The sequence below is a fragment of the Phalacrocorax aristotelis genome, chromosome 7 (assembly GCF_949628215.1).
Source record: "Phalacrocorax aristotelis chromosome 7, bGulAri2.1, whole genome shotgun sequence".
NCBI lineage: Eukaryota > Metazoa > Chordata > Aves > Suliformes > Phalacrocoracidae > Phalacrocorax > Phalacrocorax aristotelis.
In genome coordinates, this window is record NC_134282.1 from 22,649,453 (window position 1) to 22,793,631 (window position 144,179).

The window sequence follows — 144,179 nt, forward strand, 5'->3', positions numbered from 1 at the left end:
CAAGAGAGACTGTGGAGTCTCCACCCTTGGAGATACTCAGAAGCTGTCTGGACAGCAGAGACACTGCAGTGCTATAAAGGTATTAATTCTTGTTGGAGTTCTGGAGAAATTCCATTAACAGCAAAGCATACATAAGTTTAAAATAATAAACCATAAGATTACACCGCAATGATCTGCATTTCCCATAGAAACAGCAAAAGATACTTACCTGTTAATTTTCATGTAACCTTGTTTCTTCTTTAAAGGAAAGACAAAAGCATGCAGGAAGACCAACAACTGGAAACAGTCAAAATAGTGTAGGAGCCTTTTCACTATACTGCACAAACACGGCACTGATCATGCGAACTGTTACAGACTGCATGCCAGCAGAAAAACTGACAAAGACACGACATCAACAACTATTAAGTGCATTGTTTCCATTATGACATTCCATTATGACCACACACCTCTCTTCTTAGACATTTCTTTATGCAAAAGGGTTACATTCAGCCTGTGCTCCTCCATTTACAAAGAACAAACGAATATACAGTATATAAGTCACTCAGCACCACACTGACTTTCTTAAAAACATTAAGGATCTTTCCTTTATTCAGAGACTGTGCAGTAAGGAGAGACAGCTGTGGGAGTGCTTGGCATGAACAATGCTGGGAAAAGCATGAAGTATTCCTACACCCACTTTTGCACCCTCCTTAAACACAACAGAATTTTACAGGTAACAGTGAAGCAAAGGCTCAGGAAGGGAGAATGGAAAACAAGGAATGAAATACTAGTTCCCATACTGCTCTAAGCACAAAGAGAACTATGGCTAAAGAATAGCAACGCTTCCCATTCACTGTTACCAACATTATTAGGGACAACCTTCAACATAGCAGCATTGATTGAGATTAGTCATCCAGAAAGGGCAAACATTTGACATCCGGCGCAATCTGAGGAATTGCAGCTACTAATAGAACCTGATCTTTCTGCATCTGTCTCACTTTCTTCTTGACAAATGACTATACAGATGACAGATGAACACATTTCCTGGCACCCAAGGTAACTCATTTACCTAGGGGGATTAACCCCAAGGTCTGCTTGAGACTGAGTAGAATGCTTATTAACTGAGCAGCCACCAAAGGTCCATAAAAGCAGTGCATTTTTGCTGCTCTAGAAAAAAAGTTAAGCTAGAAGTTTGGAAAACAGCTGCAATAGCCATTAATATCTGGGACCTCAATGTTTCTTTGAGCCCCAAAAATGAGAAATCCATCGAAATTCACATCTCTAATCCATGGCTGCATCTCAAAACCCCTAGAGCAAAGGGGATCTTTCTGGACAAGGATATCAAAAACCAAAACACTTCTATGGTCTTGTCATTAGAACATGCAAAGTTAGATGCTATTCCTAGCACAGGCTTTTGAAGACACCAAGATTAGCATTTGCAGAAGCTGTTAAGGGTTCAAAGTTTCTAAATAACACACCTGAAACGCCACTGATATACGCCTATGGTAATGTTTTCTGCACTTTAGCATCATCCCTGTAAATGGTCACCAAACAGCATCAAAGCTCCAACAGATAACACTCTGAAGAGCTATAGCTGCCTTTTGCAGATAGCTCAACAGCTCTTTGGAGTGTCTGGTACTTATGTCGGACAAATGGTCCAGTTCACATACTTTATATAAAACAAGCTCAACTTTCAGATCCTCTCTGTTTGCCCTCCAGCACACAAGCATGTATGACAGAGCTAGTCTCTTAGACAGAAAGAAAACCTTTCCAGAAGTTACACATTCTAAAGTGGTACAAAAGCCCCAAATTTTCTATCATTATTTCTATTCATGAAATGTTTACCTGCCCCTTCTCAGACTGGGAACCAGAACATATGAAGTGCAGAAGCTACTAATGCAACAAGCAGATTAACAATACACACTTATTCTGTTACTGCAAGCAGCTAAGGAAGACAGAATAAACGTAACACACAAGTGTACAAAGAGTCCCTCAAATTTTATTTAAAGAAACATGTTCAAATGCAGCACTGAAAACAGGGAGAGTGGAATGCCAATAGCCAGAGAATTTATGCTGAGTTATGTCTTCTTTGATAAACTAGCACCATTAAATCACAAGTCACAGACTAAATTATTTCTAGAGATGTAAAAAAACTCCACCATTATAAAATTTCTGTGAGGTCTATTAACAATTGCTTCTCAATTTACTACTCCTAAAGAAATGAAAGCAGTTTAAGTACAAGTTTTCATATCTATTCATTGTTCAGATTACCCATAAAAGACAGTTTATTCTTAAGTCTTAACAACCGGATCAAGGGGGAAAAATGTCTAAAAGTCAGCTTCACAGGTCTTTACAAACTACACAAGTAGGAAAGATCTACTGTGTTATAAATATACACAGTACAATAAGTACAAGTCTGATCTTACAAAATAAGAGCTTCCTAGTCCATAAAAATACTAACTCAACTACAAAATTTTCTTAGCGTTTAGTCAAGCTGCCTCAAGCAGTCACTATATCAAATTCCTAAAACACCAATTTGTTCCATAGCACAGCAGCTTGAACATGTTCACAAGGGGAAAGATCCCAACACTTCACCATAAAACTAACTTCTAATCCTAACTTCCCACTCAGGTTCAGTGGTAATGTTACTGTTTCCTATCTATTTTAATGTCACAAGACCTTTACATATTTCTAGACTGTGTTTGAACTATTCAAAGTGCTGAAAGTGCGATCAAAGAATAGAGTTTTGTATCCATTTTCCAGTACACCCTTCTCTGGTACTGGCAGCAATAGCCAAGTATTTATAGGTCTATGAGGTCAAAAAGGCACACTCTCATGTGTACGTGCTCAGGTCAGCATGCACAGATACACACATGCACTTTGCTTTAAAGACCTGCTCCTAAATATTAAATTGCTTCTTTCTGAGTAGGGAACTTCAAGAATTCCTTACAACTGGTTTAATGCAGATGCCTGGAATTTATAAACACCTTGATACAAACTGCTTGAAATGACTGAGATGGTGGTAAAAAAAATGGTTTTGGTTTTAAACTTATGGTATCCAAGTATTGCTCTGGAATACAGAGAAACAAAGTCTATGCTCTCTCACTCTTTGTCAAGCAACGTCCAGGTTACAGTAGCCCCTGTGATTTATCATTTCATTACAGTTAACACAGCACATGTGAACATACTCATATATAAATAACACTCCCTCAGTATTTGTTCTTCTGTTGGACACCATCTGCAGTCTGAATGAAAATAAAACTATTGGAAGAATGTTTCAAGCAATATCCTTTTGTACTTACATGTACAAGAAATAACAAAACTGAACTGTGTCTCAACCAGAATACAGACTTTCACTGATACACAAGTTAACATTACTTCCTTCTCACGTTACTTCCCTACAGTGGTCTTCTACGACATGCATCATAATAACTAGTGCTGTTAAAAACTAAGAACATATCCCTCTTGACAAAGTTAACAAATTTTTCTAGTGGGCACATTGGCTTGCTGGAATGTTTATAATAATCCTTGCAAAACGAGGTCTGGAATGTGACATCAGCGCCATTATACAGGATGCGGATAAAGTGTTCTTTGGGTCTCTTCCCATCCTGCCACAGCTCAAAAACTAATCTGGCAGCAAATCTTGGAAATCTGGCCTCTGTAACGCCCAAGGCACTAAGAACAGGTGACAAGGTGACATCATGTGCAGAGTAAAGAACAAATACTTCTTCTTTCTTGCCTTCTGCAATACGCTGCAGCCGATTAACAGTCTGGTTGAGGAGAGGATGAGTAGCCAATAGTGCATACAAGAAATAAAGTTTCTTCTCCTGTCTTTCTCTCTCATCCTCCAACTGATGTCTTTTGATTACTTTGAAGTGTTCCATGCCGATGCAGCCAGTTTTGGTGCACGGAAAACTGACATTGTGGCAAAAATAGCACAAGAGAGAATCTATTGGGTTAGAAGCTCTCAACTGCCTGGTAGGAATGCCCACAATCTTTGCCATATCCACGTATACTTTCTCCAAATCATTGTTTTTCACCCGTAAACTGTACTGTCTGTGTTGTTCTTCTTCTAGGTAGTGGTTTCGCATAGGACAGTCGCAGCTTCCAGAGCAAAAAATGGTGCTCCACTGATGCCTCAAGTTAATTTTCTTCCAGTCAAAGTCTGGCAAAAAAGCATATAGCAGCGCCAGCGCACTCTGCAGGGTTCGACTTTTTCCTGTTGTCTCCAAGTAGAGCTGTTTTGCTGTCCAGTCACTCAGAAGCAGTTTACGTTTATTTATATAAATTTCTCGTAATAGTTGTCCATTTCGCAAGTGTTGTACAACCCCTGGAAGAGATTTTTCAAAAGAATTTAAAACACATGATTAGAATCTTCTTAGTTTTGGAGAAAAAATAAAAGACAGCTAGCAGTCTCACTGCTAAATGCAGTTAAAAGGTTATGAATTTCAAACCTGAACTTCACCTACGCTTGACTTTTAGCAAATTGCACAAAATACAAGATACTTGTTATTCTTCAGTATCTCTCAGATTCTAGGAGCTAAAGTGAGATACAAATAGAAAAAGCTGGTTCCACAAAATTTGTTTAAAACCTTAGTGGTTTAATGTTTGATCTTTGGCCTAGAAACACAGAGTGTATGTGCCGAACAATTATAAAAGTATGGTGGCTACGGAGATGCATCCAGACCGAGTCAGGTTTCCAGACAGGGAGTGAACGCTGAACTCCCTGCAAATTTATGGCAGCCAATAAAGTACGAGCAGTCAGGAAATTAATACATGGAATATAAACTAGTGTGTAAACTCACAAAGCAGAGTGGTGAGGTATGGCTATCGCATCAAACTTCCTTCTCCATCTTCCTTCAGGAAGTACTCAAACAGCTTGATAATTCTTACACTAATGCTCTGCCTTTATCCAGCTGGAAAGGAAGAGGGTGTGTATCCTTCTTACATGCCAAAACCTTTACTCCAGCATCCACTTTGCTTGTGTAATCCTCTCACAGCAAAGCAACAGGTATGAATCCTTTTTGCACCAGAACATCTACAGAACTTACTACAGGCAATAGGAGTCTCAAATAGTACCTCAGTTACAAGCTGTGTGTAATGTTAGGAAAAGTTCCTGGGTAACCTGACTAGATTTCTCCTGAGGTCACTTTGCCAGACTTGACACTGGCCTAACACAAATATTTCTTCTGATGGGATCCCAGAATATAGGAAACTTTTGGACTAAAAAATACAGGAGATTCCTAGAAAGACAGCTGTCAAAAGAAAATGGTGCTAACTCCCCAAATCTTCAACACCATTTTCACTCTCTAGTGAGTCTCCAAACCAGCTGACTACCCAGATCCACTGTGATATGCTCTTTCAGTCATTAGTATTTAAGATAAAAAGAGCAACACAGTTAAAAGCAAGGTGTGGGAATAAAATGGAACGGATTAGTGTTAAAATTTGAAAAGGCACAGAGAAGTATTACTAATGTGAATTTTCAAATTAAATTAATGAATGTTTAAGAGAAAAATCCACATGTGACTAACCCTTTTCACAATCACATTTCTACCCAGTTGTGCAACAGTATGTTTCCACATGTTTGTGGGAAAGCACTTCTATATTTCCACTTTTGACACACTGATATGAACACATGCAGAAAAATAAGTGCAGCAAACACACACATGGGCTTCAGTTCATACCAGTTCAGCTGGCTGTTCTGGGTGGAGAACAGAAACAATTCCAAGAGCTGTGGAATCTGCAAAAATCTGTTTCTTACGAAGTGGCAACTTTCTGTACTCCTGTCTTCTTACCTTTTGTTCCCCTCATATTTTCTAATGCCTGCTGGCAGTGGTCTCAGATCCTTTCCAATGCCCTTTTATCACTGCTCTGATCCAGCATTACCACCACCTTCCCTCTCCAATTCCAAAACCTTTGTCTCTTTCTAATATTCCCAATGCCCCCAGCACCACAATACTCTCAGGTCTCCACTTACTTTCTTCTGCATACTCAAATCCCTGACTGCAAAACTCCCAGTTACTTCCCGTCTCCTTTACCCTTTTGGTATAAACTAAAGAATATGTTCACTAGCAGAGTTTGGCAGCCTTCCTCTCAGTGGTAGTATTGATGAAGTCTCAAAACTTCATTTTTTAAAGAAGTTGTTTAGAATTTATTGCTGATATTTTCGCCTTTTCTCCCAATAACTAGCTGAGCAGAACCGACAGGTGGAATAAGAACATGCTTCGTTTTCCTGTAGTGAAAATACACTAAATAAATACACCAGAAAACATATTTCATCACAAAGCTTGGGGGGGGCGGGGGTAGAGGAGGCGGAGGGAGAGGAAGAAAGCACTAGATGTTTAAAAGTCTTTCAATTTCCATAATACAAGCATCAAACGTGTCTGTTACATCTGAATCTCTCGCAGAGGACACAGTAGTTACATCACGGGTGACAACTGGCAACTAAATGATTGTTCTTTAGTTCCAGGGCAATTCTGCATTACAAACCGATCAGTAAGAGGGTACCAGATCTTTCTCAGGAGGGACTGAGCAATGCCTTTTTTCACAAGGGTGACAAAGCAATTTTGTGGTGCAGAGCAACATCAAGGAAAGGTGCTCTGACTTGTTACAAATGAAGTTCAAAGAGATGCCAAGGGTAACCAATCTGTAACAGAATGCAGGCAAGCTACAGGATAAAGCATGGTTTCTAAAACTGTTGCCACTTTCACAGTAGAGAGTCTAACACTTTATTCATATCCCAGCATAACCTAGGCTATGCCCAACATTATATGCTCCCCATAAAAAAGCATTTATTTTAATATAAAGAAAAATAGAAGAACCCTTTTCAAGCTGACAGAGCAGAGGAAAAGAACAGAGCTGCTATGGCATCTTACCTGTCTGTGTAAGCTCTCCCATTTCGCAGGAAGAATGACTAGGGTAACGAGGCAGGGTGCTTAGGGAACCATCCATTTTTGCTGCAGACCCTTTGGACATATGTTTAATGAAAGCTTCAAGCTGAGGATGAGAAGGTTTCCTAGAGAGGTAAACCAAAATGTGAACACTTCCAAAAGCGTATGGGGAAAACAGCTCAAGAGAGTCAAGTATTCCAAGTATGTCAGCTCAGAAATTTCATGGTGTGAGGTTATTTCCCACGGAGACAACATCTGCTCTTACTCAGGACTTTTGCAAGTATGCAAAAGAAATCTCACTACTTACTAACTACCAAAGAGCTACAGGGAGACTGTTGTCTCGTCATGTTAAAATTACAATACCTTTCAGTAAGTAATTTGGAAAGATTTTTAGGGGTTTTTTGAATGCAATTATGAATACTATGTGAGTTTAAAAAAAATCCTTATCAAAAAATATTCTCTCCAGTTCCTGAAGTACCACTGCACTTCAACACCACAGCCAAAGGCACTAACAACCTATAAAGGGGTTCAAATAACCAGTATTTTAAGTAGATGATCTTGAAGGAATTCTCAGGTTTTGTGATGTACAATGCTGATTACAAGCTCAGCCTTTATTTCTAATTACTTCAGGCTTCAAATCAAACAGCACTTGTAGCCTCAATTAAGTGGTACCCAGAAAGTAGTATCCAGGAGCCTCATTAAAATTGGAAGTCATTGGTTTGGGTATTACACTATTACTCGGGAAGAAAGAATCCAACATGGCTGGACACTTAAACAGATAGGATACCCCCACAAAGCACGTATGAATACAACTGGAAAAAAGATATACACAAAGAAGTCTAGGTTAACTCACTGAAACAGAATTCAAGTCAGTGAAAGAATGCTTAGATATCCTAAACTGTTCTGCAAATTTTAAATACCCCACAGACTCAGTTCTGTTGTACTGCCATGCTGAAAATTACATATACAAAGCAGTCCACAAACAATGTAGTTGAAAGGTTTTTAAACCGTTTTTTAAAAAATGTAAAACGAAGCCTATGATCACACTTTTACAACAGAAATACATTACATAGGGATTTGTTAAATGTCAACTTTCAACAAATGTTACACAGTCACCTCTCTACTTTCATGCAGAACTAAGTCAGAAACTGTTTGGCAACCCAGCTCTGCCCCAGATGGTTCTCATTTGCATAGAACTTCCAGCATGAATACAGTAAATGTTTTTATGTTGCTCATTAAAAAACATATTTTTTAAAAAAAGATAAATTTGGTCAGAGAACTTTTACAGAAGTCTGGGTTTTGTGTTCATTGTTCATACTTACACTTTGGTATAATGATAAACTGTTTTGATAGAAAAACCTCAGGTCTAAAAAAAACTTCCAGAGTTGCACGAACCACAAGAGGGAGCAATAACACCACTAAAGTAGGAGTAAGGGTCTGGAAACAAAGTTCACTAGGACAAAGACATTCATGCTTATATAGAAGCGCCAGCTGAGAAACTCTCTTAAATGAGAAAGCACCTCTTGCAGAGCTATGCTCACAGCATGCATGTACAGGAGGTCTCATAAGAATCAGTGCCTCTTCCTTCAATGGAAAGGTAGCTTTTTGTCATATCATTTCATAAAACTTGAATTTTCCAGTATTCAATTTGCCGTCAGAAAAAAAAAATCTTGGGAAGAAAAATGTTACAATAAATTATGGTACAACTGCCAGTAAGGAAGAAATGCAAAATGGGACAAAAAGCAAAACGAGAGAAAAATATCAAAAGAAGTTTTTTCGATTTTACTTCTAATTGAAAGGAAAACCCAGCCAATTTATGGCATTCTAAATCCACAGCTTCTTCTGTATGTTATAATTTTAACAACACAAATGAAGATTAATATTTGAGAAGCAGAGGTACATAAAAAAGGCTTTGTTCCTTTCTAAAGCAGTGGAGGCTTCCTGTTGTACTAAGCATAGGTTAGAAAGCTTAATCCAGCTCCAGATGTAAATTTCAAACAGAACTTTTTGTACATTTCACTATTTTCACAGCCCAGCAGTGCAATCTAAAAATGGAAGAATTAAACTGAGAAAATTAAATTAAACCCATTAGCAAATAGCTTTTTAAGCTTATTACAGACGTAGCAGGCTGAACTACCAATTTTCTGAACTTTGCACTTTAAAAAACTCTAGATACGAATAAGCTGTCAATCATAACTTAAACCCTGTTCACTTAATTAGAAAGTTCTGCAAATACACGCGCAAGAAAACTAGAACTGCATTATCCATTCTCTTCTTTTGCTGCTCTGCTTACAAAAAACCTGAATTCTAATAGAATCAAACCTGTACTAATAAAACTGTCAGCAATCACTTGTGGGAAGGAGGAAAGGAAAGAAGCAAGAAAAGTATTTACGAATAGTTTGTAAGAAGATTAACCTAAAAATTGGCAGGCAAGATAAACTAACATCCAAGATAAAATGATAGAATGTATGATAATTGATAAGATTATATTCCAATGCATTAATATAGCTTTTCATATACACAGCTAGAGGCAAGTTAACTTTGGATTATATTATTTTTAAAGTGAGCACAAGTTAAGCACATGCTTGCAGAATTGAACTATGAAATACAACTGTTAGACATATTTCTGAATATAAATTCAAAGCCTACCACTTGGTAAATATATTTCAGGGAAAAAAATAAAAATCAAACAACAGAAAGAGAAGCCATTCTGCCCAAAGGGAACAGACCTCAGGCTACAATATACTTCCATCCTGAATGTAATCCTCATGTATGTAACCAAATTCTGAACATACCAGCAATTCTTATGATTAACCCCATATAATTCACCAAATTAAAACTTATTTTTCTCAACAGCAAAATTTACAGCACGACTCAGGCTACTAGCTAACAAATGATTCCTCCTCTCCACCCCAAGATTTCTCTTTTATTTAGAATATTAATCCTCTTGTTGAATTGGCCAATTTACAGATGCTGCAGGAGATGGGGTTTCTAGGCAACACAGCTAAGACTGCTGGGACTGTTTGAGCAGGAAGCAAAGAAAATTACTCAGTTGTACGGTTCAAAAGACTGAAATATTATCCTTAAAATTGGATTTCCATAAAGGTAACCAGAAAATAAAAATGGGCTAAAGAGATATCCTTCTGTAATCTGCTGGACATTACGATGGTAAGCTACCACAGTGGGAAAATCTATTCATAAAATAAATATTTCCAATTTTGTCAGACTGTGGAATAGCTTCTCACCCAACACCACTAGTAACAGCCATACTTTTTTCTAAGTTTGAATATTTATTTCTTATTTTTAATGTCCGTTAATTTGCCTTTTAATGACTTTATTTTTGTAAAATAAAATAAATTTTATCTGTAACGAAACTAAGGAGGCTTCTTTTCCCTCAAATAACGAATTCAGCTAGTCTCTTTGTAATTTACAAAGTAAACACTGGGGTAATAGATCCCAGATTTAATAGTGTAAGTTTTCATGCACTAGCATTAAAATGGACCAACATTTAAATATCCTATTTGCAAAGGTCTTAACAAGCTTTAATACCAAAATGTCACCTCTTTATTGCTACACTGTAACCAGTGTAAATGGAAAGAAATCACACTGTGCAACTATTTGAACTATATGTTTATTTCTGCTAGCAACTGAGCTGACACCCTTCAATAAAAATTTTCTTTTTCCTTGAGGAGTTCAGATACAAAAAAGCAGAGGTGGTTTTGGCTGGGGTTGGGGTTTTTTTTTGGTTGGTTGTTTTTTTGGGTTTTTGTTGGGGTTTTGCTTATTTTTTGTTTGGTTGGGGGGGTTCTGTTTGGTTGGTTGGGGGGTTTTGTGGTTTTTTGTTTGGTTTGGGGTTAGCTCTTTTTTTTTTTTTAAATGAGAAGCAAACACTAACTTGCTGATTGTTTGGAATTAGTGAGAAATATAGTACCAGAGTGAGCATATACACGACACCTCAGAAAATCTGCTGATAGATTTTGGATGGCTTAGCTATGAGGACACAATATACTGTGCCAGAAACATGCATGAAAATACATCTATTGCATCTATTAGATATGTGCAAAGGTATGAAATATAACGCATGCGTATCAACATTAAGTTCAAACATTATACACCAAAGCCTCAAATCTTGTATAGCAGCACAGAAACTTTGTTATAGGACATTTTTGCACCCCACCCCCATGAGACTAACTGAATTCAACACTTCTAGGTTGCTATTTGGGAACTGCTATGGGAGACAGTGGGGCTTTCTGCCCCTGGATAAAGTGATGCTCAGACTGTTTGAGTTCATGGAAGCCTCTTGGTAAGAGGTTAGCTCTTTGAGCTAACTGCCTTTGTTAATAATAATAAATAATAACAACAACAATAATAATGAAACACCACACCATGAAGACTATTCCTAGACTTGACAGTTAATTCACAGGGCAAGATGAAAATCATACTTGCTTCTCAGGACCACTCAGGAAAATATTGCTATTGATTTATATTGTCTATTTGTGAAACATTTCCTTCCCTAGTGATCCTTGTGAGTAGAAAACTGGTTTTATTAAAGTATTAAAACATAAATAGAAATCAGATCTAGAGCAGAGTTTTGTTCCTCCTTTAGGCCTAAGCTGCAAATTGGACCCAACAAGGTCAATTTCAGTAAAAATTCCCCATCCCTCAACCCTTAAGTTTATGAATTTTAGGACTACTTTTGATTAAAATTTATTCCTTGATAGGAAAGCATGTTAAAGCCTGTTCCTATCAAAGCTGTTGGACCACTGAACTATTGCCTTATTTCTGCTGTGCATACTGTAAAATGAAGTAGAGTGTAAGCCTTGTTTCTTCAACAACCCTGATGGCCAAACCACAGCATTCAACCTGTCCTCCAACTCATTAAACTTAATACTCTTTTGAGCAACCTACAAATTTCAGACTACTTGTCTATAAAAATTGCAAAGGTAATCTAATTAAGATGAAGTAGAGTACTTAAGAAACAGATGTGGAAAGATATCTTGACAAGACTACATGCAACTAGAGTTTATCTAATAATTTTCATATTCATAAAAATTCAAGAGTGGCATAAACAATGTACTTTTACCACCATATAAGATGCTACAGACCAAAAAATATGGTGGTCAAAGTTATGATTAAAAGAAAAACTGCAGTGGACGAATTACTTTAATTATTGAGATCAATTACTAAGAGTCATTTATTTAAAAGCTAAAACTGAGCAGTTAATCAAGTAGAAAACTAAGAGCAGACTACAGATGCTTCAGAAAATTAAGGAGGGGTAAACTTTTTATTTATCTTACTTCTGTTACTGCTTAGTGCTGTCCTCTCACAGCACTATACTCGAGTTCTGCAGATCTATATGCCTCAGGAAAGAACTTGTGAAGGTGGACATTAATACAAATGAGATATTGGGTTTTTTCTTCCTAAATGGAATTTATCTATGCAAATGTCACTTTTGTTAGCAAATGCAGAATTTTCACAAGCCAAGAGGACCAAACTTCTCACAAGGAGCTGCAGAACCCTCAGTGTGTCACTTGGTGAGTAAACGTGACCACGCCAGACACATACCAAACTTCTGACCTTTTTGTACATTACCTTTTTGTAACCGTATCATACCAGATTTTGCTAACTGTACCAAAAGCAAGTCCCTTTTCTCCTTACTTACAATGCAAAAAATTATTTCATAACTTCAAGCAAAAATAACATGTTTTCTGTGAAGTTCAGGTAAATTAAAAAGTGTTAGTTCAAAGGACTACACCATTTCCTTTTTAGAAGACAAATGAATGGAAACAGCTGCTAAAAACAACAACAGATTATTGTAGTCTACAAAAAAGATACTTAAGACAGCATTAGTATTGTTGGGGTTTATTTATTCATAAAGGTCTTGCAGTTTTTACGCTTTTGTAACAGACTCTACAGTGATCCAGTCTACTTCCCTGCTCTTCTGAGTCTTTAGAGAAGTCAGAAGAGGCCTTAGGAGACCTTCCTTCATCGAATTCTGGTCTGGATCATTCTTTGACCTCACTCCAAATCAAATCCACACCTCCTTTAGCTCACAGTATGACACTTCCCTCTCACACACTCTTCTCTCTCATTTTTTCTGGCAGTTTCAAGACATGCGCACATTGAACCTAAAATTCAAATTTTTGTTACTAACCTTCTTATGATTAACATCAACACCTCTCAAAATGCCTTAAAGCATATACTAATTAACCCAGCATATCAAATTATAGCAATTTTCTGAAATCATTTTAGCATCTTCCAAAAACCATTTCTTCTCTATCTCACATACAAACTCAATGAAGAAACACTGCATATTTGTTTTACTTTTGACACTATAAACAGAAGATACAAAGGGAAAAAGTGGGAGATCAATTTATTCTCCCCAATGAGCAAACACTACAGTGAAAGGATTTTAATAACATCATTCAATTAATTTTCTTGAGGAAAAAGTATATATATTTTATATAGATGTATATAAGTATATCTATAATATATATAAAGTATATATTAAGTGTATATATTAAGTATATATATAATATATATATTATCACTTTGGAAATTTGCATCCAGACGATGATGATGATGATGATGATGATGATGATGATAATAATAACAACAACAACAACATTAATTTAAGTTTTAGATGGAAGAAATCTCCAAAGCATTTAATCCATTTGCTTATATTCATTCCACAGTTATATGTCACAATCCATAATTCACAAAACCAAAGCATGACCTCAAGGCTATTTTGCATACCCATTAGAAGTCCATGGGGCTGTAGCATAATCTGCTTAATTAATTAATTCCATCAGCTGAATGCCAAGTCAAATAAAGAACAGACTGAATATGAGCAGCATACTTACCTGAAACTGAAGTCCAGAAAGGTTAAACAAGCCAGACTTTCAGACATCTCAGCTTAATTATACAGCATCAAGATACCTTCAGTTCAAAGGCAGCAATTACATCCTTTGTCATACTCTCAATATAAATACGTTTACAATCAAGCACCAAATTTACATCACAAAGGAATATAAGCCTGACAGCCAAGCTCAGCAAATAGCTTCCTGATGTTAAAGTAATAAATGTTCCATTCAAAACAATGGCAGAAACACTAACAATTCTAGCTTTATTCGGAAAGGTCAGCTTTAACCATCTGGACAGAATGGTACACAGCCAACTCCTTTAATCTTTCTGCTGCCATTTCAAAGTTGGCCAGGAGATTCTATTTTACATAAACTTCGTTCACAAGGAGACAAGGTCTTTTTGGTTCTCCTCCAATTTTTAGTGGCTGTATCCTCTACACATTGATGTCCTAATGCTGCATAAATCAGTAACAGCCAAGGGTATCTACACTGGTGGCCTCCTCACACCCTGACACTATGTCCTCTTAACTGCTTGAGTTGGTCATTCTGTTGGCAGTGTCCAAAGCTGCACTACTTGTTTGCCTTTTATGGAGAGTTTTCCTGACTCCAGGGCCTTCACGTTGTACTCCTGGCCTGAAGCTCAAGTGGAAATAGCTATAAAAGCTTCTCCGACAAATACAAAACTAAGGTCTCATGTGGCACTGTAATATTGCTACTCACCCAACTTTGTCACTTGCCGTTAACACCTTTGAAATAAGTTTTCTCACGTACTTTCTAACATGACAGCTATTGAGCAAGATGAGAAGATCAGAGCCTTTAAGAACTCCAAAATGGATCTGGACTGTATTTCTTTACTTAGTTACCTTACTTACGCTGAAAATAATCTCGCCCCTTAAAGGCACATCATTAAAAATGTTATCATAGCTATTAGCAAATGATTCACTTTTCATCTGGTTAGAGAAATTAATTGCCCACTGAACACTATGACAGGAGATATTTGGAGTTTGGTCTCCTGTCTGCAATCTCAGGGCTGCATATCTAATTTCAGAAAGCCTGCCGGCTCGCAGCAGGCACAGAACACTGTTGGGGTTGGGCACCTCTCAAAGGATTCAAACTTCTCTTGGAGCATGTTAGATAAGACCACCGAATGCCATTTCTTGACAAAACAAGGATTTTGGTGGAAGTTGAAGTACAAATAAACAAAAGAAGCAGTCAACATGATAGCAGAGGAAAGTTTCGGTGTGTTTTTTTTCCCTTTTTTTTTTTTTTTTTAACTTGCACTATGTAAAAGGTCACAGACCACTGTCACTTATGAAACTTGTTCAGTATAGTCAGAAAATCAGCTATTTTGGGTTGTATTCATAGACAGGCATCCCAAAAAAGTAGTCTCCTTTCAAAAAAGGAAGATGTGGTTTTGCTCAATTTCTCATTTTCATACTTGTATCAAACAGCTAAGAAAGATGTAAGTACATATATACACTCTAAAACCAGTAAAATTATAAGTTATTTGAATCTTCAAAATTCCAGTGCCATGTCAGCTATAAAAAGCAGACTCCTCATGTCTACTTTGCTTCCCATTTTACTCTTAAAAATGTATATGTATACTTGTATACCTTGCAGACAACAGCATATTGTGGAATATTGTATTTTTCTTCTGTTGAGAGGAAAAAAATTCTAAGTTTTCCTCTGGTTAGATTTCATAGGAAATGTAGGCAGGCAGATAGGGTAGCCTGAATATAACTTAGGAGCTCTTAAGTCTGTTTCCTACAAACAGGCAGACACACAGATGGGCTAAAACTGATGATGGTTTCAAACTTTCATAGGGTTACCACAACCACCATAGCAGTAGCTTGATTCAGCAGTTACAGTTACTACCCAATTACTTATGGCAGAAGAATACCATTACAACACTACTACAACCGAAGACAGCAGTACAAGCCTTGCAAATTTCAGAACATCTACTAGTAACAGGGCAATTTCTTTTATGCAGCCAGATATCTGAAAAGAAAAGCAACATATTTCAGCTTTCTTCAGAGAAAGATCTAATTTGCTGATCATTTTCTGCCAGCCTTTGTATCCACTACTGTATGTATCTAGTTAGCAAGCCTCTTGAATCAAGCTTCCCATCACCTCTATAAGTATGACATGAAGCTTCAGATATTCTTTCATATCACTTCACCATATTTTAGCAACATTCTACTGTGCAATATTAGTGCTGCATTTGGTTTTTAATATACTTGAGCCAGAAATCAACGCAGGACCAGATATATGAAAATTGGTTTGCTTTTCTAAATGGAACTGCTGTAGACTAATCACAAATTTAAGCTTGTACCATAATCCATCTTCTCCTCCAGAGAGATTCTTTTGTTAAAGCCCACTGAGGAAAAGCTGAAAGGAGAGTACTGCTGATATGAAAGATAAAATCATAAATGCTGCTGATGACGAGAGGCTACTAAAATTTTGGGGACCGTGGTCCATGAATCTATCGAAACAAGAAACATGCATTTGATATATCTAAGTCAGAAATGGACTTTACTGTGCCTTTAACACTTTTAGCATGACAGAGTAAAGCCACTTCTGAGTAATTCTGCACCAGAAAAGTGAGAACATCATCTCTTTGAAGACAGATTCCATGCTATTCTGGAAAAAGGTATTTATGGTATATCTACACTGCTTTGTATATCAGTAGATCAGGAGACCTGCTATGCCTCTTTTCCTGAGCAATGTTATGCAGGTACGCAAGGCGGATGCAGCCCCACTCACTGAAATCTCCACACCTGACACTGCTGAGCGGGCAGCAGGATAAAGCTATAGATTTGTTTAGAGATTTTGCTAACAAATCTGATACAGTTGAAAGAAAAATATCACTGGAAAGTCCACTGTTGGAAAAAAAATACCACAGATTCTACCTGAAAGATGAAAAACCACAGAGAATCAAGCAAGCTGGGACAAAGGTTGGTGATTTATCTCACCACTGTTTATTTCTACATTATGCTTCACCTTTATCAATGAATAAAATCTAAACAAGAGGTTCTTCCACAAGGAAAAGAAGCAATTCAGACTACACCTACAGCTCAAATTGGTTCAGGTATGAAGACAAGCATCAGCAAGCTACAAAGACATGATGTTAGACAGAAGCACACTCTACTGAAACAGAAAGGTAAATTACGTTTTAATGGCAGTCAGACATAAATCATTTATACATTACAGTTTTAAACAGCGAGTGGTAACTACAAGGAAAGGATAGTTTTTCAAGTAGCAAACAGTGCGCTCTGTTTAACTTGCATTTTGATAGTTAAGTGTAACACACACCCCTTTTTTTTCTCCCCCTAAAAATACTTTGATACAAATCGTTAATTTAAGGAAACTCTGACAAAATAACTATTAAACACAAATATCAATTTTCTGTATTCACACAAAAGGAAGCATGCTTAGCTGAAATGGAAGAGACATTCTCAAACACTGAACTTCTATTTTCAAAATGTGTAGAAGCTTATCTCAGAGGAATGGTAACCTAAATATTCAATTACATAGATTTTGGTTTTTACAGAAATACCAATAATTTCTTTTGGTCTGAACTGGTAGCAAGTAATTGCTCCTGTTTCAAAGGAAATATTGTACACCACTGATACAGGGTTGTTTTATTTAATCCACCACAATACACAAACATCAGAAGTCACAACATACTTCAAGCTGCACAAACTGCAAAAAATAATTATCAAGCAAAACACACACCTAGTAATGATAAAAGCCAAGAATTTTACCTGCTAGGCAGCAACATACAGTCAATGTCAGGTCTCTTTGTCTTGGGAATGGCGTATAGTGGATACCTATCGCCATGCCGAATCAACACTTGAACTGACACTAGTTTAAAATAATGAGGTGCGTTACCTGAAGTGAAGGGGACAAAAAAAAAAAAAAAGTTAAGCAACTGTTACCTAAATCATTCCCCTGCACACACTTTTTCCTTTAAGAAAAGACAACAGGTGTAATTGGCTTGATAGCTTTGGTGTTGCAATGAAGGAAAACCTTGATAAGAAATTATAACTTACTGTCCCAAGAAAGATTTCACTTTAAATTGCAAGACAATTCATACAAGACCCAGGTTCTGAGCACATTCTCCATAGTACCTGAAGTCAATCAACCATACAAGGCATTATTCAAGCCCTGGTCTCTGCCAACACAATAAGGCTACCCTATTCTTATGATGCCTCTCTTGCAGACCCTTATCATAATGACAGATTTTGCACCATGACTAATCTGGAGCTTTCTGATCGAGTAATTTTTTTTTTATTTTATAAGCATTAGGGGGATATGCTAATGAGCAAAATCATTCAGGATAACTTGCTGCTGCAACCACTACAGGGTGAAGAACGCAAATGTGTCTTCTAGCTGACCATGTCTAATAGTTTGGAGTTCCAAAATGGAACTACTTCTGGTCGGGGATTTGGTGGTTTTTTTTTTTCAGAACTCCAAGTCAACTATTTTTCAGAGGTTAATAATACAATCTGCAACACAGCTCACTTAGAATAAGCATCATAATTCAAATATTAAATACCTATATCACTCACACCCCTTTCAATTTTAGGCCTCCCATTGACCATTAACTAGAAGCAGAATCAATTCCAAAAAATCAAGACAACAAAGAACATAAGAAGGGAGGGAAAGAACAGCAGCACATTTTGAATTATTTAACATAATTCAGCAAACAGATGGCATTTGCTGTACCTTCTCCAAGCACCAAAGAACTGACAATGCATAAACTTATCTTTTGCAATGACAGCACACAGAAGCAAGCAACTAAACTGTCACTTCCATTCACAAAGCTTACCTTCCATGCTGCGTTCAGGAATGGTGGGAATATTGCAGTAAACACGAGCTTCATAAACAGGATCTATTGCAGGAGGCTCAGTCAGCAAATCAGGCATTATTCTCTTTCGGCTTTTAGGATTCAAACCAGCGTCCCTGATGGGGTTTACTGGGATTAAATGTACTGAAAGACACAACACACACAGCATATACCTTTAGGAGGCTTTAATAACATGTAGGACTACAACTTTTTTTTTTTTTTTTTTTTTTTTTTACACACTAGTAATTGTGCACAAAGACTATGGTTTCCGTCATTAAACTCTGCAGTTTAGGTCTTTGTTGTGAATTTTTCATGATTTACATAGTCATGAAGGCAAGCCCAGAGAGCCCTTTAGCAAAGTCAATGCTTGGCTAGGACTGTAGAAATATATCTGGATACAGAACAACTCTTGCCTGTTGCACTTTTCTTGAACCTGCTTTTTCTGTCAGTCGCTCATGAAGGTCTAAGATCATGAATAGGAAGAAAAGACCCATCACAGGCCCAGCTGTGTCTCATCATTTTAACTTAAAAACTGATGTTGAAGGACATCAGCAAAAGACACAGCACAGTTATGACGATGGTACTACAAACCATTGGGAAAACAAAGTACTCAAGATTGAAGGGACTGGATTGTCCATCATTTTCTTTACTAATCCCAATCCTTCTATGGCTACCTTGCCAGCCTTAAATAGTCCGACTTACCTAAGGAAAATGCCCACAAAATATATTTACTGAAATGTAACTGAGACTACCACAAAAAATGTTAAATACAAAGAAATGCAATGCTTACACACAGCAGGGAAATTAACAGAAATACCACCACTAGTCTTCTGACACGTAGAAGCATGCTAAAGCATTTCTGAATTTAAGACCAGAGTTGTATTGACAATGTCTTTTTACCTTGTCTTAATGTGAAAGCACTAGCTAACTTATGAGCTTTACGAGACTAGACTTGCAATAACAAATGCCCTTTTTTTTTTTTTTTCCCTGTTAGTATCTTCTGGTATTTGAATGGGGCAGGTTTAGAGGTGAAAATGAGGAGGAAAAAGTGTTGCTCTTTTTACCCCATTAGTCTTCTGTGGTGAGAGGGGAGAAAAAAAAAAAAAGAGAGAAAGATAGATGAGAGAACAAATTTCAAAGCAGAATTTTCCTAATTCTTCTGGGTCTGTTCTTCAGTTTCAACTTGACTCCCAGTCCTAATCTAAGAGGTGAATTTGTTCCACAATAGAGAATTGTGTGGACAAAGAAAACCAATGAAGGCAAACTGAAGTGAAACACGCGAAGATTTTAAGAGCACATAGCCATTAATATAACACAGACCTTTCATTCTCACACTACAATACACAACTATAAATATTTTTATGTAGTTTCTCTTTGCCTGCCAAAACCAGAATTCAAGCATTTTCCATACCCTTGCTAGTGCTGTTGACATGGCTAATACCCACAAAGTGCAATGACTAAATTTTGCTTAAGCTGTTTCAGATTTTGCATACGACTGCCCACAGGACTGTGCTTGGTGAGAATATTAAACTGTAATTTTGACTTTGGCCACTTAAACTGCAGGGCTCAATTGCCATTCCAGCATTTATTTATCAGATTAATTTTTTACCTCCTTCCACATTATTGTTAGACACTGCAAACCACTGACCAAGAAAAACAGCAGTAAGACAGAACCTTGGCAATATCTATCAGAGGCTAATAACTCTGGCTTGAAGGGGGCTTGCAGCCGATTTGTATTTGGGGTATAAATCCCAAACCTAAGAATATGTTACAACAGTTGCTGGCCTCTGCAAATAAACAGGATTACAAGACAGTAGTTGCCTAAAGAGTATAAATGGGAAATTACAGCACTTACATTGTATCGGTCAAGTTTTCTGGCCAGAAGAGGTTAGGAAAAAGAACAACTCTCAGCTTTCTGTTAGTTTTCTCTAGAGCAACCCACAACATTGCTACTGCTCACTTAATGTCACAAAAATGTACAGAGTTGGCTTAAGTACACATAGAGATAGTGTTCAGTTCAGTTTTGACCTGTGAGAGTTTCAGAAGACGGGGAAACCACACCCCAACAGCAACAGCTATGGACTGTGGCACTAAAATTTGGTTGGAAGATCTAAAAACAAAATAAGAAACCCAATTTTTTTATCTAAGGCAGTTTTAACTACAAAAGACTGAATAGACCATATTTTTGCACTGAGACCATTAACTACAACAGTCAAGAGATGCATACATTATTTTATTAAGATCAAGTCCCTACAATGTAAGGGGCCAAATATTTTGTTTGTAGATAGCAAGTCTCATATCTAATCAAATTACTTGAACAAATACTTTAACACTGCCAGACAAATTTAAGAATAAGGAAAAGCACTAAATCTTACAAAGAAGAATCTATTCTATTTAAAATATTAAAAATAAAATTGAATATTAAAAAAAGCACCTACAGGATTATCAGATTACAAGTTTGAAGTTTAAAAAGCCATTGACAAAATACCCTTATAGATTCTTAAGTCAACACAGCAGTTATGAGTGCAACATAAGACTATTTTGTGGACTAGAAATGGACTCAGAGATTAGGAACAACAATAGTTCGTGTCACTGATGTAAAAAAAAAGATTTTATTAAAACCTATCTTATTCTAAACGCTGCTGCTAACTACATTTATTGATTAGTTAGCATAAGAGAGTAAATATTGCCCTTATTGTATAGTGAATAAGCTTGGCTTATACCAGGGAAGAAGAAGGGATAAAACATTTCCCCACTAAACTACTACCACTCTGTCCACGCCTAAGTACCTCAGATTGGGCTAAAGGAGCTTCTAACTTTGAACCCATCTGGAGTTTAACTGTGTTGCTGGATTTCTGAACATACTTAAACAACCTGATCTAAGGAAAAACGTCCCTGCCCATGGCAGGGGAGTTTGTCTAGTTTATCTTTAAAAGGTCCCTTCCAACACAAACCATTCTACGATTCGACTTAAATGATTTAAATTGTTTGTATATTACAAAGAAAATCATCAAGAAGGTCAAAAAACTCCAGTCACCTAAATAAGCAGTGTCATAACAAACAGTATTTACTTTTAGCATACTCAAAAGAACACATATTGGGGAAAAAATATTTTTTAAAAAATCAACCAAACTACCTATGCAAATACCTGGGTCTTCTATTTAACTGTTAAATACAAACAGAAAAAAATCATATGATCTGGGCACCAGTCTAGGCAGTCCACTGAAAACCTCCACCAAATGTATACACATAAAAATAGCAAGTATTTCAGAAAAGGAGGAAAACAAGACCAAGGAGAGATTAATTCCAGTTGGAAAGCTGCCTTGTGTTTGCTCAGCCCTATAAGCACGGTGACCCTGAAGAGCCCACCCAGCAAGGCTGGTCCTCCTCTCCCCCTGTTAAAGCTACCCAAAAGCTGCAACAGTCCTGCAGTTTCTGCGCTTTGGGATGAGGGCCCCGAGTCACACAGCCCCTCTTTGTAGTTCTGCCTGGTCCAAACAATGACAGAGGCATTTTCCATACTGACAGCTGAAGTCTCAGTTGTGTCTCAACTGTTTTCTCATCTTCTGCCATTCCCTGAACATTGTTAGTGCCTCACATATTTATGATGCTTTCTCCTTTCTCCCTCCCTTTTCATTTCAAGTACTTGGGCTACATGCTCCCTCGCTGTCTTAATTTATCCTGCTTCCTAGCTGCCAAGTCCTTCTCTGCACGCCTCATCCTCTCCAGCTCCCTACTGCACAGAGGCTCAATTTGTTCCTCCATTTTGGTAGCCCTTATACTACATAAAGCAGTTATTTAAAGCTCACCGAAGAGCTCACTGTCTATTTGCACCTCAGTATTTCCTTACTGAAAGTCCTCCTCTGCAGTCTCAATCTCACTTTGTCCCCCAGGTGGGGATCCTGGTCCAAATGTAACCAGGGAACCCACAAGGAGTATGGGACTGACACTTTTCTCAGAGGAGGAAAGAAAAAATGGAAGGAAAAAAAAAATTCCCTCATGGAGTTGAAATTCATCTTTTACCAAACTCTGTTCTGCTCTTTCAGCTGTAAATCATTATAAGATCAGAATTCTATTATGTAGTTTTCACAGAACTTTATAGCTTAGCACCGTTTTATTACTTGTTCTATTAGTTTACAGTAACACACACTTGCCCCAAACAGCAGTCTGCCAACGTGTATGTAGTCATACTTAAATCTTCGATTAAGGGAGTTCTTGAACAGGATCTTTACACTGTTGTGCCTTTCAAAGCTCCTGTTTTACTAGGACAGGACTACAACAATGTAAAACAGAAATGAAACACGTTATTTTGATGTGCATTTCCCAGAGCAGGGCAGTTAATAAAACATATCTGAAACATACCTTGTGATCTAACTGGAAACTTTGCCAACACTGAAACTATAAACATTAAATTATAAACTATAACATACACATTATTATCGAGGTAGTTTGACAAAAAATATATTTTCTCTCCCCTTTTGACTTCCCAATATTCAAAAACTTATTTTTAAAACTAAAGAAGCTACACAGAAACTACTTTAATTTTGAAAAAGTTCTATCTAGGAAAAAAAGTAGAAGGCTTACAGAAACAATGAAATGAAAGACACCTCAATGCAACTCTGCTCAGTGTCCCACCAAGTTAAAATTGTTTGAATCACAAAGTAAAACTAAACACATGAGCTGGTATCAGACAAAAGTAAGAGCTGATAGAACAATCAGCAAATGCTGTCCTGTGAGAGACGGGGGCACTGGTCACACGGTAGAATAGCTAAATACTGCTGTAGGATTTTGTTTAAGTGAACAAAATCAAGAGGAAATAAAACCCAAACCGTGATACTAAGTTTAATTAAACAAAAAACCTCCAGTAATTTCTGTGTTAGATCAAACCACTTACCCTACAGAACCTGAAGACAAAATTTTAAAATGAAGTTGTTTGACTAAGAAATGTCTTTATGAACAAAACCAATGGCGTCTGAAATATTATGACGTATGGTTTTATTTTCAGTGTATATTAAATATGACCTAAAGTGCAAGAAGCTAATTCATCTGACTTCCATACCCTTCTGAATGGCACAAAATACACCAAAAAAGACATATATTAGACAAGTAGTTTCTAAGCAAGAGACACAATCATTCAGAAGTGCTTTCAGCATAATGACTGTAACAATTACTACATAGCAACTAATCCCCTCTGGAAGAATGTCAAGTTTATCAAATCATCTATAGTACTCGGAGGCCCAAGCAGGGAGCCAGTCAGATATGAATTAGGGCTACAAAACTGGCATGAATTTGACAGAATTCAGTACAGCAGAAAAACAAACACAAAGCAAAGTGCAGTTCATGTAGAAGAAACACCAAATTAAACGCTAAATCACCGCATTACCATTCTCTCCCTCCTGCAGTCCTAGTTTCAGCTTGAAAAACAGAAAGGTATCACCACTGTTTACCAAGAAGGAAAAGATTTAGTAATGAAAAAAAAAATCACTAGCATTTACCGAAAATCAGAAAGATAGGCAACAAAACCATTTTCCATTCCTGTTTTCCCTTGTAGCTCCAACCGGTCTGAGAAGCAGCAGCACAAGTAGCCATGTTAGTCTCAATTTTCTGACTAAAAAGACCTGAAGTTTTCATCTTTTACAAAACAGAAGGTTCTTTCAGACCCATACAAACATACTGTTTAAAAGTCACATGGAAATTAAGCCACACAGCAGAAATGCAACCAAGAAAAAAAAAAAACACCCCAAAAAAAACCCAAACTCAAAACCACCCCACTGTAGGTAACCTTATGCTAATGGATAATGAAAAGCAAACGCGCATGTGTCCCACAGCACAAAAAAGTTATTTATCCCTCTTCCACCTTTTTTTCACCCCTCCCCCTTATCCTTCTAGCAGGGCACTAACAAGGCTGCCTGGCACAGAGAACACTCAGGCTTCCAAATTCTGATGATGAATATAGACTTCTCTTCTAGTTGCTCTCTGAAAAAAATGGAAGCTAGAAAAGCAGAAGTGTACGGAAGACAAATCAGAAAGAGGAAGGAACGCTTCAAAACAAATGAAATGGGGGGAAAAGGTGAAGATGTGTGCACCAAGAACAATCTGGAAAAAGTAAACAAGGCACACGTGGGCTGAAGAGCATGTAGTGCAACGCTGAAGGTAGACAATGTCAGTCTGGAAGTGAGGCAGCCTGGGCACAGCGCTGCACAAGCTCAGACATCCTGCTACCCCGGGCGTGATCCCTGCCACCCTGCACTCATGCCTGAGTAACACGTCCCTAGAGTCACTTCTAGAGCTCTGCCGGGATTACAAACGCATATTTGGACGTCAAAGAAGTTCAGATATGCCTGTGTGACACACAATCAAACTTTCTCATTTTATTCTTTTGTACAGCTAAATAAAGGCTTTGCAAGTCTCAAACGTAAGATCTGTATTAACAGTGAGGGCCTTCATCCGTAACACACAATGTCATAATCACTAATGTGCTGTATTTGAATGCTGAGTAATCACGCAAACAAAAAAGGCTCATTAGCCTCACACTGGTCAAACTATCAAGTACTATCACAAAAAAACAACCATAAAAATCTTTAAAAAGGCTTTCTAAGCCTGTGAACATAAGCTTCTAAACTTCAGATTTTATATTTATATAAAATATAAATATAATTTTACATAATACATTTATATAAACTGTTTATGTAACTTTGTCTTAAGTTTTCACTTCTAATATATTAAAAATGTGCAGTTTAATTAAACAGAAATAACCCCAGTCATTTTTATTTTAAATCAAACCATTTGCCCTACAGAACCTGATGACAAATTTTGTATTTAGATAAAATCTGTCCAAACTGAACTTATGAAGAAGTGGCAGTCCTCAGTATCTTTGCAGTCTCTATCCTTTAACAATCTACATCTGAACCTACTATTTCACCACACCACTGTTTCCACTAGCATTTGCCATTCCATTTTCTCCGCTTCTGCTATGTCTTCTGCCTGTTCAGGAGCAAGTGTGGAGCAGGGGGCTCCTGAAGCACAGATGTATTCTTTACAGAAAGCTCCACATGCAACTGCTGCCCTTTCTACTGCAGAGCAGGCTCCAAGGTTCAAGGTTTTCTTCCCACAGAGCTGCTAACTTCTCTGAGCACCTCGCCAAAGAAAAAAGAGGGGAGCTATGGGGGAGGTCGGTAACAGAACAGCAGGCGGTCAGGAGACACACACCTAAATTTAACCTAGAATGCCAACAACAAAAAGCTCTGTCCTGACAAATCCCTGACAAGCTAAAGAAGGTTCCTTGGAGTGTAATTTCTCCACAATACTTCAACCTAGCAATAGTATGTTTCAAGGCCACACAGGTACAGCTTTCAGACTGGAAATGTAGCTGGGCAGCAGAGGTAAACACTCCCCTTCTTAGGCACTTACAAATGTTATCAAACCAAAGGTCTGAAAATGAATGACCCAAAGGACAGATTCATCAACCTCATTACAGAAGCAGGCAGGAATTTCCAACCTCATGGTATCCACTGAGCAGTCAAATGTGAGCAAACAGTGAACAGAGATTACAGACCCCTTCCTCTGAGCTTCCAAGAATTTTCAAACATTCTGCACTAGTGCTGAGTTACAGAGATGTGCCCAGACACATACACCTATGTGACATATATTCAGTTTCTGGACTGCTGCTGCGCTTCCTCCTCTGTAAGAGAGATCACAGCAATTTAGAGAATTTTCAAGGAGTCGGTTGACTTACAGCACAACCCTATTGCCAGCACCCTATGTTTCAAGTTCTAGAGACAGACTTTAAAGAATGTTCAGGAAAAGTATTTATAAGTGTAGTAACCAAGTAACAGATATCACTGAATAAACATTCTTTTCAAGCCAGCACTTCTAATCAAAAGCACTGAAAAATACGCCACCTTGAATATGCGCACTTTGTACTGCAGAACCACGGGTTTCTGCAATAGCCTTCATTACAGCATATTTTGACACCAGAAGTTAAAGCCCACTAGAATAGTTCTACTGACCCTATCAGGTAAACCTAGACATCTCCCTTCCTACAGCAAAAATATAAATTACTTTTGAAGACAATGAGGAATGGTGCAGCAGACTTGATTTCTTACATGATATCTTCCATGTAAGCATCAACCTTCCAGGAGAAATTTATTAAATTCATACAGTGGGTTGGTTCCTTTTTTCCCAATTTGATGCACTGATCCTTGTAAGGTAAATTTCTGTATTACATGGGTCAATATTAGAAAACGCTGCTGTTAAAATTCTGTTCTTTAGCACTATGGTTGTATTTCCTCATGTTCCTTAAACCACATCTTCTGTTTCAAAGTGACAACACAGTAGTTACAGTCCCATTTCCTTCCCAAATTATTTCTTGTGATTTCATAAAGAAAAGAGGTGGATTTCCCTTTTATTCTTGCAGACCAAGTCATCACAGAGCCTGAAGCATCCATTCCCTCATTGTCCTTCCTCTACCCGGAGTACTCAGCCAGAGTCAGTCTTCAAGCCCAAACATGGTGGGGATGGGAACAGGGCAGGCTACCTGAGGAACCACTCTCCTCCGACTGGAAAAATAGTAACGGGAAATTTGAATTAAGAGTTAGGATAAATGGATATTGTTTTTTGATGGCCAAAGAGAGAACTTCAGCATTGCCTCAACTGTTCTTCAGACAAAAAAAAAAAAAAAAAAAAAAGGAAAAAAAAAAACCCAACAACCAAAAAATACATCGTTCAGGGAACCTCAGCCCATTGTCACACACCCCTCATGACATACTTTTTACAACTGTCATATATTGCTGTAATATTTTGTCTGAGAGGAGCAGTGTCATTCAAATTAAGGTACATAGGTAATGACTGTTCCCCAAAACTTCACTTGAAGCCTTGTTTCTAATTTTAATATCCCAAGGCACAAGCAGCAATCACAGTCACCACTCGGGCAGAGCCTCACAAAGGACACAGCCCAGGAATAGCAAAACCTCGACGGCAGCTTGCAGGACTCTGCATTGCCCACTAGAGTGAGCACATTATTACTGTGCTAACATCACTCAACTTCAGTATTAAGTTATCATCAAGTTGACCACTACAAAACGTCAGCCCAGGCCGCATTTGCTGTCAATAAATGCTTAAAAGCAAAGGCAGTTCAGCTATCTTTTGAAGACTGTCAAAGGCGACATGAGAGGAAAAAATGCAGCAGACGATGGCAACTAACAAGCCCAACAGCTTATAGCAACTCGCTGTTTTTCAGCTCACAGTGGGAACAAACCCTCTTTTTGGTTTGCCTGCTACATTTTTTCTGATATTGTTTGTAAGCCAAGGAAAATCACCTGTCCGAGGCTGAGATGGGCATATCTACTGGAAATAATAAATATAAAGAAATACTACCTAAAGTTTTCTATTTTCCAGTATTTTTTTCTAGTTCCTTAAGCTTTGATTAATTTTCTTTGCAATAACTTTTCTATACTACAGGGTAATCACCCCCCTACAACTCTGGGCCACTTTTAATTATTTAAGTAAATAAAAATGCTGTTTCTCTGTTTAAAGTGTAGAAAAAAATACAAGTTTTCAGAAGCATCCTGTATATCACAGGCTTGCTGATAGAAAATGGAAACCCAGGAAGGCTAGGAGGTTGCAGACGCACCTCAGCTAATCTAGTGGAAGTCAGATCTGATTGAGGGGGAATAAGTGTGCGCTCTAAAGCGTTTGGTTTTTTTTTAATGTGCATGTCTTTAAGAAAACCTCATTTATACTAGGCTATGAGGAAGAGAACTAAAGACTTCACAATGGCCTTGTGCCATGCACAAGCTCAAATACAAGATAAACTAAATTTCAGTTGAACAAAATGGAAGCCTATACATATGCCCCAGTATGAGTTTTCACAGCGCAATCCCTTCCTTCTCCCTGGAACAATCATAATATGATTGTAGCAGCAACTTGTAAGTGCATCTTAACTTTACTAATCAATACTGATGTAATTTTACTGCATGAAATGCAACCAAAAGCTTATTCTTCAGTCTAACGCTAGCTGAGTTTTCAGCCTTCTTGATTTTCAGATCCCTAACCTTCTCCACTGGAGATGCAAATCTCCATAGGGACAATTGAGAGCTACTGTAAATTGGCTGCTTTTTTTAGCTGTATTTCACAGACTTGGTCAGAAATAGCCAAATCCCCTACTGTTTTCCAGGAGTGGGTCAAGGCCTACTTGTCTGCCTATTTTCTGGATCAGGGGGATTTTCTGGAAGTTAGGAACTTCTTCAAAGATTTTCCTCATCTCAGGACAATTGCCAAAAGTAGCTTTCTGCCCACAGAGCCATAGCTAGCAGGTATTGACCCAGGGCCTTATTCCTTATCAGACGCAGGGGAAAAGGCCAGATTGCCTTCTCTGTGTATTCATGTCCAAAAACAGGTAGAATAACCACATGTGACCACCACGCATGGTAGCTCTACCAGCTTTAAAGAACTCACCTCAGGATTTAAACAAGGAAAATAAATGTTAAGAAAAATTGTTTTTGCACCAAAGCACAACATGGCAGGTCTTGGAGTTTTATGATTTTGAGACCAAATTTAATTAGACATGTTAAATTATATAACGGGTGCCTGCATTGCTTGAGTCCAGATGTGGCTCTGAAAAGAGCTTTATAGTTTTAGGCGTCCCCCCCAATTGTTTTTCAATTGACTATTCAGAAGGGCATATGGCACTGCTTAAACAGCTCCCAGGATTTTCAGCTTGACAGTAATAACACAGCAATGCTGACCGCAAGTCCAAGCCTTTTCAAGTTCTAGAGAAGACAGTCATCTTCCACTGCTCCCAAAGTGAAAAATTAATCTCTATATTATTCTATTTTCCTACTACACTGAAACACTACATTGTTTAAGATTGAAAAGATTTATATTTCCATCAGTTTAATGCACTACTTTCTTTAAAATAAATATATATGCGTAATAAAGCTTTTCCTTACCAGCTTCTCACTAATTACCTCGCTGCTTGGCTCTCCAGTCAAGGGAGACTCCAGCTGAAGGGGGAGGGGGAGGTTCCTACCAGACATCTAGGCAAGCAGACAGATTTCCTGCTCTATGAACACATTACTCAAGTCAGATATTACTTGTGCTCCTGGTTATTTAGTGACAAGATGCAGAAAAAAAAAAAAGCCCCTCCACTGCTTACGATGAAGCAGTTACAGGCTCATTAGGATTCCCAATGAGAAGCATTACATAAACTGGACCATGATGCAACAAATTAAGTCATTCCCATCGATGTATCTGCATAGCTGCCCCATCTCATCAGGCTTTATCAAAACAGTGTCCTGAAGACTACCAAACAAGGCTTAAGTATACAAAGACTACATAGCAGGTTTTTATGGCCTGAAAGCATGATTTTTATAAATACAATACATCCAGCCATTGTTACTTATCTAACAAGATTCATGAGCACTACAGTAAGATTTTAGAGCTCTGTCCTGCTTCTGTCTACAGAACTCAGCAACTGGTAAAAGAACTAATCCAGCTGAATTGTCCTGCAACAGATTTTCAAAACAACTTTTATCAGCTGTGTTCAGAAACTGTTGGCAATTCTTGCCATTTCCACAGTATTATCTCAAAATAAAGGTCAACGTGAAAAGGTAGCTGCAGGACATGAGATAGTGCTACTGCCATAATTTGCCTGTGTTTGATTTTTGGTTTTGTCCTGTAAAATTTTTTGGATCTCACAAATACTGGAGTGGGGAGCTGTGCAGCAGTGATTACATCATGACTTAAAAAAAGACACTGGGCAGATTTCACATGTGAACTGAACACAAACATAGAGGCCAGCTACACTAACTGTTCAACACAGCAGAAGAAAACATGGCAAAAAGTATTTTCTCAGGAACACAGATGGCAAATCCTTTGGCTTCTGTGATCTTTCCATCTACAGCAGCTGAGAATGATACAGAAATATGCCCCACACCGTAGAGTTCCAGATAGTTCAACGGTTGCTCCTGTCATAACGCTTTACATCTTTGACAAGGGCTCGCTGCTGCTGAAACATGCATGCTCCCCTGTGCTTATTCTTTAAGGAGTTCACTAACTCTTGCTACTAGCTCTCATTCCTCGAATGGATATGAAGAGGAAGCGTGCACAATTGTTTTCTATCCTCCTAGATAAAATGTGTTTTCCCCCCTTGAAAAGGCCAAATGATAGGAGCATATAGTCATCTAGAGCTTCCAGTGCGTGTCATTGCATGTCATTGCATCTTTTCCTTAGGGCTCTCCTTAGACAGCGTCCCAAAATACTCAGGATGGCTTTTGAGACTCAGGTCATCTTTTATTAGGACATGTTCTAGAACATCCAGCTATTGAAATAGAAATCACAAAATACATAGGTAAAAAACCCAAAGAAATAAAATTACTTCGAGGCACACCTTTACTCTGCCCACTGCATCTCTACAAGCGTGCTCCCCTGGTTTCAGAACACGAAGTCAGCGGCTTTTGGGGCTGCAACAAATTCTGCACATCTACTCATTAGTAAAAGCATCCGTCACCTCTCAACAGAGCTGCTTTCTGCACTTCTCAGCAGTACCTCTGTGTCTGTACACCTGGGTCAGATAGAGTAACCTCCCTTTCTCTTAAAGGGCTACCATTCCACCCAAAAGGCAGGAAAACCCACCATGTCTACAGTTCAGCCATAGCCTCTGCAAAGTCACAGGATGCAAACTGTTTAATATGTTAATGTCATCAGTCAAATACAATCCACAGACATCTGGCACTTCCCTACAGCAGTGGCCCTCCAAGATAAAAAGCCTTACACATTCAAATCAATATTTTAACTACTGAATTAAATTAGCACCTTTCTGTTTAGCATCTAATCCCAACTGTTTTCCGTCCATGAACTGACCTGCTCAGGGAACTGATCTCAACACCATATGCCACTGCTTACCCAAGCCAAGCCAGCTCACTTGTTTGTCCTTGTCAACACCAGGGCACAGAGAGCTGCCGTGGATTTGCTAGCAGCAAACCCCAAAACAACATATTTAATACAGTAGAGCCTGACAGATTTTTGTACTGGAGAGCCTGTAACAACAGACGCCATCATTAGTCTCAGAAAATCAGAACACTGTTCAGAGAGCCACTGATGTCTTTGGGACACTTGCCGTAAACCAGCCTAGAGGAAGATGGTGAATCATATTTCTTCTCTTCGTCCAATATAATGTGTACAGTTGGTAAGCCCAAAATTACAGCAGGTAGCTACGGTTTCCAGCTCTTTTAACCCAACCATCTCACAAAAAAAAACATAAAGGGATAACTTCCACTTTCCAAGACTTAATATTTCACTGCAGCAAGTCTATGAAAGCCTCAGTCTTTTAAATACAAAACTACTTAGACCTCACCTCATTAACAAATAAACCACAATGCCTTTTAACATGTGCAAGAACCGCTTTTCTCTCAGTGAGTGAGCTTTGAAAATTCAAAAGGGAAGTAACTTCAGGAAGAGAGATTACTTTAAAAAAGTAATAAAAACCACAGTTCGGGTCAGTATACAACTAATCTGTGGAAAAATCCTAGGAATAATTTTTTTTGTTTGTTTGTTTGAAAGGCAGACATGCCAATCCAAAACACATCTGCAGTTATCTGTAAGACATGAAAAAGGAACAGCAGAAAACTGGATTAGTGAACTTTTGAGTTGATAAGGGTAACACTCCTGAAATTTAAACAACAAAAAAGAATTTGCTAATAAATAAATACTTCACTTTATCTACTGCTACAGAATAAACTAATCATTTAGGTTGAAAGGGACCTTTGCAGGTCATCGGCTCCAAACCAGCACTCAAAGCCGGGCTAACTCAAATCAGGCTGCTCAAGGCATTGTCCAGTCAACTATAAACTGTTTAGAAGTTTCACACGTTGGCTAAAACCACCTACAACTCGGAATGATAGTAGACAGACTAAAGCTTGCTTATGACTAAGCAACTCAAAAAAAAAGGTCCAAATTTCTTCACTGTTCCATGTCTTAACTGCAATTGGCCATCAGCAAGTTGATACCCATTGAAGTACAAACTGCCCTTTTCTGAGAAAGGATTCAGTGGACATAAAAAGGCAAGCAACTACTGGCTCGTAGAAGGTAAAGAAGAAGGAAGAAAAAGTAGCATTGGACCAAGAGGCATACTCCACACTAAAGAAAAAAAATCAGTGCAATTCTTAAAGCTCTACAGAAAATCTGAGCTACGTATTGTATGTACGGTATCTCAAGTTGTCTGCAACTGCAGTGCTGGACAGACCTAAGCAATGGTTCAAAAAAACCCCACTACTGAATTCTTAATAGACTAATACAATGTAGACAGCCCACGGGACTGTAAAATGACTGTAATAGCTGAAGAGTTAGGCAAAACACTACAAAAAAAATTGTCAGTCACCAGAAGATAAAATTGCACGATCATCTTCTATTAGCTCCCCCAGAAGTCTACACACTTCCACAGACTTTCACACAAAGAAACTAGAAATGTAGGTCAAATTTGTTTAAATAACATGCATACACATAACATACAGCTCACCTTCTGGGAGAACCTATTAGTGGCATTATTTGCAATTAGTGCAAGAGCCCAGTTTGGCAGGAAGCAGGAAAAGGAAGGACTTAACTACAGCACAGGTATTTCAAAGATAGCTTAACTATTAGAAACAAAGCAGTGTTCACTCCCAGGTTAAATATATAGAGAGGGAATCAATGCATTAGTCTAGGCAAAACTGACAGAAATATTAATTACTGTAAGCATAACATTTTTTCTCCTACTGAGACTATTCATTTTCCTTTGTCATTTACTATCCATTCAAAACTCAAACAATTAAGGACAGGTACATACTTATGAGACTGTCCCTACTAAAAGCTGCACATGTTTAAAATAATTGCAGTGTATATCTCTATAATTATTAAAAGACTGAGGCACAAATTTTGGCACTTTCAAATGTCCTTGCGGGCATTAGGACAAAGATTTGAGCTGGATTTTGAGAGAAATTATCTTAAAATGCTTATGATTTTCCAGTCTTGTTTTCTTCCCTCTAGGATTTAACCCAAGACTGTAGTAAGGATTTGCAGAAGCCTAACTAATAACTTGCTGTTAGTTTGGGGGAATATTAGGCTTTATTTACAGTATCCTTCAACCATATGTTTTAACAGCTCATATTAATCTCTGCTTAAATACAGTTCAACTAACCATCATGGATGAAGCCAAAATATATACTTAAAGAAGATTTATTAAGTTCTGTAGCCTGCCAAGTAACTTCTACTGGTCAAATCCAGTCCGAAGCAACTTAACCTGACCTATATTTAAAGCAGATATTAAAAAATGATTGCTCTATTTTTGTGGGACAAAAGAAGACTGTCCCATAGTATCACTCTCAAGTATTAATCGTTCTCCTCCCCCTTCAAGGGTTTATTTCTGGGCTGGTGCATTATACCACAACTTTTGAGAATAATTAAAAAGTTATTTAAATCTCCAGTTACAACATAAAAAGCTTCTTTAACAAAAATCTGTTAGTGTGTTCTTCATTCACTACTAAAATGTACACAGCCTTGGATATATTATTTGTGGGTTGTTTTTCCCTTTAATCTTAAATTCAGATTAAATTATTACTTTCAATAAACCCAGAGAGACTTCTCATTAGTGGAAAATCTGCTGTGCTTATGAGCTTGAAGGCAAAGTTCAGGAAGGGAGATGTCTGATCTCCTTGTAATTTCATACACTGGTAACACATTATAGAAGTTCTCTGCATCAAGAATTCTAAAGTTGTGGCTTTTTAAGTATAGTTAGGTGTATAAATCAGCAAAATGCAATACTCAAGCTTTTTTCTTCCACCGAAGAAATTATATTCTTCAAATACGAACCATAAGTAGTTACTGTTTGTTGATAAGGAACAAGTAAGAGATGGTAAAGAATTCACCTTAGAAAGATGGTAAGGGTATGTATTCTGTCCAGAAACAGCCAGAACCTTGCATTTTCTTTTTACTGAATACCTTGGGGTTTTTTGCCCCTTCTCCTCCAGAAATTAAGTTCTGGAAAAAACCAACTCACTCATTTTTTCCACAGACTTTGCGTATCTCGGCTCCTCTCAGCATGCCCCCGGCAGTCTGTGGACAAGAGGCTGCAGGTGCAGCTCACACCCCATTCCGGGTCAGGGTGGAGAGAGGGGGATGGTGGCAGCTCTGCAGTGCCACAGCTACACCTTCACAAGTCAAGGAAGCACACCCTGCTTTGCAAAAGGAAAGGCAGAACAGGGATGCTACACCCCCTCGGTCTCCACTTCAGTTCAACACCTGCGAGTCCCTGCTGAGCGTTTGGCACTGGCACATGGTCCCCCAGAGCCTCCTCCCCAGACCATCCCAGCACCCTCTGTGCCGCGGCTTGTCTTACGGTAGCAGCTGAAGCAAGCAGTGGCAACGATACTGAGCTAAGTGCCAAAGACTTCAGCGTTGCTCTCGTACAGCTGTACTGGGCCACCAAGGAGGGATGCAAGCAGCAGCAGTAACACCAGAGGAGCTGGGATTACTAAAGCAAACAGGTTTCCAAGAGGGGCTGTGCAGCACTCACCTCCTACAGGCAACATCCTGGTGGGACTGCATATGGTGCCCACACCGTCCCCATAAAATAAGAGCTGCCTGCAGCACTCAGGCCAATAAAATAAAACTGTACTATATCCATGGAGAATCCTGATTTCTATTTCCTATGACTCATCCGCAAAACCAAAACCTCTAGTGCAAAACAAGATGACAGAAAGTAGAGGCAAATTATTACTGGAAACGCAAAATCTCCGGACATGCTGAAACACCAACACCCAAGCCTGAACTATCAAGGCAGACAAAGTATTTGAAAGAAAAAGGAAAAAAAATCCAAACAAACTCCCCACACTTTACACAGGAACCAGCACCCTGCCAGGGTAGCTGCCAGCATCCTAAAAAGCAGCAGCAGATACTAAAATTCTCATTATCAAGAGACAGGCCTGAGGCACTGAACGAAGTATCAAAGTATTTAGGGAAACAAAGTGCAAACCAGAAAAGAAGCTCCACAGGACTTGCTTGAGAGCCAGGGACTTGACAGTTCTGCAAGTGCCTCAAACAGGCAGGTTCACAAGGAAAGTCTGTAATTTATGCCTGCCACAGGGTTAAATAGCTAGTAAAAAGAGACGCTTTCCCACTATAGTTTCAGTCCTCCTCTGTTAACTGTTACTTTCCTAGGCTTTCAGTAAATGGAAACAAAAATTGAAAACAAAGTAAAACAAATTTGTTTACTTTGTTGAAAAAGAATTATTTATATACATTCAATTAAAAATAAAAATCCACAGCCATTGTCATGTAAACTTTACAGATGTTACATATGGCATCTTAGCAGCTAGCTTTTCGATTTTATTTCAGTTTGGTTTATTCAAGGTAATTCAAAGATAAATAGTTGAGACGTCCTGAGGAGACCCTCCTTCTGTCTTCTGCAGTCAGTCACAGATGTTCTAATATACTGGAAGATCTGTGCTTGCCCAGTAATTGGGTTCTCATGTACTATACCAATCTTAAGGGGAAAAAAGAAAGCAGCTCTTCAGGCATACTTGCAACCTCCTGTTCCTGAGCTGACCTAAGGGCTAACCAACATAATTAACATTGACAGTGGTCCTAAATTATGCTTTTTCCCCTCAGTGTGAGGCTGCATGGCCACAGCTGGATTCTGACACATCCCTTACAACACACTTGAGTACAGCTGTGCTGCCATCCTCAGTCTCTGTACTACAGGAACACCCTCAACCACTGCATACAGCACAGAGGAGGAAGGAAGACCACCTCAACCACTGCAACCTTTTCCTCTGGCAAAAAAGAACAAAGTATCCCAACTTGCATTTACTCTGTTGTACAGAAGTAAACTGCCCAGTTTTAGTCAACAGCATTACAGATAATATTTACAGAGACAAAAATAAAGCCCACAACCTAGCACAGGTCATTTTTCCATTCTGCAGTTTTCCTGACAAAGTAAAACACGTCTTTTAAAAGAAAAATAACATAATTCCATTTTAGAATGCTCTAACTGAAAAGTCTATCAAAACCATTTGTCCTTTTGTCTCTAGTACTGAAGTTTTAAATTGTTTTAGAACCATGACAGTTTACATAAACAAAGAGGGGTAAATTAAAAACATCTGTGGAGTGGTAAATACTACAAGGAAAATACTTCTCTAGTCTTCTCTATAGATCTAGCCCCAGACATAGAACAAGAGGGAAACAATGACAGCTCCCAATAAAACCTTAAGCTGCCGGTCATATCTGGTTTGGAAGTCAACCAGTTACCCTATCTAATGGGTTTCCCAAACAAAAAACATCATATAATCGTCCACCAGAGACACTGTGGTAAGCTTTCAGTCAGGAGTGGAGCATTTTTGGAGTTTTAACGCTGTAATTTTTCTGTACTATTTAAAATTTAAAACACGTACAAAATTTAGAGGCACTTGCCATTGAAGAGAGCTTCTCTCTGTTGCTGATCTGGTCCAGGTTTCACACTGTACAATTTATTAATAGCCAAACTGAATTTGAGAATACATCTGGCTCCCAATCTTTTGCCTCAAAGTCCAGGCCACACAATTATATAAAAGATGCCTAGAATTATTAAGACATATACTTTTTCATCAAGTATAAACTTGTTTTTAAAACTCTTCTATGTCCCTACTAGAAAGAGTAAACAAGCCTGAACTATGAATAGGTTTTGGTATAGCAGTTTTCAAACACATCGCAAATGTCATTCTTCTATCACCCACCACCAGATATGTTCAGAAGCAAAAACTGAGAAGTTATTGATGTAAATAAATACCCAGAGCTTGAAAACAGTAGGACTTCTTGAAGACAGTTTCCTCACCCTACTGCTCCAAGTGAAATACCCAGGGAGCCGGCTAGCACCCCAGGCAGCCAAGCCCAGCACCTGACACAGTGGGAAGCAGCACGTGAAAAGGCTGTGCTCAGACCCTGCGCCTTTTGCTCCGGTACAAGGGCATAAAGAACACAGCTGTTTAAGTCCCTCATTGCCCAAAACCTACATGATGGAGGACTCTGGCAGTAGGAAGGAAGGTATCTTCTGGGATCCACAGCAACTACATCACCTTGAAGAATGACTATTACAGTTAAAAAAAAAAACAACAGTCCTTTCTCCAACTATTTGGCAAAGTGCAGTCTGCTTATATGACTCCCTCACCTCAGGACAAGGAAATGAAGATACTTCAGCTGTACCAATGAGAAATGTCAGATCTGGCATTTGATCCAGCAAGCCAATCCAGCCCACAACACTTGACAAACATGAACCAACTGCTCCACAGAGCTGCCTTCTGTACCTCTGGTACCGCGGCATTGCAGACACAAGGCAGAGGGTAGCTTCCGCTCCTGTAAAAGTGATCTTTGCCAACTGGTCCATGCCTACCCACTGCAACCATTGGTGGGACAGAATACTTTGAAGCACTCAGAGCCATTGGTGGCTGACAAGAGAGGTTTTGGGGGAAACTTTCTCAGCAATGTAGCCTGTAAGTTAAGCAGTATTCGTACCTGTGTACAGCACGGGCAGGGGGGAGGGAACAAAACACAGGAAAGGAGACTAGTTTAGATCAGAACTCAGAAACCACAATAAAAGAGAGAGGAACCAAGAACAGATAACAAAACAGGACAAAGTTTTCTATCAATCCTGGGACCATCCTCAGCCTACCAATACTGCAGACTCTGAGGTCCAATACTAGTCGTTTTCCACAGTATTTCTCTCCTTGTGTCTAAGCCTGGAATGTGACAAGTGTCAGCTCTGAAACAATTGCCCTGGGACTTGGTCTTACAAGGAAGGACAGACTTGCGTTAGGACTGCTGACACGACTCCCATCACCTCCACTTCATCGTGGCTGCAGAAATCACGGCTCATAAAACAGTTCCAGACCCTTCACAGCATAGTCTATTAAAGTAAACCAGCATCAATTTCTGCTTGAGTAGGCTGAAAACTGCTGCCAGAGACTCCCGAACCCTCATAGCTCAAGCATGGGACAGGCTGCAATAGTGTCAGTCTTTCCAGTATGGGCTGTTTGTAATATTGAATCAGAACCTAGAGAAAACCAGCTGAACTTGGCCTTCACCTCGCCCTTCACTTCAGAGTCAGCTACAACCACAAGTCTGGCTTCAAATCGCCACTGCTCCAGGTGTGGACAAAAAGGGACAAAGTATCAAGCATTTACAGGAGTTAGGCTCTGCTCTAAAGCAGAAGTTTAAAGAAGGAAGGTATGTACCGTTTATATAATTATGTATTTAATGCTACTGTTTCACTTTTCTAAATAAATTTAGCACAGAAAGAGACACATTTTCAACATTCACTGCTTAGAAAAGCAGTAGTATGTTTTAAAATGACCAGCCCTCCTCCACAAAGCTGTGTACTGCTTGCTAACAGAGAATCACAATCTCACACCAGCAGAAAACATCTACTCCTACTCCAAATGCTTCAGGAGGTAACTCCATTAAAAAAAAAAAATCATCAGTGGCTTGGCATTTTCCTTACTCTAAATGTATAAACTCTCATTTTCATTCCATGATCTGATGGAAATTATAAAGCAATGTATTACATAACCAAAATTTTTCTCCAGGCAGCTCAGAAAGGATCAAAATTTGGAAAGCAAGTTTTACAGCTTGGTGAAAAAGAAAAGCAGAACATTGCTTTCAGAAAAAAAGTTTTATACATGAAACAAGACTACATTACTACCAATTTGTGCAACAGTGAGAATCAAATCATCAGGGATGCATGCCTCTGAACTGTGTCATGTCTTAAGAGTAACAGATTTAGTGCAAGAAAGGACCTTCAACATGGTAATAGGAACGAAACAGCAAATACAGATCTACTAAGTATCTACTGCTACAACAGAGTCTGTATTTAAATCTGCAGTTAAAGGAAGCTCATCCCTAGAAATACATATAGCAATGGTAATTTTGCTGGTTTTCAAAAAAAAAACCCAATAAACTCCAAACTACTAGTAAGGAAACTAACATACTGGCAGACCATTCTCCATGTCCCATGGAGCTGGACACTTAAATTTTCTGTCCTTCAAAGCTCTATTGGAGTAACGTGTTCTGTATCATGCAGTATCAGAAGGACTGACAGACGTTTTCTGAAGGATGTTCTGAAATTTCTCAGGTGGGGGTTATTGTCTTATCAAGTCAGCATGCAGGTTACCGTGTGCTAGTACTTGACCCACTTTTGCCAAAACAGCAATTTTATGTATTCGTATTGTCATGGAGATTGACCAAAGATTCTGCCCAGAGGCAGTACTGAAACTATGCTTCCATTAATACCATATTGCAAGTAAATTATGCCCATTCATTAAAATGCCCATTTCATTAAAAGCTCGTGTTCAGAATCAAGTGTTTCCTTAGTTTAACATTAAACTAGTCAGGAGCTGTAATTTGGAGAAGACTGAAAATTTACAGCTACGTTTAATTTGAAAGCAGCCCACCAAGCACTTGTAGACTCTACTATAGTTTAGCAGTTAGTTGGGGTTGGAAGTAAAAAATTGGTTTTGGTTTTAAGACCTTGGCTTGGTTTTTAAATTCTCCAAACTCCATCTGGTTTCCAAAATAGTGTTACATGATAATAGAAGAAGAGAGTTTTGTCTTTGCTTTGGGGATGGTGTTTGTTACAAGTTTGAACTAATCTCTCTACAAGCTGAAGCTGGTAGAAGTTAAAACACCAGCCTACCTGTATGTCAAACTACTTCGCTCCTTCTAGCCTGTACTGGAGTTCTCATTATGTAAAAATCTCTATTTGTGTTTTGGTATTGACACTAAGCTTCATGATGGCTGCTTGCTGTAGCTTGAGTGCTTTTTAAAGCACCCTTCAAACATCTTTATCTCCTGAAATTCCTCTTGCAGAAGTGTTATCTTCTAATTAAGTGGAAAATAACTTCCTCTTTTGATGAAATGTGATTCACTCTCCTATATGCCCACCTCCTCATATCTAAATAAAGCTCAGTTTTGTTAACAGTTCCGTTTCATATTTCAGATGAAGCTCTTCTAGGACCTTCATCCTCTACACAATTCATAACCAACTATTTAACATCAAGGGCAGAGCCATAAGGAGCCTAATGGGCAAAACAAGCTGCCATCAGGCCCACTGGCATACCAGGCTGAAAAAGCAGTTTGGACCCACAGGTCCCTTTATTGCATGTAGATCAGTTTAAACACACAAATAATAATAATAAACTCACAATGTTTCTTCCCCCCCTTCTTTGTTTTAAAGTTGTCCATCATATGCAAAAGACACATCCTAAATCCAAAGAAATCCTCTGGTTTGGTGGGTTTTGGGGGTTGGTTTGGATTTTTTTGTTTTGTGTTTTGGTTTGGTTTTGGCATTTGTTTGGGGTTTGTTTTTTTGTTTTTGGTTTTTTTTACACTATGCAAAAAAAGCATAGACCAGAAGGACCACGCTCTTACATTAAAACAAGATGCAAGACAACAACAAAGAATGTTATCCTACACTATGGATATGCATTTTTCCTTGCCTTCTAACAGCAACTAATTACATCAGCGTGTATTAGTACATATTAGATTTCCACACAACATCACTTTACCTAGCAAAGGTTAGCATTCATGAACTAGGTGATAAGCAGTCATGTGGCGCAATGCCCATTTATCAACGTACACTAACCTGCACTCAGCACCACCTTCCTGCTTAGTCATCAGTAGATGATGGCCCTCTGGAGTGACCCATGATTAATTGAGCTGAAGCACAACATAATTTATCTTTTCTTAAACAAACCAGTCACTTGTGGTCGGCCAGTTAAACTGTTTCAGGTTTCCTAATGTGAGGCTACAAATCAGGAGAAGTTTCGACACTCAACCCTCTCACAGTAGTCTTCTCAACCTGTCCAGTCTGATGTGATGTCAAAAAGGAATTGCAGCAGTTTTTACTCAAATGAGTCTTGCCTACTTTCATGGAAGGATTCAATCACATTCAGTTATGTAATTGTGCTACAAAATTAAGATGATTTTTTTATTCTGAGACAGCCTGATTTGAAAAGTCTCTAGATCGCACAGATTCCTATACAGTACACAAAACTCTTTTTATTCTTTTTTTTTTTTCTATTTTCAAAAAACCAAAACAAAACAACAAATATTTAAATACAGAAAGAATGCTTAAACAACATGTAAGCATGGCCATTTTTAAACACACCTACAGACCACTACTATAGAAAACAAAAGGGGAGGACACTTACAGAATTGTAGACTGAGGCTCAGAAAGGCTAATAAGGCTGCCAAAGCCAGCAAGAACAGAAAACGGTTTCGGAAAAGCATTATTATTCGTTCTGCTTTCTCTTCATGGTTTCATCTTCATATATCAATGGTGCCTGCAAACAACAAAACATTGGCAAATATATTTCAGATGTGGAAGCACCAGCTATAGCAAAGAAAATTCAAATATCCTTTTGATAGTGTCAAGTTATTTCTTGAAGGGAGGCACAGGACAATTCAAATTGGCAACAACAGTATCAATAAGTTGGCTTCACCCTAGTTATGAGCTTAACTATATTGCCACAAGACAGAACTTTAAAGTTTATTAAAAGATGCAATTTCCCAGAAAATTATGGTTTCTCCTGATAACACAAGGTTAATGCTCATGTCATAACATTGTCAACAGTTCTTTAACAAAAGTCTCTTGCTCCTGTGCAAAGCAAATCACAAGAAGAATATAATTACTTAAGGGCTCTGAAGAGCAATTTGGTAAAACATCCCTAGAAACACGATAATCCCGTAACATGTTAAAAAGGTACACGTGCACACAGTTTTAAATATAGGTTAAAAATTAGTTTCTCTAACTGATAGAAAGTTCACAATTCTTATTTAAAAGAATGAAGAGTAAGAAAAATTACCAGTACCACTACACAGAAAATGGAAAAATATATTGACTTAAGATTAACACCTGGAATAATTCTGTATAACGATATTTTTGAACAATTGTTTTGACAAGGATACAAACAGTATATTTCAAATCAGTAGTATTTAATGTAAAACTTCAAAACTCAAATAACTCATTTCAAAAGTTAAAAAAAATAAAAGACAAAGAAAACCAGCCCTTTCCTGAAAATATCCAAATAAGCAGGACGATTAGTAAAAACCACACTTTTCCTTGCAAAATGACATCCCAAAGTACACAGTTTGCTGACATGCCCTGTTTTCACAGATGTCCATTTTCCATTCAAAAATGGCTCTGTACAAGGGGGGGGAGCCAGTGTTCTCCCACATGCACACTTTTTTTTTTAAACAACCAGCTGCTCTTATGTGCAAGAGATGCCTTTTCCTAGCACTAACAGCGTGTTGCAGGAAATTGGTTAGTCCTGAAAGAAATCTTCTGAGATTCCCAGATACTTTGAACTGAGCGCCGTTTACGACAGCATATCTAAATATGTTGACAGAAAATAACTTTTTTCCCCCACACCAATGTTTCTTTTTCCCCCAGCACTTATTTGCTCACCAAAAAAGATCTCTCTTGCTGCTTTCCTGCTTTTCAGATTGAGAAGGGTTACATATACATGTAACTGACACATATCTGTTTATCAAAACTCTTCTGCACTCCAAAAACTGACCACCTTAGCAGGATTTAATCTCTGAGCGCTGATAAATCATGTAAAATCACAATCTCAAACTTCAGAATTTTTCCCCCAATTAATTTTCTCATTAGTATTTGAAAATGTCTCATGAATCACTGAATTTCTTATTTTATCTATTGTGGTTATTCTTAAGAAGAGCTGTGGGATCCACAGTACAATGCAATAGGACCCAGAGCGTAAGTGGTGATGTCCCAGAAATGAAGGCAGTGGGGCTTGCAGTAAGTGAAATGTATTATGCAGGTACATTTTGCAGGATTGAGGTCGTTCCATCTCATTTTACTTCACTTACAGCTTTTGGAAACCATGGAAAAATTGAAAGAACTGGAGATTATGAGAAGCAAGAAACCGGAGCTATTACAGTATTTTTCCAAAATGTCAATAGCACCATAAATGGCATGTACAAGCAGTAATAATTTATTTAAAAAAAAAAAAAAGACCCAGAAGGAACAATTTTAACAGCCTCAGTTTCACAAAATCATAGCTCATCCTGGAACATGTCAGGGAAAGGTATGCTGAAACTAAACTGAACTAAACCACTGAAACTAAACAAAGCTGCAAAGGGTAGAAGGTATAAGGATCAGTGTATACAAAACACCAGGAGACAATAAAGCAATTAAGTCAAACAGATGGAAGGACAGAAGGAGAACCACAGGAAAAAAATCAAAATTAGGCTTAGCAGGGAGGAGAAGGTAAAATCTATTAAAAAGCTCTCAGGAACAAGGAGTCTTGTGCACAGTCTACACTCATTAATACTGTTGCTGCATAAAAAAAGTTGTCACAAAAAGGAAAAATTACAAGACTGGAAAAAAGGAGATTGTACACACCTCATATTAGCAAAATTTTTTAGAGAAAAAGCTTCCTTAATTGCAAGATCAGAAGTTTTAAAACATTTAGTTTTAAATGCAATATTCAAAAAAATATAAACAAGGTAGAAGGATTTTAAATATACTCTGGGCTGTTAACAAATTAAAAGTTACCGTGTTAGAACTTATGACTAATAGGAAAAGCTCCTGTTGAGTAACTGTTAAATAAGAGCCTGTCAATACGATTTGCCATCAGCCCCTACTTGATAGCAACCCACCGGGAATCAGGGAAATGTATGTAAGACCCAGCACTGAAGCCTCTGCTCCTCCACGCTGGCATGCAAGGTACTCCCAGGAAAAAGCAGCACTTAGCCAGCACCTATTAAGTGAAGACAGTACAATAAGCATTGTATGCACTCACTGAAGTGAGCATTTGTAAGCCAAAAAAGATAAAACTGAGCCTGAGGGGGGGAATAAAAATCTAACCAACCGTATCTCCCCACAAAACTATTTTCATATGCAGACAGATCAAAAAACAAATGAAGCAGCAAAACACATTTTGGGTCTTCAGAATATACTACCACATAGCAAGAGGCTGCAGCGTTGCAGAGCATCTGCTGCTAACATGACATTTAGAGAATATCGATCTTTATCTATTTACTCTGCGCACAGGCCAGAGTGCAGGTCGTGCCCCAGCCTCGCCCATCTCCATGCTGTACTCAAAGGTCAAAACTGACAACACTGCCTCCTGAGTTTTCACGTCCTTTGCTTTGGAGATAAGTAAGTAGTTATTGCTTTCAAAGGTGGGTAAGCACCATACTGCTGCAGAAGAGGCGGAACTCGACACTGGGAGCAGAAAGCAGTGCTCTGGAAGCAGCTTCTGACGCGTGCCAGAAAAGCAGTGATTTATGCTCATCTCTGAGAAAAGGTCTCAAAAACAGCCTCAAGTTGCACCAGGGACGGTTTAGATTGGATATTAGGAAAAAATTCTTCACTGAAAGGGCTGTCAAGCTTTGGAACAGGCTGCCTAGGGAAGTGGTGGAGTCAGCATTCCTGGAGGCATTTAAAAGACGTGCAGACGTGGCACTTCAGGACATGGTTTAGTGGTGGACTTGGCAGTGTTAGATTCACAGTTGGATTCAATGATCTCAAAGGTCTTTTCCAACCTAAATGATTCTACGAATGCAAGACTTGATAGAGGACCTACAGAACCCCAAACTTATTTTGCCAACAGTAATTGTAAGCGTGACACACATAAGCAGTCTAGATATTCTGAAGAACAGTCATTAATAAAGCTTCCTATATCAAAATTAATTAAAGGACTACTTCTGAGCCACCTTTTGCAGCATACCTACCTACACACAGAATTTATCTTTTTTCTTTAAATGTGATCTGAAAGTCTCAACTCATCAAAACGTGCCAGAATGACTCACAGCATTTAGAGCACCCTCGGCTCCTACCTAATCTCACAAGACAGTGCCAACACATGCTAGTGTAAGGTGCTAGGCATGCTCACACAAGGGTAAAAACAGTCTTACGATTGAAGGCCAGGCCAGGAAGTCAGGAGATTTGCCAAGCCTCTGCTAGGCTCTTGGAAAAATTTGGTCAAGTCACATTCTCTGTTTTAGGTCTTTTCACTGGAACAGTTAGTAATTACCTAGAAATGCTAGGAGAGCAGCATGTCTGCTAAGAGCCTAGGCTAAGCACATAGCTCCCAGCAGACCAGCTGGCATGACTAACCTACTTTTTGTTCAGCACTAGCTGGGTATTGCTAGCTAGCGCTCTGCGTGGAACCTCCCCCCGGCATCTCCTCCTCCTGCGCAAAATATAAAGACGACATTTTTTGCAGGGTTGACTAGCTAAGCTATTTCTTTTGATTATTTTAACTCACGCCCTGAAAATAACTTGACATCAATGCTTTGAAAGCACTTGTGAGGCTACACATGGCACTAAATCACCACTGCCAAACTTCTGTGCCAATTGACTGATGCTGTTACATCCTCTAAATCACCCATATCCATCTATAATACAAACCTACTATCTAGCATGAAGCGCAAGCACATTATTACACTGACTCACTGTGACAGCTTAAATGAATTTACTTGATTAAAATAGCATGTCTCCATAAATAATCAATAGTACTCTTCAAAGTCTGCCTCAATAAAATTACTGTATTTATCTGATGCGGTACATCAAAATGACATTGCCTACTGAAATAGAAGCAAGCAAAAGCAGTCGCAATGAAACAGCAGAGAGAAATGGTGACTTTGCCCAAAAAGGAAGGTAGCATTAAGTCTGTACCTAACTATATGCCAAAGACAGAGAGGGTGTATTTTGTAGCAAGCTTATAGAGCCTAGGAGGGAGAGCAGAAAGCTGAGGAACCCAAGGGAATGGCAGGAAGATGTGCCAGGGGAGGTTTAGGTTGGATATTAGGAACAGGTTCTTCACCCAGAGGGTGGTGGAGCACTGGAACAGGCTCCCCAGGGAGGCAGTCACGGCTCCAAGCCTGACACTATTCAAGAAGCACTTTGACAACACCCTCAGAGACATGGTGTAAATTTGGGGTTGTCCTGTGCAGGGACAGGAGTTGGACTTCATGATCCTTGTGGGTCCCTTCCAACTCAGGACATTCTATGATCCTACAGACAATGTAAGGTTGATTTGGAGTAACGTTCATAGATGGTTTCAGAAAAAGTCACAGAAGAACAGGGACCCACTTACTAGTCTGATGTCTCTACACTGCAGAAGAGTTTTTAATTGTAATTGCTTTTTGATACACGTTTTATCTTTCATCTACATCTGCAGGCTTATTTTCTGACAAAACCTGTTTTGAAGACATCTGAAATGAAGGTGACAGGTGCTGATACAATAATAATGAAGACGACTGCCTTTACTTTCATTTTAACTCATGATGCTCCATCAGTTATTCCCCAACCATTTGGCAACAGACTACCAGGCCGTACATTTTTCTTTCACTAAAACCCACAAGTCCAGCAACCAGACATTCTCAGACAGCTGAAGAACTTCATACTCTTGAACTGGAAATTGCAGAAAACAGTGTGTCAGCAAGTGGCGCAAGCCAAACCTTTTCTTTGGTGCTTCAAAGGATTTGCTTTTTTTCCTGCAGGGATGAAAAATAGCAGCTGGGATCTTGTGGTTATGACCAAATCAACCAGTGCTACAAAGATATATGGCAAGCACCAGAACAGAGAAGAAATGGGAACACTCAGCAGAACCAATTCGCTGGTCAGCACAACCTGCTTAGATACCCATGTGAGGAAACCCTCACAAAAACCCTTCAGCTGACTAACATCAGCAATTTAAACTGAACAGATGATTCCTGCAGCACTGAGGTTGCATTTTGCATAGCATCACGAAGTAACAAACATAGCATCTGCGATATTGTTAACCATAATTCTTCATTTTCCCATCAGAAACAAGCATTCCAGGTTTTTTTTAAAAAAGCATTTGAGAAATAGGTCACATCACTTGGCATAAAAAACTGCCTTTCTAAAAAAGTAAAATCAGTTCATCACTGAAAAAATTAAATAAAACCTGCTCAGTCATGTTACTAACTTCCATGGAGTGGGCTAACATAAGTAACTGCAGGAAACACAGAACTTGACTGAAAGTACAAACAGGTCAGCAGCTTCATATAACAAAAAAAAATAATATGCAAGTGAAGATAAGGAAAGGCACAGCAGAAAAAGGCAACATGGTAATCATGCATGGCAATAGCGGGACGCAGCACCTATCCAATAGAGCATAGCTACACGTTAATATGTAAAAACTAATAGCTACTTATAAGACAATTTTATTTTCCAATTACTTAACATTTTAGCAGCAACCATCTGATTAAAAAAAACCCTAACATCTAAGTTGCTAAAGTTTAATATATTTTAGTGTTTAGAACATTAAAATATCTGCATCTGAATTTCTCTTTTCTGCTGTTCCAAGTTTCCTCCTTATCCAGTCAGTTCTAAAATCCTCGTACTGGCACAGCTGGTCTTGAGATGTGCAAAAGCTACTGAAAATGGCACAGCAGTATTGCTCAGTCTGTCAAAGCAACCAACACAAGCTCTCACTTCATTAAAGCTAAGGGATCAAACAGAAGTCTTACTCAAACAATTTTGTCCCTCTCTACAGCACTCATTATTTTCACTGTGCAGCAAATTTACTGCTGGATTTAATAAGTAAAGGTGAAGAGTTGCTTAGTGCTCAGAAGTGATAAAGGGACCATTAGCCATACTGAAATTTGACCACTCCTTGAAGATAATCCACTGTTCTCAAAATAAAAGGTCCACTTGACTGGGCTATCTTAGCTTTTAAGTCTCAAGGTGCGCAAGCAGATAACACGGTGACCATTTTAAACATCTTTCTCCTCACCAGCTTTCAGGATTGAGCAGGACTGTCTTCCAGTTTTACACTGGAAATTCTGGGAAAGCAGTCTTCAGTTTACAGCTTCAGCTTACATCCTTCAAAGGACTGTTTCCATCTTCTCAATTCTGTTCTGCTCAAATCACCATTACAAGTTGCCTTCTTTCAGATATCAGCAGCTATGAGTCACAAGCAGAACAAGTTTTTACATAGTTTAGGTTTGCATGTGATTTTTGTCAGTCCCAGTACTCCAGAATACATTTCTTTTATTTAAATTAGAACTTACAAGCCTAAGAGTCTCTTAAAAATGGGCAATAAACACAGTCATGCAGAGACATCTATATTCAAGTTATGTTTAGTACATTAATGTTGTAGTTAATGTAATGTAACATTGTAACATTACAACTACCCTTTATGGGTTTCCCATTATTGGAAGTTGACTTATTTTGCAGCCAGCGACCTCCTGTTTTCTGGAATTTCCTTAGACTTACATTAGTTTTCAGATTAAATTATGCCCATGTTTTCTTGAACAAAGAAAACTGGGGGGCAGAGGAAGCGGGGAACTGTTAAAAAGCACGAGAAGATCAATGCGTGTTTGATTCTTTCATCTTTTTCACACTCCCACAGACTACCATTTAGGTGTATCAGTTTACCTTCCCTGTACTCCGACCAATAATCACTTCAGTGATTCAGAAGGAACGACTTCTAGGACCAAATGCTTCTGACAATTCAAACAAGAATTTTTGAAAGAAATACCATAATTGTGACCCATAAATATCCTTTTTTTATTCAGTAACATTTCAAAAACTACACTTAAAAACACCTGAACACCAAAACAGTATTTTTTTTTAAGACCAAGCACAATCATTTTTGATGTGTAGTCACTAAAGGGTACCAGTACTGCAAATATTGCTACATAATCAGTAATACCCAGGACTATTAAGACAAAAAAAAATTAGTAAATACATGAACTAACTCAGAGATGAAGGAAACTATAGGGCCAAAATATTAGGTACTGTAAACATTTAATTCCTTTGGGATTATACCACTGCCCTAGACCACTCTTTTCCTTCTCCAGTCTCTCTGCTATTCCTAAAATTGTCAGGATATGTGAGAGAAGTTCTGACCAGCTGCAATGCAAATACAATGTCTATGTCATGCGCATCATGTTTTAAATTTAGTCTCCTTTCCCCCTCTTCCCAGAACATTTACCCCTTTAGGGATTCAACTTGGAGACAGCTTGCTGCCTTCATGCCCCAGCAGCATCCCAGCAGCAGAGGCATTTTTCCTTCTACCAGCTTCACTAGTCTATTTATAAAGAACATCAAGTGATCCCATCAACCAGGACACAGAGATCACATGCCCCTGCCTGGAGGAACTTACAAGAGTCTAAATTAGCTCTGACGGTAAACGAAGAGGAAAAGCAGGATTACACACAGAAACAACTATGAAACATTTATTGCAACCTGTCTGTAGTTTCCTTTATCTTCTACTTTGTGCCAGCTTTAGACATCTGTTTACATCAGCGGACAAAGTGATAGTCAGCATCAAAATTCATGCTTGCCAGCTCATGCATTCTCTCTCTTTTGAGTAGTACTTTTAGTCATACTTGTTAGTCACTGATGCTCTGCCACACCACTTCAATCTGGGGGGCTCAGAGCCGAGACAAGAACATCTGTTGACTTCTGCTCCACGTTAAGAGAAACACACAAGTAAAGCTCCACACTGCACCTACAGGCACCTGTGAACTCCAGTCCTTTAGCAGAGATGTATGTTGGCAATGACCGTCTGAATTGGCTCCTCCAATTACAAACGTTTGCCCTTCTACAAGGCTTCTGGACTCCAAATTACAGGTGTCATGCTGATCCTCCTTTCCAACAGCTGTAGAGACATATTCCTTTACTTTTAATAGGTGCCACGCAGTTCTTCCCCACATCACTGTCTTCCAGAGGAAAACAGGATGACTTGTTCTCTGTCATCTATTGCTGCAAACCATCTCCACCCTTTAGGCTCGTGGCTTTACAGAGTCCGTACCTCTACATAGTTTCAAGTCCCACCTATCCACCTGACCACTTTTTCCTCACTCTTCCTAGAAGGTGTTGGATAACCATAATTCTGTCAGTGCCTGTATATTATTATTTAAAAAAAAAACACACACCAAATCAAAACCAAACAAAAACACACACAAAAAAAACCCCAAAAACCTACATAATCATATATACAACGCGTTCCTATACCAAAGATGTACATAACATACACAGTATTTCTCTTTCCTTGGTTATTTGCCAAAATTGCTGTAAGTGCACGAGTTGAAAACAAGTCTTAATCACTTTTGGTCAGCAAAATGTTTTTATTTAAGCCTGTATTTCTGTCACTGCTTGCAAGCATTAAATATGACACAAGTTTTAGTTTTGCTATTGCTGGTTGTATTCAAGTTAGGATCTATAGGACTGCATTTGCGGGACACATCCAGGGAAGGAATGGCAACAGATTCTGTGATGCCACACAATGTACCTGAATTATCTTCCCGGGCTTGTTTCTAAACCAGTATGCTGCCAAGCAAGCTCCAAAACACAGAAATGAAAACAGGCTAGAGCAGATTTCCATCGGGTTTTCCTGCTTCAGAGTTTACAGAGATCAGGTGCTAAGCCCAAATACGCCCTCGCTATAGCTCGTTACAATCAGTTTATGCCACTGCTGTTATTTTTTAAGTTGTAATGGATGTATAATCAATTTCTACAAACATGAAAGCAAAACATGGGCCTTCATAAACCCTTGGGTTTTGCACCCATGCACTTTAACAGAAACAAAAATCTAAACTCAATATGCAGTACCTCTCAGTTTTTCCAATGATAAATACATAATAAAGATTTGTTATACTCCTATTCAGTAAAAGAAAGAACATAAAGCCTACCAAATAACAGGAAAAAGCATCACTGAAAGCTGATCAACAGTATCCCCTTCTGTAGCAAACAAAAAAATTTGGAAATAAATTGGAGTATTTTGAACAAATTTTTTTTTGTTTGTTTTCTGTGTGACAATACAGAGAAACTGCATGTAAACATAAAACTTCATATTTTCTAGGTCACACACTAGCCTGCCTTTGACCACTGCTTTGAGGACAGGGTTATATAGAAACATACTTGCTGCAGTTTGACTCTCTGCTATAGATAAAAGATTTTAGAACATGTCCTTGCACCTTACTAAGATTAAAAAAGGCGCCCCATGAAAGTTCTGCTACCAATAGCACTAAAAAGAAGCACATGCTGCTGTCACTTGCATTTTTGTAACATGTCAAAGAATTAAAGTGTCTCTTGCTGTTCCCTTCCCGAACCTGCTTTCCCTCATCTCTGCCTAGAAGGACAGCTCATTTTATACTACGCCTGCTACAAACCTGCTGTAATGAATCAAAAAGCTAAAAAACAGTCCTCAGCTCTAAGGAGCCCACACATTGTAGATTACCAAAACGAAGACCGAGAAAGACCACTTCATTCAACAGGAAGAAACATGCAGACCTACCACTGCTGTAAGGTCTCTCAGAGTGCAGTAGGTACTCCAAAGATGGATGCGGTTTTAGATCTGAAGCTGCATTTTGAACAGAACATGAAACCGCAGAGAAGCTTCACTGTTGTGTTAAGTCTATCAGTAAAACCCAGTCTATAAGAAAATCTGTCAAATTACAAATCTTTAAACAATCTTTTAATAACTTTGGATCACAAACCATTAGCCTTTTTAAAAAGTCGGACTTCATGGCACACCCAAATCATAAGTACTGAAAAGACTACTGCAATTCCGTTGCCTGCTTAATACCTCTTCTCTCATTTTCATATTCCTTTTAGGAATTTTGAAAGTTTCCATGCTTTGGGCTTTGGTTTTCCAACTATGGTGATTTTATAGGTCTCATTTCATTTACTTGTTTGAACAGCAAATGTACACGAGCATGAAATATTTCAAGGAGCAGGTACTCTTATCTTCAGTTTCTTTTGTTCCATTTAAACCTTTAGTTCACAAGTCCCTTCCATTCAGACAAACTTCTCAATAAGTGCTTTGATCTGGCCTTGACTGCCTTTTTTTGACTGAAATAAGATCAGTGTTCAACAGCTGTATACGTTACTCCGTAGAAATCTGCAAGAAGTCAAAGTCAGTAACAATCCACTAGTCCAGCGCATCACTTTGGAGGCCCTCTGGAAACAACATTTTAATATTTAGGAAAACCTGTCACAAGGCCAACTCTTCATCACCCACTTCAGGAATGTCTCCATATTCCTATTCCTTTTAGTATGCAATGATAGGTCATACAAGTCTCAGAACTGCAGGGAAAGTAAAAACAAAAGCAAAAGGAAGTGCTTTTACTTCCTTAAAGGAAACTGAGCAACTCTTTTTTAACATTATTATGAAACTTGAAAGAAACCTTATGATTTTGATGGCTCCAGGCCAGAACTGAATCGTAATTTGCAACAAAACCATTCCAGAACATACAGACAACTAAATAATTCTTTAAAAAATGCACCAGAATGTAATTATTTCAAACTTAAAACTTTAAAATGGTATACCTTATGCTCATCATTGTATGAGCATAGATCCTAATCACACACAGATCACAGGCAGTGGCTGATCAGATAAGATCACAGCTCCAAAAAGCATGCAAAGACAAAGCAGTTAAAGTGCTTGAATTGTTATACTTTTTTTTTCAGTTAAGCTTTTACTTTAACAGCTTTAATTGTTTTAACAACTCCCTCTCCTACTGTAACACTCCCTCTGCATGCATTTCCAATATAGACCTTTGAACATGCCTCTGAACAGGAACCTGCCTCCCTCTGCTGCAGCGTCGGGGATTGTATTCTGCTGCAAATACCTTCTTCTGGCACTAACTTCGAAAGCAAACATTGCAACCATTCACTTAAAGCTAGTTGCACTCAACCAGTGAAGTCAAGTTGAATAAACAGATCAGTGAAGCAAGCTCATGAATGTAGGAAAATGTTTATTTTCCCACACCAGGCCAGATTTATCCCTTCCAGCATCTGAGGTGATGTTAGTATGAAGGACAATATTTTCCTCTGCATGTCTGCCCTTCCACGCAGGTTAGATGGGTCTGAGCTCCCAAATCTGTCCTTATTCTTTTAACTCCAGACGTTCTTACACTGGGTCCGTTTATAACCTGCCTGCACACATATATATTTTAATGCTGAAAGGTCACACGCCCACAGTTCTCAGGGGTTCACAGAGTTAGGTTGATTTGCTCGCAGTATTCAAATTGAATGTATTTGGGGAGATTCTAGTTAAGTTGTAAGAGCTCACTGACTTAATTACTCCAAGCTCTTCAGCCTACTCGCCATCCCATCTTGCATCCCCTCTTCAGCTGGTCCTTTATCCCTCACCCTCTAGAAAAGTGCTAGAATCTGAATCCACTAAATTCCCCTGGCAATTCACCCACGACTCCACCTGTAGCTATTAGCAAGCCATGCCTTCAGCTTACCCTAATACACACACAGAGCATTTTACATCAGTGATTTGGCCATTACTGAGAGCTTTCCATGAAGTAAAACACAATATGACTCAATTATCTAAGTTATACACGTGAAAAATGGCAGCGCAACCACCTGATGTTAGAAGTGTTTGTGCATGAGGACTGATGGAAGGGCTGGTGTCTATTTCATTACCAACTACATTTCTATTCTATCCTTGTGTTCAAGCTATATTTTGGCCCTCACCTCAAAATATTTCTTCTCCTGACTGTGGCCCTGCTATGAGATCTTTCCATCCTATCATCATATGCCAGGTCACCCAGCACTTCCATATTCAACCACCTCTACACAATCACAAGGATTCAAAATTATGGGGTAGGTATACACTTCTGTTTCCTGTCTTCCAAATGGAAAACTTTTGCTTCTCTCCGCAGGGCTATGCTATTACTCATTGCAACACCAACAGCCCGCAGCTCATACTGGAAAGAAAGAAAAAAAAAAATAGAAAAAGGGAAAAAAATCACAGATGCATTAGCAGTCAGCATTTTCTGCTGCCCTTTCTTCCCTACAACACTTCGTGCAACTGCCAACTTGCCTGGCTACTGGATAGCTGAATGGGGAATAACACAAGCAACGTACTGGGAAAACTGCTGTGCTGCTGGCAAAAGGGCATGCCTGGCTTTCTCCTTGATCCTCACGGCAGCAGCACAAGCTAACCTCTAGAAACATGCCATCTTACAGTTAGAGACAATCTGAACACAAAGATGCAAGCACGCAAGTTATTTCTTCAAAAGCAAAAATAAAAATAGGTTTAGGTAAACAGCGCTGGCATTACACACAATGTTCTAACATTTCATTTGAAAAGCCCAACACCCAAATTCTTGTTGCTTAGTTCCACAAAGTTGTCTTCACAATTTATCAGCCCAACAGAAGCTCTTCTTGAAGGCACCCAGAAGCCTTCATAGACAAAAATGGAAGCCTGTGTTCAGACTTTTACTTCGGGGCAATCAGTAAACCAACATCGTAACCATAGGTGTGAGGAAGATGAATAAAGCATGAAAAATACGGCAAAGCACAAGATCCAGTGTCAGCATTGCTTTGTTCTTTTAAAATAATCATTAATAACAGCGCGTACCAGGTGTTCACAGGGCGCCTCTCTATCACCAGAGACCATCAGCATCGGGAGAACATAGTATGGTATCTTCCACTATGTAAGTAATTGTGAAATTTATCATAGCAGACATTGAGACAAAGCTGTGGTGTTTACTTTGTAATTTTCACATGGGAAGCCACAAATCACATGACAATTTTCCAGGGAAAACTGACTTCATTCTTGGTACATGAAAAAGTTTAAGGTGGCTGTAGAAACTAAGGATGAAACAGCTGGAAAACAGTCACCGACTACTATTTCCAAACAGCATCTCTGAACAATGTCTTTACAGGCACAAACAAATGAGCCTAATAATTTCAGCATCCAAAAATCAGTTCTTTTAAGAAATATGCCAGCTATCTAGCTTTTCAATGGCCAGCTTGCCTCTCTAATCAATATGAAGTACCTTGTCAATCTTGCTCTGAATCCTTTGCCTGTCATCAGAACCATAGTGCAGAATCACACACTTACCGTCCACCTTTGTAGCCCTCCTGCCAAGTGTTCCTATTATAATCTTGTACAATTAAAAAAATGCTCTTTTTTGCTGCTTAGGATGAACTATTACATTTATGATTCAGGCATTCTCTGAACAAAGTAAAATGACAGCATCTGATTTTTTAAAAAAAGAATCATAAACACTGATTGTCACAGTAGACCTTCCCACTCTTTATTTCTTCACTTCGCAAGAAAATGTCTCACCCAGCTGTAATCAGAAACCACCTAATACTTTCAAGACAAACAAGAACATTAATTTTGAATTCTAACCTAAACCCAGTGCCACAAAACAAGCCACATGGTCAGAGCTCACGTGCTCCTGCACAGACATATGTCAAGACTCGTGCATTCTCTGCTACAATTTTTAGACAATAAAATTTGCAAAACTTTCTGTCCTAAATGACTTGCAAAAACAAATGCTTCGTGAAACCCAGATGGAGTCCCCTTAAGCAAAGTGCAGCCTGATTTTAACAGAACATGAGGCATTTCATGGTCTGTATGACATTTCTAGTATCCTTCTGGAAAGCTGCTACATAAACCTTCAGTCATCATCATCCTATATGTAGCTTTATGATCAACTGTTTCCATTTCTATTTCTATTTCTGCGTAATTTATACCATACATTGGCCTGTGTTCTTTGCAGAAAGCATTCTGGAAAGCATTTCAAAAAAAAAGAAGAGAAAAAAAAGATGTATTTTAAAGCACAGTCTTTTTATCAGTACTGAAATATTTTAGTACAATTCCAATAAAAATTACCATGACACTAAAACCCATGCAAGTAGAAATCTTGCATGAAATCTACACTTAAAGTCTCCTCCCAGGCATTTGGCATTTCTTCTCCTTTTGCTACACAATATACGTTTTCATTTTTATATATAATTTACCACGCATACTAGAGTATTTTTAAATACAACCTTCCAAATGAGTATCAATGCATAGCTCGCTTACTGACTCCATCTCCCAGCAAGTCAAGATTAAAGGCTGTGTTCAAACACTCCCCAAACGCAACACACTGCTTGAACAGTTTTGAGCCAAACCATGCTCTTTGTCCAACACTGGGACCACTGAGGTTCTTTTTAAGCAAATCCTTCCTCACCCTTGAGGCTGCTGTCTAACAGCATTTGTGTGTGCTAGTCAAGTACTTGCCAGCGCAGGCAAGCTGCCGCGCTGTCTTTTCGTGCACCTTATCAGTAACCCTCTTGTGCATCTACCAGTAACTCCCCAAACATTCCTGTATTACCTGTAACAAACTCCATCATCTTTAATTCTCTCATACTTCCTTCATCAAATGATTCCTTTAACACCTAAAGCAATAGCTGCATGTTTTGTGTGCGCTTCCCAATACTCCTTGAAAGAGCACCCTCACCATTTTGGTAGCGGCAGAGTTGAAGACTCCACCCTCTTGAACAATTAAGGTCCTACCACCTCCTTTGTAGCATCCATCATAAACCATAAATCTAATCGTATATACATCATAAAGCATATGTTAGTAGGTGGCTTAACATTTAATTCCTATGCTCATTTGATGTTTGTGAGCAGCACACATCTCATGGTGGTTTTTGCATATTAATTGCCAATATTTTTTCTATTAATTAAAAGTGAATAAAAGGCTTAAGGAGAGGAAAGGAATACGGAACTGGACCTGACCATAAATCCAGATAAAAGCCACACTTAGGACCACATGAATTCATCATGAATCTTTCAGGCAATAACATGCAGATACACTTAAGATACAAGACTTTTATAGCAAAGAAAAAAAAATCTGCAACTTCGGCAGAAAAAGCATCCAGAAAATTTCAACCGAAGACTAGTTTCAAAGGTCTCCTATGAGATTATGTAAATGAACAAAGACCTACATAAGAAACCTCACAGGACACAAGGTTTCTTTCATCTAAGGAGGTCATGAGGGAAGTATGTAAAAAGATACACCCCATTGTAAAACCACTGGAGAAAGCAAACTTCATGGGGGACAGTAGTTTTGCACACCGTGGAGCATTGCTTTTTGCATGCGTTCATACCAAGATGCCCGCTTTTTAAACTAAAAAAAGCCCGAAAGACAACTGAAGGCTGTTAAAGAAAAGCAAGTTCACCATTATGAAACTGAAACAACAGAACTGAACGCCTGAAGTCTCACCAGAGGTACGCCCCTGTTTAGGTACAGAGGGACAGATACAGGGGTTTAGTTACACCGACGCAGTTTTACAGCTCCCTTGTTGTCAGGCCGTCACACAAGCCCCTGCTATTCCTCAATAATTCCTTTCTTGCAGAACTTGGAGCTCACGTGGTATGCATCGAATCCTATAAAAATTAACATTTCAGCACTACTGAGTTTACATAAAATATTTAAGAGATACAATTAAAAGCCATTAGAGAGAGAAGCATATGTGTGTTAACCATGTGCATTACTTTTAGTTACTTTTTTGAGAAGATTAAAATTAAGCAGCTTTTGCTTTCCATCCCACTCACACCCTCCCACTATAAATTCTGCCTGAGCTAATCCTCCTTCTGCAGACGTCAAAACAGGGCATAAGTATTACAGCTACTTACTGCCAGAATGTGTTGGTTTAATATCCCATTACTATTGTAATACTTACACAATAACTTATTATATGTGACAGCTTTTGCACTTAGTCAAGGATAGAGCCACTTACTCTGTAGTGTTTTCACCCACATGAAGCTGTATTTGTAACATTTGTAAAAGAGAAAATTTAAGGTCTGAATCAGATGCTCATCTCAGACTATAATGCCAGACAAAATAAAAGCCTTAGAAGGTCATCACACACACTCTTCCCACCCTATCATTTCCATTGTCCCAGCCTTTATGTAAAGTGGTCCGTCCAGAAATTCACCTTACAGTATATAGAAGCACATCACTTAACCCCTTACTTCCTGGCATTTTAAAAAATACCTTCACAGATTGTTGTTGTTTTAATTTTTAAGTGCAACATTCTGCACAAAGGCCAAGATGATCTTCATGTCAGAACACACTTGTGATGAAAAGTCCATGCTTGTCAAAAGGTTCAGGAACCCGCAGCACAGAAATAAACTAAGAAGTCTGTTAAAGCCTCTGAAAATATTTAGGTTAAAGTATATACAATGAAAAGGACTGCTCTCAGATTCACTAAAGACAACAGGCATCGAAAAAAAAAAAAAAAAATTCATTAAGTCAGTCCGCTCCCGCCGCACTAGATCAGCCAACAACAGATGACAAAGTCCCCGCGCACGGGGAAGGAGGGCAGCCCTGCACCAGCGCTGCGCTCCGCCAGCCGAGGCCGGTAACCGCGAACTCTGTCAGCACAGAGGCTCCGAGGGGCGGACGAGCCTCTCCCCGCGCACGGTGCTGCCCGCACGCCGGGGCGGAGCTGCGCGGGCCGCCGCCACTCACCGAGCTAAGCCGGCGCGCCCCGAGCCCCGGGGTCTGCCTGCGGGTCCCACCCTGGAGGCAAAGTTTACCCCGCCGAGGCCTGGCGGAGGCGGCCGGGCTGGCTGCTGGGGCAGCTGGCCGCCGGCCGAAGCCCCCCCCGCCCGGTTCAGCCCGCCCGGCCGAGGCACCCCGCCCCCGGTGCCGGGGCAGGCGGGACCGCAGCGGAGCCTCCCCGGGCCTCGGAGCCGGGCGCTGGGCAGCCGCTCCCTCCGCGCCGCAAACGCTCGGGCCGCACCCCGTCTCCCCCGGCCGTCGGCAGCGATCGCCCGCCGGAGCCGCCGGGTAGCTACCGGGGGGAGGGAAGCGCCGCGCAGGCACCGCCGGGGCACCGGCCCGGGCGCTCGCCGGCAGCGCCCCGGGGCGCCGTCCCACCTGCCCGGGCCGGCGGCACCCCCGCCCGCGGCGCCCCCGTACCTGCCCTGCCGCGCCCGGCGCCTCCCCCCGGGGCCGGAGCTGGACCCGCTGCCCGCCGCCTAGCCACGGCCCCGGCTGCGGCTGCCGCTCCGGCCGGGCAGCCCCGCCGAGCGCCCGGCCCCTGCCAGCGCCGCCCCCGAGCCGCCGCGCCGCCCGCCGCCGCCCCCTGACGGCGCCCCGGAGCGGGAGAGGGGGGTCCGCGGCCACCCGCGGGGCGGACCCGGCCCCCTCCGCACCGCCCCCGGGCTCCCCCGCCGCGGGGCGGGACGGGGCACAGCCCGGCGGGGGCGGCCGGCCGGCAGCGCCCGCAGCCGGGCCCGGGCCGCCCGTGCTCGCCCGCCGCCGGGCTGGGCGGCTTCAGCCCTCTGAGGACGACTGCCTTCGTGACCACAGTGGCGGGAGACCCTCGGCAGGCTCCCTGGCCGGCAGCGGGCTGCCAGTCCGAGTTCCCCACCACCACCACCACCGAGCCCTGTTTTCCAACTTACTGCTGCTTCCAGCGTTTGAGTAGGTGGCCGCCAATTCCCTGGAGATAGAGCACAATCATCTAACGCAGCTAAGCAAAATGGTTACTGCTGATGACTCTGCTCACAAATTCTTCTCATACTTGCAAAGTCTTCTCAACTTACTGGGAAGTACAGCTGGAAGTTGCATGGCCTTTTGTAAGAAAGGCCTATTTCAAGTCATTGACAAAGGAGAAAGCCACGAATTTCAATAAAAAGATAGAATATACATAATTCCCTGTATAGCTGATGCAAGTGCGGTCATTTCATAACTTGCAAAGTATTCGCCAGGATTTGTTGCCAACAAGGAAGCTCCCAGCTAATCACCCTTTCCCCTCATAGGAGCTGGTTCTTCTTTACCAGCAGGAACGCTTGTTTAATCCTACAGGCTGATCACCTTTCAAATGCACCAGGTTTTCATAGATCCTTAAAACATGTAAAATTAATTCTGCAGACTTGGGGAATGCCTTAATTCCCTTTATACACCTACTTTGACATGCCTATGCAGAACCTATGCAAATACTGGGTGATCAAAGTAGACACTGGCACTAAACCATTGGCACCAGTGTTTACGGCGAATGGCCGTAGGGTTTTTTGTTGCACTCAGGAGTCACCTGAAAGATCACGTGTGGTTCACACTCTTGCGGTTTCACCTGCAACCCTGGATACTTCTGCAGCTTCCAACTGCATTGTCACGCTGCTCTGCCAGCCAAGCAACTGATCTGCGCAGCCTCTACTCTTGGGTCGCGGCGACCGGTGGGCACTGCCCCGTAAACATGGAGCCAAATTTGCTTGCTTTGCTGCTGCACTTCCAAAGAGTCAAAATACATCGCAGGAAGATTGGGCATGTTTTTCTAGCTAGACTAGTACTTTTGCCTGACTGCTATGATTTCACCTGGAAATGTGCTGAGGTTCTCCATCTTCTTTGCTTTTGGGATAAGAAGTAGGGATTAATCTAGTTTTAACGAACGGCACAGTGATGTGGAAAGTTGATCATCCATCTGCAGATCAGGAGATGGGGGCCTTTACCAACTGCTGCTGCTCTTCAAAAACCACACCCAGAGATGCTCAGCAGCATGGCAGTTGGCCTGCCAGCTGACAGCTATACGTCAAATACACACAGGAGCAGCTGTTATTCCCTGCTACCAGCATCACATCAGATTACAGCTAATCCATCATAATTATTTTCTTAATTTTTAGATAACCAGTCACGACCATCTGAAAAAGAATAGTTTTGTGGAAGAGCAGAAGACAAATTGTGGGACCTTAGATGTGGAACAGTGAGACTTACGACTGCCATTCCCTATGTCACTCTAGGGCATGTTAGGACTGCACAGTGCCCGATGTCAGCACAAAGAAGTTGGGGCTTTCCCTACCCAGAAAGCAGAACACATACTTGTGCTGGTTTTGGCTGAGAAGGGGTTAATTCTCCTCACTGTGGGGGTCGGCTACCTTTCCAGCTTCCCGCGCTCTGCCGCGTGGAGGGGGTGGGGGGCTGGGAGGGGCAGGGCCATGGTGGGGGCGGCTGACCCTGACTGGCCAATGGCAGGTTCATTCCATACCACGTGACACCATGACCAATATATTGGGGGGGGGGGGGGGGGGGCACAGTGGCAGCGCGGGGGCGGCGCGGCCTCGGGTCAGCGGGGGCTGCGGCGCGTGGGGTTTGTTCCGGCGGTTCGTTCCCCCCCTCCCCTCCCTTCCCCCCCCCACCCCGGGGCTTTGCGCCTCTCGTTGTTCTCCTTTACATTGCATTTCTACTGTTGTTTCTTTTAATTTTAATTATTAAACTGTTCTTATCCCAACCCACGAGCGTTACCCTTCTGATTCTCTCCCCCATCTACCGGTGGGGGAGTGAGCGAGCGGCTGTGTGGGGCTGAGCTGCCGCTAAACCACGACAGTCTTTGGCGCCCAACGTGGGGCTAAGGGTTGGAGATAACAACAGCTGCTGGTCACAGCACCATGTTGTCCTCTTTGCAGTTGGTGTTAAAAATCGGTGTTGGTTGTTTGAGTCTGCTGTGTTCTGCTGTGATTAGTAACGTTTTGCCTATGAGATTTGTTATACAAACACTCGTTTTCAGCTTTATCTGGTATTTGGGGTTTTTGCTGAAACCGTTACTGTACTTCGGATACCACCTTGTTGAGGCAATTAGCAATGATACCTCCTCCTCGGAGAGATTTTATATGGAGGAAATACAGAATAGTACCTTTGCAACTTTGTTCTATGATGTCTGTGCCTTTGTTACAACAACGTTTTTGTATCTTGAACATCCTTGGGTGGTTAAGGTGCACTTATTGTTAGTTTTTGGGCATGTTGTTTTGACTAAGCAACTTAAGAATATCACCCAGAAATCTGCCCCGAGGCTTGATAGTTACAAGTGGCAGGGCATGTGGGATAGCATGGGCAAATACCTAGGGCAGTGGGCACCCCCAGTGTTTTGGAGTTTCACCCCCGAACAAGTGCAGAATCCTAAAAAACTAGTAGAATATTTGGAGAAAGTATGTTGTTACGCTGGGAACTCCAGAGAGACACAGATAACTGCAACGTGCTGGGGTCTGGCCCATGCATACCGAGCCCTGCTCAACAGTATTCGGTGCCCCCAGGGGGAGGAGAATGTCTCTGGATTGAAATGCAAAGTGGCTGGCACTGTAGACAATCCAGCCCTGACAACAGGCACTGCAGCCACTCAAACCCCCACAACAAGTACCGGAGCTAGCTCAGAAAATAAACCCGTACCAGTATCAGTTGCCCCCATACACAAGATGAAATATTGGAAGCGGACATCAACTCGTTTAGAACGGGATGATGAAGAACCAGGGCCATCGCGGGGAGAGGAGGGAGAAGTAATAAATGAAATAGAGACCACCCGATCCCTGTCCTTAAGTGAGTTGCGAGATATGCGAAAAGATTATAGCCGTCTTTCAGGTGAGCACATTGTCACCTGGCTGCTCCGATGCTGGGATAATGGGGCCAGTAGCCTGGAACTAGAGGGAAAAGAAGCCAAACAATTGGGATCCCTTTCTGGGGAAGGGGGCGTTGACAAAGCAATTGGAAAAAAACCACAAGCCCTCAGCCTCTGGAGGCGACTCCTGCCTGGAGTGAAGGAAAGGTATCCCTTTAAAGAAGATGTTACATATCGCCCAGGAAAATGGACAACTATGGAGAAAGGCATCCAGTATCTCAGGGAATTAGCTGTGTTTGAGGTGATTTATGGTGACCTAGACGATCAACGGTCATCCAAAGATCCAGATGAAGCCGAGTACACACGACCCATGTGGCGGAAGTTTGTACGGAGCGCACCGTCTTCGCATGCAAACTCATTGGCAGTGATGTCCTGGAAAGATGACGAGACACCAACGGTGGCAGAGGTGATAGATAGACTCCGGGATTACGACACAAATATCTCTTCCTCGCTTGTCTCTGCTGTGGAGAAACTATCCCAAGAGGTCCAGCAACTCAAAGAAGATCTGTCCTACTCCCCACCTCGACAGAGAAGTGTCTCAGCTGTTAGGAATAAGCGTCCTTTGGCTCAAAGAAGGGGATACACACCACGGGCCACCCTATGGTTCTACCTGCGTGACCACGGAGAGGACATGATGAGGTGGGATGGCAAGCCTACTTTGACCCTACAGGCACGAGTACATGAACTGCAAGGAAGGACAGTCACTCAGGGAGGCTCTTCCAGGAAAGCTGCTGCTCCAGTTTCCAGCGAGCAAGTCCCCAGACAGAGGAGTAGAAGCGCAGATTTTATTTCTAAGTGTAATAGAGGGACTCCTGATTCACATTTACAGGAAGTGAGTTGTGACTGCCATGATCAGGACTAGAGGGGCCCTGCCTCCAGCCGGGGGGAGGAAAGGGATAACCGGGCTTACTGGACTGTGTGGATGCGATGGCCTGGCACGTCCGACCCACAGGAGTATAAAGCTTTAGTGGACACCGGCGCACAGTGCACCTTAATGCCATCAAACTATATAGGGGCAGAACCCATCAGCATTGCTGGAGTGACAGGGGGATCCCAAGAGCTAACTGTATTGGAGGCCAAAGTGAGCCTAACTGGCAATGAGTGGCAGAAGCACCCCATTGTGACTGGCCCAGAGACTCTGTGCATCCTTGGCATAGACTACCTCAGGAGAGGGTATTTCAAGGACCCAAAAGGGTACACGTGGGCTTTTGGTGTAGCTGCCTTGGAGACGGAGGAAACTGAACAGCTGTCTACCTTGCCCGGTCTCTCAAAGGACCCTTCTGTGGTGGGGTTGCTGAAGGTCAAAGAACAACAGGTGCCAATCGCCACCACAACAGTGCACCGGCGGCAATATCGCACCAACAGAGACTCTCTGATCCCCATCCATAAACTCATTCACCAACTGAGGAGCCAAGGAGTCATCAGTAAGACCCACTCACCCTTTAACAGTCCCATATGGCCAGTCCGGAAGTCTAATGGAGAGTGGAGACTAACAGTAGACTATCGTGGCCTGAATGAAGTCACTCCACCGTTGAGTGCTGCTGTGCCAGACATGCTAGAACTTCAATACGAACTGGAGTCAAAGGCAGCCAAGTGGAATGCCACAACTGATATCGCTAATGCATTCTTCTCAATCCCTCTGGCAGCAGAGTGCAGGCCACAGTTTGCTTTCACATGGAGGGGCATCCAGTACACCTGGAATCGACTGCCCTAGGGGTGGAAACACAGTCCTACCATTTGCCATGGACTGATTCAGACTGTACTGGAACAGGGAGAAGCTCCAGAACACCTTCAATACATTGATGACATCATTGTGTGGGGCAACACAGCGGAAGAAGTTTTTGAGAAAGGTGAGAAAATAGTCCAAATCCTTCTGAAAGCTGGTTTTGCCATAAAACAAAGTAAGGTGAAGGGACCTGCACGAGAAATCCAGTTCTTAGGAATCAAATGGCAAGATGGTCGTCGTCAGATTCCAATGGATGTGATCAAAAAAATAGCAGCCATGTCTCCACCAACTAGCAAAAAGGAAACACAAGCTTTCTTGGGCGTTGTGGGTTTTTGGAGAATGCATATTCCAAATTACAGTCTGATCGTGAGCCCTCTCTATCAAGTGACCCAGAAAAAGAATGATTTCAAATGGGGCCCTGAGCAACGACAAGCCTTTGAACAGGTTAAATGAGAAATAGTCCATGCAGTAGCTCTTGGGCCAGTCTGGGCAGGACAAGATGTAAAAAATGTGCTCTACACTGCAGCTGGGGAGAATGGTCCTACCTGGAGCCTCTGGCAGAAAGCAACAGGGGAGACCCGGGGTCGACCCCTAGGGTTTTGGAGTCGGGGATACAGAGGGTCCGAAGCCCGCTATACTCCAACTGAAAAAGAGATATTGGCAGCATATGAAGGGGTTCGAGCTGCTTCAGAAGTGGTTGGTACTGAAGCACAGTTGCTCCTGGCACCCCGACTGCCAGTGCTGGGCTGGATGTTCAAAGGGAAGTTCCCCTCTACACACCATGCAACTGATGCTACGTGGAGTAAATGGGTTGCACCGATCACCCAGCGGGCTCGAGTAGGAAACCCCAGTCGCCCAGGAATCTTGGAAGTGATTATGGACTGGCCAGAAGGCAAAGATTTTGGAATATCACCAGAGGAGGAGGTGACACGTGCTGAAGAAGCCCCACTGTATAACAAACTGCCAGAAGATGAGAAGCAATATGCCCTGTTCGCTGATGGGTCCTGTCGCCTTGTGGGAAAGCACCGGAGATGGAAGGCTGCTGTATGGAGTCCTACACGACAAGTAGCAGAAACTGCTGAAGGAGAAGGTGAATCGAGCCAGTTTGCAGAGGTAAAGGCCATCCAGCTGGCCTTAGACATCGCTGAACGGGAAAAGTGGCCAGTGCTCTATCTCTATACTGACTCCTGGATGGTGGCAAATGCCTTGTGGGGCTGGCTGCAGCAATGGAAGCAAAGCAACTGGCAGCGCAGAGGCAAACCCATCTGGGCTGCCACATTGTGGCAAGATATTGCTGCCTGGGTAGAGAAACTGGTTGTAAAGGTACGGCATGTGGATGCTCACCTCCCCAAGAGTCAGGCCACTGAAGAACATCGAAACAACCAGCAGGTAGATCAGGCTGCCAAGATTGAAGTGGCTGAGGTGGATCTGGACTGGCAGCATAAGTGTGAACTATTTCTAGCTCGGTGAGCCCATGACACCTCAGGCCATCAAGGGAGAGATGCAACATACAGGTGGGCTCGTGATCGAGGGGTGGACTTGACCATGGATATTATTGCACAGGTTATCCACGAATGTGACACATGCGCTGCAATCAAGCAAGCGAAGCGGGTAAAGCCTCTGTGGTACGGGGGACGATGGCTGAAATATAAATATGGGGAGGCCTGGCAAATTGACTATGTCACACTCCCACAGACCCGCCAAGGCAAGCGCCATGTGCTTACAATGGTAGAAACAACGACTGGCTGGCTGGAAACATATCCTGTCCCCCACGCCACTGCCCGGAACACTATCCTGGGTCTTGAGAAACAAGTCCTGTGGCGACATGGCACCCCAGAGAGAATTGAGTCAGACAACGGGACTCATTTCCGAAATAGCCTTATAGACACCTGGGCCAAAGAGCACGGCATTGAGTGGGTGTATCACATCCCCTATCACGCACCAGCCTCTGGGAAAATTGAACGGTACAATGGACTGTTAAAGATGACACTGAAAGCAATGGGGGGTGGAACATTCAAGCACTGGGATACACATTTAGCAAAAGCCACGTGGTTAGTCAACACGAGGGGATCTGCCAACCGAGCTGGCCCTGCCCAGTCAGAAATCCTACATACTGTGGAAGGGGATAGAGTCCCTGTGGTGCACACAAAAAGTATGCTGGGCAAAACAGTCTGGGTTCTTCCTGCCTCCGGCAAAGGCAAACCCATTTGTGGGATTGCTTTTGCTCGAGGACCTGGGTGCACTTGGTGGGTGATGCGGGAGGATGGAGAAATCCGATGTGTGCCTCAAGGGGATTTGATTTTGGGTGAAAACAGTCAATGAACTGAATGGCACAATGTGAACTGCTATATAATACTGTGTGTCACCTCTGTGTTGTATCAATCATATCAGAGTACGAGCCTCCCAACCCATGGAAGATCGACTATGAAACAAGCCGTGCAAGCAGTGATGGAATGATGACTGACTCGGTATGCAGCAACCCAACGCCACACACCATCTCTCCCACCCGGAAAGACTGATACAACAGATGGAGCCCAGAGTCATGGACTGCGTGAACTCAATGGACATTTTAATGGACATTTTACAGGGAAGTCCACGAACTAAGGGAATGATGTCTGTATATTATGTTAAAGGATGGGAAGGGGAGGGGTGGTGGTTGGTACGGTTGTATTGCATCATATGGGACCTGGGCATGGTATAAATGGTATGGAATAAGGGGTGGAGAATGTGCTGGTTTTGGCTGAGAAGGGGTTAATTCTCCTCACTGTGGGGGTCGGCTACCTTTCCAGCTTCCCGCGCTCTGCCGCGTGGAGGGGGTGGGGGGCTGGGAGGGGCAGGGCCATGGTGGGGGCGGCTGACCCCGACTGGCCAATGGCAGGTTCATTCCATACCACGTGACACCATGACCAATATATTGAGGGGGGGCAGTGGCAGCGCGGGGGCGGTGCGGCCTCGGGTCAGCGGGGGGCTGCGGCGCGTGGGGTTTGTTCCGGCGGTTCGTTCCCCCTCTGCCCTCCCTTCCCCCCTCTCCCGGGGCTTTGCGCCTCTCGTTGTTCTCCTTTACATTGCATTTCTACTGTTGTTTCTTTTAATTTTAATTATTAAACTGTTCTTATCCCAACCCACGAGCGTTACCCTTCTGATTCTCTCCCCCATCTACTGGTGGGGAGTGAGCGAGCGACTGTGTGGGGCTGAGCTGCTGCTAAACCACGACAATACTTTACACAAAAATCATCTCTGTAGGGAAACAATGATTTACCATGATACCAAATGCTTGCCAGGGCAGCATTCAGAAACTGTCAATCTGTTCTCCATGTAATAAAAGTATTTCATTTTCTTCACACAATGTTTTTGCTTTGGAGAACAAAATACAGTTTTCTATACAGAGAAAAGAAATCAACTTGGTAGATATAAAGTCATTATGATATTTATAATACAAAAGACTACATATTCAAAGTTATTAATAGCCTGAAAAATTCTCTGCAGAAACCCCATACACTTGGATTTTAAAGATTAAATTAGAGGACACGAACTGAACACTTGCAGGGCAGAGCAACTGCAACGACTGTCTTCGGAGAAGACCTGGAGTTAGGCAGTCCCACCATATCACCTCACCTGATATTCTTGTCAATTGTATCTACTTTCTCCTATACATACTGTTATGCATCCAATGAACTTCTCATAGTGCAAATACTACTTCACCATCATCAGAATTTTCTCTTCCACATGTATGGTAAGGATGTCCCTACAGTAGAGTGAATTAACTATGAACTAGATAACGTTCATATGTTGCTGCATTAATCAAACAGTAGCCATGAGCGTGTATGGACGCTAAGACTGTGAGCGAGCTCGCTAACATCCGCCAGCTGCTACTGAGACTATCCACGACTATATGTGGTCAGAACACTGTAGCGTTCCTCTGTCCGACCTCAATCCCAAGAGTTAAACTGACAACCTGAGTTACAGAGGATAGGTCATGGTGAAACGCAGCCCTACCACCCAGGGAGGACAGTTCTAATTTTATAGTTTATTTAGATTACCAAACTCCTGATCCTAATCCGGGCTGGCTTGTTTGGTTGGGTTTTTTTCCTCCCACTTGTTTGTTTTTTTTTTTTTTTTGAGAAAACAACCAAACAGTTTGACTGAGTAGTGCAGGGTTTTTCTTCCTCCGCCTCCTTCATTTCTAGTCACAGAGTCAGAGCAACTACACATCCTTCTGTTTGCCAGAGACTTTGTATAGGAAATTTCTGGGAGAATGTAAAGGTTGCATCGGGGCTCTCCTGCAGATAAATTCTATCACACATAGTACACAATCAGTTCTGGTTTACAGTGTAGATTAATTCAATTTTCTCTTTAATCCAACAGCTAATACTTTTGCAAGAAATGAGAATCAGGAAGTAAGCCCAAAGACTTGAACCAAAACACCAGCTAGACCCCAGCTACTGCTCCTAAAAGCCATGCCAGCAGTGGCCCTACAGGCAGTTTCGCTCGTAAAGGAGAGGTCCAGGCACTTCTAACCTATTGTACATTGGAACTATGCGAGCATTTTATATGAGGTAATATTTGAATAAGGTTCTAGGGTTATTTCTTCACTCTAACAGATTCAGGCCCTATTAAGTTTGTAGGGTTTTTTTTTTCTTCTTTTAAGAACACAAGAGTTTCAGCGGTCTGAATCATTCTTTCAGTTCCTTTGCTTGACTTTGGCCGGATTTCTCAGCTACATGCCTGAATGCTTTAGAGAGTCCTTATTCTTTATCTAGCAAAAGGTCGCTTCTGACAATACCACATTCTTAGCAAGCACTGTTTTCAGTTTGCTAATTACTGAGTGAGATGCTTTGCGTCTCGGTCCTACTGCTTTTAAGTATTTAAAGAAACTGCCGACAGTTCTGGAAGGAAACCCCTTTGAAAACAGTTATTTATGTCTACTTTTTGCCACCACATACCTGATATCTGATGTCACCTCTTTCAGTTGCTTTGTGGATGCTCCCATGTCATTCCAAGTGTCACGTGGCATACCTATCCAATGCCTGACAAAGTTAGCCCTGGTTTTATAGCTTTGAGTGTCTTGACGACTTGTGTACATTTAAACATTATATTTCTCTAACCTCCTGGGATGCCAATATTGTCACCCATTAAATTACCTCACTCCGAGTCTCATTAGATCTTTTGGAATCTTTTAATAATGTCATAACCGTTGGTCTGGATATGGTGCCACAGCCACTCACCCAGACTTCTGTAACTCTTCTATTGCATTACAGCAGCTCCTGTTTTCTTCAGAGGCTGCCTATTATCTTATTCATCAGCCTTTCTACATACATGGCTTTACAGCATTTAAATTATCTCTGCAGGGAGTAATTCAGATCAACCCTCAAACTTGTTATTTTGCAGTGCATTGTGTTCATGTTGAATGTTATGTTTTTATCTCTTGCTCTCAGGTTTAACTTGCTGGTAATATCATCACACTCAGCCTCATCAGTTTCAGCAGTAATCAAGCAATCAGCAATTGAAGTACATACCAGGAATATTACCACATATTTCATTATTTTTCCTCTACTCTTTCACTGGTTGATTAAATCCCAAATAATAATTACAAAATCTACATTGTTTCTAGGGGGTATTAAACAGACACAGCAGAAGATGCCCTATCTGGCTGTACTTGCCAATATTCCCCTTTCTTCTGGCTAGCGTCATAAAAAACCCTGTTTATTTTTCAGAATGAACAAAAGGCTGCTCTTTGCACATGACTATGTCCTGGAGTATAACCAGGTATATAGCACTCCTTCGTTTGGCAAATCATCTGATTTAGTTGCGGGATTTTCAAAAATAAATTAGGACCCTCAGAACAAATATAACTTGAATTGTTAGTTTGGCCCATTACTTCCTCCTCCTTCCTTTTCCAAGCCCCACTGTCATACAGCTGGATGTGTACCAGCCATGGGATTAAAATACAGGCACCTCATCCCAGCAGGTCCACACTTTATCCCAGTAGGACCCTACGTGGTCACAAGAGGATTGGCAGGGCATGGCAGAATAACAAAGACCAGTTAATCAAGTCATTCAACAGCAATGCAGTCAGCTACCTACAAAGGTAATTTTAGTATTCAGGGGATAGGTATCACCAAATGGCAATATTGCACATCAGATTCCAATTGTGCTTTTTCGATATGTGTAAACAGGGTCATATTTTGAAGAAAAGAGCTTGTTGTCCCTTCTTTATGGAGAAATTACTGCAAGCAGCAGAAACCACAAACTAAATTTGGGGCTGAAGTTTTTGAAAGAGGAAGTCTGTGTGGGACCACACTCATGGAGGAATGTGTGCAATGTAAATAGACTTTATAAGTATGTTAAGAAAATACCCATATCATGCATTGCTGATCTCTCCCCGGCAGAAAACTAAATACCTGTTTCCACTTCGCAGGGGTTCGACAGTAGTCTTTGCAGCCAAATTTCTTCAGTATGGACAACCTAGCGTAAGAGAACAGTATGAGAACCATAGCTATCATTTCACTCAGTGCCACTAGAAAGGAAGCTTAAGTGACTTCTCTTTTTTTTGGCATAATGCCTTATGACACATCATACATCAGTTCTGATCAAAGAGCTCCCATTCATAATTCACACTTCAAAGAAGTTTTAAATAAGATCCTGCACCCATTTGAAAGCATAAACAAGTGACTCAAACTCTAGCTTTTGTTACCATCTAAGATACCTTTTAATGAGTATTGGTTACATTGATAATCAGTTATTCTATTCATAGATTTTTATCCAGGTGTTATTCTGAACACCTAAGTTTGAATAGCACATATAGTGAGATGTGACAGACAACTTCTTGAACAGCAGCCTTGAAGAAAAATTAAATGTTAAGGAACTTTGCTTTTAAATCACCCTGCTTTGTATCTCCAAATAGCAATGAGCAACGTAGGGCTATGAGATGGAAACAGACTTGGAGAAAGCACTCAACTTTGCCACTCTAGTACATAACTATTTGGCTAGCTTATTATTTCACATATTTAAAGTTCCATTTGTTAATTTTCCACTAGGATTAGCTTCTGAAAAGAAACTCTTCATGAAGGGTTTAGCATAGCCCTCTGAAACACAGGTCTCAGATTGTCTGAATATGTATCATTGCTTTTATTTGCATTTCAAACAACTCAGATGAAAGTACAAATGCAGCAGGTGCTTAGAAAAAGCCTCAGAAACAACCCCCTAAAATAACTGCATACATACACAACTACTCTCCAGTGTCATTTATGATCCCAAACAGCTCCTTCTGTCTCCCCGGAATAAGGCAAGCCATTCTTACAGCACTTAATTGGTTCTAGGGGTAACCAAGTCCAGCTGCTCTGTCTAGCAAAGCAGCACAGCTGCCTTCTCTCAGTCCAGAGGAGCTGAGGAGAGGGGGGGGGAAAAAATGGAAAGTACCCACCACTTCAAGAGCTCTATTCCCAGGGTCTCACAAACCTGACTAGAATCTGGATTGGAATTTTAAACAGATCCCTTAGGAGCAGCAATTGGCTTCCTAGGCAACCAGAGGCCACATTGCTGTGCTGCTTACATGGAGATAGGAGGAAAGGGAGGGGGTGTGGAAATATACATATATATAAAGATTAAATTGCCCTTATGCGCTCACAGGAGTGTTCCCTAGTTCATATTCTTGCTGCAAGTTGTGATTTTAGTTAAATTCAGACTCGACTTGCCAAAGGGGTAGGCAGTAAAGTTATTCAGAATGACAGCTTTTAGCCCTTCTGTTGCTGGGTGAGTTGGGACCAGATGGTTAGATGCCAGCAAAACTGGTTTTAGAGTATCTGAATGCTTCCCTGCCCCGGAGGAACACCCGGGTACCTTGCTGGGGAAGATTTCTGACCTCTCTGGTGGCTGGAACCAAAAAGCTGCCCATGAAGACAGGTAAATTTTAAGCACAATGTATTATTTTTCTGCTGTATTTAGTTCTCAAGGAAACTGACACCTTTGAAAGTCTAATTAGGAAACCTACCTAGAAAAAAAAACCCTTGGCACTGACATTATCACTGCTAACTTCCTTATTACCCCATTCTCTGATATGCTTCAAACCTGCCCATGAGGGGCCCCAGCCAGATGCAAAAAGGGATGGCTGTTCCTCCTTAGTCACTGTCCTTCTATTAAACCAATGCCAAGGACACCCATACAGCAAATGTATATCCTAAACTGGTGTCCAAAATCTGAAGATAAGAAATGCCTTGGAATACCTAATGAAGACACACACAGAAGCTCATGTTGACATATAAATATTATTCATCCTGTACCCTTTGTCACCAGGGAGTCAAAAAATTGATATGGAACAGGACATGTCAGTGTCCTTGGACTATAGTCAGTAACGCTGGTTTGCATTAAAGCCAGCAGGTACAGCTGCATTTGGCATACTGACCTGATGTTCCATCAGGAAAGAATATATATGTGAATACAGGTAACATGGGTGGGTGTAGCAGAAACCACATTCAAATAAGAATATTAAGCCATTTCTACTTGAAATATGAATAAGACCAAATGATTTTGGTATCTGAGTATCTTAGCTTCCTATTTATGTAAACAAATCCATTGGCTGAGAATGCAAGACATGTACAGTCTGTAGCCATGTTCTAGTTTAAGTAAAGATGAATAGTACTGCAAGACCCACCTTCCCAAACTTTTAATCCTTATTGCTTAAAATTAACACTGACTGGTATATTGTGAATCAGCAGAAGGCTGCTTCTACACATGTACATGCACATACTGCTGTATCAGATGAGCTTCCAGTATGAGCATATACAATTGCTCCAAGACAGGAATAGCAATGTAGTAAGCGGATATAAAGCCAGACACTTCAGTGTAATTCCTTTCTAACTATATTTAATATTCATGTCAGGAATACATCTCGTTATTAGGGCTCAATCCTTCTGCATTAACATACAGAAGGCACTTCCCCAGCTTTGTAGGAGTAAATAAGAAAGTGGGTAGAATCTAGAGAGTGAATGAGTTGTGTAGTGTTTTCTCAGCATGACAGAGGAAAAGCAGTCAATATGGCTAAGCCAGGCTTCTCTGTTTCTACGCCCACATAGGGTGAGTATTTCAAGTATTCATTTCCTCCTCACTACTTAAATGTTTGTCAAATGAACAAATCCAGCAGCCTTCAGAGTAGCTCCAACCCTAGGAGAACTTGCTTTCAGACAAGGAAGAGAGAAATCCATATTTTAATATTTGATTCAACCTGGGTGAGCCCACTGTGAACACCAGTGATGAGCAGGCAGGAGACAGTGTACTGAGAAGATCTAGATAAGGAAACTGCAATCCTAACATTGCCCGATTCCTTTCAGGTCATTTAAGCTTCTTCTATACTTACAGATCTTTACCTAGTATATTCTGGGGAGAGTAAAAGAAAAAAAAAACAACCTAGTCTACTCTATATCTACAGGCTTTTTAGCCAGTTAATTCCTAATCCTGCCCTTGCCTTTCTTAAGGGACTAGAATACTTTACCTTTCCACTTACAGTTTTCAGATACTGCACAGCTGAATCTTCAGGGATCAAAACCAGACCTTCATCAGAATTAGGTTTTGACAATATAACTGAAATAGCACAGAAACTGGGAAATAAATGGCAGCTGAAAATAAACATGCACAGATAAATGCATGGGCTTTTAGGAAAGGATTTCTAGATCCCAATAAGCTTATTTCAATACTGGGGTGATGGGCCAGGGTGTTCTACACTGCTTAGACCAGTTAGAACAGCTGAGAAACTATCAAGCAGGGCCTTCTCCCAGATGTGAATTCCTAAGCCCATTTCTAACATCATTTTTCCTAGCAGAAAAAGAAAAAGCATCCTAGGTCCAATCCTCACTGGTAGGGCCCTGGACAGATCTCTATTTTTTGTTAGATCATGAAGTAGAATTGGCAGGTCCAAGAACCATGATTTGGAAAGGTGTTTACAGTTTCTTGCCATTCGAGTTTTGTTAATGATTTATTAATACATTACTACAGCCTCATAGGTCATAAGTGCCCTTACTTCCCTGAACTCTAAGGCTATTTCTTGAAGTTGTCTCCATAGTCCTTTTTTAAGGCTCCCCTTCTTTCCTCTGAAAATACAATTTTGTAGCACTTCTTACATAGGGGGATAGTTCCACTACCTTCAGCAGAGTTACTGCTGATTTAAAGCCATATAAGTGATATCAGAAGATGACCTACTTACCTCAGGCTTTTGAAATCCTAGAGTCAAGTACCTTTGATACTGATGACTTCATTTGGTGCACAGCTCATTCATACTGCCTCTAAACTGCAGCTGCATACTGTGGGGGCAGTGAAAGGGCCGGCTGCTCCCTACAGGGCAGGGAGCAATAACAGGGGCAGCAGGCAGGGGTCTCGCCACCCGGGGCCAGCTCGCAGTACCAAGCCAGGGGAGCAGGGCAGACCCAGAGGCGGGGGCCAGCTTCAACAGCCCAGGTCCTCAGGGGAGCTCGTGGTGAGGAAGCAGGTCCAAGGTCGAGCCAGGAAGTAAATCCACAGATCAGAATCAGACCAACTGATTGACAGGTAGGTCCATAGTGACAAGACACGCCCAAAGTCAAGCCAGAAAGTCAACCCACAGATCAGTGGTGTCCATAGCAAGGCAGACCTATAGCTGAACTAGAGACCAGCACCTCAACAGCATAGTTCATGTCAGGCCTGAAGGTCCCAGACTGAGCTTAAATGGACTCCTGTGCCCACAGCCAGGGGTTTGGATGGGGCAGCAAGTGAGGCTGGTCAGGACCATTAAGGCTCATTAGTGCCCTCAGGACCATAACACAGATTTCCTTTCCATATGAGACTCTGGCAACATTTCTTGTTTACACCTGTGCCCAGTGACACCTTCCTCAGTGAACTGTGTTGTGTATTAATCAGTTCTTTTAATATTCTACAAATAGCATCGCTGTCTCTCAACAATCAGCTCTTCAGATATTTCCACCATCAGTTCAGATACACGTGAAATGTGGCAAACATGGGCAAAAGAAGCAAAGGGCCAGGATACTAAGCTGAAATGCAATAGTAGGTCAGGAGAATGATTCCTTCCCGTGGCTGAAGATCTAGGACATGCAATGGATGGTAACAAAATCTACTTCAGTGCGTCTGATGATTGCTTGGAAAAGAATGGAGCTTTTGAAGTTCTCTGTAAAATGATAGATAATAAAAGGCCTACTTGGAGATCATCCTTTATCGTATATGTTGTAAGAGGAAAGGTAATACTTTTATTTTTAGTATATTAAAGACAGCCTAATTTTTCTAGGTTAAACAAACAAATAACAGGCAAAATAATGGCCCTAGAGGTCACCACTATCTAGCATGAATGCAGACTGTGTCAGCATTCAGTGTTCATGAAGAGTGTCTGCCAGTATAAATCATTTGTCATTGTCACTCTGAGAACTCATGGGGGTTTGTTTGGTTTGGTTTTTTTTTCTTTTCAAAAAATCTATTACTTCTTTGTCTTGTTAGTTTTTGCATACAGCTAACAAGGATGTTTCAAGGGCAGGACAAGACCAAGAAAAGATGGGGGGGTACTGAGTCAGGAATGTGAGAGACAAATGAGTTATGCACTGTGTGATGATAAAAAAAGACCATTTGATAATAGTCACTGCAAGAATACCTAAATAACACAGATTGTATGCACAAGCATCATATTGCCCATAATGGAAAGAATCAACCAAGCAACAGCCCAAATGCTTATTAGCTCAAGTACGTGTCTGAAAATAAACATATTCATATGAATGGAGCTGTCAGTAAGAAACTGATTAATCCCAGGATCCCAAATGATGAGTTACCCAGCTGCAGCAGTCTTAAGAGCTTCATTTTCAGATATAGGAGAGATAAGAAGAATTTTACTACTGCTTCCCAGAAAAAGCTGCAGGCCCCCTCAAATATACATTAGGGATCATACCTAAGGGATCACAAGTCCTACCTAGGGATCAAGGCCTGAGGGATCCATCAAGCTACTTATTTATGTATAGCAAGTAAGGAATACATGCCATGGACCTTACCAACCAGACAGACAGGCAGAACATGAACACTCTCAGTCTGTCACTTGTTCAAAGGTCTACAGACAGCTCCTGATTTGGAACCTCCTTTCCACATCTGTGATATGGGAGGACTGGGGTTCCGATCTGTATCCCAGCACCAAACATTTATACACATTGTGAGCTGTAGCCCAAGTGTGGAGAAAACAGAGCACCTTGCCTCTCTCTCACTGATAGTCATTAAAGTGAGCTCTCTCTGCTTTCACAGCTGCAGGAAACCAGGGGGCTATTTTCCTGACAGCTTTCAAGTGAAAAGAGGTTTCTATTTTGAGACTTTCATTACCCTCCCCACTTCCAATAGTTTGATGTTCCTCTCCAGAAGCTTGAAAATAATATTAGCCGCTGAAATTTATCCTTCCTTTTTTTTCTCAGAAACTGATGTTCTAAAATTGAATTTGAAATTGAAACAGCATTTAAGTGAATTTTTTTTTCCAGTATGCAATGGCAGTTTTAGTAGATTCTCAGAGCTTTTAAAGTAGCCTGTATTGGTTGTGCTTACTTTTTAGGCTGATTTCAGTTACACAGAGGACTCTGCCATTTCCTCAGTGACCTCGGTGGGGTTATTTCAGGTTTACATCAGCATGACTAAGAGGAGAATTAGCCCTTTTTAAAAGTCAGATAGCAATGAATGCCTCTTGCCCACAGCCAAGTGCAAGTGCTGAATGAGGAAAGCATTCTTACATTTAATAGGCATTTGAGCTCCACTGAACTGCTGCTAATATTAGGTACATGATTAAAGACTGCTTAAAAAAACCAAATTTCCTTTAAATTGGCACGGATACAAAGCAAGCCGCCTCTTAAATTCTTATCTCAGCTACGCTGGTGTCATGTCAGATTTACTTCACCTCCCTGCATGAGAAGTAAAACCAAGCCAGATGGGAATTATGAAGATGAGCTGAGGTGTGTCAAAGAAACAATCAAAACCAGACAGGCTAACTATGCCAGGTAACTCAGGTAAATCCTTTTAAGACTTTATGGCCCTTTAGGGGGGACCATGTGCAATTGGGGAAAAGGACAAGTAAAACCAGACCTACACAGGATGTTCTATGAAACTTAAATGTCTTCTTTTCCATCTGCCTGCTCTTAAAATAGTGAAACCACCATATAGGTCTCAGTCAGATCCATGGGTTAAACCTTCTGTGAGTAAAGTGAGATTTTACTGTTCATATGTGTTTGTTTATTTGATATCTTGCACGTGAGGAACAAATGCTTGTTTCTTAACAGATTATACAACAACCTGCGTTTCTTTCAGGGTACTGTCTAACTTTCACAGGCCCCTATTTATAATGCATTGAAAGTGTGTTTTCTTGTGGATTTTTCTACTCTGGCAAATTAGAAATCCCCTGCAGAGGGGAAAATATTTAACTGTAGATTTTTAGTATGCCTTCAAACCCTTACACTGAATAATTTGTTGATTAAGTGTAGTAGCCTTCAGCCTCTTAACAGCTTTCTTACTGAAAATGGTGAGTAGGCAGCAGAACTGGTAAAATATATCTTTTCCCAAAAAGTCTAGCACTAGCAGTCTTGGGCATATTTTTTCCTCTCTCTCAAGTACATAATTCCTTACTCTTATGACAAATGTGCAGTTCATAGTCCAGTCAGTATAGGGTTCGATAGACTTTAGGCCTTTGTGATACTGGCTCTCATAATACTCTCTTTTAAGATCTAATTCATCACAGCACTTGTCACAGCAGGCAATACTGTGTTAAGTCATGTTTTGTTCTCAGCCAATAGATGGGTGGGGTATTAAACCACATATAGATAAGAAAGTTAATTTAACACCCTGGGTGCTTAAACAAATAAGCTTATTAAAACAGACAATGATTTTGTATGGCTTTCCTACTGCTGATAAATAAAAAATGACAGCTTTCCTCTCTGGTTTTAAAGTTAAACATTTCAGTTCTGAACAAAGGAGGTGGGTAAACAAGTGGCTTTGAGGACAGGAGGAAAACACTGCTATTCTTTGCAATGAATGCCCTAAAGCGTGAAAGCAGAATACTCTGCATTGTATCTGTGATACTGCTGTCTCCCTAATGCACAAAGGGATGGCACATGGGCTCGCACATCTTTGACTGCAGCAAAGTAGCAGCGATCCCAATGGTGTTCCCATGGAGCTTTCATTAGAAATGGAGACTCATGGTGTGTTTAATCTCATCACTTGAAAGACTTTGCTATGTGTCAGCTGGCAGCAGTGCATAAAGATTAGAAGAGCAGTCTGGCAAAGTGGGTTTAAAGTTGCACAATTTAGTGTAAACAAGCACCCCCACAAAAAAAAAACCAACAAACACAAACACAAGAGAAATGGAAGAAGGATCAGACTTCAATCTACCAAATATAAAGAGTCTGGATTATGATGCCTCTGCCTTTCCTCAACATAACATTGTTATTACAGGACAAACTCCTGTTGGAGCTGCAGCCCATATGTCCCATGTAATTATATACTGTTCTTGCCCTCAAAGTCAACAGCACCTAGGCACAAAGGCATTCATTAGTGAGCACCCCAATAAAACACAGATGAAACTTTAGACCCGAATGAGCTGAAACAGTAGTTGTATATTGAGGAATTTCTTGCCTGAAGAGGAATAGACAATGTCATTTTCTGTCTGCTCTAAAAATCTGAAAATGATTAGGTCAGGCAGATCTACCCAAAGGTTGTTGTTTTATCTTATATGATCCCAAGTAGTGCCTCTGAAACAGCTGTTCTACAAATTTTCTCTCCAAAAAGGTGGTATAAAAAAAAGACTGCAACTAGTATCTCAGCCTTGCCCCCAGTTATTTCCGTTTCTCTTTGTATGTTTCTCTCTTCTGATACAGGTTACAGGTATAGCTGAGAAATTATTTTGTTAACCCACAATCCTGCAGGGTTAGCAAACTCCCCATAACTATGTCATCTTGCAGAGTGTGAATGGATGAAGAGCAGAAATATTACTTAGCATCAAATATGGGTTAGTTTGACTACTTCTTCAAGTTAAAGAGTATTTTAAGGAAAGAATTGAACTCAGTCTTTATTTCTGTATATTTTAAACATCTTTTAACACATTTGAGGGTGACAGAGCAGTGGAACAGGCTGCCCAGGGAGGGTGTGGAGTCTCCTTCCCTGGAGACATTCAAAATGCGCCTGGACGTGTTCCTGTGCCCCCTGCTCTGGGTGTCCCTGATCAAGCAGCGGGGTTGGACAAGATGATCTCCAGAGGTCCCTTCCAACCCCTATCATTCTGTGATAACCCAGTCTGGCGCCATACAGAGTTGTAACTTGAAGGCTTTTCAAATAAAATTGATGGCAAACGTGTTTCAGTTCTATAATTGCTTTCTCCTCTTTGTCAGAACTAGTGACAAGTCCCATATCCAATAATGCTGGTATTGAAATGTGCTGTAAAAAATTTTTTTAAGCTAATGATTCTTGTTAGTCTGGCAAGTGAATATTTCAGCATCAGTGAGTTATTCTGGCTCTGAGAAAAATGCTCAAAGGTTCCCTAAGTGTCCATAATGGTATAATATTCTCTGCTCTCAGTTTTTGCTTCTTCCTTTTTGTCTTTTGGACTTCCTTCATGAGACAATGGTATAAAGGATCATTTAGTATTACCAATTACAAAAATATTTTGTTTTCAGTCCACTGCTATATTTTATTTTGACGGTCTTTTCAATTATCTCAATATACATCTTTTGTTTGAAAAAAAAACATTAATATGTGGAATATGAGAAATCATTATTGGAAAGGGTTCTTCAGTCTTGAGTTAAGTCCTTCAGTTTTAGCCAATGTTTTACATTGTATAATCTAAATGGTGTTCCCTGAACTTTGTACTCAAACTAAGCTCCACTGGGAAACTGCTAGTAAAGTAATCAGTATCTTTTGTAGACACTATCTGCCTTGTCCACTGGTGATCTCATTACAAGGCTGAATAAGATACATGAACCTCTCTCAGATCTGCTGGCTTCTGGCACGTTGAAAGAGAAATCATAAAAGATCAGTAATTTTATTACCTGAGGTAATAAAATGGACTGTTCTGTGATGTAAATAAGTGGGGTGTACAAGAGAAGTTCTGCTCATAACCTGAAGCAAGAAGATCAAAAACACAGCCATGCCAAAGATATTTTCCACTGCTTCCACTGGTTGATTTTCACAGAATCACAGAATGGCAGGGGTTGGAAGGGACCTCTGGAGATCATCTTGTCCAACCCCCCTGCTTGATCAGGGACACCCAGAGCAGGGGGCACAGGAACACGTCCAGGCACATTTTGAATGTCTCCAGGGAAGGAGACTCCACACCCTCCCTGGGCAGCCTGTTCCACTGCTCTGTCACCCTCACAGGAAAGAAGTTTTCTCTCATGTTTAGCTGGAACTTCCTGTGTTCCAACTTGTGCCCATTGCCCCTTGTCCTGTCGTTGGGCACCATTGAAAAGAGCCTAGTCCCATCATCCTGATGCTCTCCCTTTAGATATTTATAGGTATTTATGAGATCCCCCTTTACTCTTCTGTTCTCCAGGCTAAACAAACCCAAGCCTCTCAGCCTTTCCTGATAAGGGAGATGCTCCGGTCCCCTGATCACCTCTGTAGCTCCCCGCTGGACTTGTTCAAGCAGTTCCCTGTCCTTCTTAAACTGGGGGCCCCGAAACTGGACACAGTACTCCAAATGTGGTCTCATCAGGGCAGAGTAGAGGGGGAAGATAACCTCTCTCAATCTGCTGGCCACAGTCCTTTTAATGCACCCTGGATGCCCTTTCCCCTCTTGGCCACAAGGACACATTGCTGGCTCATGGCCAACTCACTGTCCACCAGCACTCCCAGGTGCTTCTCAACAGAGCCACTTCCCAGTAGTTCAGCCCCCAGCCTGTACAGGTGCATGGGGTTGTCCCTCCCCAGGTGCAGGACCTTGCACTTGCTCTTGTTGAATTCCATCAAGTTCCCCTTGGCCCAGCTCTCCAGCCTGTCCAGGTCTCACTGGATGGCAGCCCAGCCTTCTGGTGTATCAGCCACTCCTCCCAGCTTGGTATCATCAGCGAACTTGCTGAGGTTACACTCTGTCCCTTTGTCCAGGTCATTGATGAATATGTTGAACAGGACTGGACCCAGCACAGACCCCTGGGGAACACAACTAGTGACAGGCCTCCATCCAGACTCTGCCCCATTGATCATGACCCTCTGAGCTCTGTTGTTCAGCCAGATCTCTGTCTACCTCACTGTCCACTCATCCAGCCCACACTTCCTTAGCTTGCCTGTGAGGAGCTTATGGGAGAGAGTGTCGAATGCCTTACTGATTCAAGATAGACAACATCCACTGCTCTCCCTTTGTCGACCCAGCCAGTCATTTTGTTTGTTTTCTGCTGATTGATTTAAAGATCTTGTACTATCAGTCTTTATCCATTAAGGATATAATAGATATTAAATGAAATTGGTAACTTGATCAGCAGCTGTCAGGTTACAGCAGCCATTGTGTTTACAGTTTTACTTCTGGGAAAAATAGAGGAACTGCTGTGTCCTACTTCCCAAAAGTGGCAGAAGACAAGGTAGAACACCTTAATATCAGGCATGTGTAGGCTGGCTGCATTTGAACAGTGAAATAGCAACAGACAGAAGCAGCCATCGTATTTCTATTCGGCAAAATAAGGATATCATTACATTGGCACTTACCTTGCTGACTCTGCTATTGCTTGCCATGAAGATGTGGCATCCAGCTCTGACAATAGCAAGCTCTAGTATGGCTTCTGTTCTGTGCTGGAGAGCATGCCACCAAATCTCTGCTGCATTCTTACTGCTGTTAGCTACATGAAAGTTATCATGGATACAGCAGTCATGCTGCGATCACTGTAATATGTTTTACTATACTTTGAGAGTATGTGCAGAGAGAAATAACCCAGTACAAACAGCCCCTACGCACTGAATACTGGCCTAGACTTGATTTGCCAAAAAACAAGCTGAGTGCTTTGGGTATTATCTGAAAAGCCACATGAATATTGCCTCAGCTTTCAGTAATGTCTATAATAAAGGACACAGAGGAAAAGGTAGAATTGATCAGAAGTCCTCTCTGGTAACTGCCAGTTCACACATCTGCAGCGGAATCAAAACTTAAATTGCTCAAAGCACATACAGGGCTTTGATAATACCTATTTATGCTAAGTCTACCTGGTGGTCAGTAACTACTGGTCCCCTCAGGGATTATTGCTGGGATCAGTCTGATGTCTTCATGAACAATTTGGATGATGGGACAGAGTGCACTCTCAGCAAGTTTGCAGGCAACACAAAATTGGAAGGAGCTGTCAACATGCTGGATGGCAGGGCTGCTCCTCAAAGGGACCTGAACAGGCTAGCGATACAGGCTGACAGGAACTTTGGGGACTACAATAAAAGCAAATGCAAATTCCTACATACGTGATGGAATAACCCCCTGCAACCCAGGCAGGCTGGGGCCAACTCTTTGGGAAGCAGCTCTGCAGAATAAGATCTGTAGTTGCAGCTAGACAAGTTCATATGCACCAGCAGTGTACTCTTGGATCAAAGAAGGCTAGCTTCAACCTGGTCTGTATTAGCGTAGCCAGCAGGTCAAGGGAAGTAATCATTCCCTCTATTTGGCACTTGTGAGATCTCTCTGGGATATAATGTCAAGTACTGAGCTCTCCAGAACAAGAAAGACATTGACATACTTGAGTGAGTCCAGTGGGTGGCCACTGAGATGGTTAGGACGCTGGAGAACATGATGTAAGAGGAAAGGCACAGAAAAGTGGGCCTGTTCAGCCTAGAAGAGACAATGCTTGCAGGGAGTCCTTACTGCTGTCTATGGCTACGTTATGGGAGGGTACAGAGAAGATGGACCTAGATTCTTCTTGGAAGTGCACAATGGTAGGACGATAGGCAACAGACACAAGTTGGAACATGGGAAAGTGATTAGGTGTAAAGAAAATATTTTTACCATGAAAGTGGTCAAATGCTGGTGCAGGCTGCCCAGGAGATTGTGAAATCTCCCTCCCTCCTTAGAGGTGTTTAAGACTCAACTGGACACGTGCCAGCACAACCTGATTTTATTAGACGAGCTTTGAGCAGGGAGTTCGACTAGATGACCTCTTGAAGTCCCATGCAACCCAAATTATTGTATGACACTATGATCCTAGATATAGAAAGAAATGCTACAGGGAGCTGTTGACAGCTAAAATGCACATGGCTGGAAAATAACAGGAAGAAAAGCAATCTGAGGCTGTTGGTCTATCTGCAAAAGGTTTTAAGAATTTAGGATACATTTTAAAGGCAAGAAATACTGAAAACCAAGTGATGAATGGACACTGAGATAACATTCCATATCGGATTACCAGCCGCACATCCTTCAGGTTATCCTAGTATCTTCTTTGATAAGAAATTCCAGGTAGTTTAGACATGCTGTGTTTATATAACACTTTATGTTGGAAGTTTTTCAGTCTGAGGAAAACATTTAGTACAATAAGTATAAACCAGCAAGGGATCTGATTATACTGAGGAACTGATAATTTGTGCCAAAAAGAGAAGGCTGAAAATTGGTCCCTAGCTGGTCTTTTCAAGGTCTGAAATTGGGACTACCTCTCTCTTTAATATTTAATTTTGCCATTGTCATTAAAAAGATGTGGGAGGTAATATTTGTCAATGTGAAAGATGAGCCATGTTATCAATATCAGAGGGGACTGAAATAACCTACAGAATGAAATGAAAGATCTTGGGGATGAGAGCATAGGAACTGGATGATATTTAATTACACTGCTTGCAAAGCCACGTATTTAAGGAATTGCAGACAGCTGGAAATGACTAAGGAAAAAGGTCTGGACATACTGGCAAATCACCCACGCTCTGTGTGGCAAGTCAAAGGGGTATGATGCAGCTGCACAAGAAATACAACTCAACAAAAGCCTGTAATTTTTGCTGACTCTTTTGATGTTTCTAGCTTTCCTACCAGAGAGTGACCCTGAATATTGTACAGTTTTTCAGAACCAGCTTTTGAATTTTTAGAAAACTTTTGGTTTCCCATACAGAGAACAGCAAATGAGAAGTGTGTGTGTGTGTACAGAAGGAACGTGATGGAAAAAGAGAAAAGACAGAGTAAACACTGACGCAAAGATATTATTTTTAGGGGCTGTGATTTTCTGTTGAATAAACAGCCATTAATTCCAGAAATATGTCCAAAGACTGCTTTTGAAAGCTTTTGGCAACATCAGGTCCACTAAGTAAGATACTACTACAATAAGTGATTTTAGAGGATATGAATGCAGAAATAACAGGTGATGTCTACCAGCTTCTTTTTTAGCAATGTTGTTATTTCTATGCTAGACCTACAGCAAAAATTCTGCATGCTTCAAGTATTCAGACAATGTTATTCATAGGCTGTGAAAGCCAGAAGTAACAATTTTCTTAACCTGAATCATATTAATAAGTTCTCTTATTCTGCTCTGATAGTTTCTTATTTTATTATTGTATACATTATTAACTATGCTAGCAGCAGGACATAACAAATGCAAAATACTTGTTCAAGAACACTACTGTTTTCAGCAGGGAATAATTAAGAACACATTTCAATAACATTTAGGATTCTAATGAATAAAAGATAACTCATGCAGGCAACTCAGAGGCCTGCATAATTTTCTCCTAGGAGGTTAAAATGCATGATGAGTGTCTAATTCATAAGGAAGCACTTTTGGGTCATATATTTCAATAGCAGACAAGATGTGATCAAGGTTTAGGTAACATATAGGTTTGAAATGTCATCTTTCCTGCAGGAAGCCTTCAAAAGGATGTCAGAATTCTTTGGTGTAATTCACCTGAAAAGCAGAAAATACCTCCGAGAGGTGGAATTTTAGAGCTTCAGCACTTTGCAAACAGGACGTATATCAAAACCAGAAACTTTACTTCTCATTCATGGAAGCACTGATTGCATTTTCCCAGCTGGATCTGAGTTGGTAAACAAGCACTACACACAACTGTGCTCCCATCCCCATAACAGCGACATAATGAAAGCAGTAAAGAATATGACCATCAAACTGACTTTCTTTCAGACCCTCCACCATTCCTCTAATTCTCCTAATTGCCAGATGCAGCTATTTAGTTTTGTATCCCAAAATTGCCTTGATTTTACTTCTTCTAGAAAAATAACAAAGGACAAAGTGTGTTTATGTGGCTCAGTCCATTCAGACAGCCTGTCTAATGTGGTTTAAACTTTGCTGTCTACAGCAAGCGTAGGCTGTAGCAGTGTCATCTTAACCCTCTTGGATTCCACACCACAATACAGTAACAGCCCACCTAAAAATCACTCCTACCTCTTTATTACTCTTAATTTCAGCTGCCATTCTGCATGCATTTTGGGTAGCAGGGGTCAAGATGGGGGTTGTGGGGGGAAAAAATAAAGAAAGCACATGCAAGGGCTGTGATTGTACACAACCGAGGCTTTAGATAACCAGGACTGAAAAGACAGGCATTTGTACATGGATCCACACAGAGTGCTGCCCTTAAAACAGCAGATCTGAAAATTATCAGAAATTTCTAACAAACAAACACAAACAAGATTAATTTGTTCGCTTGGGAGTTTTTAGATGCCTGTTTCTCAGTCACTGATAAAAGCAAATGCTGAAGTTCTGTTGCTGTCTTTGTACTCTCTTGGCACAGCCTCCTCCCTTACGCAACTCCAGCTGAATGGTTTTTCTGATTTTTCAAAAATTCCTCTTAAAGCTGCACCGAACCTGGACAATATATTTTTTTTCTGACAGGTTACAACTTCCCATCCCTATCAAGTGAGCAGACAGTAGCTCGGACTCCCTGTGAGGCACTCTGGGGTTTTCAGACTCACTTTAGCATCTGTGAGGTAACCAGGCACAGCCAGGCCCCTGGTGTAGACTGACACTGTTCAGGGCTGGTGAAAGTCATGCAGGAAGTAAGAGGCTTTGTGTGGCCAATTTTATTGCCTATAGAATGAGAACAAGGATTTTTCTGACTCTTATTGTCAGTGTTGTGCAAAATGCTTTTCAACTCATAAATCTGCTTGTCTGGCAGCCTGCTTTGTCTGTATACATGCAGAGATTGCAACTAACTAGGTTTTTTTTTCATATTCCAAGTTGGGATAAGCTACCACAGAGCTAGGTTTAAGGCAACTTTATCCTTCTACCGCTGTGCTATTGCCAGGACTACAGAAGGCAGACTGGGTTTTGGCTAGGTTGGTCCCTATGATGGATGGGTACAATGAGAACTCTTCTGCCCCTCTGGGTGCTTCTTTCCCCTTTCAGCATAGCTCCCTCCCTAAATCAAGGCCTTTCCCTTAGTCTGCTATCATATCATATGTAAATAGCTTGTTTTCCTTTGTTTTATTCTTGCCAACCCATTTCTTTCTCTTTCAACCCAATTTCTTCCTGTTAAGATGAGACTAAATTTCTGTGTCTGATTCTGCAAGCTGTATTTTTCTAAAAGGTTATGACTATTTCATCCATGGGCGGTGATGTGAATTTGAGCTACTGATCTCCTTGTTCCAGATTTCTAGAGCTAGGTGATGCATTTCTAAACTTTTCAAGATTTCATGGATTTTCCAAGCAAAACTTGGAAACGTTATCATAGCAAACCCTATGCTTAAAAGCCAGAAAACAAGCCAAAATGGACTTACAAACATTAGTTTTAAACCCTCAATTGGTATGTTTGTTTAAAGTCAGTATTCTAGGTGCTGCTTGGCCACAGGAGATGTAATTAAAATCGTGTTTGTGAGAAGGAAAACAAAACCCTAGAGGTTGGTCTTCCTCTCCCACAGTCACTGACTGCAATGATTTAGCCCAAGGAGTATGTGGTGACCCTTTTACATCAGCGCTTTTGAGGGTAATTTTTAAAGAGCAAGCATGTGGTGGAGGCCTATCAGGCAATTTGACATTGTAATATTGTCTGATCTCCACCAGCCAGACTCTGCAACCAGCAGTGGGAAATGGGGCATCAGCTGGCCGCTCTAAGTTCATATTCTAAAGGCTGAGGTACATCTTGCAAGCCATCTGTGGCCTTGTCTCAGGGGGACAGAGAACACACAGGAGTGCTTTGAATTCTAATGTATGCATTGACTTCCCAGTGCCCTCTGCACTGGCACCCTATTTCCCTTCACATTCAATGTCATTTACCTCATACTTGCAAATATAGCCAAGGATCTACGCTAAGTCACCACAGTTCAGCTGAGGCACAGTACTTTGTAATATCCTGATCACATATCTGCAACTCTCCCTTTTCCTCCTGTTCTCTGAGCAGACAGTTTCTTGCTTGGAAATAAGAATCTAATGAGGATGAGGAAGGAGCCTCTTTGCTAAAAATTGAGTTAGCTAGGCACAAGATAATATTTCTCCAGTTTCTGAGAAATGCTAAATAGCACAGATCTTGAGATATCGGATGCCAGAGGCCAAGCTATAACTTACTTGATGTATCTGTCTTTTCATTGTCCAATCTAGGGAAATCATGTGAGATTTGCCACTCACTGACCATTTCCTGGAGATATTTTCATGAGAAATTGTTACTATTCCTGATAAATGTTGTGCAAATCCCAAACAGGGAGAGGATGACAAGAGAGAAGGTTCCGCTACAAGTAGAATACTTATATTAAAATTACTGTGGTGCAAAAGAAGTCAGTATTTGGCCCTAAGCCTTTGTTTAAGGTTGTAAGTCTAAATGTCTTTCTGAAAAGAGCAGTTACAGTACTTTCCAGCAAATTAGGCAACATTCCAGGGGTATACTTGGGTTTACTGGAAATTATCCTTTAATTCATGGTAAATGAAGGACTGAAAATTATGATCAGGTCAAGAGACAGAAGGTCTGAGATGCACTTCAGAATGTAGATCAATAGTCAGAAAAATGCAAAATAGACTCCCAGCTAAGTGTCAGTGCAGATTTTCCTCATGAAATTAATAAAGTGCTGCTCTATTGGCAACCTCATTATTCACTACTTAGCAGATGCAGTAATGACTTTAGGCAAATGTGAATATTGAACCTGAAAGGTCCTAGTACCATAAGCAGGAAATGAGCACAAATGACAGTTGTGTTATGTCGTGGCCCCTCAGAGGGCCAACAGAGCAGAAAACAAGAACTCAGAATTTGAGCAAACTGTTTTTCTAAAGCAGAGCTGCTCTGAGAGTAGAGAGATGGAAAGTGAAGCAGAAAAAACCCCGTGAAGTTCCTTTCCTTGTTTACCATGTCTTTCTTCCTTTGAGAGAGTAGGGGCCCTGTGAACATGACACATGTCTAGTAATATGCAGGGTTGGATGGATCGCATAGACTCCTACTTCCCTACTACACCGCTGATGGGGAAAAACATGAACCATAGCCTCCTCCATAGGAACGCCAAGCTAAGGAAGGAATAGAGTATGGGAAACACACATAGGAAGTCTGCATGAAACATGTATGTATATAACGGAAAATTGTATTTCATCAGCCGATGACCGCTATTTTAACAGCCTTCGTAGCTATCTAGGCAGAGCTGGGTTATTCCAAGAGGCAATGTGGTGCCTGCTCTGGTTCTGTCAGGTCAGAGCAGGTTCAAAGCTCCCCAGAAGAACAGACCAGACTAAATTGTGGGGGCCCAAAACCCCTTTGAGCAGCAAACCCTCGGTGCTGTGATAAAGTGGGTTTGAGGTGGTAGTGAGACAAGACCAATGGTATCTTGTGGAACAGAAATGTTCAGTAGGGTTTAAGAAGAAAGGGAAAATGACAAGGAGTAATTTGGGATCTTGGGATAAGCCCGAGGACAGTTGTGAATTGCAGAGTCAGTCAGTAACGTTTCAGAAAAGAGCTCCCACATCAGCAAGTTTTGGGAGCTTTGTAAAAGGCTTTGAAAGACTCGAGTAAGATAGGATAGCTGCTTCTCCTGGAGACGCAGCTCCTTGCTCTTCATTGCCAGTTCTGCGAGGAACAATAACTGCCCCACCAGCAATGCCCTGAGAGGAGCTGGGGCTTGCTCTGTAGGCTGAGAAAGAAACGGGCCTAGGAGGAAGATGCCTGCCCATTTCCCAAAGTACCCTCTCCCTCAGCAGGGGCAAGGATTGTCTGTCTGGTTTGTGCTAATCCCAGTCTCCTTCAGTACAGGTACAGGAGACAATGTCCCACCACCTTACACTGCCAGCTAGTACTTTAAACTGTTGAAGTGGTAAATTACTCAGTCTGATACCCTCTCCTCTCCTCAAAAGTAGAAGCCATTCTGCTGTGTTTCAACCAAGAAAAATATTTCTCAGGAAGATGAGAATGTGAGTAACAGTTATTCTTTTTCAAGACTAGACGAAGGAAGGAGCAAGGTCTTTGTGAGGAAGCTGGCTCTGGAAGACAGATACAGAAATGTCCTATTGCACTATGGATATTTTAATGAGCTGTATCACATATGTATAAAAGAGATGTCAGGATAAATTAGATGGGGCATATTGGTACTTTTTTAAGAAGACGAAGGCACCATTGTCCTTTTCCTTCAAGGAAAAAGAATAGACAAAGTGATAACAACTTGCACTTATTTGAGGCAGGTAACGAATGTCTCACCATAACAAGGTGCAGTCTGTTTAAAAGATTATGTACATGGTGCTTTTTCCTGCTCCTGAAAGCTTAGAAAGGGCTATTAAAATTACAGGATGTTATGAAGTTTAAGAATAACTATGGCTATGGTTAAGGATACTGCTGCGATTTAAAGTGCATGTTTATGACCAAAACCATTTTAGAGCTCCCAGATTCTCAGATCTCTCTGCAGGGTAAATGCTACCTTTATAGTGATGAGGTAGTAGTTTGCTGTCTCGAACAATTGTCTTAAGCAGTTACTCAGGAAGCCATTTCAATCAATTGGCTCTAATATTTCAACCACCACCTAAAGTTTGTATAAAATTATCATTAAATCTTTCCCACAAAAGTGGTAATTTATAAAGAATTCATAGCTTTTTGGATGTGGTGCCTAGTGCAGGCTGCGCTGTAACAAGATTGCAGGCTTCAATTAATTGGTGTTTCTTGTGGTTCCTTAGACCCTAACAAGACTCGGCTTGATTCTTTCACAAGATCATCTGGTAGTACTTACAGTTCTAATACTATCTAGGTTTCTTAAATCCCTCTGGCACCTTTGAAATGAATGTGATTGTAATAAACTGAGATTTATCTCACTATTTATTATATACTGAATAGTCCACAAAGGGCTGGATGAAAGGGGAATGTAGTAGGCCAAGCTCTTCTTTAACAAGACCAGTTTGCATAGATAGAAACCCAGAAAAGGAAGTGAAAACTGGAATTCTGTCAATTTTCCTTACTATTTCTCTTCTCTGAAGTCGGAAAAAACTTTTTTTTTAGGAGTTGGCAAGTCTATGGACACTTAATGGCATTCATACTCATCAGACAAGGAAAGGTAAGGAAAACTCTTTTCTGAGGCCCTCTGCAATACACTGTTAATTCATTGTAAAATAAATGTTACTCACAAAACAACCCTATTTTATATTCTATGCCATAAACAAAAGTAGCTGTGAAGAAACATTTCTAGAATTAAATGATGCAGCATAGAAAGGCTTAAAATTACTATTTACTGTAAACATATATTGAAAAATCTACCAGTCAGTGTAAATTAATTTAGAAGAATAACATTAACTGGCTAGTGAGATAAAAATCTCAGTTCTTCAAGTGCCACAACTTGAGCGTGTTATATTTCAAGCCTGGGAAAAAAGCGAACAATGAATTTCAATGGCATTAACAGAGGCGGAAGGACCTGTCACAACCACCAGCACTGATTCTCAAAAGCAACTTTCCTCTGCCAAACACTTATGTATTCTCAGACCAACAAACAAATTAAAGCAGAAATTACAGCAGCTGACGACCACTCCCAGTTCTGTCCAATTCTTACTTGGTTGCAAGTGAAAACCCTTGTTGCAATATGGCACAGAACTGTCCTCAGAAATGCTAGATAGAGGTGTGATTTCACAATAGATTGACGGAGGCTGCTCTGGAAAAAGCTGTTGGTTTTATGGCGTCTGATTTAGTGTCATGAGCGGAATGTGTTACAGATCTTGGCTTGTGTTCAATTTAAAACTGGAAACACAAGGACTATAATTTAGCTAAGGGGAAGCCATAGTAAACTGTAACTTCTAAAAGTAGTATTTTGTATGATGTGTGAGGGTGAACCTTGCTGTTTGCTTCAATCCTCCTGAGCAGAGAGTTTCAAAAATGAAAAAAGTGCATGGGGAGGAACTCCCCGCAGCCTCCAGCTCCCTTTGTAATTGCCTATCCTTGCATGCAAAATTTAAATGCCTTTTGTAGGTCATGGCATGGAAATTACTAAATGGGGCTGCTTATGTAGTCTCCTAAAAACCATGATGTACATCACCATTGTTTCACCTGTGTCATTTCTTTTGCATGCCAGCTGTTCAGCTATGCTTAAAAAAGTCAAGCCACCCCACCCCATCTCTCACTGTTTCAGTGGACATCTGATCACTTTTTTACACCCTTTTTCTGTGTCTTTCTTACACGCACAAGCAATGTATGCCTTTAATAGGAGCAGGGGCGACGTTTTGCGTTTTTAGGATGTAGTAAGTCCAGAAACTTGGCATTTGGAAAGGTTTCCCCGATAACTAAAGATTGCCTGCCCTGCCTCCCTGCGGTTAGTGCGCTCCATAGCACACCGCTGGGCTGAAGGCCACGGCGTGTCCCGCGAACCCCTGCCAGGTTCAAAGCAAAACCCCTCCTGCAAGGGCTGCCCGACCAGCTTTTTTAAAAGGTTGCAGTTTTAACTGCTCTGCTCTGTGCAAATGGCCCGTGATTTCTTTGCAGATTCTCTTTAGGGAGGGCTGGCTTAGCAGGATCCGGTGCTGGATAGAGACAACTTGAACTGAACTAATGGCCTGTACACATCTTGAAAAGGCAGACACCTAACATGGCAATCAAGCTGCCAGGCCTGTAAATGGAAATTACTTACGTGACCGCATATGTGGTCCCCTACAACCACTTCATGCATTGTCAATGCTCCATCTGCACCCTTTCTTTTACACACTAGGGAGTGCTCAGCTGTGCATAAAAGCAGCACACATCATCTCCCCACCCCCGGGCCACCCCCCCACCCGCCCGCCATTTGTAAAGAGCTCTCTAGACACAGCTCCTCTCTCTATGCTGGCATGGCCCTACCAAGGGGCTGGGTAGCGGACAGCTTGCCAGCAGCTCAGCAACTCATTTCTCTGTCCTGTTTAAGCCTGAAAGCATTCTATGTGCTGTGGAAGTCAAAAGCATCATCAGTGGTGTATTAGGTTTGCACAGCAAGGTTTTGGTAGCAGGGGGGCTACAGGCACAGCTTCTGTGAGAAGCTGCTAGAAGCTTCCCCCATGTCCAATAGAGGCATTGCCAGATGGCTCCAAGATGGACCCACTGCTGGCCAAGGCCGAGCCACTCAGCGACGGTGGTAGCGCCTCTGGGATAACATGTTGAAGAAGGGGGAAAAAACCGCTGCACAATGGAAACTGCAGCGAGAGAGAGACATGAGAGTATGTGAGAGGAACAGCTCTGCAGACATCAAGATCAGTGAAGAAGGAGGGGAGGAGGTGCTCCAGGCACCCAAGCAGAGATCCCCCTGCAGCCCGTGGTGAAGACCATGGTGAGGCAGGCTGTCCCCCTGCAGCCCTGGGAGGTTAGCGGTGGAGCAGATATCCACCTGCAGCCCGCAGAGGACCCCAGGGCAGAGCAGGTGGATGTGCCTGAAGGAGGCTGTGACCCTGTGGGAAGCCCACACTGGAGCAGGCTCCTGGCAGGACCTGTGGATACGTGGAGAGAGGAGCTGACGCTGGAGCAGGTTTGCTGGCAGGACTTGTGACCCCGTGGGGGACCCACGCTGGAGCAGTCTGTTCCCAAAGGACTGCACCCTGTGGGAAGGACCCACATTGGAGAATTTTGTGGAGGACTGTCTCCCGTGGGAGGCATCCCACGCTGGAGCAGGGAAAGAGTGTGAGGAGTCCTCCCCGTGAGGAAGAAGGAGCAGCAGAGACAACGTGTGTTGAACTGACCACAACCCCCCTTCCCTGTCCCCCTGCCCTGCTTGAGGGAGGAGGTAGAGAAAATCAGGAGTGAAGTTGAGCCCAGGAAGAAGGGATAGGTTGGGGGGAAGGTGTTTTCAAGATTTGGTTTTATTTCTCATTATTCTACTCTGATTTGATGGGTAATAATTGTTTTTTTGTTCTCAGTAGAGTCTGTTTTGTCTGTGAGGGCGATTGGTGAGTGATCTCTCCCTGTCCTTATCTTGACCCACAAGCTGTTCATTATATTTTCTCTCCCCTGCCCATTTGAGGACGGGGAGTGATAGAGCGGTTTTGGTGGGTGCCTGGTGTTAAGCCAGGGTCAATCTTCCACAAGTGGTGAACTAGCATGTCAGTAATTCTGGAGTTTCTCCAATGCCTCTGTGATTCTGAAGAGATAATAAAATATACCAAGTAAAATAAGACACATTCTAGTGTAAATTAGCTGAACTCTTGAGTTTGACCAAGTGAATTAAAATTATTCTAGATTAACATATTAATCTCACAGAGTCAGGCTTTTCAAATGAATCTTTCATAAATCTCTTGGCTAGAATTTGGTTAAAGTTCTCTTTTTTCCAGTGTGAAGCCTGATTATTACACTGGTATAGTATGTTTGTTTGCTTTCTGGAATAGGTTAAAGGGCATTTGTTATTATTGGCCTTTCCCTTTGTTTTACAGCAAAGAACACTAACGAAATTACTATGAATACTGAAACATTTGCTTGGACACTTTAAAACAATTTTCATTATTTGCACGAAATAATAACTTGTATTTGGAACATTTTCAAAAATCATTAATTCTGTTGGCTCACTGACCCTTGAAGCATAGCTCACAAAGGGTGATGATCTATGCCGCTGATATTTCAGTGTTTAAATACTGCAGATTGCTTTTAATATTTTTAACCGCTCTTGGAAGGTCTGGGCCTAGTTTTACTTCTCTCCACCACTAGAGGGCGAGATAGTCTAATATAACTGCTTAACAAAAGCCACAACAAAAACGTGTAAAAGACGTTCATTTTAAGGGTACATAAACTTTCCTGAAAACAAGAGGATTACACAAGTAAGAAAAGGAAAGAACAAATATAGTCCCCAAAACTTAGACAATACTGAATTAAAAAAAAAAAAAGAATGTCTCTTGGGAGACTATACAATCTCTTCTTTAGCCTGAGATCCTGTCCTGTTTGCATTTTTCAGTATCAGTATTCTACAGTTATCAAACTAGAACAAAATTATTCTATAACTACAAATAAATAACAATTCCCTGTGGGATGTATGTCTGTGCCTGAACTTCAGGAAAATGGTTTTAGTATACTATTTTTTTATTCTTTAGTAATGAATTCATGCCCACAATATCAATAGGTCATGAAAAAAAACATCTTCTATGAACAACCTCCTATCTGTTAATGCAGTGTGATGAGTCTAACTCAGATCTGCGCAGATGTACGGAGACTGGTTTTTACCTATGTTTTTATTAAGCATCTGCTTAAAGGCCACAATAAATGAAGAAAAGGTTTTCCCCCACTCCAGATTCCCACACCCCCTGCCCTGCCCCAGTATTTGGACAACCTCACTTTCACCAAGCATCACCTTCAAGGGTTCTCTCACCACTGCAGTCTGAGAACGACTGTCCTCTGAACAAGCACTTTAAGGGTCTAACACTGTGAATGTCATATTGGTTTTGGTATTTGGGCATGTTTTGATGGACCTGTGCTGGCACCAGCTTGCTTATTCCAGTCCTTTCCATGTAGGAGCTATCAGCCAGCTACTTGCTCTGAGGGACAGGTGTCATTAGGATCACCATTTTCAGGTCTTTCCCAGAGGCCATTTTCTAGTGGATTGCCATTTTAAACCACAGTTAAAGTACAACACTTCCAGCAGACCCTCAGAGGAAAGGCAAGCAGGAAGACTGTGTCACAGAGAGGTCTAAAGCACGCGCAGGCCGAAGTGCAACGTTGAGCCAAGGGGTACGCTTAGCATTGGGGGATGCATTCTGTTATTGGTCACGTCATTCTCTTGCATTGATGATCCTTCCCAGACAGAAGTTTTTAAAAGCACTATTATCTCACTTCCAGAGAGATAATTTAATATTACTTCTCAGAATAAATCATACATACAGTTTCTGGGGAAAAGTGTTATCTCTGCTTTCATAACATTCTAGATAAATACTAGATGGCACTCAAAATTGCTGCAAAAAGTAACAAGTTGCAGAAAGTTTTTAAAACCAAAGAAACATTAGCTCACACAGTAATATCCTCACTGAACAGTCTTCTATAAATCAGTAGGAAATGAATGAAATGTGGCATTTTTGTACTACATTACCTTCAGCACCGACTAGTTTTGAGTTTGTTTTCAATTAAAAAATGAACACAAAATGACAATATTTTTCTTTCTAGGACTTTATAATAATTTCCTAGAAACTGATTGCTTGCCACAGAATGATGAGGCTTAGACATCATAGCAAGGGACACAGTCTGAGAGCTGCAATAGAACCGGGAGATCTGAAATGTTTAACAATACTGACAAGTCTCAGTGGTGAATCTACTTTCCAGCTAGGGAAAGAGTCTGCTCTCCCTGGAAAAGCTGCTCGTTCCTACCATTTGGTTACGTATTTCACCTAAATTTTAATGTGTTAACCTGAACTCTGAAGCAGAAAATGTGAATGAAGACTGAGCAGTATAAGGATCTCAGTATAAGGATCTAAGGGTTTATTTTCAAGTAACGCAATTCAGAATCAATGAGAACAATTAGAAGTGCCACCCTTAAACAGTTCATAATCTGAGTCTACCTAGTAACCAAGTAAGACCAAGGGACTGCTTCAGTGTTTTGTATAAGGACTTGAGGACCCAGTAAGACATTCAAGTATCTCTATATGCCCCTTATCACGTTTATGTAGGTAGTAGAAAAATAAAACAGATAGACTTTCTGTGTAGGACCATCTATACCATTAGTACAGATGGTGCAACTGGGAACTGACACGGGCTTAGAGGAATGACAGGGAAAGACACAAAAAGAAACAAGGAGTGGAAAGAATGTTCTTTTCTGTCTTGCCATTCAGTGGCCTGTGACAGCATTTTGCCGAAATCAACAATGGGGCCAAGAGCTTGGCAACGTGGTGTGAAGATAAAACTGGGTGAGGAACAAGGCATTGCAATACCACAGCCAAACACTTGTCAGCTTGGTTATCGCTCTCTTCCATCAAGGTGATAAAAGCATTCATGATTTCTAACTCATCCACGAGTCATCCAGGATCCTGAGTATTTTTAACAAAGGTACCTACCGTATTGTAGAGTAAAAAAAATATTATTTAATTTTTTCATTAATAACTCCTGAAGGCATAAGATTAAATACTTGCAAACTTACAATCTATTTTTCAAACAGGTTTGCTTTTTGAATTCTTGTAACAAAAACTTTAAGTATACACCCACATTCATAGATGCAGATACGGCAAAATCTTGTAAACCTTTTATAACTAAAATATCTGGCTATCCTAACTAAAATAAATTCATACAATAAAGGAGCCAAACAATTAGCTGTTCCATGTGGAATTGGAAACACAGAGTAGTGGTTTCAAATATTTCCCCTGCAAATGTATCTTTACCAAACCAAATTGCCCTTTTTTAGAGCTCTCTTTTTCCCATGCACACACCACTAGCAATGAGGAAATATACCTTTTCAGTGAAAGTTTAGTACCTGTGGCAAGAGGAAGGAAATATGCAACATCTTGTTGCTATGATCTATATCCACCCACCAGCTGTGCACATAGAGGAAGATATATTGCATACTTCATAAGATATAGATGCAAAAAACAGCCTGTCTAAAAGTAAGCTTTAAATTATAGAAGGCGTGTGCAGTGAATAATGTTCAGATAACATCTCATGCTGAAGGCCAGAATGCTCTCATTCCTTTTATGGGTAACTCAAAATAGAAAGAGAATAGGAGGAACTCTCCTCACAGCATATCCCAAAAGGCCAGAGACCTTTCTAGGCCAGTCCCAGGTTTTCTAAAAGCACAGAAATCATGTGAGAAGTGGGCAGAAGTCACCTAGATCATCATGAGGCACTGGACCTCTGAGGAGCTCACTTCTTGCCCTTAATTCTGCTGGACTGGATTAAGTTCACACCACTCCAAATCACTGCTGAAAATATTATCACTGGAGGAGCCTAATGGAGTAAACAGAAGTGCGTTACAGAAATCAGCATGCAGGCAGATTAAGAGTTCAGTTTTCTAAAATTCGTTTATTCAATCTAAAAATAACTTGCTTTCTAGTCTTGGTTTATTTCTGTCTGTGGTTTACTCTGGCCATGGTTCAACTTGTCATGCTTCAGTTCACCAGTCTGTAAAGCAGGTTTTGAAAATGCATCACAGCTAGCTAGTGGGCCTTTTTCAGGGTTCGGGAAGCACCCAGTTACTTTGAGAAAAGGTTGATGTGTTAATTAAAAATAGTGCTCTTGTGCGCACCTTACTTGGGATATTTAAAGGGTCCATTCGTTCACGGAGTTTCTAAAGCTGTAAGAAAAAAGAGGGAAGTGAAACCACTAAAATAACAGTTTCAAATAATATTGAAAACGAGAGTTAGGAAATGTTGAAACCTGCATAAACTCATTCATGTTCCAAACCCAATTTTCAGGAAACAAATTGCCTTTGCTGCAATTAGCATTAATGTGTGGCATTTTGGCAGTATCAAAAGGTGGACAAATACTTGACTGAAAATGTGAATTCACCTATATTTCCACCTCAAAAAGAGTTCTCCCCAGATGAAGACAGGCCAATAAATATTTATGGATAGAAGTGAAGTAGTGAGAAATCAGCAACACAATTGGTAACTCAATACGTGTCACCTATCCTGGAAATTTTTCCTCCAGTGCTACCTAAAAGTATTTTTCATGATCTTTTTCATGGCTTGAGTCCTCATTGAATAGTTTCTTCATTCCTTTTCTATAATCAGTGTAAAAACAATACAGGGATTTTAGTCATTAGTCTGAATTTCCTTTCTTAAACTTTTAGTTTCTCTGTGCCCACACATGATGTTCTATATAGACTTTGAGCATGTAAATGTAAATCCAGAGCTGTAGATTAGGTGCAATCTTTCTTCTTTATCCATCCTAAAGCTGGAAAAAAGATAGCAGGAAGAATTTGAACACATATAAATGTATAGCATCTGAAAAAAAAATGATAGAAGAATTGTAAATACATAACAATAAAAAACCTGTGTATAGTAGTCATTGGAAGGTCTTAGAGCCAAAGATAACGGAACATCTACCAGTTTTTACTCAGTACGACTGTACCATCAGTTTTTCAAGTGTAACTTCCAATATCCTTTCAGAGGAAATTTTGCTGCAGAAAACTCTCTCTCAGTAAATCACTGGTCTGTAACTGTGGAATCCTTACTGGAATCTGTGTAGGCAGAGCGGAGATGCAGCTCAAACCCTGAAAGATTAAGTTAGCCATGATCAATGTCATTGTATGGAATAAGTATCTTTGGAAAGTAGGAGGGAAAGGAATGAGTCATCTTCTAGATTTGTATCGAGAATTAGGATGTGAATTTAGAAAATCCTCTTTTTAAAATTATATTATTATTTAATAAAAAAATACTTTATTTAACAGAGATATGCATTGATCTCTGCTCAGTGGGAAGTGGCCTGGTACTGATACAGATGTTCCCTCACGTGTTCACTGGGCAGTCAACTTGTGTAAAAGAGTGAGTTAGAACACTGAGTTAGAACAAAGTTGTAGGTGTGGGCAATATAGGTAGGAGAAGGACTGGATTGAGATGAAGTCCTATTTCATCCATCTTAGTAAAGTTTTCCATTTAAGTTGTTTTCCTGTAGCAATAGTAAAGGAAAAATAAAACATATCTGTGACAATATGATGTATGTTGCTCCCATGAAAGTGTCAAACAGTTTTCAGCAGTTGCTAAACAACAGGCCCTGCATTGGTAAGAACAAATGGGATTTCTTTCTCTTTACAAAGCAGCATGTCTAGAATAATTCCGCTTCCAATGCTTTTGCGAGTGGTACTCTGAACAAACTGGTCTTAACATGTTCTTGCCCATTCAGGTGGCCTACACTGAGCTTCTCTAGCCATGAGATTGAATGGATCTTTTAATTAAATACTTGTTGTTGTAATTCACTGACCAATTTCTCAGGAACTGCAGGTACTAAGCTCCTTTCTAGTGTATTACTTATACCTAGATCAGAGAGATATTTGATCCACAGCTCCATCATGACAGACTGTTCAAACAGAGATGACTTGCAGCTTTAGTTGTCCAAGATCTAGTTCTTCACGCTAAGAGTTCTGGATGCTACTTCAACACCACAAAACAGCCATAAACCTCTACATCCTATTTATGTGAGATGTACTTTTACCAAAAAGCATCTATTATCTTCCAGATACCCCATCAGACAGACTGTCCTGCAGGGTAATAGTGAGATAGAAAATGTGTCTCACCCCTGGCACTCATGAGGAATTGGTCACTTCAAGTACAGCAACAATGCAGCTGCCAACTACTGATATAAGGGTCTATAATACATGAGGCATAACTGCTGCTTAATTCAATATGAGTAAATCTGTAGATGCATTTTTGCTTCCTATATCTGAATCAGAGGAAGTAAAGCTGTGTGAACAACTGCTTTTCTAGGACACTGATTTCTGAACAGAATGTAAAGAAGAATAAGGTGGAAAATATTTTGTTTTGGGAAAAAAAAAAACGCACAACATTTTAAAAGTATCATTTCGGTGCTATAGAAATCCTTGCTTTGCTCACATCTTAAGTATGTCATGCAGGTCTGGTCTATGCATCCCAAAGACATAGATGAATTAAGAAAAGATAAATAAAAGGGAAACTAAACAGAGCAGAAGGATGCACGGTATCGTTTCCTAGATGTGCATAATTTCCTAAAGCTACGTTGTTCACATACAGTTTTTACAACCAATACCACAGCCCTCTGTTCTTTAGCAAGGCAGGGAGGATGGTTTACTACTTTACTTCATATAAGAAAAGTATTCCCATGAGCATAAGATTGACTTTATATTTTAACTTCCCAATTCCTTCCTTTTCTATGTCCTATTTGTTTTTGTATGGTTTTCCTAAGGCAGCATATCTCCAAGAATGGTGACTGAGAAATGTCTGCCTGTGAGTGATTCAAACTGGTGTGGTTACTTCCTGAAAATTAGTTGTTCTGCTTAGCTTAAATCAATTAAAAATAGGAGGGGTTTCTAAAACTTTTCCTATACAGTCTCCCTGAGAGTATTTTCTCTTTAGGGAAGTTGTGGACTATCTGCCTCAGTCTGTACTTCCTCCATGTTTCTGTGTGGAGAAATCCCAGCAAAATGAATGGAAGTTGTCTAGAAACAATTCTTCCAAATATAAAATAAACAGAAATCTTAGACTGTTTGCTCTAACCCTCATAACCTACTCTACCTTTGGGGGAAGGGGGGATAATGAAAATGTTGGAGTAATGTGTTTTTTTTTCCCTGAACGAACAGTGTCCCTTTTGTTTCTATTTCCAAATAAATAATATTAATGACTCAGATCAAAAAAGGACAGGGGACTACAACTGGTTGGTCTGACAGCCACTCCCATGGCAGTGATACTGACTGTCACGGACTTGATTTTGAATAGATTTGCTCTCACTTTCTCTAGAACATGCATTTTTTTCATGTTTCTGCATATTTGAGCGGTTCTGACTCTGCTTTCAAGAAGCTGGATAGAAGAAATCAAAAATTCACCTGCACAGAGGGGATACTGTCTGGATAAGTGTGAGATCCAGTTCCAAGACTTTCTCAATGCCTCGTGCTTGCAGCACTACCAACTGCTGTTTCCATTCTTCCATATTGCACCCAAGCATGTGGCTTTCCTCAGAGCCAGCATGAACCCTTCACTGATGAACGTTTTTCACAGAAAGGAACTGTTCTGCCAAAGTTACAACCTTTCTTAAAGACACATCTACTTTACTTTAAGAAAAAAAAATTACAGGGAAGTTTTTGAGAGTAAGTATGAAAGGCCTGATGAACTCTGAGGGTCACATAACTAATTTTCTTGAGCCAAAAGTGGTGACTACAATAAATTAAAATACCTGTAAAGTTTTGGGTCTTTATCAAGGAAGCAGGAAAAGAAAATTCTGGAAAGTTGTCAAGTGAATTGTCCAGAGATTCTCCAGCCAGGACTGGATTTATGAACACTGGAGGAAATTCTGCTGTCCCTTAGGCAACAGCTCAGGTGCAAGAAGTGAAGCATGAAATCTAATTACCCTGTGCTTGCAGTACCCATAGCATCAGTCGTAAAATTATCCAGCCTTTTTGAATATTCATCCTCCTAACTGGATTGATTAATTCCAGTGACTTCATTTTTAAGCCTCCCTTCAACAGTATGCAAATTCATATGTACAACTGTGTGTTACACGAGTAGGCCAAATTCACCACAGCGAACTGAGCATAACTTCCAAAGTTGGTAGAAATCTTCAGCAGCTGAGAATGTGGCTGACTAACTGTCCTCCATTAATTTAATGTTATAAACCAGATATTACAATATTGAAAAAGGAACTTCAACATTTTGGGAGTTTGTTTGGTTTGCGGGGGTTTTTTCTTAATGTGTTAGCTTTCTTTACCTCAGGGGAAGAGGATCAGCACTGGTCCTACCCTGAGACAAAAGTGTTTTGACACAAAGGACTGGACATCACACCTGAATTAATCAAGTCACTTAAATGAGCATCACTGCACAGAGTACTAAATGCACACTGGCTACTCAGGTGTGGTATTGCAACTGTGAAGCCAACTTCAGTAACACAAACCTCAGCATCTGGGAACACTAGAAACTATTGCAAAGGAAGTAAAGAAGGTTCAGGGGTTACACACACACCTTGTTTCTCTCAAAGTCCATAGATTGGTAGTTGATTTCATTCATACCATTTATGCCACTGTACATATTCTGGAATGAGACTTGTTGATCAGAGCAAGTGAAAGAGAACCTGGCCCCAAACTAAACATACTTTCTGTTTTCTAGAAGAACAGAGCAAGGAATTAGAGTGAAAATTTTCTTTTAGAAATGAAACTGAAATAATACCATTCTTCACGTTCCTACTTTCTATCAAGGTTTGCTTTCTTTCCCAGTCTGGAGGTCAGGTGATGCCATCACAGCAGCACATTTTGTGCACAAAGTGCCTTTGTAATATAAATAAAACCACGTATCAGTGAGATTAGATTATACCAGAAAGCAGAACTGCTGTTGTCAGAGCAACTTCAGTGTGCCCTTGGGATCAGTGAAGCATGGGTCTTATTTTGTTAACACTTTGAGAACCAGCTACACTATTATATTTCCTTCCCTTTTTGGTCAGCAAACAGTCCCACCATATACACTGCCTGCATACCTCAATATTACTAACCTATTCCTCTCTGCCTATTCCCTATAGAACTGGAGGGAAGTAGCACAAGTTGCTGATCACTGAATCACCAAAATTAATCTTTTTCCTTGTCTTGCTCTTAACTCATTCAAAGAGCTGAGCGAGACAGGCAGTTCTCAGGCTGAGTCAAGGGAAGTTTTCAACAAACAGTTGCATCTGCCTCAGTTAGTATGCCTCTAGGTAAACACCTGCAATAACATCTGTCTTGTAAATGCTGGTTTTAATCCAAGTAAAGGCAAAGAATTTATGTAGTTTTGCTGTATACTTTTAGACATTTGGAGACTCATGCTGTGGGGCATGCTTTGAGTCAGAAATTGGCCCCTGTAAGCTCTGTGAATATGATTGCCTGATTTCAAATGCCTCTTCTAGGCTATCTTCTTTTGCAGAAAGGGGAGGGTCAAAGCTAAGTTGTGAGCAGCTGGAAGTAATTCCACTTATATACTTACAAATATTTATTCATCCTCTATAATAAGATAAGTAGGTTGATGCTACTTAGCCTTACCAATTACATTTGTCCTAAAGTATTCTTGGTCCGTTTAACTGTGACCAGGGCTATCTGCTTAGATATAGCATCACACAGACTAGCATAAACCTGCGCCATGAGGTCGCCCAGGATGTGGGCACACACATTTCTCTATTTCACCTACTCCTACCCAGTGTACGCAGCACCCCCTAGTGATGGAGCCTCATAAGCTTCAACCTATCTGCTCCTGAGATGCAGCAAACTTCTACATTAATGTTGGCATTATCCAATGCTGGCAGAGTGATTTTTACTTCGTCCACACATTCCAGAGACTAGGGACTCTTCTGCATCCCAATGCTATTGTAAAATGATTCTGTTCTCCATGACCAGTGTGATCCTCTTTTAAAAGAAATAATGAACTTTCATCTCTGATGAAAATGCTTCATGTTTCACATTAGTAACCCTTGGACATCACTTTTAGATGCACTTTTAATTATTGCAGCTAACTGGAAGGCTCTCATTACCAACCAAGCACTATTGCATTGGGATCTGAATGCACCCATAGAGGCAAAAGAACCAGGCAAACAGTAAGCCTTGTACACACCTAGAATAAAATCTATATTTGTCTGAAGTATTTCTAGCTTATGAACTGCCTTTTTGTTTTCCTTCCGAGCGACTCAAATAAGCTTGGTCAGCAGAAGTGATATGGTCAGTTTTTCCTGTGCTGCCATGCATATTTTTAACTCTATTTGAGGAGCACTTGAGAAACTGAGCTCTGTGGTTAAACTAAACAGACTGTGAGTGACTACAACTGCTTGGGTGTGTGTGGATTTGGCACCCTGGCAGAGAGTGTGACAGACAGCTACCCCAAACATCTGTGCCAACACACCTCATTATTAGAAAACAGTAATCCTGCTGCTGTTGTCCTGCTTGCTGCTGCACTGGGGCAAAGACAAGACAAAGAGTGTAATAGTTTTCTGGGACTAGAGTAGGTAAAGCACTTCATCCTCTGGGAATACAAATCAACCCTAGGCTTCAGAAAAGCATCCAAAAAACTGCACATCATTCCTTTGTCCTATTTTTTCCCCTTGCTAAAAGATGTTTCATCTCATCCCAGCCACTACTAAATCTATTTGATGTTTGAACCTCTTTGGGACATCTGATTATTCCAATATTAAATTCACATTGCTTGAGCCAAAATCTGCAGAAAAACATGGGTAACATATGAATGGAAGTTTTCTGAGCAGCTATTATTTGGAAAATGACATCTCTGATCCAGATTTCTTTATGACTCACATAACAGGGGTTATATAATTTGTTACTAATTTTAGAAATTAACTGTGGGATTATTTTAAAAACCCGCCTGTTTCCATCTTTACATAAACAATAATCTGTTAGACTATCAGAAGGTGTGTATTTTTGCAAATTCCTTGTAGAATTAATTTTGTATCTAATGCTAACTGCTATGTGAAAGCCCCATGAAGTCAGCAGAAACAATCCTGTTGACTACATGGGCTCCAGATGGACTTCAGAAAGCACAGTTTTCAAGTCCCTTCAAAGGGACCTTTGCTGGAACAAGAAAGAATATAGATAAAACTACTGTTTTTCCAGATTATAATGTGCATTATGTCTCAGGTTTCATAAAATATTGTCAAATACCTTATGTCTACCCACATATTTAGACATCAGCAGAAATAAATGGCAACTTTCCAAAAGCTACAGTGTTGTTAGGCCCTCAAGATAAGATCAGCTTAGAGGTGGTAGTAGTAGAAATAGTACAGAAGCAGTAAGTTTTTAATTACGCAATGCATATTTGGTAGATAGAAAGTACTGTTACAATGCTTTTCTATCTATCTGACCAACATGTGCCTTACAGACCAGTCTCAGTGGTGGTGCTGTTTCTTGCTGTTTTACTCACCCCAGTGCTGAGGAGCCTTGAAATGTACCATTTTGTGCTTTTACACTGCCTTCCCCAGCACTGCTGCTGCTAACAGAAGTGGCTGGTTTTCACTAAATGATTTTTAAAGCATTTATAAAACACACAGTTGCATTACTTCTTTTAAAGGGGCTACAGTTTTCAGCTCTGCCTTGCTGGAAGGCAGAATGAAAGCCTAACACCTAATAAAGCGTGTCCTTGTCTGCTTCTAGTCAAATACATCTCTGCTACAACAAATTGGTTTTAAGCCCTTTCTGCAGCAGGTTGGGCCTGCTCCCAGCTGAAGCTGGATTCAAAGAGAATTAGTAAGCACAGGTCGAAGCTTGGCAGATAGTAACTTGAAAGCAAGATGGAATACAAGAAAAAGAGGTGGAGGGTAGGAAATTTACATTACAATTAAATAACAGCATCAGCCATAGTGCTTATGTGGGTGTCTTTATGCTGGTTGGGTTTTAAGCATTCAGGATCAACTACCATGTTCCATAGATATTGTCGTGTATTCAGTTGCTTTGACGGGAAGCTGCAAGGACTTTGATAAAAGCCTGAAAAAGAGAACATTTCCAGTACAAGTTCTGCTTTGCCTTATCACGAGTTGTCGATGCAACAATTTTCTTCAGAGCTGTTGCATGTCAGATAGGAGGCTGAACATAAGTCTACTACATGTTAAAAGGAGGGGAAGGCTACATTATAGCTTTAAAATTACTTCTGGCCTAAACTAGGACTTCTGGTTTCCCATTTTGCAATTTTTTGAAGAACTGATTATTCACCATAACTTCTGTGTGCTTTTCCTAGATAAGCTCAAAGATATAACTCCTGCTGAGAAGTGTACTATTTAACTTCAGAATGAAATACAAGCTTTCCATAAAGATGCAATCAAACTCTTAAGGGAACTCACCACACCACAGGGCAATCAAATCCAAGTGCTCAATCTTAATCTTAACTTCATCCACATCAGACCAGAACACTGCTTCCTTCATCTCTGTTATTTTTCTAGGCAGACCATACAATAACTCTTTCTCTCTCCTCTTTTATTCACAGCAGTGATATTTTCAGCAAAGCTTTTGTCAATGAAGATGAAAGCACTGGGCTTGTTTTGCACTGATACCAAGGATTTTCCTCTCAAGGACATCAGCAGGCTGTTAGTATTAGTAAATTCAAAGTTCAAACAACTGTCTCAATAGCATTATAGTTCTCCATAAATTCCTTTTCGTTCTTGAAATCAAACAAATTAACCAAAATAAAGCCTCTAGCCACTCATTCCATTGCAGAGTTCTCCATTTACTCTGTTTTACTTGTTCTCAGGATTTGCAGGTAAGGAAAATACTTTAATATATACTGGCCATGGCTCCATAAAACAAGTTCTCTTTGTTCTAAAATTTTTGAGTTCTCCCACTGCTTTCCGTAACAAAAAAAAAAGATTTAGCTTGCCTAAAAAGCAAACAGTGCAGGAATAATTTGCCAACAGAGAATAAACCACTGAAAGAAAGTGAAAGTGCTCAATGCTCATGAACAATAAACCCAAGCAATAACACAGTGTCTTGGGATTCAAGCTGTCTGACTTTCTGTCCATCCACTACTTGACTTTTTCTCTCTCCCTGCTTTTGTTATACCAAACTTTAGCCAAGCCAGCCTCTTCATTGTCGTGTGTTCTGGCAATTCTGTCACTTAGAAATGACTACAGACTATAAAGGTTCAGCGTTCTCAGCAGAAATAGTACTTGCAGAGAAAAACTGCCTTTCAGAAAAGCAATGCAGCACAGATAGTACTGAACAAATGTGACATGACGTCATGGCAATGACTGTGTGCAGCTAGGAGAGGGGAAAGTGGCAAGGGTTGGGGAAGAAAAAATACAGAATCAATCTTTTATCAATGTCCTGCTGAAACACCTACCAAGCTTGGTACCTTCTTTCTCTGAATAAATAAAGGGCTGAACTGTAACTAGTCCGCTGGTCTAGCACAGCAGTGCAGCGACTGTTCCCATGTTGCTGTGTACTCTTCCTCCAAAGCAAGAAAGTAACTGACTGACAAGCCAGGGGACAGAGTTTCCAAGCACCCACTTGTCCTCTGCTCCCACTCCCATCCAATTCAAATGCTCCCCTGAAGAATGGCTGATGGTTCGTAGCATGGCCACAGTCAGCAGCCAAGTAGGAGAACAAACAGACAGGAAAGGGAAAAGTCTTAGCTCATCTGTCTTCTTGGAAGTGCAAGATGGGTGCCTGTGTTTAATTGAGTTTTAAATATTTCTCAGGAAAGCAGTGTCTTTTAACTGAAACTAAGCCGTATGAATTTTGCTGATAACAAAAATAGTTTTTCACATTCTTAATTCTTCGAAGTACATTTCAATGTAACTCATGGTACAACACTAATCCTTCTCTCCCTTGGCATTCATACCCATCAGAGATTTACTGACAGTGTATTTACATTCAGTACTGCACTACAACTTAGCCAAACTTGGACTTAGCTCTTTACTATTCCTTACTATCCTATAAGAATTATAATAAGAATATCTACTTTTCATTTAAATTTCCAAATATCAGACTGGCAGTTTTAATAGTACACTTACAGATCACTAATGCTTTATTCTGCTAGATTTATTTATATTATAAATTCAGGCATACTGGATGCAAATGCATGCCTGCAAAAATAAAAGGTTATCACAACCTGGTTGAAAAGCTAGTCCTGTATATTTTAATAATAGTTTGGAGACATACCTTTAATGCTGATCAACGTGCACGTCTGACTATACAAGTGCCCATAGTATGTCTTATTCAAAATGCATGTTTTATAGGACTTTATAAAGAGGGCATCAAGCAATAGATAGAAATGTAGAAACTGGCTGACTTTGCTCTGAATCTTCAGGAATAACTCACCATGCCTTCCCCAAAAGCACCTGCATAGTTATGGCTTTGGGGTCAGCAGGTGTGTTTGAACCACTTTCTTAAAGCTTGCTGGTAGGAATAAGCTTAATAGTAGGAATGTTCTAAAAAGGAAAATGGGAAAAATATCCTATGCACTGAGCTATTCTCTTCCAATATAGCCACACATTGATACTGCTTTTGCAATATGCAGGTATCTACTATATGCAGGTATCAATTGTAGTGGACTACAGACAATAACTTAAGTAAATTAATATTATGATAGAAACAGAAGTTCATGCAGTTATTGAACTGTAACAGTAGAGAGCAGCCATTTCACAGTCTCGCTGCAGTTTTCTCCATGGTCTGGATTGTCGCTAGCATAGAGTTAAAACAAGGAGTGTGGACAGAACTCCAAGCACTAGAAAGCCAGTTTGCACTGCTAATTCGTCTGGGGACTCCGCAGGAACAGTTCCATCTTCTGCTATAATATGTTAATATAAATGGACGTGTCAGACATTAAATATAATCTGGCTGCTTGCTGTAGGCAGTTCCACTTGTGGAGCTCTAACAGAAATGTTATTGCAGTGGGACTCCATTTGCTCCAAATCTTGCCTCCATCACTGACTAGGCACAAGAACAAGAAGCTTTCTTGCTTTGCATACTTGGTGTGAGTTCACAGGAAGGGACAGACAGGAAGAGAAGAAACATCAGTACAGAGATAGGAAGGCTTTTATTGGTTTAGCGCTTACAAAAACGCAGCCTGTCTCTTTGCTCCTGCCAGGAGGCTGGAACAAGAGCTTCTGCCAACCTCTGTACAATCAGTAAGTTTCCACTCTCTAGCAGCATGAACATGCATTTTTGCCTCCAGGAGGAATGTGAGAGCATCATGTGAATAGGGGTGGTGCAGAGTCCAAAGGGCTCCATCAGACAAACAGTCACTGATATTGATGAGAGCAACATACCCAGATAAGTTGAAAACATCATTGAAAGGAAAAGGATTTTGTTTATCAAGGCGAATACGAGAAAGGGAACTGTTGTCAATTATAAATGCTCCAGTTCCAGGTCATGGAAGCACTCAGCACTGAACCACTTTTTTGAATCCAGCTGCTTTTATCTGAGAATAAATGCCAAGAAAGGAGGCCAGGCAGTGTCAGCCCTGAGCTTAGCTGTCCCATTTCTCCCTGAATTTTCTGTGAATTTAGAACCTCCTAAAAGCTGTCCTTTTCCTCTTGTATAAGATTTAGTAAGTTCTTTGCTTTTCTGTATGGCAAAACTGAAAATTAACTGGTTGGACTCCCTGCATAACATCTAATCCTCAGTATCACGTTCTCTTTTTTTTTTTCATGTTAGAGCTCCTGAAAATGATACAAAATGGTTATGGAAGCCACTGCAGTCTGTCTTGAACCAGCTATAGCTTTTTAATTTCCTGCACTGGTCTTCCTATAGGAGAAAGAAGCTTTCAGCTACACCAGACACAAAGTCGTGTCCAGCAGAACTGGTCTTATGGTGGATGGCTCAGTTGACCTGCACTATGGCACGATAAGTATTTCACATACTTTGCCAAAAGTATATTTCATATACAAATGCCAAATGCATTTTTTGGTGACAATTTAATTACTCCAAAATTTACCACCCATTTCCTTCTTAAGTTCATCTTGACAGTATTAGCAATATCATTCCAACCTGCTAGTCTGAAACACTGCTAGTGAGAAGCAAGCTTTAATTCTTAAGCATTCCCTGATGCCCACAATGAACTGTTACCATAGTATAGGAAAAAGGCCATTTTGGCCTTGTTTCTTGAACGCCCCTTCAGTAACAGAAGATGAATAACTGGGCATTCTGATGGTGATTTGAAAGACTCTCATCAGCCCTGAATATTTAATCTCTAATGGTATTACTGACTTGGCTAATTGTGGTGAATGCCATCACGCTTGATTGATGACACTGCTGCTTTTAAAGATGCTGGGGTTAAGCTGCTGAGCAAGATTTTTGAGGCATTGCCAACATCAGCTTCATGTAGGCCCCTCTAACTGAATATAGATGGTTTAGCATCTCACCAGCATGCATTAGGACAGGCAGAAAGGTGGCTAAGGTTCTGCTCAGTTGAGATGGAGGCACCCTGTTTGGCATAATGAAAGCTCTAACAGTGGTGTTCCCTCAGCTACTAGAGTTTACTAACTATCCACAGTGCTTTTTTCCCCTCCATATGCAACATGAAGACTGCAAGGACTTGTTTCTGTTCTGGGCCTTGCCCTAGTTATCTGTGGTTAAAAACTGAAGAGCTACCTCACAGTTTATGTGGGGTGATAGCACACATATTAGAAACTCTGGGTGGCAACAAACTAAGCAGCCAGTCTATGGAGAGGTGTTATGCGGGAGCATGCTACATTGGTGTTACTGGCATTCTCTGCTGTCGGTGTCTGCACACTCACAAAAGGACAGAGTAGTTTTCAAAGTAAAGAACTAGTTTCTTCCACTGCCTCTATGCAGTTTGGTCACTTAGTTGGCCTTCAGAGTATGGTTCTGTCGAACATATTTCTGTTGAAGCTTTCGAAGAGTACTGCAGATGACCTAACTGCTGACTGCAAATCTCCACGTTCCTTGAATTCAACTACATCATTAAGCACAATTAAAAAACTCCCATGACATTGTGGCAAATCTATTGCGATCCATTTAGGCTGAAATATATTGCTCAGTATTTTGAAGATGTTTCTTACTCTACTTCTAGTATCTGTAGTTGCTCTGCCTTTCCCATTTGTCTAGGCAGGCTCCAAGAAGGGGGACTTGCTGCTGGTGAAACAGCTACTCAGCTCGGCTACCAGAAAGGCTAGGGGAGAGTAAATATGGCAGCTCTTCCAGCTCCTACTGTCACCACAGGACCACAGCAAGTAACAAAAAGGAAGCCAAAGAGTAGAAAACAAGAGTGAAGACAGTTGCAGAATATCAGGTGTTCAGCCTCCTATTTTTCTGTTACAGGATGGAGTAAAGGGAATCATATCTTTTGGGTAAGTACTTTTCTACCAGCTCTTCCTAAAGTAGGCAGAACTTCATGTATCTAGAGAGCTTATAGTAAAGTGTCTGTCTAATATGAAGCAATTTAAACAGTGCTCGACCCATCCTAATTAGAAATCAAGTGAGCTAATCTACCACAGGGGTAATGCAGCATTATATTTGGTCTCTCATCCTCAGAAGTACTTAATAAATCATGTTACAGAATATAGTGAAAAAAAGACACTCTAGCTGGCTGTTTCTCTAGCACTACGCTGCAAAAGGAAGGACCCTTACACCTCCCAAATCATCTAAAACACCCAGTGTGTAATGTCACATAGCAGAATCTGTATTCCCGTATTTGTTAATTGGTTGTTGTTTGCAGTAGGACTGTGGCTGGAAGGAAGTGCACAGCTAAACTGGGACACCATTACCTAATTCATCTTCCTGAATTGTGCCTCCACTTTTCAATAGTGACTCACTAATAAGTATAATATTTACAGCCCACCTCAAATAATTTTCAACCTTTTATTTGGCCAGTAAGTTTCCTGAAGATGTTTTACAATACAAGAAGAAAACCTCAGCCTATAGGATCCCTACTTTCAAGAATTACTTTTGTTGACAGCATTAATATCTATCCCTTACACACTCATCTTAGCCAAGGCAATACGGCCTGCTTTTTAACAGTGCCACTTATCTGCAGCTCTGCAATTTCAGCTTGAATTGAAGATATGTTTAGTATTTCTAAAGACTAACATCTCTTCAAGAAAGCATGTGTGATACATAATAGAGAAATAAAACCAAATTATAGATCATGTGCATGTGATTTGTTCTAAGATGAATTAAAAACAATATAAAACATCTGTCCTCAATGTTATATTCTTTTCAAAAGTCACTTTGGAAACGACTGAATAGCCTAAGAATGGAAATTTTACAATTATGATTACTGACAACATTTGGCTTTGCAAACTTTACTGTCTTCTCCCTCATCTGAAATTCTCTGTGCTTGCTTTAATCCCAGCAGTGATTTTTCTTACTCATAAAAGGAAGATATAGTAGTCCAGTACCTTAGACTGACTGTAACAGGGGAGAGAGTTTTTTTAGGAAGATCCAGATATCCATCTGCAAATTACCTTTGGTGCATTCACTCAGCCCTCCACAGTTCCCCACTGTATGCATTCTGGGAGCTCAGTTCTCTACAGCACTGTTCTAATTTTATGTTGGCATGAGAGGCTGTTAATAGGGCTGAAACACGGACAAATCTTTTTAATCCCGTTGTTTCCAAAAAGGCAAAAGATTAGAGAGGAAGTTGTAACAGAGAATAACAATCTGTACACTTTAAAAAAAAATCTACTTTATCTAGTTTACACTGAAGACAGTGCTCCTTTCACACGTGTTGGGTATGAGAAGGCATGTACTGGCACACCCTGATCTGCCTGCTTATAGCCCTGAGCAGTGCTCAGGGGTACTGCTGACTGGAATCAGAACACTGTTGAATAATTTTTTTTTCCCTGTACTTGAGGCTACAGCAAACAAGCAGGAGCCTGGGAGGTAACTATTCTCTGCTTTCTTTCCTCTGCAATTCTTCTGTGCTCTGACTGATCTAGGGGAGAAATGAAGGCCCCACAAATAAAAAAAGAATTAGTCCTCACATTCAGCCAATCCTGAAGGCTCAGTAAGGCAGCAGCTCTACCCTCATTTTGCAGAGCTTTTCAGTGTTGCAGAAATTGAGAGAGGAAAAGAACATGGAATTTCTTTTCACATTAGACTCTTCTAGGTAGTGGTGGTGTTGGCAAGGTGCTATTGGTTTGGGAGATAAGGAGAAAGGTGGCACAGCCACTCCCAGTTTGGGAAACAGACCACATGCACAAGTCGTACAATATTCTTGAATTCAGGCTGCCATCTGGAATCATCTGCAAGTACTTCTTCACTATTTACTGCTTTATAGACTTCACTGCAAAAAAAACATGTTATAATCAGAAAGTTAACGCAAAAACAACCAATCACGCGTACAATACAAGTTAATTTATCTCCAGTTCCAGACATCTCTGTATGAATAACCTTTGGTGTCATTCACTCGGCCTTGTTCCTGACTGTATCTCTGTACACAAACCTCCCTGTTGGATGTGGAAACATATGTGGCTCCATCTGTCTCACAGCTGGCTATGCCTTCTTGCCTAACGATTGTGCAGTATCAAAAACAGTGTACGAAATCACCGTCAACTACCAGAAAGTGTTGCATTTTGGCTTACTTTTATAATAAGACGCCTGTAAATTTTCTGAGCTACAGCCAAATGACCACACCTATTGTGGAGCAGGGCACAACCCCATAAAGCTCCTCATGTACTTCTCTCTCCTCTGCAAGCCCAGGACTACAGGCCCTTAGAATTAGAAAAGCCAACCTACTTTCTACCCACTTCTCAACAGACTTTCTTATTCAGCGTATACTTTTCCTGTTAATCAAAATCTCAGTGATGGCACCTATGACTACATCATTGTTTGGGGCCTATAAAACAAGGCTGGTAACCCAAATATCCCCTTTGCCCTGAAAAAAGATACGTACAACATCACCACATCCGAGCAAGATGAAACTATGGTATTTACCAAGTCTATTGGATTACTAGGCTGTAGAGGAAAAAAGGATATTCACAAGAAACAGCCTGGAAAATAAAGGTCAATGGATAAATATTGTAGTTTCACCCCACAGAAGAAATTATCATTGTTGACAGACACCTACAACATAGCACCCTTGGGTTCCATTTAGAGCCTGAGGAACTGGAAGCGGCACAGTTTGAGGTTTGCTCAGTTTTATTCAAATTGAAGTATTTCATTCACATATATGTGGATCACAACCAACTTTCATTCTGAATATTAAAGTCATGCTGATATAATTGGAACAAACACCAGAACGTGAATAAGGTTGAAAAAAACCACTGCTTTCTATAAAGCAAGTTTGAACATTGATTTTTTTTTTCACTCAAAATCTACACTATGCTTTCTGAAAACAAGTTTGAACACCAAAATTTTCCCTGGCTATGTTTGTGATATATTGGATAAAAACATAACCAATGATTCAGCAGCTTGCTTTAAAGCTAAATTCACACTCCCATTTAAGAAAGGAAACAGCTATTGCACTGGAAGAAGCCTGATGTTTGTCCTGCTTTTAATTGATGTCTCCATTATCTGACCTCTCAAAGACTATGAAAGCAAACATCACAGTACATGTTTCTGAGTTGCCTAATCTCTCCCTGTCCGGGCTGATTTATTGATTTCGGTTGAAGATTAGCCAACACTGAACTGTAACTGATTACATTCAGTGTGAATTAGGTACCACGTAGAGTCTGAGGAACTGGAAGTGTCACATTGTTTGAGGATTGCTCAGTTTTATTCAAGCTGAGGTATTTCCTTCACATGCACATGCATCTCCTCCCATTCAGTGTGCAAAGTCACTTGATATAGCCAATATCTGTGGTGTTTAGTGTCTGGCCAAAGATCATTAAAGTCAGTTAAGTCAAGCCTCTATTGACATTGCAGCCCAAATTCCAACTATTGAAGTTCTTGGAAACTGTAGTCAAAATAGTGGATATGGTTATCTGACCTAGTGAAACGTAAGCTCTTTTTTTTTTATTTTACAGACTGCTGCCTAATTGCATATTGTTGACATCATGGTACATGCTGCTTTGCAGCATTATATACCAGTGTTGTTTAAACATATATAAGCGACATACTGCTTAAGCAATAATTTTGTTTCTTCTAAGCAGTGACAAAAATGAGGAAAAAATTTGATCTATATTTCTAAGTTATTACTCTATCTATTTCTTTTCAGAACTAGGCTGAGATTGAAAATTAACTTCCACAGCAACCCATTCTGATATTACAAGCAAAACTAAGTGTGTTTCTGAAATGACATCAGCAGCTGGCAGTGCTGGAAAATTCTTCATATTTAAAGGTTTCAGGATATATTTGTCATCTGATTTTGAAAACACAGTTCCTCCTTTTGGACAAACTCATTAATAACCACAAGCAGAAGAATCCGAAAAGTGCAGAAGAGTTTTCAAGTGAGTATATGTTAATATTTGCCATGATGTATCAACAACCCTTTGTTAGTTCCTCTATATGCTGTCTTTTAAGAGAGACAGGAAAAGTCAAGTCTATCATATTCATTCACTAGAAATCCAGCACTTTGTGATTTATTTTCTATAGTTTTTCATTATGTTTATAGAAGAAAGTTGCACATGCATAGTATAATTTATTTGCTGTTCTGTGAAATTCTTTAAGGAATAGTATCAGCATATCCTCAGATCTCCAGTCCCTTCTAATATGAGACTAAGTCACAGGGAAGAAAAAAAAAAGTGTTTTGGACTCGCTGTAGTATGAAATTCTTAAACGCAACTCATAGAATTAGGAAACAAAAATCCCATCTGTTCACCCTAAATATAAGTTAGGTGAAATTGAAAGTATCACTTCTAACATTTAACATATGTTCAGATCTCAGGATTCCCACCCTCCACCCCCCAAACAATTTAAATATATGACTGCAATTGGTTTTGGTAACTCTTTTGCATAATATGGAATGACTGTTTCCTGTAAATGCCACATGTTTGGTTTTTTTTTCTTGTAATACTTACCAGTATCTTTTGAACTGCTTTTCACACAAATATTTCAAAGGTGGTTTGGACATACTGTTTTCGAGGGTTACATCAATAGCTCTTTTATAGGGTCTCAGCCTAATAATTGTACGAGGGTTGGATTATAGCCTCGAGGGTTGTTTTCGTCTTTTTTTTAAATGACAGGCAATTAGTGTTCTTACTGTGATAAGTCCTTGTTACTTGCCAAGGTGTGAGAATAATACATTCTTAAATTAAGTGTATGTTTACCTTAAGGAAGCAGCTGCAGATATCATAATCTTAGATCCAACTCACCATTAGCTTACTGTTCTGGAAATAGTTGTTGCAGAGTAGACAGTAACTTTTCCTCTAAACATTATGAATTCTGTTTTGTAAGAAGAAGTCAACTACCTGAGTATCAGGTATATATTGAACTGTTGTTCAGTGCTTGTTCTTTAAAAAAGAACACTAGAAGATAAAGCCATTCAAGAGAGATCTTTACACATTGCTAAAATACAAACTCTCATTTTATTAACGTTTCTCTTAGAACAAAGTTAAAATGAGAATCCACTGTTAATAACTCCATCACCATCCAAGAGATGCAGGGTCTACATATATACATAAATTTGACAGTTACTTGAACAAAGCTGTATGCTTCCCCCCTCCATCCTCCTTTACGTATCAGAATGGACCATATCAATTTCTGAGGATGATTCTAACATCCAGAATGATTACTTTGGTAATTTGATTATTCTTATTATTGACACCATAAAAATCAGTAAAAGCCTGTGAAGGACAGTAGGATGGAGCAGTAAGAACTGGGCTGCTCCCTAAGGGAAGGCTAACGGGGGGCTGAGAACAATCATGACACTGGCTGGGCAGTGAGCTTACCCTCAGGGCACAGTCCCAGAGCACCCAAGCTGGGTGATGACAACAGGTCCTGTCAACAGTCCAGTGATCATCAGGCAAAAGCAAGGTAACAATTCAGATCCAAGGTCAAACTGGAAAACACAAACAATAACTCATGAACAGGACTGGGAACAGGTACAGCAGCTGTGATATAGCTCAGGCCAGGATTGAAGGCACAGGCCTAAGCTTAAATAAGGCTTTTGGACCCATGGGTAGGTGGCGGGTATGCCCTACATTTAGATCCATGCCATCTCTTCTAGGACCTACTGCTGAAAACTCAAACTCATACTGGGTTCTCCATACTTCAGCCTTTTTTCTTTGACATTCTTCCCCACCTCTAAAGAAAATAAAGTTGCAATACAGAAGCTCATCTCACCCTCTCCCTTAGGTCTATCACATTATTACAGTGGGGCTGTCCCTTCCTTTCTTTGCAATGACAGGTGGTGGTTAGTAACTGGAGTGCGATTTATAGTAACTGTTAGTAACTCATTAAAAAAAATCATTCAAAACATCTACTCTAACAGAAGACGAACATAAGCCTCAAGTTGCACAGCAAACATCCCATCAGACTCCACTTCATGTAAAAATGTGGCCCAATATCTCAGAACTTCAATCTTGCGCTCTAGTCTGGATAAAGAACAGTAACAGAAAAAGGAATAAAAATTCTAGTGATATATCATCAGAACTTGAATGACAACAGGAAACAAAGTCAGTATTGTATTACACAGCTGGATTTAGGAACATGAATTCTGTTTGGAAATACTTGAAATGTGTATTACATAATCACACTCAGACTTGGCTTTGTGAATACATAATAGACTGCTGCTTTGCTCACATGGCAAACTAAAATTAAGATAGATTCAAATATAACTGGAAGAACATTGTGGGAATGAATAAAGAGTATATTCTTAGCCAGAAATTCTTGTCTTTTGAGAGATGGTAATTAAAAAGATTATTTTTAAAAAGAGAGACAGAAAAGTTTATAATATGATTAAAAATAAGGGTTTTGAAATGTAAGTCATCAATCATGCTGGGTTATACAGAATTTCTGTTTCATTTTTGGGGAGAAATACATCCTGTTAGACATATGTTTTATCATGAAATAAAGATAATAAATGAAATTTCCTCATCACTTTATGTCATAGACACAAATTAAATATAGTTCTTCCCTTCCACAGTTACTAACCACCTAACTCCAAATCCAGTCAAGACTTGAAAGATGAACCTGTCAAAACCATCTCCATCAGATCTCACTGGTATCATGTCACAAAACCCACTGCTGTTTCCACAAGACTGATAAGACCAAATTCATCCAAGCTGCAATTTCACCAAGACTAAGGGACTTACAGCATGATATGAATGCAATTACTTGAGGTTCATGGGTCTAAACTTACAAAAAATGTGCAGAAGATTTTCCAGAGTATTTTCAAAGAACTAGGGGAACATAACTCATTTGATTGGGTTGTGTTTGATTAGAGAACAGGTTTGAGAAAAAAGTGAGTTTGTGCTCCACAAGAGAGTAAATAAAAGCTCTGAGAAAGTAAGAGTTATTCGGGCTTTATATCTGGGGCTGTGATGTATCCCCAGAACTTACATGAACCTGCGTTTGCTATATAAACTCCAGAACAAGTGAGGATTTCATCTGTTTGACCTGAAGCCTTGTCCCAGAGTTACCATTAATTGCTCATCTTAATCTTGTTAAGATGTTCTCAAAGGTCAGGTAAATCAGTATTCCATAAAGTCTTGAATAAAATAGATCAACCTGTAAACATCTTTTAAACTGGCATTATTTACTGTAAGTAGTTTCTCTCCATTTCTTGTAAGTGCCTTTTCTAGGCAAAGGAATCACTTCCACAGGTTGTTCAGGGGCAGAAAATCAACTACAATCTGATGACCTATCACCCTTTAAAAACAAAACAAACAAACAAAAAACCCCAAACAACAAAATTTGTCCTGCCCCTATTTCTGGAAGTAAATGAAGAGACTGTCAGAAGACTCTGGAACATGACAAGACAATTCCATAGCCTACAGAAAATAAAGAGGACTACATACATTGAAAATAAAATGTGAAACAATATTTGCCTCGCTAGGATAAACAACATATTAACAATGCTCAACATTCTCCATTTGTAGCAACAGCTGATCTGCTGGTTTTCTTTTAGGTTATGGTTGCTACACTTCAAAACTGAGGCTCTAAATGAGCTTTGTGTCATATGCATAATATCCAGGGTCCAATCCAGGAAATAAAAACTATACTGTATGGCTACGTACCAAAACTTCAGATGCATTACCCCTTGAAAAAAGCAAAGCCTCCTTGCAAAACATCCTTGATTGGTTCATTAGCAATAATGAAGCTTAGCTCCCTAATGTACACCCGAGTCAGCAAATTCCTTGTCCAGGCTTAGACAAACTAGAGAAGTAACATCTCCTCCAGGCGGAAATTAATTATTAAGCCACATTTATCAAGTGAAAGCAGCAAGGTGGCTGACTCCCTAGGCAACCGCTAGTGGCCTGAAAACACTTCTATAATCTTCATGCACATCTAAGATTGTTGGATTTGCTCAGTTGTCCAAATCAGGCTGCTTACATTGTACCCTGAAGGCCAACACACCACAGAGAGCAACACGCACTGCTGTGATCCGTCCTTTCCACTTACACCCAGCCTTTTCTGATAAACACAACAGTGAGGTGCAATCACTAACCACACTACTACTAAGCTCCCTGGTTTTGCTTATCCCAGCTGTGCAAAACTTATGAAGTCACACATTCACCTTTTCTAAATGAGTTGCTATTCCTTCTGGATTTTGATGAAAAACTGCAGACTTTCTGCTTCATTCTATTTAGGAGTGAGTAAATTTCTCAAATCTTTGAAAATTTTCACATCAGATTTCCAATCCGTGAGACACTGTTTACATACTGGTCTCAAAGCAAGCTAAGGACAGAAGCCAATGCTTTAGAGATGGCCTGAAACAGAATTGCATGATGGATTAACATCTTTCAAAAGAGGGACACCTTGACAGGGTGATGTACCCATTTTCTCACAATTTGAGGCTCGTCTGAGCATAGGGTGCATACAGTACTTGAAACCTTCCATTCTAGACTTCAGGTACTGTAGAAAACCACATCACAGTCTCTCACTCCTTTTTCTCAACCTGAATTTCTTCATGACCTCTGGTAACTCTGCTAATATTGACCTTTAGCTTATGTAGTATTTTACTTTTCTGGTCCCTGTAGTTTATTCCCTTGATATATTTACAGGCAGCAATCATATCTTGTCTTAGCCTTTATTTACCCAGGCTAAACAAACCAAATCTTTTAAGTGTTCTCTGATATGATAAGCCATCCATTTTCCAGATAACCTGAGTGGCTCTTCTGTAGACCTGATTCAGTTTAAAAACACCTGTCTTGAAAACTGACAGCTTAAATCGTGCAAAGTATTCTCCACAGCTCTTACAAGGGCCAAGTATAATAGAATTAGCTACTTCCTTGTATCTCTGGTATATGGATGTTCCCAATTCTAAAATCCAATTTTCAATACATAGGGCTTACACTTTCCATAATGAGACCTATCCTGCCTTCTGTTCTTTCTCAGTCATACATACACCACACTCCCAGTCCTCACTGTCATGCTATGGATACCCCTACCCCTTTTTTAAAGAAGATCAGCTGCTCCTCTTTTCTTCTTTCCCTACTTAATGCCCTTTTTCCCTGTCCTCTTCTGCTTTATCTTCTGGATATTTCCAAAAATATTCTGTAAGCTACAAACTTCAGATAAACAAGCCATGAGCAATGGGCATACAAATGTACGTGTCCTCAAGGAACGGTGGCTGCTCCATTCTCAGGAAAAAGACGACCTACACAGAGTATAGAGGAAATCGTTTACCACAGTCTCCCTGCTGGTTTCTACGTCAAAATGTTATTTCTAAATCCATCAGTGATGGATTTGGTTTCGGTTAAACATCTGACTTTTCTCATTCTTCTGCATTATTTGTCAATTGGAGTTAAAAATATATTTATTCACAGATTGATAAAAGAGTATTAATAAAAATCACAGCATTTTAAAAATTTCTCAGAGTTAAGAGGCCAGCTTTTGCTAGGAGGGAGTAGAGGTCCTCCAAATATTGTACTTTACACCACGACACCAATTCACCTCTACCATTTCAAAAGAGTGGTACAAACACACTCATTTTATTCACTTTCAGAATCAGCACACTTTATGAGCTAAAAACATTCCTTGTAATGTCTTGCTACAGTTCCAGACCCGCAATTTAAAATATGCACAATTCATGGTGACAAAAACCTAGCCCTGTCATTTATGCTGATGGTATTTATCACTCAAGTTTGAGTCGCGCAAGTCAAAAAACAAGTTGTTTATTGGATGATCTTAAGATTTTGTTTGTTGTATGTCTAAAGTTCTTTTCATTGAAAGGGTCTCTGACCATATTAACAGAGAGAAAAGGAACATTGTATGTGAAAGCACAACCATCATCTCCCTGCGTTTTGAGCAGTTTATGGAAACAAATGAGATCAAACATCAGGAAAATGGTATTTCAAATAGAAAAAAAAAAGGCAAAAAAACCACAAAACCACCAACAAAAATCCCTGTCTTGATCTCATATACCCCATACTAAAGAAACCCATCCAGTTTCTTCCCAGAGGTTTAGTTTACATCTAAATTTAACCCTTCTGTCAGTGCTTCATTAGCAGTAATGAAGCAGTTCAATTTCTCAGTGTCATTAAAAAACACCAAGTCAAGCCTCATTTCTCAGTCAGACTTACAGGGAAATTAATTCTGTCTAACAAGCTGTACTTCATCCTCTCACAAGTGTTGAATCAAATTACTTTTTAAAATGAGCTTCATAGAACACAGAAAAGAATATGAAAACATGAAGATTTAGTCACCCACTATTCCTTTTCCAAAGCACAAAAGTTGTAGTTTAAAGTCTCCTTTCTGACTTCCTTGTGAGAGCAGCTCACTGTTTTCCCCCTTGGAGTAACACACCACTTACTCTTTGTTGCTGCCAAGTCCTAGGGCTTTATCTCACTTAGTGTACTTGCAATAAGGCCTCCTCTGAGCTGCCATTTTTGTTCCTCCTACCCGTTTCCTCATTTGGCTCTCAAGTAACTTCTACTATATAGCATTTTACCACACAGAACCATATACAGTCTCTGCCACCTTACTTGTTGCTGAACCGTCTCCTGCACCTCCCTCTCCTCTTTGGTCTAGGACTTTTGCGCTCTAAGGCTCCAAGTTTACACTTAACTTAGGGTGGATCCTTCCTCCACAAAGGAACGACTCAATTTTTAAGTTCTGATACAAAGCTAACAAATCCTTTGTAGAAGTTGGTGAAACCGTGCTCAAACAGACCTCCATGGAAAACTCATGAACACAATTCTTGTCTTTCATCTTCTTCTTATAATTAATCTAGCTTGTAATCTTTACCTCATGCTTTGCAATTCTTTACCTTACAGCTGACTACTATTCACTTTAAATGACTTCACACAAAAGCAGGAAGGTAGCTGTTAAACATGCAGCTGATAAGCAGGTGATAAGCATAAAAAGGACCCCATCAGCTCAAGGGACCACTGGAAACTCACTGGATAGAAAAATCCATTCCTAACTTGCACAATGTCTGTGCAAGAAAACAAGTTCTCTGTTATTTTCACCTAGGTAGTGAAAACAGACTTGAATGTATATAAACCTTCAAGCCCATCTTAGTTCTCGGTGATACATACTTTCATCCAACAAGATACAGGCATTTTGCTTTGCCTAGCTGCTTTAAAGGGCAGCTAGAGGAGGCAAGTAACTCAGTAAGGTGCTGGGGAATACCTTTTGGACGTGCCTGTTCTGTTTTATGTATGTTATAGTGAAAGGCAGGAGAATAACTCTGGGCCCAGAAATGCTATGCACGATTAAAATTAAAATCTGTTGCACTCAGATGAAGAACAAATATGTCAGAAATAACATTCCTAATGATATTACCGCGGAAAGCAGTGGAAATTCAGGCATAGCCTCGTGTAACGACATGCACAAGAGGGGAACGTTACAAAAGTTCAAATGCGAGGTTTCCCTAATGGGATATCTTCCCGACACTCAATCCCTTGGAAATGCCAAAGCATGTATCTGTGATAGCTCCTCAGGCATAGACACATTGTAACTCTGTGCTAACTCTGGCCCTGCAACAGAGTAGCTAGGGGGGCGAGCCCTGGAAAAATGTGCCTTCCAGCGGGCATGTTTCCTCCCCACTCCCACCTCACTCCCTGTGCAGTGCATGATACACTCAATCTTATTCCTTTTGAAAGAAATAAAGGAGAACCTCATATATTCTTAGTACAGCCCACACTGAGTGCGATTACACTACATATTAGTTAATGAAATTTAAAGAAAATACTCGGTATTCTACCAAATGAGAAGTGCTCTGACAATTTCTCAAATCATACGGGTTGAGTTCCTAGAAATAAAAAATACAGCATTAAGTTAGTGGCCACAATTTTGTAAACAGTCTCATTCATTCTTCTATATGCTCTTGAACTGTTAGCAAGACTAAAGGAATTTAATAAAAACTTCATAGTCTTGAATTCTGAGTATTCATAATTTTTAATTCTATACATATTATCATTCCTGAATACATGCACTTAAATTGAATACCTTAAGACATCTCCTGTAGCTTTTCATGATGATTGGAGAGAAACAGAGCACAGTGGATGGGATGGTCATGTGAAGAAGGCATAAAAGAGATTAGGGAACAGTAGTTCCTAGGAAGAAGAAATGCAGCATACCACAACAGTGCCTCTTGCTGTGTTTTGAGCAACTTCTGTAGATTGCCTTGGTCAAGGGAAGTTCGTTTACTTCCATCTCACTACTCAGCAGCTCAGGGCTGGCAAGTTGATAACATATGTTGTGCTTCACTAGGCGAAAGTGTGGCTGGCCTCTGCCTCCAGTTCACAGGAGCACCACAGGCCATACACAGCATGCTTTTTTCACACGAGATTCCCTGAGCCAGGGCATTCAGTGAGCTCTGTGTCACCGTCTTCTGTTCCCCAACCTCAGCTCTCCATTCATCAACATGAAAGGGGTTTTGTTTTCAGGTTTGTTATTTTTTTTAATTCATGCTGGCCTGAGGAATTTGTCAGACACTGAAGGATTCTACCTATTTTTGTATCCCCAGGGATACAAATTTCCTTCTCTCCACATGAGGATGTAATCCGTACATCCATTACAGCATGACATCAATAAATAATTTTATCCCACAGCAGGAGAATTTCATAGGAGAAAGAAGTGGATTAAAATGGCTCAGAATCAAAAATCCCAACTGCATGCACCTTATTTTTATGTGTCTTGAAGGGAGAAAATATATTTTTGTGAGCTTAATCAGGAAAGGGAATAATCTATCACTTCAATAAACAGAGCACCTAAGAATGTTAAATATTTTAAAATAGCCTGTTTAGTACAAATATTATTTCACAGGGGAATTGTTTTCTATTGTTTGATGAGAGTTAACCTTGGCACTGTCAAAAGATAGCAAGTGCTTGTTTAAAGAACACTAAAGGGCAAACAAAGCCATGACTGCACTAAATCTGTGTTTCAAATGCAGAGTTATGATCTCAATTCCTGTATATTCTAAACTTGTGTAATGTGATCATATAAATATTAGAAAAATAGAGGTCATTATAACCCTAATAAGAGCAAGAATCTTACACAGTAGGTCAGAATAAAGACAAATGCAATTTTTAGAAACCTGATTGAAAAATAACAGCAGAAATTCTGCTGCATGGGAAAAATATATTATCCCACCTTAAACTGCCATAAAAAAAGCAGGAAAAAACAGCTGTATCAGGAAAGGTAGGGAAGTTTTTCTATTGCTCTATTTTACACAGCCAGCCATTGATGAAATTTAAGAAAGGGTGTTTTCTGTTCAAAGACTACAAGAGGAAAAGTGGAGCACATGCTATGTGGGTGGTATCCCAAGAAGAATTCAGAGCTAGAAAACATAGAAACAATAGCTTAATTTTTTGTCACATATTTTTCTCCTTGTAGCAACTTTGTTGAGTCCTATTACACGCCTTTGTGACAGTTCCTCTCCACTTACCTCTCCATGATGGATGAAAGGGGAAATGCATTGTAAGAATCCATAGGCATAAAACATTATGGGATATGGAATCTAGCCAGAAAGTCCAGCCTAGCAAGGAGAATAAGAATAAAAAGTTGTGTTAAAGACAGCTCTCAAGAGTGCTGCAAAATAATTTTGAATCAGAGGGCTTCAGACTTCTAATAAAAATTGAAAATATTTCAGTCTGGGCCTTTAAAATATGTCAATGGAAAATCAAAAGTTTCTTTAAAAAGGCACTTTTAAAAAAAATTACAAAAGATCTAATCATGTAAATAAAAAGTTTCAATAGCTCTGCTTGTTCTTACTATACCATAAGCATATAAAAATGATCAAATTACAGTTTTTCATTTGTCACAATGCAGGCCATAAGTGCCAGACAAAGATAATAGCTCCTAGACCAGGGGTTCACCTATACAGAGACAGAATGAAGCAGTGTCTTTGGCTGTTATTTAATCTTATTCTGAGTTTACCAGGACACGTGGTATACTGAAAGGCATTACATGTCACATGGCCTGCAGAAAACCCATCTTCTTTTCCCTCTTAAGCTACTGAGAGAATTGGAAAAAATTTGGACTCATGACTCCTAATGAAGTATTTGGCATATGACTATCTTTCATGCAGCATTTGATAAAACCACTGGTAGAATTTTCCAATAGTTTCAAATTAATTTAACTGCTCTAATTAACTTGAATGTATTTACTCTTTCCTGTATGACATCTTGTGCCAAGCTGCATATGATCCTTTCTTGTTTCTTGGATGATAACTTCTCTCATATATATACACTACACCTTTCTGAAAGTCTTGCCCATCTTTCTATTTTGGAGCAATTCTCAACTGATTTTTCACTAGCTTCAAATACATACTGCATGGAGTAGCAATGCAAAAATAATTGTCCTACTTTCACTTGTCACAGTTCACTGTAACTACTTTTTCCCCCAGCATCTCCACATCTCACATGTTTTTTCAACCTTTCTTGCACCCAACCACCTACCTCCTCAGCTTCCACCACTCTTTCAAAACTCCACATTAAATGTCTAGCTGATTTGTGTCTTCCACATCAGCTCACCGACACAGAAGTTTTTTAAGAAACTACTGTTTCAAAACACATGCTTGTTTTATTAAAAAAGATTAAAAACCCTTGCACTATTATGAATTAGCTCTTCATTTATTGAAAATATTCATTATGTGGACATTCATAAAGATTTTAGCTAGTCATTTATTTGCTTTCAGGTACTTGGATTAAAGTGCTGACCAGGACAAGAATTTTCCTGTGTAGCATTGTTTGTTTTCTCTTAGCCATATATTTTTGAAGAAAAACAAAAGTCATCCAATGAGCCATGGTACTCACTTCAGAAGCACTCCCAAGGAACCAGTGCTTGTATGCCTCTTTGGGGAGATGTGTTGCTTCAGAAGCTAAGGATATGACCAATAATGCAAAAGCAAGAGGAAAAAAGACTAAGACCACTACATGCCTTGCTAATATCACTGCTTTTGGACGCTGAGGGTACAGGGGTAGTTTTCCACATTCCTCTTCCCTATAGTTTCTGTGGCTGCTGTGCATGACCTTCCCTGAAGGCCAGCACACACCTCAGGAGAGCGGCCCATCACCGTGGTGGGCCACAGCCCCCAGAGCACTGCGCTGAAAGCCCACAGGAAGGAAGGAAAGAAGGAAGGAAAAAAGGCCCCTGAGGGAAACGTTTACAGCGGGGATCCCAGAGAAACCCCTCACACGCCGGCGGGGCGGGCTGAGCCCAGCAAGGCGGCGAAGGCAGCTGCTGCCCCAGGGATACAGGTAACAGCCGCCTCGGCCCGCTTATGGGACGGGGACGGCTGGTGACGTCACACTCCATCAGCCAATAGCGGCCTCTGTTTACTTCGGGGCGGGCACTTGTCGCATATTCATGAGAAAGGCCCTCGCGCCCGGCGGTTGCCGCAGCGGCTCCGAGGGGGAGCTGGAGCGAGGCTGCCGGCCCCGCCCCCCACCCCGCCCCTCCGCCGCAGGAAGGCGCGCGGCCGCGGTGCGCATTTATGCTGAGCGTCGCGGCCCAGCGCGGGGCGGAAGCGCCCGGCAGTGCGTCCTCCCCGCCCGCCTTCCCGCCGGGTGTAGGCGACGAGGATGAGCCAGAGAGACACCCTGGTGCATCTCTTTGCTGGCGGGTAGGTGAGGCCGCCGCTCGGTGGGGGAGCGGCATGGCCTTAAGCCCGGTTCTACCTCTAGCCCTGGTACTTATCCCGGCCTTTCCGCGCGGGCTGCCAGGCGAGGCCGCCCGCTCGCCCCTCATTTCTTCCCCGCGGGGTGGGATGTGCGGTGGGTGCCGCCCTGTAGCGCCCCCCCCTCCTCCCCCGGCCTTGCCGCCTTAACCCCGGAAACAGCTCTTGCGGCGTTTCCCTGTCCCCCCGCCCCAGCCCGCGGGGGTCCTGTCCCGCCGCAGAGTCCTCCCGTCACGTCGCGGCCCGGCCTGGGAGGGGCCGGGAGCTCGGCTGCGGCCTGGGGTGGGGACCCCGCCGGGGTGGGAGGGCTGCCGGAGCGCTGTGAGGGGCTGTCGACCCCGTGCTGTGCCCGAGGGGGTCCTTTGGGTCGCCCTGAGCGCCCCCGGTGCGCCGCTCCCGCCCGGGCCCCGAGGCCCTCCCGGGCCTGTCGCGGGGAGCCCCGGCTGCCGGGGCCTCGCTGGGAGCCTGGGCGGGCCTGCGGTGCCTAGCAGGCCCGGCCCCGACTGCGGGTGGGTTGAGGGCCCGTGCGGGGGTGAGTGATTCGCTTAAAACAGCCTCTGGTCGCCACTCCAGGAGTTTGTCCCTTGTCTGGCGTTTCTGTGGAGAAACGCGCCGAGCCGCCTGTGCCTGGGGTCCCCCCGCGCTGCAGAGGCTGCCCAAGTATGCCTGTCCCCTCAGCACTCTGCAGATGGCTGGATGGTAGTGCCAGTATGGAAGGGCTGCTCTGTTACCTGAATGCATTTCAGCGCTCTGGTGTGTACTGCTTTTGCATGTGGGGCTTGACACAGTTGTGCAGCTTTCTGCCCATGAAGACAGAAGAAATCAGAGGGAAGATTTTAGCTAGAAGTAAAGATGCGGCCCTTGTAGCCTTGGTTAGATTTGAGGTAACTTCTGTACCTTTGCAGATATTAGTCTGTCTTGATCTTTTTAAGCTTTATAATGCTTGGGATATCTGCGGTTACACAGCCTGTGGTCCCTGCAGGGGTAAAGTGGGAAGAGCACATAGCTTGAAAGAGAAAGCTGGAGATCCTGTTTGGTGTAATGATAAAAGTGCATGCGGGTAGTGAGTGGGAAAAGTGACAGACTGGGAACATACTTCACATCCTTAGAGAGCTTGAAGATTGGATTTCCATTTGTACTTGTTGACTCTGGACTGGGGTGTTTGAGGTGGAGAAGACTATAGTGTTTCCTTTGAGCAGGTCTGGGCGAGTTGGCTACACATCAGCATGTTCTATGTTTCTGGCACACTTCGCAGATTTTCACTGTTACACACCTGATTTAGTGCTTATGTAGGTGCTTTTTCACCCCCCTGATTTTTGGCACTCTAAGAGGAGACGGATTATGCAGCAGGGTGCCCAACATAAGGTAGTGTGTGCTTTTTTCTTCAGATTTCACATCCTTGTAAACATTCAGAAAAGCAGTAGGAGGAATGCTGCCTTATTGTAGCACTTTAAGTTGATAGCTCTGCACAGGGAAGAACTGTGTGTAATGATAGAGACAGGTTTATAAACCTGGAACTTAAGACTGGATGAAGATTGCTCTGCTCAGCATGTTCATTCCTATTTTTTTGCAGAGAATTCTTGGTCTACAGTTAGCTGCTGGCCAGTTGGGTCAAGGGTTATACTGTGAGGAAAAGGCTGAATGACGTTTTCTCATGTGCAAGCCACACATTTCCTGTAACCTTAGTTCAGCAAAGTTAATGGTGTATATTTGGTCGTATTTAGCAGTTGAAAAGTTATTCAGGGTCATCTCATGACTTCTTTATGAGCATGGTGGGCTACAGATTGCCTGAGTGATCTTTAGTCTTCAGTGAAACCTAAAGGAAGCTTTGTTTTCCTTTAGGTTTCACTGGTGACTGTATGGAAATAGCATGATTATCTCAATCTGCTGGCCTTTTTCTGTAATGTTTAAGTTGAGTCTTCAATTCCTGCTTTCTGTAATGAAACTAACTGATGACACTGCTGTTTTAGTAATGTAGGTGGGGCCATCCTGGGATTTGTTTTTGTAGCTGCCTAACTTGTTTCATGACCAATTCAAAACTGTCAAACTGCAGTACTCTGGGCCATTTGAGTTTATTTTGGGAGTTAGTTTTGTATTTCTAATAATTTTTTCCTGTTATTCCTTTCTTCCTATCTCTGTATCCTTATCCCTTTCCAACAGGTTTGATAGATTTTTTTTTTTAGCAGTGCTGGCCACTGGGGCAGGTGTGGTGAGGGAATTACTCAGCAGTTGCTACTTGCTTTGTTTTTCTGAAGTAATTTTTACTCAAGTAGTTTAATTTTTAAGAATCCCATCTCTGTTTCATAATTGCATGTTAATTGTAAATACAACAAATATTTTGTGATAGAAATACTAATTCTAAGTCTAAAAATAAATTAGTACTCATTTTGGAATGGCTTTAACGTAGTTTCTAGCACCATCATTGAACTGAAGTGGTGTATTTTTTTTTCTAGGAAAGGAAGCTAATCTAAATGATGTTGTTGGAGTGGTTCATTCATTAGCCAGTACATCAACAAAGTACTACTTCATGTATGTGCAGCCCTCACCGCCTTGGGTATTACTTGGATCTTCTTGACTTTTTTAAATAGGATGTTGTCTGAAGTTCTATATGTAAAAATAACAGCAATCACATTCTGAAGTAGAAAATACATGGCATGAGAAGAGCATCATATTTACAGGCAATGAGATAAGGTAGAAAAATAAGGAATCCCTTTTTAATTAAAAAAAGTTACTGACTTAAGAACACAATCCTTAAAGAAAAGCAGTTTTAACTCGTAGGATTTGTAAGCAACTGGTTCCATGCAGTAACTTTGCTGTCACCTAAAGACACTTAAGTATAGTTTTCTAGGCTATATTCAAAACTGCCATTGTGCACTTTATACTGAAGAGCAATTGCAGGGAGAATACCTGAATGGATCGACAGTGTACCTGGAGTTGTCATGCTGTGACACATGTGAAACCATGTACTTGGCTCATATTTTGTCATGATGCCCCTATTTGTCAGGTTCTGTTTCTGCAAACCATGTAGTTACCACAGCTCCTTTTGCTAATAGTATTTTGTCCTTCAGGCGAAACTTAACTTTTTTTTTTCCCCTTCTGTTTCAGGAATCAAACTGTAGATTTTTTGCATATCTTCTGTCTTTCCATCTCCTAGTTAAATAGCAACTGTTGTCACTGTAGGCAGCATTTGGTAGTACAAACTCGGGTGCTTTTATTCCAAACCAAGAAGAATCAATTAAACATACTGCATCCTTAAATTATGAAGTGTTGTGATTGAAGTGTAGACTGTAGATGAACATTTTAGTTCAAGTATGTGAGTTACACAGTTACATGCTTTTCTAGTTGCCAGACTACTTAAAACAACAACAAAAAAGTAGTAGAAAGCCCTTAATGTTTTGCTTTATAGGGAAGATTAATATGTTTTGGATGTATCTGCTTGCAGTCTTAATTGGTATGTCATGAAAATTCAGGTGTTGGCTACAAAAATAATTTCCAGGTTTTCATTATTTATTATTCATTGCCAGAGAGCTTATGACGGTAATTATCGTACAGACTTCTGTCAGGGCATGGGAGCTTGCCTGGGCTTTGTTTCCTCAGCAAAACGGGGGACTGGTTTGGGTTAGGAGGTGGACAGCAGCTTTTCTGAGTTCAGGGTTGGGCAGTCTCAGGTTTACATCTTCATTCTTTAGTCTTGGTGTTTCATGCAGAAAGTTGGCTGTTTTCTAATTTAATGTGTGAGGATTAAATAGAGAGGAGCCTCTTATTTGCCCTGATTATAGAACTGTCTCAAATTGATCTGTAATTTAAATCACTCTTAGTCTGACAGAGGTTCTTGGCAAATCCCTGCACTGGCTGAAATAGTTCAGACTCGGAAAAATATATTTAAGGTAAATGTTTGAATTCTTCAGAAAGATCAGACACTGTTAAAATGTATGAAGTAAAGGTGAAAGACCCTTGGGGTTTTTTTGATTTAGGAAGATATTAGTTAATAATGTAGCAGGTAGTGTGATGATAGGGGCTTTTTACTCCCTTTCAGAAAATAGCCACTTGAGCCATAACTGAGTTACCAAGCACTTGGGTTCCCCTCTACCCTAAAATACATTCCTGGCATAACCGTGGATGTTTTTCAGAATGAGTCCTTCCTGTTGTAAGGCATAGGAGAAGGTTAGTACCTTCCTGTCCAAACTTTGTTATTTTTGTGTTCAGATACTCTTCTGTAGGGAATAAGGTAGTGTTTGTTTAAAACATTGAGTAGCTTGGGTTTTGCTCCATGAGGTTACCAAATAGCATGAAAACTGCTGTTAGTATTTGAGAAACTATGAAGCTGGTGTGTTTTGTATTTCCTTCTAGATGACTGGTGTTTTCAGCTGTTTTTATTTAATACAAGTGTACTTGTAAATATTTATTTACCTGGTTCCTAATAGAAGCTACACTGTACATGTTGATGTTTGGTTTGGATAATGGAATCCAGTGATGCTTGTTCCCCTTGTGGTGTTTTTCCTGTTTTCACTTGTAGGTTTCTATATGTCAGTACAACAGGGGATTTTTATTTTTACACTGTTAATTCCAAATAGCAGGTTTGATTAATGTTTTTAGTTTAAGGATGTTAGCTTAACTTACACTTTCCAAGTTTCATCACAGAAACAATCTGTGGATAAGGGGGTGAAGAGTTTCTGGCTGCCAGTACTCCTAGCTGTCACATTAACAGTGAAGATGGAAAGGTGTGTAATAAACAAGTGTAGCAGTTTAATAACAGGAAAACTCTGAAAATTCAGGATTAATGGGATACATTCTTTCTGTTTGAGAGCTGTATTTGTTAAAGCCCTTAAATACCTGAAGAGGGATACTATAAACTTAATATCCAATCCTGCAACTTTATCTGGTGATGTGAAAGTTACTCGTGTTCTAAGACAGCTCTGTGAAGTTGCTGATAGATTTGGGACCTCAGCTTGCAATAAGAGGTGAAGAGATTAGAAGGAACTCTGTTTGCAAGTGGCTTGGGTTTTGTTGCTTTTGACAGAGTTTTGAGCTCAATTTTCTTGCTGTTTTTCTTGGCAGCTAGTATTTGTATGGAACTTTCGTTTTCTTACAGGAAAGAAACAGCTGGTGAAATACATGAATGAATGTAGACTAAAGATAACAAGGTCAAGGGTTATCTTTGAGTCTTTGAGGCAGTGGTTACAAATACTGTGAAAGGTGAATCTGAGACTAGCACTATGACTAGCCTCATCTTTTATTTGTTTAAAATACATAATTATCTGAAGGAATAAAAAAATTCTTGCACTGGCAGTTTCAATTCTAAGTCAGCCAACACTGGCATTAGGAATATTGATCTGCTTTGGAGCATTTATAGATGGGCCAGTGGCTGAAGTTGAGACCATGGTCCATGCTGGAGCTGTCTCTGCTTTTACTTCCTGGGGTGTCAGGTAACAGTAGAAGATACTCAACTACTCTGGACAAAGGCAGTGATTCCTTAGCAGGTACCCTCAAGTTGCAATAATAGAAAGTTTTCTTGTGCAGCCATCTCTGGAAATAGAACCTGGGATTTGAATGCCAAACAGGATTAGGTGTTTGAAGTATGGTCATATTTCTTTCCTTGCAGTGTCTCACAAATACTGCAGGTATTATCTGGAGTAAATGGTTGTTAATACTTGTATCTGTGTTGAATTCCTAGCAGGGTTTAAAGCCTAGATAGGTTTATGTTATTCTGGTGAGGTGACGGACTTCTAAATGCACCTTAGGGATGAAATTAAATGGGGTTTGTTTTTTCTTTTTATGGGTGCTCTCTGGAATCAGCTTCAGTTTCTGAGAACATTGCCATCTTCCTAGATACTTCTGTCCAAGAGATGTCAAGTAGATAACTGTTCTTAGTTTTACTGTTGTTTTAAGTTTATCATAATCCTGCAGGTTAGATAACTACACACCTCTGTTTCACTGACTGCAGTGTCTCTTGTGCCTTCTTGTACAGTTTAAGCTGCAGATTTCTCTATCTTGACTGTGTTAATAGCAGTGGGATTTTAATCTTCCTTTTTTACATGTGTGTTTATTTCTGTGGATTTACTTACTGATTTGTGCTCTTCTGCCCTTCAAATTACTTGGGACCTACAGGTGAATTCTCATGCTCTTGTATGATCAGGTGTTTTTGATGAAAATCAGCTTTGCAAGTTTTTCTTACACTTGCTTGGCAAAGCCAAAAAAGGCTTAGTAAACATTTATTAGAGGCAAATGACAAATTTAGGATAGGAAAGATGAGCAAGTGGTCTTCTGAGATATGTTCGTTAGAAACTGCTATAAACATTCAGACACAGGAGCGTCTCAGGGTTTTGCCCTTTTCACTTCCAGTTTGTCAGCAGGAGTGTCTTTGTATACCTAATCGCTCTGCCAGGTGAAACTCATTTATTTCTGGAGAAAGTTACACATTAGTAAGTGTTCTCACAAGTCCCAGTTGTTGGGGCCTAGTACATGGCTGGAGATGCTGAAGCCCAGAGGGGTTTTAGGTAGTAGAAATTACTTTAGTTTACAAAATCCCACCTGTGCTCTTGAGGACAAGAAATCTAATAACTTTCTAACTCTTAAATGTTTTTCCAAACGGTGCTACTCCCTAATTTGTGTTAAGCTACAAACTAAAAAGCTTGTCATTAACTTGACCTGGTGAGGAGGGTAGCAGGAGTGGTGGTGGCAGCCTGCTGGTGATTTATAGAACACTTGCAAAGCTGCAGCTGGTGGCTGGCTGTTAGTGGCTGGCCAGGACTTGGAGCACAAAGAAGTAGCTGTCTCCTTCACAGTATTTCTAGTAGTGTGTTAAATAAGCAAGGCCGGAAATATATTTCTAAGTAAAATACACTGTCATTGATGCTGGTGACAAACAGCTGGCACGCTTGTTAGAATTGCTTATTTGTACAGGGTGGGTAGCTATTGAATTGTCTGTCTTCTTTGTTTACCTACAAGCTATATTTGCTGACAGTTTCTCATAAACAGATTCTTGTCAAGCCTTGCAGTGTTTATCTTCAAGTTCAAGTGACCTAGATAAATCAGTGTAGTTCCTGGTTTATGCTTTTATTTAACTCAGTGGATCTTGTGACTACTGAGCAAGGTCTGGTTCCTCAACATTTGGGGACTTTTTCTTTCAGTGCTTCAATTCCAGATGCTTTCTTTATTATATGGGGCTTTTTGAGGGCTGTGAGTGTGATGTAGTACATTTGACAGAAGTAGAAACTGGAATTTTGCAAAGATTGTTTGTGAGCAGTACAGAACCACATAGCACTACAAAACTTTTCTTCACTTGTGAGTAGTAATTTAAGACTTTGAAGATAGGGGACAGAAGAAAATTTTAATCCAAAGTATCAATAGCTAGTGGAAAACATATGAAATATTCTCAGGTTCAGCTGAGACATCTCTAAACTGTTTAAGGGGAGGGGGAACCAAACAAACCACCCAACAACACAACAGTAAAACTGCCAAGAATGCATGTTACTTGAAATTACTTGAATGGCAGAATACAGTGCAGGTAAGGGGTGCACAGTTCTTAAAGGGAGGCAGGTGATCTGCTGCTTCCTTATGATGCATGTAAAAACAGCTGGCTATCACTGAACAATGCTTGCTGCAGGCAAATGTAAAAAGAACAAGCATTGAGTAGCTGTATGTCTGTGCTCTTCCCTAGTAATCCATTGCTGAATGCAGTATTTCCAGCTCAGCCACAGTGGATGTCTGACAAGTGCTGTTGCAGTCAGGCATCCCTTGTGGTGATTTGGGTGTGGTGCAGGGGAGCATGCAGGATACAAGCTCCAGGTCGGCGTTAATCTTCAACTTTGGAAAACTTTTCAAGTGTGATGTAGCTGTGGAGCCAGTAGTATTAAAGGCTCCAAATTCCAAGCCCTGTTGAAGAATGCAGACCAAGTTTTTTCTTCCTCCTTTCTTTCCCCTTCCATAGCATTTATCTCATTAATATAAACCATACCACATGCTTTCTCTTGCTATTACTGTTTGAAAAAAAGTCCTCATGTAACCTGTCCAAAATTAAATGCGGAAAGATCTTAAAGGGAGTAGACTCAAGTTGATCAGAAGCAGGGGTTGCAAGAAAGGAAATAAACTAAAGCCAGCTGCATGCATTGCCTGCACAGGCACATTACCATACAGCAGTGTCTGCTGTTGAACTGCAGGAAACACAGTAACTTGCTATCTGTCTTGAAGATGCTTGAGCTCTAAAGCTCCATGTCAAGTTGTTTTGAGGGCTGGCCTATGTGTGGTTCTTGTGTGGTATTCATGTCATGAACTTTAACATGTTACAGGCTCCTACAGCTTCCAGCACTCACTAAAATAAATATTAGCACATCTAGTCTGTCTCTTCCTGCAAGTCTCATTTTAAAAAGTCTGTTTGTAGCTTACTATTAGAAGAGTAAGCTCATCCAGAGATTTTTAAGCATGCTGCTCTAAAAGCCATGTCAGCCTGTTACTGTGTGTGGACAGCACACACTGGAAGACTGTCATCCATCTTCCTGTGAGGACACTTTTTTTGCAGACTGACAGAGAAACCTGATTTCTTTCCTCAGTTATGACTTGGAAGAGTAGACTTCAGTCTAATGTTGGAGTTAGGGGTGGCACAAGATGCCTTTAGGCTTAGTAACGGGATACCTTTAGGTCACTAGGTTTAAATGGAGCATTAAGTAAACATCAACCATTATCCTACTTTGCAGCTGTTTAGTATTGTCAGTTCAGTTCATACAGACAGATTAGTCTTTTTAGGATGCAGTTCTGTGCTAACAACTGCTATTATTTCTGGTACTCTCTTCAGTAGAAGAGAGTCAAGAAATGAAAAGCTACCTTCCTATGAAAGGTCATAGGAGACCTTGAGACTTAGCTATTACTCCTAACTTGTACTGAACTATCCTTTGCATTTTGGAAGACATTATTTTAAAAATACTATTTAACAAATCTTACAGCTTTTTAAAGGTTTTGGGGGTGTTTGAGACTTTCATATTACAAGAAAATAGCTGATACGTATTTTGTCAGAATCAACACCAGCTCTAGTTATTGCATCATAGCAGTGAATGTTGGCCCTTTTGAATTTAGTGTAAAGTGTACTTGTGTGTTAGTGGATTTCAGACTGAGTTGTTAGTAGCATTAATTAATACCCTAATTTAAATCTGGGTTTGGTTTTTTGTTTTGTGGGGTTTGTTGGGGTTTTGTTTGGTTTTTTGTCTTATTTTTTCCTTTGTTAAAAGGGTACATATAGTGTCCTGGTCATAGTTTTAAGAAGGGTATTTGGCAAAGTTAAGAATACAGATCTCAGAAAAGGTTCAAGGGAAGCCCAAGAAATTTGGGCTTGTCTTTGGAATCAGAATTTGTGGATTTGATATTTTTCCTTCAGAGGCTGTATACGATCATAGTTAAACAGGTGGGAATGTAGATACTAATAAATCGGCTATGAACAAGCACTAGAAGAATCCTCTGAGCAGAGCTGCTAAAAGGCAGTATGTTCTTGGCTGTGCTCTGCTTTAGCAGAATGGGAGTAACTCCACTGTTGGCACAGATCATGCACGGCTTGCCTTGGCTTGCTCACAGAAATGAGTGGCAGACTGAAGCAAAATCTTCAAGTCTTTACCTGGTTAGCCACTTTAAACTCTCTTGTCTTCCCAGGTTCTACTCTACAGTATCTAGTCTGTCTTGCTGTAATGGGCAGAACTCAGGAAACAGAGAATCATTGCTTTCGTGATACATTGGCCAAAATGCAAATAGGGTTTTGAAGATGCCTTTAAGTATTTTAATTTTATTAAATTGTCACACCAGTTTTTATATGTAGCCCTGTGTGCATAATGCACAATTTTTTTCTACCCTTAAGGATTTTTGGCACCTTGTTTGTGCTCAGGAACACACTAAACATTCAAAAAAAAAACAAAAAACAAAAACCACCAGTTAAAATTTACCATAAGAAGTTAAACATTTCAGATACTGAACTACTTTCCAGAACTGATTTGAACAGCATGTACTGAAGACTGTGCACCTTCACTACTTTGGGTAACTTTATTTGTCTGTTTAAATTTTCACTCCAAGTTGTGGGATTAACAAACTGACTTAACAGTTTGCCTTCAAGGGCAAATAACTGCAGCATAGTCACGCATGTTCCAGTTTCTTCACCTTTTGCAATTTGAATGTTGAGTGTGATGTTAAATGTGAAGGTATCCTTCAGTTTCTTTGCAGTTAAGAATGTGATGATCCTATTTCTTTCTGCAGATGTGGAGGTACTGTTGGTGCAATTCTGACATGTCCACTGGAAGTTGTGAAAACACGATTGCAGTCCTCCTCTGTGACTCTCTACATCTCTGAAGTCCATCTCAATACTGTGAATGGTGCTAGTGTCAATCGAGTAACTAGAGTTTCTCCTGGACCCCTCCACTGTTTGAAGTGAGTGTACACATTAGTAGATTTTTGGTTTGTTTTTGGGAGGGAGGAGGAGAGGTGTGTTGGACAAATCCGTATGAAAGATTCAGACTCTTATGTCTGTCACGATTCTACCAAGAGATGACTGTCCATATTTTGCCTTTTAACTGTAATTAAGTTTCACATTCCACTTTTCTGAATGTCCTTCATGCTTGAGTTTGTACCTTACATTAGCCAGAGCGTACATACCCTGTACAATTCACAGCTCCAAACTAAGTCCCCAAAACTCACTGCGACCACTGTAATGCTCAACTGCAAAACTCTATTTTAATCCTGAAAAAGTGTTAGTATCAGACTTTTTAAACTTCTGTGTCCAAATCATAGATGTTGCTGAATATGGAGGCAAGAAGCCTATGAAAGTTAGCTCAGCTTCTTAGTATCTGTTTTTACCACTCCATAGCCTCCCTGCCTTCTGGTATCTTCTGGTGGATGTGGGACTAGTAACACTTTTTTTTTTTAGAGCTAGTAACAGACAGGTAAGGCCAGATTTTGCCATGATCTGGGACATTTTGTTTGTTTAGCACTTCACTGACCAGGGACTGCCTTTCCTCTCCTTGCCACCAGTAGCCAGCAGTAAAGTTGTATGGCTGCAGTTAAACTGCTGGTACAGATCACAGGCAGGGTTCACTTCACTTCACTCTGGGGGACTCAAGCTAGCCAGTTAGGGGAGGTGCCTTCAGTATTTGGGAACGAAGGGAGTTTTGTTCCAGAAAGGACCTGCTACTGCTTCTTGCATTAGAAAGAATTTGCCGAGACTCAAACTAGCTGTATTCTATCCCCAATTAATCAGCAAGAAGTAGTTTGTAGAGAGCCCATTCTGGCCGTTGCAGTGTAGGATTTAGGCTTGATCTGGTTGGAGGATAGGATTTGCTTAAATTGAGGTTGTACCTAAATAGCTCCTTGAATGGAAGAGAGTTGTCACTGTGAGAGTTTTGATTCAGAGTCTTTTTATGTATAAGGGTCTGATGGGTGAACATGTTGGGAACAGTTATGTGGGAAGGAAGGGCTCAGATGATAAGGAAGGAGAGCTCCATCCAAAACACTTGCCTTACTGGCTGCTTTTGATGAAAGTTGAGCCCTTCAGCTTTTTCTCGGAATGCTTGGTAATGAATTTATCTTCTGTTTGGAAATGTATCTGAACAAATAGCAGGATGAACAGATGTTTGTTTCATATACCTCTCTGCTAGATGCCTGCTATGCTTTAAACCCATCCCTAAAACAACTTCATCTTTCCAAGAAGCAAACTCAGATTGAGGTAGAGATAGTTCAGGATGAACTTCATTGGTAGGGCTTGCTTGTTTGTTTTTAAATCTGCTTCTTAGACATGTTTCTTAGACTTGTATCTGTGATACAAGAAAGTGTACCTTCTGCTGTTTTTGTTCTTTGTGTTTTCTTCCATACAGTAGCTGGAAGTCCATCATATGGTAGATATGAAAAAATCCCAAATGACATGGCAAGGGACTGTGACAATAAAAATACGAAGGTGCAGGATGTAATTATTCTTGTTTGAGGGACTAGCGCTGTTTAATGGGGAAATCAAACTGGATCCCTCTGTCACTCATGCCTTCACTGTCACTTGATATTTGCTGACTTGTGGGTGTCAGGGACTGATTGTCTCTTTTCAACTGGTTGTCACTTCTCATACCAAATTCAGTGCAGTGCTCCGAGGCCCAAAATACTCAGTCTAAAAGCAAGGTGAGTCAGGCAAATTATGTCAGAATTTCAGTTAACTGACTGCTGTGGAATCACTTCCGTATCTTAAGCATCAACAGAGGTGACTTCAAAGGCACCTCTGTCAGGAAGCAAATTCAGAAGAACTGGTACAGGTGACTGTGTCCTCTGGCAACAAAAGCGAATTCCCTTATTCATAAGTATCTGGTGTATTTTATATAGTAGATGCCTCTCATAACTGACCTTGCTGAGTTTAAACCTGAGGTCTTGATAATGGAAATCTGACCTGTCTCCCAAATCAGGCTTTTCCACGTGACACAAGCAGGTCAGCTGAGGCTATATGGAGCATTTGTGCTGCTCGTCCAACCATGGATTTGCCTTTTTCTACTTTCAATAAACAGTGCAGGCTCTGGGATCTGCTCTTTAATGCAAAAAGTTTGTCTTTCAGTGTAGGCTCTAGAACTCTTCCACCTGGTGTCTGTGAATGCAGGAGTGTTAGTAACTACCACCATTATAAATTCTGCTGCATCCTCTCTCTAACTCTTTGTTGCTTTTTCAAGTCTTGGGACACTGCAGACCCAGAGAAATAGACCTGGTACACTTCACTCCTAAATTTCTCTTAAGAAACTGAGGTTCCTGCTGCTTTGTATATGTGCATATAATACATAGGTGTAGCACATGATGTGGTGGTAGTGATTTTTAAGTAGTGTTTTAAGTGGACACAGATCATGTTAATTGGGTTCAGATTTGCTGTAATCTGATGCTGTGCCCATGCTGAGCTCTGGAGTATAGTAAGATTCCATAAGTGTTAGAAATGCTTTCAGGATGAGACATGTCTAAGTAACTTGTATTTCCAAAGTGCTTTTGAGTATGTGTTCAATAGTCCAATGATTGCTGTGGAACAATGCTACCCACATAGTGAAATCATATCTAACTGTTGTGGACATGAAGCTAAGATGTTGCTGGACACATATTCCAGCATTCCTAAATAGTGATGGTAACTGTGCAGAACCACCATTTTGGTTTTGCTTACTGAAAACAAATGTAAACTTTCAGTTTGATTTATCAGCAGAACTCTGGTGAATCAGCTGCTGGAAATCAGAATAGGTTTGGAATCTCCTTCAGTGCTATAGATGGCTTTCACCTGTTTGTTCTGATAGTAAGTTCCAAACAAAATAGCCGTTTATACAAGGGTAGTTTGCTTTATTGAGTAATTGACTTGTCATTAACCTGCATGTCTCTTTGAAGAAGAAACATATAGGAGAACTATTTGTGTGTATTGGCCAGTGTCTCTAAATCAATAAGCACAGAGTTCTGTTTTGCAACATCCAGTGAAATAGTTAATTCTTAACCTTAAATCTGGTTCTAAAGCAATTACTAGAGCAATTTCCAGTGATGGGATGCAGGTAGTCCTTGTTTGTCCTCCCTTGTCCTCCCATACTTAAGATACCGTATCTGATGGGCATCTAGGTAGTCAGACAGGTTGATTTCTGTAAAACCGAATATTAATAGATATCCTATTACTGTGCCTGTATGCCTTGCTTCATAATGGTTTTCAACTCTTTCTAAAAACCACAGTTATGTGGGAAAGGTATTCTAAGCACTTAAGTACTAGTAATTCTTCATTTGAGGTCTAAATTCACTGCTCGTATCCTTATGTTTCTCTGCAAACCCCACAAAAACGGAAGGTGACAGCCCCCTGCCACCCAAGCTGTCTTTCCAGAGCTGTGTATAGTGGACCTGGTACTGTAAGATGGTAGCGCTGTACTGTGGCTGTGACTCTTTGCATGGGTTATACTCCTTTTTCAGTTAATCTCAAACTTGAGTTATCTTGCCTGAGTAGGTAAGGATTGTCCTTTTCTGGAAGGAGCTGAAAGGAAAAAACACTGGTTCTGCAGCCCAGGAGCAGTGCTTGGGCATGAGCACACAGCCAGCAGTTCAGAACCGATAGGAGGGAATCCCTGCCAGCCTCAAGGAAGGGCTGCTTCTCACATCAGAGGTTTCAATTTCCTTTCACTGTAGTCAAAATAATCACCATATCTTATCAGAAAGAATAAAGCTAAGAATGTATTCCTAGTGGAATGCTTGGTGGATTTAAATCATTTATGGGGATGGGCAAGGCAGGACTTTGTATCTGAAAGGGTGTTTTCCTCTAACTTCTGACATGTAACTTAGTGTACTGTTAGGAGTCTTGTAGAATCAAACCAGGGTAGCACATGCAAGCCATGTTGATATTTCAGTCTTTCTGAAAAGAGTACATTAGAGATTGCAGATGATGTCCCTGGCTGGGCATGATAAGCAGTAGAACTGCTCTCAGAAGGCATATGACTTGCTGTAACTGAGCCTTTGTCTCTCCTCTTCTCTTCCGTTGCCCTTCACCTGCTGTCCCTCCCACCCAAAAAAAACCCAACCTGTCAAACATTGGGAACTAAAGGGTGATGAAAGGAATGTAGAATAGAATAAAATATTTTTGTCTCCTGAACAATCTATGTCCTATGAGGGTGTGAACACTTCCATGCTTAGTATTTTCTCCCTGATCAAAGGACACTTTCTTTAACTTCCTAATGACAGATAACTCATGCATGTATGTGTTCCTATCTTTGAGGGAAGTCTATATTGACATCATAAGGCTGTACTTCTGCATTTAGTTCCTGGATTTCTATGGCATGTAAAGCAATAATGGAATTGTATTTTATGCTGATTCTAGGAAATTACTAATTTTTTTGTGGTCAGCACTGCATTGTCAGTTATTATGAAAGTAACTACATTATTTTCAGCTTTACTCTGTGTAAAAATGGTCAGTGCATTCCTTAATTTTGATGTGAATGTTACAGTATTGTCGCTTTTTTGTTTTCTAGGATGATCTTGCAGAAGGAAGGACCTCGCTCTCTATTTAGAGGGCTGGGTCCTAATCTTGTAGGCGTTGCTCCTTCCAGGTAAGTAAAAATATATACAGTAAATGAAATAATTTTGATGAAATTTAGGTTGCTGTACATTAAAGGATTTAAGGTTTATTTGAAGTGAGTTTTTTCATCTGCAGTTTTGAATACTTAATAGCAAATAACCTTTGGTCCCTGGGGTAATTCCACTGTCTGAGAAATTGAGCCACTCATGGGCTCCAACTGTCTTAGCCTTTACTATCCAATATGCTACTATAATAGTACATATGATTGTGTGCTATCCCTTATGCAGAGTTTTGTCCAGTTGAGAAGGAAAACGCTTAAGGGGTTGCACATGTAAACAAGAAGTTTGTACCTTTGAAAATACAAAAGTAGATTTAGCCTTTGGTTAACCCATCATCTTGAGGAAGCAATTGTGTGACTGTAGCCTCAAAATGCTGGGTCTTTCTTCCTGAATTCTGCTCAAGCACAGGCTACACTTCCTGCAGTAGGAAGCCTGTTCTGAAACTTCTAAAAGGATGAGACTGGGTAGGATGACACACTTAACAGCTGTCCCAGAGAAAGCAGATCCAGCAGTGGGCTGGACTCCAAAGGGTACTGGGGCAGTGTCAGAGTGTGCAGCGGACAAGGATGTAAATCTGAGATAACTGGCAGTGATACTGCTACTGTCAGTTGCTCTGCATCAGCATAAATATACTAGCTACTCAGCTGGTGCTGGCAGTGAGAGTGAGGTGCAGATTATGCCAGAGTTTGAATTGGTCCTTACATATAAATGTTAGCCTAAGTTCAGTCCAAATATAGGAGAATACCTGAGGAGCATGGAAACAAAACTGTGTAAAACTAATACAACTACTTAATCCTGGATGAGGCTATAGTAATTTTCTGGCCCATTTTTATTCCCTTCTATTCTGTATAAGAGAAGAGTCTTTATGCAGAGGGAATATATTCCACAAAGGTTTTATTATTCCCTTGACTTAGTGCCCTGCTTTTGGGGTTTCTGAAGTTTTTTATCATTTGTTTTGGGTTCTCTTGGGTGTGATTTTTTTTTTTCTTGTCTGAAGAGAAGACAGTCCTGTGTCCTGCACACCCAGTTGGAGAGTATTGTAACTCTTCTGGTTTAAGGTCTTTGGATGCTTCTGGAAAATTTTATTAAACTGGTCTTTCCATTCAGCATCAATGTCTTCTACATAGGTCTGACAAATGAGGTGTGGTTCTGTAGATCCTCTGCATAAATAAGAGAAAAACATAATTCAAGAATTGGAGTATTTTATTTCACAGATTCTTTTAAGGAATTGGGAATACTTGAGGTATTTTCTAATCACGAACTTAGCATTGCTGTTTGGAGATGCTGAAGTAATTCCAGTAGCTTCCTTTGTTCTTGACACCTGTCGGGTATCAGCGCTTCCTTATCTGAAGAGCCTGTACTTTACTTTGATAGTCTAGCCTGGTCTGAACATTCAACAATGATGTTACTTTTTTAACAGCAATTTTTATACAGCAATGAATTCCATGTTGTAAGTGACTATCCTCAATGAAAAATATCCTCAATTGCAAACACCTATTTCTTTTCAGTAAGAAGTTTTATGTTAAATCCAATTCCCTTCCCTTCTTCCCCCAGGTGAAATACTTGGCTTGTTCTACCACAACCACCCCCATACTAAAAATGTCCACTTGATATAGTGTGTGAAGCCTTATAAATAAGCACATCCTCATTCCCCTCTGGCTGACTCTGTCTTCATCCAGTACTTCATTTCAATTAAGCATTAGCTAAGTGGATTTAACAGCAGCTCTTTGTTTAAATAAGCTGTAGAGAAGCATATTTCATAACACATTCAGTATACTTAACTGAGTTGAGATTCCATTTTAGAAATTACACCCATGAAGCCAGCACTTTTTCTTTATTATAAAAAAAGATAAACATGTTTGCTCAGCTAATGAGGTTAATGTTCTGTTCATGAAAACTTGCATGTTCATTTTTTCTCTTGTAGAGGGGGGTCTGTAAGTTTAAAGAACTGAGCTATAAGCTTAAATGTGAGTTTTAGGTGTGCCTAAAATAAGCTTTTTTAGCTTTAATGAGAGAAAAGAAGCATTTTTCATAATATATTGCATTGCTTACTTCTATTTCTAGCTTTGATTTGATACCAGCTCACAGACTTGAACGTAGTAGTA

General features: G+C 40.5%; 2 protein-coding genes and 1 long non-coding RNA gene across 7 annotated transcripts in view; 1 reads left to right on the top strand and 2 right to left on the bottom strand.

The window, feature by feature from the left end:
• Positions 1-1,958: 1,958 nt before the first annotated feature.
• On the bottom strand, positions 1,959-59,460 carry PXYLP1 (2-phosphoxylose phosphatase 1). Of its 5 annotated transcripts, XM_075099239.1 has the most exons (8): positions 59,313-59,460; positions 57,609-57,772; positions 44,265-44,365; positions 41,792-41,923; positions 18,564-18,725; positions 17,497-17,623; positions 6,855-6,994; positions 1,959-4,309 (listed from the first exon to the last, which is right to left on the bottom strand). In XM_075099239.1, exons 4-8 carry the CDS (start codon positions 41,868-41,870, stop codon positions 3,378-3,380), a joined length of 1,440 nt encoding a protein of 479 aa, XP_074955340.1. In that variant the 5' UTR covers positions 41,871-41,923; positions 44,265-44,365; positions 57,609-57,772; positions 59,313-59,460; the 3' UTR covers positions 1,959-3,377. The 5 variants fall into 5 exon arrangements, with proteins under 5 accessions (XP_074955340.1, XP_074955342.1, XP_074955341.1 ...); XM_075099241.1 differs by lacking the exon at positions 57,609-57,772; XM_075099240.1 differs by lacking the exon at positions 44,265-44,365.
• Positions 59,461-116,337: 56,877 nt separating this feature from the next.
• On the bottom strand, positions 116,338-126,587 carry LOC142059516 (uncharacterized). Its single transcript, XR_012661391.1, has 3 exons — positions 126,140-126,587; positions 124,771-124,860; positions 116,338-116,772 (listed from the first exon to the last, which is right to left on the bottom strand). It is a non-coding gene; the product is annotated as an uncharacterized LOC142059516 (long non-coding RNA).
• Positions 126,588-126,775: 188 nt separating this feature from the next.
• Positions 126,776-144,179, top strand: part of SLC25A36 (solute carrier family 25 member 36) — a 33,392-nt gene continuing 15,988 nt past the window's right edge. Inside the window, exons 1-3 of the mRNA XM_075099244.1 lie at positions 126,776-126,948; positions 137,233-137,403; positions 141,969-142,046. Of these exons, the coding sequence (XP_074955345.1) occupies positions 126,908-126,948; positions 137,233-137,403; positions 141,969-142,046 (290 nt within the window). The 5' untranslated portion in view covers positions 126,776-126,907. The remainder of the gene's footprint in view (positions 126,949-137,232; positions 137,404-141,968; positions 142,047-144,179) is intronic.

Bases quoted from the DNA above. Each gene is read 5' to 3' on its own strand.
- PXYLP1 (XM_075099238.1), bottom strand. From the start codon at position 41,870: ATGCTTTTCCGAAACCGTTTTCTGTTCTTGCTGGCTTTGGCAGCCTTA. The intron at 18,726-41,791 runs GTAAGTGTCCTC...TGTGTCTTTCAG, and splicing joins GAGCCTCAGTCTACAATTCT to TACATTTAATCCCAGTAAAC. The intron at 4,310-6,854 runs GTAAGATGCCAT...AATCTCTTCCAG, and splicing joins GGGAGAGCTTACACAGACAG to GGGTTGTACAACACTTGCGA.